Below are 144,179 nucleotides of genomic sequence, written 5' to 3' on the forward strand. Positions count from 1 at the left end.
ACTTGTTGTGTTGAGAGCACCTCCTGAACTGCTTAGGAAGCTCACTGACAGAGCACTGGAATGTACAGTAGGCAGATCAGGATTTAAGTATCCTGGAGGTAATGAACTGATAACCCGGGGGCAGGTGGCAGTGACAGCCACACTGAACAAGTTCTCACGCCACCAGGAGGTGTTTCTCTTTACTGGGGAGACTGAGGACTGCAAGCTCTGACTTGCCAGGGTGTAACAATGATCATTTTCTTTTTTAAATATGTATTGAATTAACTGTATCAACCAGCAGTTGCAACAGTAGCAACAGCTCTTACAATTCATGGTGTATTTCCCTTGTTAAAATACTGGTAGAGCATAGTAATTTAATTACTTTGCTTTGAACAGCACTGCTGCACACAAAACATCAGCACACAAATATGTTTTCAATAACATGATTAAAAATAATGATGCTTTAATCTATAGAACAGAATTTGATTAATGACCTACAACAGGTACTTAACGGAAATCACTTCAAAACTTTCTAAATCAGAAACAGGTTCAAGTCAAAAATATGTTTTCTTTGTTGCCATGAACGTAGACACCTTGAAGAAATCACAATACACAAGCAAGTAAAAATGTAATAAAGATCTGCATTGATCTGTTCTTGATAAAATAACCTCTTGTAACCTCTTATTGCAACCTTAGTGGGCAAGCTCATCTGAGTTCCCAATCTACAGTTCTGTGTTGTCATTTTAGAAACTGTGCTGAACATTAGGACATTTCTTAAATGGCTTTGTAACAACAAAGCTGTAAGCCTGTCCATTCACCTACAAGTTATGTCACGGTCACCCTAGAGGGCGCTCCATTTACTCCTGTCAATAGTTCCCTGTGATCGTTTATATGTTCCAGGTGTGCCTTGTTGTCCCCCCTATTTATTCTTAGTGCCTTCAAGGCTCAGGGCTCAGCATTAGGATGTGGAAGTCTTGAGGCCCGCCTAGCACCAGGTCACCCCACGTTCGTGGCCTGAGGGCATAGGCCTCATCCCCGACATTTCCCTTCTGAACCCGGGGTCTGGAGGACCTCGCCCTGAAATCCCAGGATCTCCATGTTCATGTATTCGTGTTTTCCCCTTTCTGGGGTTTTTAGCCTTGTCACGTCCCAGGATGGATCTTTCGGAAATGGACTCATGGACTATGCCCTGACCCTGTTTTGGACCTGCTCAGATTTGGATGCCGCTGTTTATTTCCCTGTTCACTGTCTCACAAACTCTCACTGTTTACTTTATTGCATCATTAAATCCCTGTGTGTGTTTCCCTGTACTATGCCTCCTGTCTCCTTCAGCCCTCACCGCTTCGCATAGGGTTTAATACAATACCCAACATGGACTGCAGAGCTAGTTCGTGAAAAGTTATGGCTTATTTTACACCTTTCACATTAACATAAAGCTGTATTTATTGATAACAGCACAGAATGACAAGCAAAATGGTTAACAAAATGACCTTGAGGTCACTGCAATGAGCAAACTGCCTAATTATATCAAACAGGTCAAAGGTTAATTGACCATAAAACAGAAATGCTCAGCTATTACAACAAATAACAAACCACTTGTTAAGGGTTGTACATCACATTTTGACATTAATCCTCCTATCTTAGCTGTTCTGTCATGCTATGTGACTGCTTGCTTCCTGCTGACTTTGTTAATAATTCAAGTACTTTCTATAAGTAGTACCACAATTTTCTGTCAAAAATAATTATAATAATCAATACATTTTTATCCTAGAAACATACTTTCCAAATATGTTATCTGTTTCTGCTTTGAATCTTTTCATATAATTGGATTAAGAATTGTACAGCACAGTAATTACTAGTAACATAATATTCCATATTAGCTTTTGTGTGAAATACAGTAACTGTGCCTGAATCTACTGCCTTTGTAATTTTTAGATGATGCCCCTTATTGTACTCATTAGGAACAAATTATTCTGAAGCAGCTCATATCAAAACTGTTTCAATAATACCTCAATAAATGAGGTATTATTCTCTGGGGATTGTACACAATGGAGCAATCTAGAAGAAAGGCACACTCTTCTGCTCTTTGCAGCCTATTCACCAGTATTCATTTGAAATACTACTATATATAAATGAAGTGCAGATCAAAAGATCAGAAAAAGTGCTTTTTTTCAGCATTCACGAGTTTAATTTTATAATCAGGTTGCTGTTCTTTCCTAGAATTCCTCAGATGTTTGAGCACAATTCACAGCAGTGCTTTCAACGGTAGGAAAAACAGCAAGTGACGCTATGCATCCACGTTAGAAAACTAATATGAAATGCATAACTCAACAGATCCGATTATAAGAAAATTTGCTCATCTTTCTGTTCTGGATTGAAATATATAAAATGTGTGCTAACATTTTGCAGTAAGACCAAAAAACAAATGCATATCATGTAAATGTAAGGTAAATATCACCAGTGTCCAGGGCTAACCTACACTGACATTGATGAAGCTACTGTACTCTAAAGAATGGAGAGAGTACAGAATGCTACTTTTTTAGTATGGTCATGGTCATGTGATGCAGTTTAACTACTCACAGCTACCAATTTTCCTGAGGCATGCCAGCACCTCCACTATTGTTTCTTACTGTTTGGTGAATACCTGCTACAGCAGATTTAAAATGGATTGGAGAGTATTGCCTGCCCAAAGGCATCCACTGTACTGTACCTGTTGGAGACCATCAGTAACAGAACCCTTCCCATCTGGCAAAATCTGGACTATGCTCAAATGCTCTCCAAAGAAGCTGATTTACTGGTTAAACCTCCCTGGGGCACCTGATCCACATTTTGACTTAACCCAGACCCATGGGTGTATGGCTCTTTGGCTGAGAAAACACACTGACAAAAATGGCCTTCAAGTGGTCACTACAGTCATTCAGTAACTGATGACAATTAAAGAAGATTCATGTTGCAAAATCTGGATTAATGTTTAAATCTTGTTTGACACTAGTACTTTAAAATTTCAGGTCTGACATGCACATGATCCAATATATATCATTTGGGTCACGATATATACATTTTCTTTTCTGTGCTGAGGTTATACAGGTAGTAGTAATGCAGCTTTTGTCCAATTATCAGTTAGCATATTATAGATAATATCTTTTACATATTTAGCTTTTAAGATATTTAATTTTCTTTTTATTGATTATTGTAATAAACAGTTCAGCATAAAATTCCATAATAACAAATATAATACCAGCTAGCCTTTTGTTAGTGTTAGCAGCATATATTAGTATGAACTGCTAGTGAGGCAATACAGTACATGCCTCTAACAATTATTTGGTCATGCTCCATTTAGTATATGAAGGCATTAAAACAGGATTTTAAGGAAATCTAACCTATTTGACTTTTTTCTGGTATGTGTTTTAATGTGTTGATGCAAAGATCAACATACAAGTTAATATCTTATGTGACTATTTTCTTTGAAAGTATTATTTTCTGTAGCCACCATCAACTAGGGGCAACTGTGGAAGAAAGCTCATGTGATGTCCATGCATTGATTTGAGATGCAAGGCAAAATAGATGAGCAATTCTGAATTAATTGACAGCAAATGTCAATCTAAGGCATGAGCAGGCAGTTTCAACAAGTACAGTCCATCAAGAACTTCACAGGCTATGGTCAGGCTGCAGTGCATAAACCCCTTTTCATACCTTATAATATACTTTTGGAAGTAAAGTGGTAGAAAGAACACAGGCAGTGGCCTACTGAGCAGTGGAAAAATATTTTCAGATGAGTCATCTTTTACTGAGTTCTCAACAAGAGGACAAGTATATGTGTGGCACACTCCAAAAGATGACTACAGGCTTGAATGCTTGTTTCCCACAGTGAAGGGCTCTGGTAGCTCTGTTATAGTGTGGGGTGCATTTTCCTGGTATGGTTTAGGTTCACTCAACCCAGAAGGGCAAAGTAAAGACATTCTGAGTGATCAAGTTCATTCTATGGTGAAGCATTTCTATCCTGATGGGAGTGGAGTCTTCCAGGATGACAATGCTCCCATACACAGCACATTAATGGTCACTGAATGGTTTTGTGAGCATGAAAACAATAGAAAATGATGTAAACCATATGCCATGGCCTCTCAGTCACCAGATCTCAACCCAATCAAATGTTTAAGGGAGATTCTGGAGCGATGCCTGTGACAGTGTTTTCCACTACTATCATAAGACACCAAATGATGGAATTGCTTGTGGAAGAATGGTATTGCATCCCTCCAATTTAGATCCAGACACTTGTAGAGTCTACAGATGGAGGAGTACAAAGATGTTTGATGAAGCTACTGTAGATTGCTTAGAGCCTTGAATGTCAGTAACAAGATGTTATATTAAATATGTGACTTTATGTGATGTACAGTAATACATGACCACATAATATACAGTATAGTGATCAATATGTGACCACATATTTTAGGCAACCAATATAGAGACTTAAGTGTAGGAGTGATATGCTGCCTGGGTCTGGTGTGAGTTAGTAGTCTAGCTGCAGAGAAGCTTGTTGAGAGCTTGTTGCAACTTGTTGAGAAGAGAGTTAGGGAGCCCATAAAGAGTAAAGAGTTGGAGAAGTCAAGCCTTGATGTTATAAATGCATGAATATAGCACTCAGCATTGGGCAGCCTAATGTAACAATTTCACCAAAGCCATGTGTAGCCTTTTTCTACTGTATGTTCTTTACCTTGTTTAACCTCAATGATTGTTTCTCAAATATACCAGTTTTTTGTATATTGTTTCTCAAATATACCAGATATACTGCGTTTGATTCTATGAGAATATGGAACATCATGTTCTGTTCTTAGGTTGAATTATTGCTCAGGAAGAAAAATGTGGCCTTGATATGTAATGGCAATGTTAAAGATGTCTGTGTGCACTACTTGCTGAAAGGAGGAAGTGCTTCCACTCTAGTCTACTAGGAAACAAAGGGCTTTTTGTATGAGTACTCCCTTTGCCATTTTGTCAAATCTCTGCATCAGTGAAATAAATGTCAGTGTGTGCAGAACTAAGAAAGAATTTGTAATGCCAAGTTATAGTGGAAAAATAAAAAAAACCCTTATTGATGCCTTTTTATATTCACACTTACACACAACTATTGCAAAATTCCTATTATGGAATGAGTGTTTTGGTTGTTTATTTTCAAGTAATTTTCTAGTATTTTCCATAAAACAAGAAAACAGACTAAGGGACCTTTTTAAAAAAACGTATTAGCAGTAGAATATATACTATATTTGTGATATACAGTATGTTTGAGGATTAAGTTGTTGAATTTTATTGATTTAAATGTGCAAACCATTCTTTTGGTGTTTGGAAGTGATATTAAACTGACAGTACTGAATAAAATTTATTGTTGGAGCTTAAATTTACATTGTAATCAAGATATCTTGATATTTATGGAACTGGCAAACTTAATCGAGGAAAATAAGTTCTGTCATTTTATTTATAAATACAATTATGTAGTGGTAGGTAAAATTGTAATATTGCCTCATGGATAATGTTTCAACATGAAATCTTAGAGGGAAAATAATTATAAATATTATTTTTCAAATAATTGATAAAACACATTCTCACATTATCTTGAGCTACTGTATGTACACAGTTCTGTTCCTGTAACAAAAAGCAATACATAACTAAAAGTAATAAGTAGATGTATATATAGTTTCAGATACTTTCTGATCATTATTTGTGGTGTCCGATTCTTCTTGTACATAATTGTATAGTATATTTTTTATTTAAAACATTATTTTTTTAGTAGAAATAACTTCTCTTGCCAACGTTAAAATTCCTTTCTAAATATGTTCTTTGATCTCCAATAAAATCATTTGCTGATATGGAAAGGTACAGATGGTGGTTTTCTTTCTTTCCAAGTGAATTTGGAATGGATTTTGAGGTTTTAATAATTGACTGATGTTACTTGGTGTGAATAAACGTGTGTTATCATAAAACAAGGCTTCTTTTATTCTAACTGCACAGAATCAAAATAATTAAAAGAAGCAACAATGATTAGTGTAGCTCATGAGAAGAACTGATGATCCAAGCCACTGCTCAGCCATGTTCCTAGAGGCTTTTAAAAAGGAACATCAAAGGCATCTGCTTTGTAATGCCCATTATACAGACACCCTTTTAGGAATTGAATCTGTTTAAATGTTAAAAGCTGTTCAACAAATGATTAATATATTGTAATGTCAAATGTACAAAGTATGTTTTTTTCTGTTTTTTCTAAGTGGGAAAATAATGAAGGAAATTACTTACTTGCCAAAGCACGAACCCCTGATATGGAAAACTACCGATTTAAACAAATTTAAATTATAGATTCTTTCAAATGTGGCTATTTGAATATTATTAAAAGTTCCTTTCTCACTTGACCATATACAGTAGGTTTCTCCTGGTAATCGTTCACTAAAAATTAGAAATTGCAGTATACATATTATTTATATTAGTTTAGAATGTGCTGTGAAGAACTGAAATAAATTGTGGCACTGAAAAAAATTGCAGCACTCTGTGCTAATGGCTTTTGCTTTTTCATGTGATCTCTGTGACATAAATATTTATGCTGTGCATGGATGAATTACTAGTTTTCACTTTGCATCTTAAATCAAAGGAGTGACAAAATTTGCCTGTTCTTCCAGAAGAAATGTGAAAATATGTGGCTTTAAAACCTTTTGGCAACACAATTTATCATAATATCATGTTGATAGTCACAGCGTTGATTAGTAAACTAGCGCCAAGTTGAAAACAGCCATGAATATTTACTTCCACTTCATTTATTCTCACCACACAGCCTGGAGCATGTCGACAGTACAAGTTCTGCCCTGTGCAAAATATAACCACACAAGAGGATGTCTGACAAGAGGCAGTGAGTTTCCAACATTGCAACTTAAAGTAGCGTTACTTATATTACAAATAAGTTTTGCCAAATAAAGTTACGCTTTATTATAAATAGGTAACTGTAATATATCTCACTTAGTAACTAATGCAGGTGTAAACTGGAATTAAGAATTCCCTACTTGCTATTTTTAATCATCACACTAACTATATAATGCCCAGGAGAAGAAATAATGCAGGGTTAAAATGCATGGAGTTTATAGAATAACTACAATAAATGTATATCTATGTACAGTATGCCACCATGGAAGTCAAAACATTATGACACATGTATCTGCCAAATGCCTAACACTAAACTAAAAAAGATGATTAGTATAGGCATTTAATGCTCACATTTTTGTGATTTATTTTACATAAAAGATGTGACATTTTTGGATTTCTGTCCTTCTTATTAAAAAAATCAATAAATCAAATAATCATTACTAGTCAGCTAGTGGTTGATACAGTCCTTAAGCTGGTTCATGAAAAATTTTGTTATGAGGTAAATAAGCTGAGTCAGCTAGTAGCCACACTGGAAACCTTTTCTTTGTCTAGGATCTTCCATATCACAGCATTTTTGCTGAAACAGCACTGTGTTCACGTTGGAGTAAAATGTCTTGCCTATCGGGAAATTAATTACGACTACTGAAAAATCCTGAAAGAAATTGTTCATGCAGAACACCTGGTACAATGTGAGGCATACTTTAGTGGGTTATGCATGATTAAATACAGTCCAGACACATCTGGAATTTGCAATTAACAGAATGTGAAGTTACAAAAAGGCCAGTAAATTGAAAATCCATTACTTGATGATATATTCTAACTACTATGAAAACAACATCTAAATGAAGGTGTTCATAAGATAAGATCACTTTATTAGCCATATACTGTACAATTTCTTGCATTAGGAATTCATTTTTTCACAAACCCCAGCTTCCTCTCCATGAGACACAGACAGGGAGAGAAGCTTTGGGTCAGATCACAGGGTCAGTCATTGTACAACACCCATGGAGCAGTTGGGGTTAAGGGCCTTACTCAGGGGCCTAACAGAGTGGGATTCCTCTGCCAGCCACAGGATTTGAACCAGCAACCTTCTAGTCACAGGTGCAGATCCTTAGCCACAGTGCCACAGCTTCACCCTACATTTCAATTTCAATATAGTTTATTAGTACATTATAGCACTATACGTTTCAATATAGTTGCAAAAAAGCTTACCTCGAACTTGTTGTTTTAACAAGATACAACTAACAGCTATTAAAACTGTACAGTACATGTACAAAGGTAAACTTGGCATGTTTACAACCTCAGACAATTTGATTACACTAATTGCTTGTAACTGTAAATTAAACTTTCTCACATCTCACCAGTCCAGAGGGGTTAAATGACATTAAAGATGTGGTATAAAAAGTGGGATGATAAACAAAAAAGTAATGACTATACAATATTGAGACATGTGTGATTCTGAGGTAAGATTGATTGTCAGATTGAATGATGCAGTAATGAATGAGTATAACATAAGAAAAAAACTACAGTTCAGGTAAAACTAAATAATAAACTTTGCAGCTCAATTATTATGCTGTATGGTGACTGATGCATACAGGTATTTAAATTTCCATATATAGTAATTGCTTTTTTTTACATTAACCATTTAGTAGTATATTCAAGAAAAATAGAATGTGAGTAATTTAAAACCCACATTGTACACATACCATATGACAGAAACATGACATACAGTATCTAATTAATTCTTTTTAATAATAGAAACTAATAGAATGTTCATTTAGATTGATATGATTGTCAATAATGACAATTTGTAGAATTGTGTTCACTCAATCTTAAATTATGTTAATACTGCCTATAGCTTTATCTGGTATAGAGTGAATGTGCTTTCAATGATTTACTCACATGAATACCACAGTAAAAAAGTAGATAATAACATGTTCAAAAATACAAACTATATTATTATTAAATTAGATTAAAATACAAGAGGTTTAATGATGTGCAGTAAGTAGTTGAAGATTGGATATATTTTCCAAACATAATTGGAATTGAAGATTTGATGGCAATATTTCCAATCTGAATATACAGTATCTATATGTTTTATTAGAGACACAGTAGCACAGATTAAAACTTTAAGTTTTAATTTAGTTTTAAATTTAAGTTTTGTTTAGTGATAGAACAGGTTCGAGTATAATAAGATATATTTTATTACTGAGTTACCAATTACAGAAAGGCACCATAAAAATGAACTTTAATATTGATCTGGAATGATTTCATACAAACCTGACATTCTATTTGAAAAAAACCATAGGTAATTTAGGTTTTCCCATAGCTATATTTGCTAATACAGTTGACACTATATTAAAATCACTGAGCATGAAGGTGATTTTCATCTGAAATCCTTTTAGGAGACAAAGGCATTCTTATTTTAGACTGGGCACATTGCATATAACCTTTAATATCGAATAAACACATGTCAGAAGTCATTCTTCTCTATGAAAGGAGACAAGATTTATAGTTAGATCTTGTTAGTTAAATTCAAGATGCTCAGCTAGCCATAACCACACAGCTTAGAAGACCATGGCTTTGTGTCCAAGACCAGTCTTGCACTTGTGCTGAATAATGAACTGTATCTGACGTAATGGACCATATATGGAAATAGCTGTCGATAATATGATTTCATCATCTGAAATGCAACCAAGAAACATAGGAGAATCCAGAATTACAGAAGTAATTCCGAGAATTGAACACATACTGTGCACAATTTCTCACAACTTACAAAATGAAATGTTACAGCACATTGGTCTTCTAAATGTACAGTAGCTACTGTACACAGCTACAGGAGATGGAACAAGATACATGTATAAAGCAAGGGTTTTTTACCATTTACAGTACAAATACACAAGAATCTTGTGTTTCTTAAAGCAAAGGTAGATATTTCTTTTATTTATATCACTTAAGATTCCATTTTGAAAGAATGTTGACAAAGATGTTTTTTTATATTTATTGCAATGTAATAAAATGTGAACATTTATTACTTTTTCATTCTTTATGATGATTTTGTATTTTTACACTAGGCATTGTGGCTTAATCAATTTTGACATCCGACAATTTGTTATTGCGGAGGTGCACCACTGGGGACTGCCCCTCTAACAAATTCTATGCTTTACAGAGAATGGAAAAAATAATACTTTGTATCTCAGAGTATCGTTACATTGACTTAAGTCAATTCACAGTACAAAGTTATTTTGATACATATTGCTCTGGGGCAGTTAGTTCCATGTTGTTTTCTCATTTTAAACACTATTGACAGTGCATAAAAATTATGATGTTGCTGTCTAAGGTGCTGAAATATTATTCTCAGCTCAGAGAATAGTCCAAATTAGTTAGTCTTCTAGTCTTTATTTATTTTCATAAATTTTCTGGGAAACAAGATTTGCCATTCACACATAGCTGGTGTGTTCACACATAGAAAAGTTCGCAAGTTCTAAAACAGAATGATATACTGTACAGTACAGTATCACCGGTACTGCTTTAATCCCCCAAATATAAGCCACTTTTTTAAATCTCATACTTGATCAGTTCATCTTGTACTTCTTTTTATCCCAGAAATGATTTCTCATTTCTTGAGTGATGCTGATTACCATGACAAAGAAAGAAAAATAAAAATGTTTATACTTGACGAGAATAACAAGGGAAGGCACGCTGCTTTGCAATGTGTACCACACCATAAGAGGCCTCTGTGAACAGGATATGATCGTACTTGTTTTGGAAATATTTCATGATGCGTTTTAAAACATTAGCAAAAACGTGTTTAATCGCGGATAGCCCTTCACCCTGCTAAAACACGCATTGTATTGTTTTTAACAATAAATGTGAGCCTATTTGTTCATGTTTTCAAATCCACAGAACGAAAAAAAAATGCATTGTATTTGGTTTTGCAAAGGGAAATCCTCAACATATGTGTGCTTTACACCAGTTCCTATTCTACCCTCTGAACGAGCTGCTCTCTTATGGGAGTGTTAAATCATTGCTGTTGTGAAGTCTGCTTCTCTAGAGAAATTTTGCAGGGTTTGCTTAGTTGCTATGGATTCCGTAAGGCTCTTGATGCTGGTCACGATTGGTGTCCTTCCTCTTAACGTCTTTGTAGGGGGAAACTGATTAATTTTTAGTGCTAGTGTGATAGCATCTGGGGAGAAGCACATTCATGTGTCATAGCTCCTCCTGCCCAATTGTGTTCATTTTGTAGTTTACTAGTGTTCTGCTACAGGGAGAAAACAGAAGTGATAAGCGTGCTCTCAGTTGCTGCGGTGGAATTAACATTCCCTCAAGGTAAGAAAAGTGTTTTTTTTTACCGTTTTACATGTTGTTTTTGTGCTCATTGATTCAAAACTTTTCCTGTTGATCGATATGTATAATTTCTTTCGGGACTTTGATGAAATCACGTCTTACAGTATATGCATGATTGTGAAAAGTGATTTCTTTTTAAAAGTTGGCAGTGTTTTTCAGCTGACAGGTATTCAAATTACATTTTTCTTCGGTTCCATAAGCTTTTGTTTAGGAAACCTACAGGTAAAAGGTGAAAACAGAATGTATTCCTTGAGAACCGAAGAAAATGTATATCTTAATAGAGAGAGGAAATAATAAATTACGATTTGAATGCAGGTGAAAGCGTTAAGCAGTGTTTGAACGTGTACTTTTGATAACTTGGTGTTTTGTGCTGCATGTGACAGTCGGATTCGGTGATAGATTTTAAAAGTTCATGTTTGCTAAACTCTGTCAGTCACAAGCGCCTCTTCTGTCTAATGTTTTGCCTGATATTTACTTTTTGTGTGTGTACACTGAAATACAATTTTAGAGTAACATCTCAAATGCATTTTCAAAATTAAACTTTATAGTTTAAAAATTGAACTAAAAACATCCTTTTGTTGCTTATTTTAAATAATTATTTCCATTAAGCATTCTATTTTATTAATTTTGAAGTTACCGTATGTATTAAGCATTATAATATTTGGAATACTATATGCGTGCATACCCAGGAACGAACGTGATAAAAGTCAATACCAATATGTTGCATAGCAACACCATCTTTAGCCTTATCGGTTTTTGCTGTACAGTATTTACAAGAGAAGAAACCGAAGTCTCTTTCAAATAAATTTGACATCTCAATATTTGGTGTTTCTTGTAGTCCACCCGTGCACTGGTGTTGTTCTTCACAATTCAAAATCTGTTTTTATCAGACGAGTAATTTCAGAAACCTAATACAGTAGTTAACTGTATAAAAATGTCAAAGCATATTAAGGTAGACTGTAAGGAAAAGCATGTCTGAATAGTAGTGCCAGATCTGTTTTTTTCCCAATGGTGAATGAATCAACGTTTGTGGTGACCATGCCTGTATAGTAGGATTAGGTATTGTATATTAACTGTCTTAATATAATATTAAGCTGTTAGAATAGCTACAATAATGTAATTAAGAACACAGTATAATATTTTCTTTTATTTTCTACACCTTTGTTTTCTAGATTATTTTGGAACTACTTTCTACAATTTAAATTAAATTTTAAAAAAATGCTCTTGGTGTATACCCATAAATTGACTTTGGATTTAATATGTGGGAGGAGTTATATACTTCATATGGATGAGTGCCATCCATTTTTCTGCTACTTGGTAACACATGTACACTTGGTAACACATGTAGAATAATAGAGGCTTCTTATCAACTTTGGGACATTTCAGTGCTAGAAACCATCAAGAAATGAACAGAAAAAGAAAAAAGTAGGTCTGTTGCTTATCTTTTTATGCTGAAATACACTGATTTGGATTTTACTGTATGTACTGTCTCAAAATAAATCAAGATATTTGTGGTATATATTTGCTTATTTTTGAAGATTAAACAACCAGGTGTGTCTGGCATTGTCCATGCTTGCATGTGTACGGTATGTACTGTACATCTGCAAGGTGCACGCAAAAGGCTTATCAACCTTTAAAACACAAATGTTGTATCAGATTCTTTATGGGATAGTAGTATTGTACAGCGATCAGATCTATTATTTATATTATATCTTATTGTGCTAATGAAAGTTCTTGCTACCTAAAGGTAATTGTTAAAATTCTACATAGACTGCTCTGTCATACCAAATGAAATGCACAGACACTATTTGAGACAGTGTAGAAGTGCTTTAGTAAATGCTGAGAAAGGACATTTAACTTACTTCAGATTATTAGAAGTTATTTCATCCTCCCACACCACAAATGGCCAACAACATTTATTAGCAAAAAATGTACCCAGTGTTCTTGTTTGTCAAACACAGTAGCCTTATCATTATAGGCTTAGTGGTACAATATTGTACTTTTGATCTGAAATAGACTGAAGATCCAATGAAAATCAGATGAAAAATGATGATATTGGAATGGACTTGCTTGAACATAGATGTTTACCAACACAGCACATAATGACCCTTTCCTCTCTTCATTACTTATATTAACTACACTGAAGACAAATGAGCTTATAGATGATTTTAAATAACTTTCAATACTTCTGGATCGCAGAACTCTTTGATGATGAGCTCTTTGATCACAGAATTCATGAAGATGAATTTGAATTTGTTTCTGCTGAGAATGTACAGGTGAGCGGATGGCAACATGTAATTAGCATTGACAGTATTAACTTGAGAACACATCAAAGAACGTATGAGAAGAGGAAAACGTGAAACAAACAATTTCTTCTTTAGGTGGAAATTATAGTAATGGCATCTGTGTTCTCTGTGTTTGGTCAATATTGAAACATTTCAGAATGTGACAGTGACCTGGGCTTTCAGCAATTGTGTTTGTGAAATGAATACATTCCTTCAGCTATTTGATCTGCTTATTTTTTAAATGTTTTGGATTTTAGGAGATATACAGTATTTAACTCCTATAATCTTGATTTAGTATGCTTTTCCCAGCATCCATTGCCCTGCATCATAGAGTGGAAGCTGTCAGAATTGTAATCTAGAAAATGTTTTACCTTTGTCCTGTGATCTGTAGCACCTATCTTCCAGCTTTTTCATATCATTGAGAACCAGGATTTTCATAATCTGATAATAACCTGATGATCTGGAGATGTCAAAATGTCACATTTCTAAAAAATGCCATTGAAAGTGTCTTTCAGCTCACATACTGTAGCTGAAAACAGGAATCCAACAGTATGCAGTGACTACCTTAATGTTTGAATAGACTGTCTTGAATCACAGTATCAAGAATTTTTAAAACGTGTGTGAAGTTTCTGACTGTTAAGGAGACATTAAATATATAGTCGTACTACATCCATTCCAGCTCATTTAGATTTTTTTCCTGCATATTGTATAACGTATATTGTATAAAAATGCAGTTCAATATAGTTATTAGATATACAGTAAGCCTACAGTACAGTACATGACTTTCCGTGCTCTGACCTTGCTTGTGAGGTTAAAATGCTGTGTGAGGGTAAACTTGTTTGGCAAGCTGAAAAAGAAATGAAATATTATGCATTTAAATTCAATGTTATCATAGCATAAACGTAACATAGTTAAATTTCATTTTAAAATATGTTTAAATGTAATCATGTCATAGTCCATGGATGTTCAATAAATATATAGGACAAATAATCATGGTCATAAGTCATCCTTGATGGGACATGAATGCCATATCATTTAATCTGTTTAAATTTGCTGGTTTAAATGAGACCTGAGATACAGTATATAAGGACCTCTTCTGTAATGCACAGAATTCTGTCACATTTAAGAAGATGTGATGCTATTAAGTTAGGTATCAAAAAGACTTATGCTGATTTATTACATCATAAATACATTTTAAATTAATGCTTAGTATCTGTTGTTTTTTTACTTGTGTTAAATAGCTTGGAAAAATACATGTGTACTTCTATACTTAAGAGGGGATGCAGTTTGAGTATTTGTGTAACCCCAGAAATGACAGAAAATGAAGGTCGTTATCTTACAAATAATCACATTGTATACCATTTAAGTAACATGCAGTTCAGTCTGATATTTTACTAATTGTGGTGGTCTGAACATGTTAGGAAATAGGGACTCCAGTAGTGCTGAAAAGACTTCTTTGTTTTCAGTGATACAATGGTTCTACGTTAGGAGTTGGAGATATGGCAACGGTCTGCTTCCAGTGATTCTTCTAAACACTAAAATGAAATCACTTGGAGCACTGGACTACATTTAAAAATGTTTTGTAATGTTTTGTAAAGTTTTTTTTAAAAAATTCCACCTGGTTTAACTGCATGCCAGTATGTAAATGCTGTATAGATTATGGACAAATGTACAGTAAATGGCACTCATTCTTATTACATCACATTGGAAAGCAGCTTGTTAAATGCATATCATATAAATATATTACAAATACATTCAACTGTGGCATTTTTCAGGTTTGCTTTAGCTGAAAATAATTTCACATTGGTTAGGTTTTGTTTGATGTTCAGTATGAATGATGGGGAAAAGCTAAAAGGTACACTTGGATCTTGCTAAATTGCATGCACTGTATTTTAGAAATTTATTTTTAAAGAAATACGGGACAGGTGTGAAAGGTACAGTACTGTACATGTAGTAATTATATTTCTGTGTTATAGTAAAGGAATTGAACATTTGTTAAAAGCTTAATTGTATTATTCTCTGATGGCAAGGGTCTTACTATGATCACTGTGCATGAGAAAGAAGATCTGTGTGATGAATCATATATTGCTTGCTTCTGTGCCCATAATGATGTGATGCAGCTCGTTAATCTTGACAGTCCACTGTAAAATGGTAGCTGGAACACTATAATTTTCAGTGTCAGGAAGTTTATTATATTCTGGAACTGTAGTATCCAAGTTTTTGCTTCAGGGGCAAAATATTTTGAAGGCTGTGTTTCATGCCTTTCACTTTAATATTTTCTTGTATGCCTCATTTACTTTATACGTTGCTGTGTTGAGAATCAGTCCCTCAAGGATACTGTAGTATTTAAAAACGATATACAATGAAAATATTGAATCCTGGGATGGATTTTAAGGATTCTGCTGTTCTTTGCAAAGTTCTTTGCTTTTTAACTAGTAGATAATACAGTATGTGTACTCATAAAGATTAGAAATTATTGAGACCCTGCAATATTGTTAAAGTGTTATTTCTTTTTAAAATATAATTTATTTTTAATGTAAAGAATGTATTACCTTGAGAGTTAAATAAACTGCATTACCCAGGTGCATACTACAGTTAATTGGTACTGTAAATGAGAAGGGTTCCCTTCCATATGTAAGACACATTGCAATCTTTTAGGATGGCAACTGCTATAAAAATGTAATGAGTTATTCTAATGTTTATTAAGTATTATTATACTTGCCAAATTAATTTTGGTTTCTCCAGATCTTCATATTAATCTTTCATAATAACCAGTGAGACATTACAATTTCTATTTTCAGCAAGTAATCATTTGAACTGTGAAATCGGAAAAAAAATAAAGTATTTTTTTTTCTCCAGTCAGAGCAACCATAGAGCCCGTATAGGTGGTTATGGTTTTCAGTTCCTCATGTTGTATAGTCATTACTATGTGTAGGCTCAGAAGAAAGGGGGAAAGAATAATTGCTCTTTTCTTTCTATGGCAGAATCTAGATTTTTAGCTCCTCCTAGTAGCAACTTGCAAGGACCAAAATGAATATGCCTGTATTTTGCGACTTGCTCTCTGCTACAGTACCTAGTGACACATGGTGCTGATGCCACTGTCTCTATGGGCAGTCATGACAGGCCTGATGTGGATCGCCTTCCTTGAGAATGAGTGGGAGCCTTGGGCAATCCTGCAGATCCTTGTGCTCTGGTTGCTGGGCTGGGGATCCTCATGATATGATGACTATGGTCATTTGCTGTAGCTTGGGCAAAGTTAAAGCCTCATTCTTCTCTCTTACCAGCTGCAGTCCTTTCAAGCACTCGTGTAGACTCAGAAGAGACAAAGGAACTATTGCTATTATGATTTTATTGAACATTAGTTACAATCTTACACTAGTTCACTTGACCTAGTGGAAAATTGCACCAACAAAAATGAATACTTCAGACAGATTCTCAATGATAGTAACATTGGTTCCCACCAGCTGCTTGGAAGAGTTCCTTGTATTAGCCAGAGTAAGAGGTTGCTTATCAGTTTAGATTGTGAACCTGGGCTTACACCAGTGAGCTGTCCAATTCAGCAATGCCCCAGACTCACAAGTTTCTAGCATTGTACATGTTTGCTGCAGTTGATTCACACCTATTGATTCACATTAATTTAAGTGTTCTAATGTTTCTGTGCAGATGATCACTGATAGTTGATGTTGTACACCATTTTATGAACTACTTAATAGTTTTCCACCATTTTCTATTAGGATATAGGGCTTGGTTTTGTTTGATTAGTTTTAACAATATTAATTATAGGTAAATATTAAAAAAAACTTTGAATCACATGTAACATGGTAAAATGACATGCCCGTTTTGAAAAGCATGTGTGTGGAATGCATGAGCATTTTCTGTGGTTTTCTGTAGCAGTCAGAGATTTCCTGCTTTGCAAAATAATTCTGTCATCTACCCTGAATTCTGTATTACTCTCTGTGCTGAATCATAATGAAGGCCTGGTGTACAGTACATTGTCAAAACAATTTCCAGTTACACCATCTATTTTCTAATTGCTTTATCCATTAGAGAGCCATGGGGGAGCTGGAGCCTATTTCGGCAAGCAATGGGCACAAGGCAGGATACACCCCGAACACAATACCAGTACATCACAGTGCACAAATAGACACAAAGAAGCACCCAATTATACCAGGGCCAGTTTTCCCAGAAGCCAATTATCCCACCAGTATGTCTCTGGACTGTGGAAAGAGTCCAGAGCACCTGGGGGAAACTCTTGTAAACATGAGAAGAACATTCAAAACTCCATGCAGACAGCACCCCAGGAATTGAACCCAGGGGTCAGCACTGTGAGGCAGCAGTGCTTAACCACTACACCATTGTGATGCCCTATCAAACAATTTCCCCGAAGAAAGGGAAAAAAATAGATGAAATTACATTTTTATGATGTTTTTAGTGCTTTTCAGTGAATGACATTTTATAACAGAAGTTTGGGAGGAAGGTTAGATCCTAATCCTTCCTGGTTCTGCTCTCTTACATGTATAAACATCTTGCACCTGGGACTTCCCTTCATGTATCTCTGTCTCACCCCTTCTGGCACCCTGTCTACACCCTGGCAGCAACTCCCTAGCTCACTTCTTGCAGTAGTGAGGGAGGGTTTGGCAGCCTCATGCTCATAGATAAGCTTCCTTTCTCTCAGTTAGGCAAGTTACATCAAATACCCTCCAAACATTTCACCTCTCTATGGCAGTCATTAGGATCTAAATGAATGACTGAAATACAGTAGATGCAGATAATGTGTATCAAACAAAACGGTGCCAACAAAGGTGTTTCAAATATGGAGATATTAATTTGATAATAAAACAAATTGTTATGTTATAATTAGTTTGGTAAGGATCATTATCGTTTTTACTTTTCATAACCAGAGCCAAAAATGTATTACAAGTTGAGCTTGGCAACTGAGCTCACATTCTAAAGTTAAACCAAAGTCAGCTTCATGATATAGGACACATCTCTTTAGGCACACAACATCATTCATCTTCGAAAGCTTCTTTCTAAGGCTGTGGATCCTACTTTGTGATGCAGAAAGTAGTAGGTTGAATTAGTCTTATTTCTACTCAGTTGGATTGAGATCTGATAATTGGTCAAGGCAGGTACTATACAGGTATCTATAAACTCCCTGCTGTAATGTTTTAGACAATATTTAAACACACTGCCAAGTTATATTACTAATTTTCTTCATTGAAGTGCACACATCATGCACGATAGCAGAATTACTTCAGTTTTTCAGAAATCTGTGATTGTGTAGTTCAGATGATAATTTAAAATTATCTGCACATCCCAAAATTTTTTGAAATCACTCTATCTGGATCTGCAAAGCCCTCAAATAAACTTACGTTGTAACAGGACTTTTCAATTAAGAGTCCTGACCAGATAAAAATGCATTCATTGTCATAAAAGTAGGAATTAATTCAAGACTTTGTAACAAATACAGTAGATCTACGGGATGTGTTTTGTTAAAACACATCAGGTTAATGTTGTGAAAATTACACTACACCACATTGTATTTAATATGGCCCTTTTAAAATAGAACCTACAGTATGTAGCCGCCTGGCACAGTGAGGCTAATTGCACTTCTCATAAATCTTCACTGGTGCAAGCAATTATAGTGATGAATCCATATCTGCTCCTCTAGGCACTCATAAAAATGCTGCTAAAGTACCTAAGGTTTTAACATTTTTACATCTACTTATGCTTTATGAAAAATGAAAGATATGCATTCTTGAGCATGCTTGGTTAGTTACTGTACTGTACAGTATGTGCAGTGTTTCTAAAACATTTAAGTATTTTATGCAATTTCCTGTTTTGCTTTTTTCCTAACAAATGAAGATGTTAAGTACTGTAACATTTTTAAACATCTACAAAAAAATTGCATTTCTTTTTTCTTCTGCTCAAAAATTGATTTGCTTTATGTTATATCAGGACAATAATTACTGCAATCATAATGGTTTGGGGTTGAGATTCCCCATTATATAAAATATAACAGAACGGAACATTAGTACAGCCAGTAGTTGAAAATGATCAATTACATTAATGCTGCATGGGCAATTAATTCGCAAAGGTAGGGCTCAAGGACGATCTGGAGGTGAGGTGAATGTTATTCCATGTATTCAAACTAACTGGAAACAAAGGAGGGGACGATCTTGATTATCACGGATTGCTGATAAGGGACATTTGCGTTTTATATCATACAGTAATTTATACTTTACTTTACAAGAACATGCAGACACCTGTAATGGAATGTTTATTGTTTTGTCATTTTCTTAAATATTTTAATAGATACTTTAAACAAACATGGACTCCAGTGTTCAGTTATAAGTGACAATAGTCTTTGTTTGCAAAAGTACAGTATTTCAATGTGTTTCATATTAAATAAAATACTTAATGGTACAGTATGATTGTGTTGAACCCAGCAGTTTATGGGTATGTTTTCAGAAAGTAGTCTTAAATTGTGAAAGAGAAAGGTAATATGATATACTGTAGTTAATATAGATTAACTATACTATACATTATAGTTAATCTATAATGTTAGTATAGATTACTACTAAAATAAAGAAAAAAGAAAAGTAAAATCTGAAGTTCAATATAGTCCAAAGAACAGGAGGTCAGAGTAGGAGGCTCCTGTGGGACTTCATTAAGGTGTTTGTTGTTCCTGTGGGTGTAGTGAACAGGCTGTTTTGAGCCCTGCTGCATGTAACCTGACAAGCTGGCTTATGTTGGATAACTGATGTTCCTTTTTTTGTGTTACAGATTTTGCTTGTGCTTTGCATATGACTATAGATTATAGTGTACTAGCACTTCAGCATCACATCTTTAACACAATTATAATATGATGCTCAGATGGCTATTCAGTACATTGTTTTGTTTAACAAAACTATTTTTATGGCATTCGTAGTTGCATTTATTTTTGAGAATCAGAATCATAAGCTGTTGAATTTCAATAATAAGGCAAACCATATCAAATGAATGATCATTACTTCAACAGCGATTTAACAAGAATCTAGTAAGAATGTTGTTAATGTTACTGTAACTAGACATTTCTGCAATGTACTGTAAGTTAGATGAGCTGATTTTGAGCAGTGTAGCACACAAAACACTTATTATGCCCTTTGTTTAAGACCACAGAAGCATGACCAGTTTACTGTAGTCAAATGTCAATAAAACAGTTTATGGATGTAATAAGAGTAGCAGCATAATATGAAAATCATTTTTGATCATTATATTTTTGTATATTTTCTGCTTTTTTTACCTGAGCATGTGAACAGTGGATTGTTCTGCCCTTTGGAATAAAGATATACAGTATGGTGTATGATTTAGACATAATTTAGTTTTGCTTACATTTTGCTAGGAACAGGCATACAGTATTCCAGGAGAAAGGGTGTAAAGGTTTTCTTTGGAACTCAAGTTATTTTTACTCATTATCTATAGGTAGCACAGTATATGCCAAGGTTATATTTTCAATTTAAAACTATATGTTCTGATACTGATTTATTCTTGCTGGAACAGTGTGACCAGACCATGTTTTAAATGAATTTTTGAGAAAGAAAACACTTTTAAAAATCACACCTGATCTTGGCTGAAACACATCGGTCGTAAAAATTGTCCTTGATATTGTGGAAGTGAAAGCTGTAAGAATTCCACATTTTGTTTTATAAATTACAAGTGCTGTACAAGGGTAATGCCAAACTGTTTGGGGCCCAAACCATCCATCAGTTTTGTGCTAGAAGGCTGTTCTCTTCCCCATCTACTTTAATTTAATTCTAGGAAATGCCCACAGCACTCTGCTCTTGCCCTTCTTCAATTTAAAATGTCTTGTGTCACTCAATAAGTTTTTATATTTAACAGAAATCTTCTGTAATTCCTTTTATATTTAATATTGCGTTCTAGGATATTGAATGTCTTTGCCTTATGGTTTTTAGGACTTTACTTGAAGTATGATATTTATTTTTAAATAACACTTCATTATGGTCAGTGGGACTCTCAGAGTCCCACCTTGGCTGTTAAGATTAATCTCACAAGTCATTTCTTTGCTGGGGTATTGTGTATCCTGTTGAGTTCAAGATCATGTGCAAGGATAAGATCGGTTTCTAAACCAAATGTACCGCAAAATGTTTTCATCAGGAAATTTGATCTAATTTTGTGTACAGTAGCTCACCCTTACTCAGGCTTAGTAATGTAAAATCCAAAAAATCTAAATCTGTTTATTTACTAATAATTTTAAAACTCTGTATTGAATGATCCTTTCCATTTGCTCAAAGACTGAATTTCAGAGAAAACCATATTCCTACCCTAAACATAGCTCTAAACATAATGTCCATTTTTTAAAATGTTATGAACACTTTACACACGATAGTTATAAAGGATCATGAATGTTGTTATACAGTTATATCTTGTGTAACCTCTAAGGAGGGACTTACACAAAGCCTAATTCAAAGGAAGCATAACCTTTATTTTTCTATGGACTGAAAAATGTTTTGACTGTCTTCTTTATCATATTATTGATGATTTAGAAAGTACCAAAGAACATAATATCATATTGTTAGAATATAGAAAAGAGCCTCTGATTAATTAGGTTTTATAGCTAAATGAATGGTCAGTTTTAAGATTCACTTTACAATACAAAATTACCTTATTTTGTTGTTGATGATCCCCTACAAAGGTGAGAACTGTAATGTGCGAAAGTAACTCTTAATCCAATTAGCCCAAAATACATGATCCGAATAATAAATAGGGCAGCTCCTTTTTATCACCTGCAGTTTTTAATATAAGGATTACCAACATTCATTATGTGCAGTGATTTATTTTCTAGTGGGCATGTTCAACACTTACAGTACCTATAAACTGGAATATCTTGTTTAGTAAAAAGGAGAATAGCCAATTTAGGACCTTAATCTGGAAAAATCTTGTTTAACTATGAACATTAACATTTTCACGGCTTTTTCCCATACATTTTCAATCCTCCTTGACAGCAACAGCAATGCAAGCATATGATCACAGTGTCTGGCAGATACTGTACACAATAGCAATTTTTGCTACCCAATAAACAGTTTTAACATCAGGCATTAATGGAATGAAAATGAGCATCTTTCTCTCAAAATGATCCATATTGTTTTATTATCTTTCAATAAAACATATTTTGCTCTGTAAATTACATTATAAAATTATGTTAAAAATAAAGGTGGGTTTGATGCATTTGAAATTTTATAAAAAACGCAGCTGGATACAGTATGTATGGTCTTTCATAAAAAGATAGACCAGAAAAGGGACTCACTGTCCTGTAAGAACAACACAAAGATAATATTTCCCATACATATCTTGTTGGAAACAAAATTGCACAGCGGTAAATCTTCATTGGGTTTTCAGACTAATTCTTCTAATTATAAATCAACAGATAAAGGAACATAATGAAATCTGTCTCCATGATGGGCCAGGCTGCATTAGCTAATCAGTGCGGTGCAGGTTTTAATGTACGCAATAATGCTGAGGTTAAAAGGAAGCCCTAGGGTATCGTTTCTTTTGTATTTTATTCACAAGATGTCTCTTTGACATTTAGAATTGTCTATTTTAAAAATAATACTAGGTTCTAAAGTTAAAGATTTATGTTCTTAAACTGGGTAATCAAGAACAGTTCTCTCATTTTAATACCTAGCATTACTGAAAGTAAACCAAATGAAACAAAAAGCACTGCAGAAAATCAGAAAGTCATCCAAGGACATGGGGCGTGCAGGTTTCATGTTGGCTACATGTTTCAGTCTAGCTAATTGTTGTATACTGTATGTGTGGAGATATATTTTGTTTCTTATTAAATAAAACCTAGAATAGACCTGGTGCCCTGGTGTATTGGGTTTCTGCTAGTTATTTCTCTCACAAAATCATCAAATGCCCTCATCAATCAAAAAATCACATATCTGATGTTATGATGAAAACCCACTGGGTATTTGCTTTACTGTCCGTCTTATTATGAGGTAACCCATGAGTTGGCACATGGGTTCCTGCTGCTACATAAAAATGTGATATCCCTGGGTTTGATTCTATCATTAGATACCTACTGTATCTGGGTGGAGTTTGCATATTCTCCTCATACTCGCTTGTATATTGCCTGAGAATTATGATTTCCTCTCACCTCTCAAGGCCATGCAGGAAAGATTTGATCAATTACTTCAAAGTGTCCTTCTAGGGGTTAAGTCCCTTGTCCCTGTGAGGAAGGGAACTGGTCGCCCTTTCTCATTACTCTGCCCTGTCAAGAGCAGCTTTGCTGCCCCCCTGTTCTGTGCTCAGAATCAAATACAGGTTCCACAGAAAGATAGAAAGATAGCATCGTGTGCTGATTTACAACGAGGATTGGCAGGCAGGTCAAAATCACAGAAAGATAGAAAGCTAGCATCGTGTGCTGAGTTTACAACGACGGTTAGCAGGCAGGTGAAAATCTTTTATTCAGTCTTGGCTGCTGATAACTAGAACATAAAAAAATAAGAAAGGTTGCAAATCAGAGGTCATTTGACCCATCTGTCTTGTTTTGGTTATTTTTCTATTAGAATTACAATGGGATCATGATTAAAGTGGTATTTGAGATGAGCTGTAATAATTAAAAACTATTTACATGGTAGACTCAGAGTAGATTAGTTATACAAAACAAACATTTTTTTCCACAAAGACGTCACAGTGATGGTCTCTTTATGTCTCTGTCAAGTGACAAAATTTAGAAGAATTTTCTATAGACAAATACAAATGTCAGCTATAATTAAGAAGGCAGAGTACAACATAAAGGAAAAGAAAATATGCTCAAAGACATTTCATGCTGACAATACAGTATACTGTATAAAATATAGCAAATCACTGCTTTTTAAAGTATTGTTTCTTTAGTATTGCTTCTTTTCACTGTTTATTCCTATCTTTTATATAGACTTTTTAAGGTAATTAGATAACTTGCCTTGTTAGTCTTTAATAGCATTTTAGTGGCACTGATTTAGCTATTAACTGTTTATCTAGAGAGCGTTGAACTCTAAGCACGAAGAAATAAACTGCCTCATGCATGGAGAATAGCACATGTGGGTATTGTCTTGTCTGCTCACTTAAGACATTGGCTGTCTAGAGCCAGAGACAAAGGAAAAGCAAAAAGCAGACAACCAAACAAGCATATTTTGGATTTAAACATTTAAAAATGTTCCATATGATGTCTTTCAGCTTTTATGAAACATTTTTCCTTCCTACTGTCATTGATACAATCTTTGCTTTTTATCATTCCTTTTGCATTCATGCCTTTGCACTGCAAATTAATATGCAGTCAAACTATATCAGTGCATTTCTGTCCAACTTTAGCTTATTTCTATTATCTCAATTTCCTTTGTAACCTTAGCATTACACCAAATCAAATAAGTTTACCAGGCATTTATCTCAGAATCCCACTTCTTTATCAAACATGTGATTGGTGTATACAGTACTTTAAAAATACATTGCTATAAAAAACCTTAGTTTAAGCTTCCAATATATGCAGTCATACAGTATATTCACATTTTATATACAGTAGAATAGCACATTGTATTTAAGAGACCTTTTTGAGAAAACAAAATAAGATTTTTGTTGTTAGTTTATGCAGAATGAAATCATCCACAAATTTCATTATTTCTGCAAAAGTTCCTTTTCATTTCATTAATGTATCCTGCCCATTTTAACTATATTACTGCATTGTTAATGCCAGATCTCTTAGGCTTCTCAGACACTTTGTAACCACAGTGCTACACTGCACCACACTGAGTTTACTTTGAATTTAATTGAGGAAAAATATGGAAATGTCAATAATATCCACTTCACATTCTTGACAATAATACTGTTTGCACAAAGCAGAACATGCAACCAACAAATAATAAAACATAGACTCTGCAAGACTATTTTTGATTCTGTGCAGTTTCAGTACTTAATACTGTATTTGCTTTTTCTGGAAATTTTTCATTAGCTGAGACTTCTGAAATGATACAGTATAAAGGTTTTAATACTAAACAATGAACTGCTAATGATGCTTTGTTTTCTTTTCATGTCACAACACAGAAATACATTTTGACAAAGACCCCTTTCGGTTTTAACAATCACCTTCAAAGGCAGCTGAAGCAAACAAAAGCTTGTATCTTTTTGATGACGTGGTGAGACATTATATACGGTTTGTTGTTGTAGTGTATAAAATGCAAATGGATCCATAAGTAGAATTGCGCTGATCTTCAAACAAAGATCTAAAAATCTATGGGCTGCTGCACTTCCACTTGAAACAAAGTAAAATAAAAATATAAAAATGGTGTTGTTTTTTTTGCTTTTTTTGTAAATCAGTAAAGAAGTATTTGCTTGCTAAAGGTAAGAAATTCTAAATCACATATGCAAAAGTACACAATCAACAGCATCACACAGTCCTTGCATAGTCCATTTTACTCATATTCCTTTAGACTTCATTGTAACTTCAAGCCTTTAGGCAATTTCTTTCTTAAACGAAGTAAATCAATAAACAATAGAGAAGGTCTTAGAGAAATCTAGCTTTGAAGTCTAAAGCCATGGCAAAGGAAACATTCCCATCAGTGCTTTGCAAGAAGGAATGTTTTTGATAAAGCTGATACTCTTGGTCAGGTCTTTCGACAGCTCTAAAAGTTTCTCATTGTGCTGTTTCTACTGCACTGAACAAAGTAAGTGGCATATTTCATTTTTAATTGGAACAGTTTGGAACTCTTGCAGTGCATGGCTCATTTTATACATGATAATAAAGTTAAAAGTAGTCCAGCACTTGTTGTCAAGGTACTCATTTTACTCGCATTTACAAAAAAACAATTAATACTGTACTTTTCAAGACCAATAATAACATTTTTAGAAAATGTTATCAAATATATGTCTTGCTTAACTGCTTTATTGACACATTGTGTAAATAAATTATTGTTAAATAATTATTAAATTATTGTTAAATAAAGAAGATAAAACAACAAAACAATTATTGTTAAATAAAGAAGATAAAAAAGTAATTGCAAATATTATTAATTGTAATCTGCAAAATGCCATATCTGTTTTTTTTAAATGATCACTTACATTTTTGTGTTTTCAGCTTTTTGCCTGTTTATTAAGAATTCAAATATAATTTAAAAATTGATTATTGTCAAAATAAGATTTACTGTAAAGCAATAATTAGTGTCTATATTTTGATCTGACTTTTGTTGCTGAAAAATGAGTTCGATTTTAGAGAAATCTAGTTTGAAGCAATCCTCCAGCAATTAAATGTACATCAGTCTACAGAGACATTAAAACCTATTGTAGATATTTACAATATAAGCAATAAACCTAGTCTGATTGTAAACTTCAGTTTAGTGTTTAAAACACCTGATATGCTCAGAAGTGTTGTAATTTTATTGACTGTACTTCAGAAATACTCTAGCTCAGGTCACAATTTTTAACTTACAGTACTTGCCACTAAGTACTTGCAAGCAATACAGCTAGTACAGTATGTTATTCTACTATTAATTCTATCCACAGTGCCTATTTCTAATATTCCATCTGGGATTCCGTGATTGAAGCAAATGAAGAGCCCTAGAGTCCACATTCATGAATACCATATGTTTGCTTAGCGTTTATTCCACCCCAAGTCTCTTCAAAATATTCCATTATAATATGCAGGAGTGATATATTATGGTTAAATATTTTTTTATTTATTTCACGTTTTGTGCCTTAGCCCTCTTTAGCTTTAAAATATAGTCCTCTTGGCTTGCATTTCACATGAAGGAATTTCTGCTCCTGTGTAAGCTTGACATCTGAGACTGATTTTCTCAATTTCAAGGACATCTTTTATTCACAGACTGTATCTTCATTTCCTACATATAACATATCTGTAATCATAAACAAAAACTGTGAACCTGTTGTCCATCTATTAATAGAAAGTCATATATTTGTGGCAGTTATCACAGTAAATTGAATCCTGTCTCAGAGGCATAGGGCAGGATGATGCCCTGGATGAGAATGAATGAAGCCAACTAATTTTCTTTGTTTTAAAATAAAATATTTCCATGTAAAAATATTTTAAAATACATGTGAATACTTTCTTCTTTACATTGTTTTGCAGAAATGAAAACACTTAATTATTAAATCCTTAAAAGGAAGAATAACACCTTGTATGTGCTTTTGCAGATTAATGGTAAAAAGTGATAAAACTCTAATTACTGAATATGAAAAAGGGGCAGTCACTATACGTTTACTGGCATGTAATCACAGTGATAGTGTTCAACAAAAGGATTTGTAGTAGATTATGTTTTGATTTCTAAGAAAGTTGTTTAGGAAAGTTAATTTCTATGTGGAAAATTACCCAGGTGTAATTTGCAGTATCTGAAATTATGCCTCAGTCTTTCCTCATCTCCCCAACCCTCCCAGGTTTGCTGTATTTAACACATTTTCTCTTTATGTTTGCTGAAACGTCATTGGTTAAATCTGTACCAGTTTCCATTGGCAACCTGTATCTCAGGGGGCTTGCTTTGATGAAATCATCCCACTGTGTGTTGCCTCTGGCACTGGTATACGTGTTCTTACACAAACCTGTCCATGGGCATTGATGTCTCTGGGGCTTGCTTTGTGCTTTTTAATTGTCTTATGTGTGTAAGACTTCTGGATGTAGTGCATTCTTCTTCTTCTCTTGCCTATTACTTGCAAGATGCGCGCTCAAAATAGCCAATGAGATTTCAAATATTTCAATATTTCAAATTCTGCTTGCCCTTTGTTGCTTGGATCCTAATCTTAGTATGGTGCCCTAATTTCCTGTATGTGTCTTAAAATCTCACTACGTTTCCTTATGCGCACGTGTATAGTCTAGAGACATCCACCTTGCCTGCTGTATCATACAGTATATAATGTCTTTACCTCATAAAACATCTTGAAATAGCTTTAATATTTCTTTTAAATTAATAAATTAGGGCAAACACTACTGCTCTTCCCTGGGACCACATACTGTATGGCTCTTGAGAACATGCCTTTGAGTTGATTGCAACTGAGTATGTATTCATTCACCAAATGCTTCTTCCTCCAATATGAATGACACTCAGATTAGCACTTCTTCATTCATTAGGGAACAGACTCAATTCTTCCAGATGAATATGGACATGCTTTACTACCCCTTGAAGTGTGTTTCACTACTTTCAGCTGGGCCTGCTTTCAGAACAGTGCCCTCAGTGTTTCCCCCAAAAAAACAAGTGAAGAAAGTTTGGCAACAGTACAGCAGCATGGACTAAATATGTTTCCAGTTAACAATGCTCCCCCAAAAACATGGACTTGAAGTAAACAAGTACTTCAGTTCAGTTTTTTTCACATCTGTTCATTTTGTAGCTTGAATGACATATACTGTATTCATGAATGCATCTATTTATAACATTATATAGCAATTACAGGCAATTGAAATTGAAAGTTATGTAAATGTACATAAACATAATTGTTTTAAATGTTTCATGAGTGAAATAGTATGCATGGAATTGTCTACAGATTTTGTGTTGTATTAGTTTGGAGAGTTATATAAAGTAATATCTAGTGTTTACAAATGCTATAATATACAGAATATTGACTATCCGAATGCATACAGATTTGTCAAGAGAGACCACTGTTATAGCTATACACACAAACAATTTTATAAATATGAGATACTGTACATGACAAAGTACTTTGTTTTACAGGGCATTTTTTAACCATAACAAAACCCTGTCTTTGCAGTGTCATTGAGTTAAAACATATGCAAATTTTTCTTGGGTATCTCAGATAATTGCATCTCATAATAAGAAAGAAAGGAGTAATTAAATTAAAGATTAAGTATTTTGTATAATATGTTGGTTTTAAAGGAGTGGTAGAATTTTGCTAGAGAAGGGACACTCTTCTGATGTGTTGAGATCTTTTAGGGAGGAGCGATATTGTATGTATTCTTGTTATTTTCTTAAATTTCATTTTTAATTATTGTGTCAAAAATGGATGCTAGAGAATGCTGACCATTCAGGGCAGAACAGTCCCCAAGGTTGGGGGCTGAGCTTTAGGATATGTGTAAAATATTTTAATGAAATAGAAACTGCTGTCATCTTTCAAAATGATCATTACCAAATACATTAAAGTCACTATAATGTATGACAAACACTAAGATATCCATGTTTTATAATGTTTCCTGTTTTATAAAGTTTAAAAACTAATCATTGTAAAATGTATTATAAGCCATTGCTCTTTTAAGGTATAAGGTGAGGTAAAGTCTGAATGTGTGAGATATTAGATGTCACATACAGTATGTAGACTCAAAACAGGAGTACTGTATAATGAAACTGAGGATTTGTTAAAAAAACAGAAATTTCCTTTGCCGACTCAAGCTCTTGAGCTGACTGGTTACGTATTGACCTTTAGATGTCTCATGAGCGTTCTATAGTGTACAAAGCTTTCAATTCTCTGTATTGTGTCAGATAATACTGTGAGGTTGTTCTTATGCTCTTTCCAAACTGTTGCTAAGCATGAGTGACACATACAGAACATACTCATAGGGTCATACTGTCAATGCACCGCACCAGACAGCCATCACTGCAGAAAGAGAAAGGGATATTATTATAATGCAGACTGAACTTAGGTAGTAGTCCTTGATTAATGGCACCCTCTGTTTTTCTGCTGTGACAGACTCATTTGTAGATGACGTGAAAAGAATAGTGTTTTATTCCTGGGCTAATGACCATGTAAATTATTTTCTTTTAGAATCGATTGAGTGCCGCCGTTTTGATGCACATTCTACAAAACATACAGATGAAAACAGACAATTCCCATAGCATTCATTGAAAAGGTTACAGTTTTCAATGAAAAAGTCATGCCATCTGTTCAGTTAATAAATGTAATTAATATTTTTAATACCTTCTACTTCACATCAGAAGACATTTTAAACAGGGTTTTTAAAGAGTAATATTTTAGTGTAGGGAAATGTGATTTTATTTTTTCTACAGACTCCCAAAGTGATCTTAATTGTTGTCTCCGTCCTCATTTATCTTCATTTAAGGTTGAAATGGGAAATCCATAGCATGGAAATTGTTTTGTTTACTGATACCAAAATTGTGTTGAAATTATGTCAGCAAGCATAATAGGGGTGTGTGGTGGGCAGTTTTGTTATCCCTAGACTCCCAATTAGTCTGAAACAAATCTGGTGTAAAACAGCATTAATGTGTAGCATTTTGGGTAAAATTAAGCAAGACAAGTCATAATCTATCGCTATAAGAAATACTCTTTAATTTACAATATCTGTTATTACAATGTAATAATTCAACGCAAATGTGCTTTTTAGCTCACTGTACATGAATGCCACAGAAAATGGTTAGAACGAAGTGTCATTTATACTGGCTCTTGAATGATATAAAGTTACTTTGCTCTACTAATTTGCTCCAGCTAATGCAAAAAACATTTTCAAATCAATCAGGCTTTTCTAATCTGTTTATTACCAGAATGCAAAGCTAATAACACAGTGATGAAGACTTCTTGGTTTAGTCATGTGGATGTTAAAGCTTTAATGGCATAGTGATTGGCATTGCCATCTCATGACACTGGGGCCCTGTGTAAATTCCTGTGGTGGATTTTTACATTAAGTTTGTATCCTCCCCCTGTGTTTATGTGAGTTTATATCTAGTGTTCCAGTTCCTAGCTTCTTGGTAGACTGTAACGGGAGCCGATTCTGACTCCCGTGTAGTGCGTATTAAGAACCCTATACAGACGGTCAAATCCAAAAGTGACTGGAGAAGGGCTGCAGGGAAAACACGATGAGGAATAGAAGGGATGGTGAACAGGGGGCAGTGCCGACAGTGATCAAGATCAAGTGCAAGGGGGGAGCGCTGGCAAACAAGTCCAGGGGGAGTCCAAAAGGGAAAAACAGGCGCAGTCCAAAATCCAAAACCAGGTAATCCATCCAAGACGGATTAAAATCCGGAATGGGATCCAGAACAGGAACAGGGGGTTAAAAACAGAATGACAAGGCCAGGCGCTCCGAGGCCCGGAAGCCTTAGCCTTCAATCCGCGGACATAGGGCGACCTGATGCTAGGCGGGCCTCCGGGGCATCCGTCTTCAAATGCAGAGCCCCGAGCTTCCAGAGCACTGGGTATAAATAATAGATGGAACAAGGGGCAGGTGAACGTGATAATGAAACTAAAATACAAAAGGGTTGGAGCTCCCTCTAGAGAAGGGATGACCATCGTGACAAGACTGGCCCTGGTGTGTGTATGTGTTTTTATATGTGCCCTGTGATAGACGGGTATCCCTTCCAGGCTGTATCCTGCCTTTTGCCCATCGCTTGCAAACGGATAAAACCGTTGGAAAATGGATGGATGGATGTTTAAGCACATGATCCTCTAGGCATTTTGTTTTCAAATTTTTTTTTGTAGAGACTACAGCAAATTAAACCGGTGCTGTGTACTGGTTGCTGAGAAATGTTAATTTCCAGATTGTCTGAATAATACTTAGCTATAAGGATTTCCTTTGAATAACAAAGCAGTCCGGACTTGCCAATGCCCACAGAAGTTATCATTTCGACATAAAAATGTCCTCTATATCAAATTTTAATCTTCATATTTGCATAAAAGAATGTGGATGTTTGCCTGTTACAAGGAAAACTGCATTAAGCTTAGGTCAGGAGAAATTATGTGTGAAGCTTCCTTTACTGTCATTTTTACGGTGAACCTCTGATCACGAAGCTCATTTTATGTCACACTCTTTTCCATTATCTGTCAGCTTGATAAATTGTGCCTTTTGTTCCATGGAAATTGATCAGAAAAAAGGAAATAAAATGCTTCACAGATTTGAACATAAGAAAACAGTAAGGTGTTAACATTAACATAGTTTAAGATCATATATTTAAAATATATTTAAATAAACTATTTAAAATCTAGTAAAAGGTAGAGATTTGGCTTCTACAATGTACTTTAATTTTGAAGTACAGTTATCTACATGAAAATTGGAGAGTGTGGTATATTAATAGACTACAGTATTTTACATGCGCAGATCTTGAAAGACACCCTCATAGTTTTGCTGTTCTTTTATTATTTTAACGTATTTGCTAGTCATGGTTCAATAGGTTAAGGAGCTTCTTTTGAAAGAGCTGGTTCACAACCAATATTCAATGGCTACTCAAAATACAACATAACAAAGAGGTAGTTCTGAATGCACAAATTCATATAGAAGAATAAGAGCACAAACAAGGCAGAAAACATGTTGTCTAACAGATTTGTATTCCAGTTGATAGTTTCTGCACTGTAACAACACTGGTTTCAATTAGCATTGCTGTCCACAGTGCATGTATACATTTATAAATATTCTATATATTTAAAATCACTAGAAACTGTATAATATATATATACTGTATATACAGTAGTTGTATAATATCCAGCTATACTTTATCCTTTCTATATACAGTACTGTATATATCAGATCACTTGACCTTTAAAAGGTTGTTTTGTTGTTTTTATTCAATTGTATTCAATTATGTTAGCCAGTTAAAGTATTGTAAGTTTTTGTTTTCAGCTAATTATAACACAACACATTGAAAACATAAAATATATTATAAAACTATGTGATAACATAATAATGTTATTGAAAATAATGTGATTACTGTATATGTATTGGAATTTTATTCATCCAATATTGCATTTGTATTCAGTATTAAAGGTTAATAAATCTTATCATAATAATTTACAAGCACTTTCATTCGTCACAGTGATGAAGATTGTAGAATTTCAAATGTATCTAAATGATTATTATTCAGTGCCTATGCTTTGTTTTTTATTCTGTGTACAAATAAAATATTTAAACTGTGCCTTATATTAGAAGTATGTGAGCATGCTTTTATGCTGCTTCAAGTCTGACAGTTTGTCAAAGAATAAAATGGAAGTGCTCCTGTTGGTTAACTTGCTGTCTATGCCTCACCAATTCTGTAGTTCTGCTCTTAAAAATGTAGTAAAGACAAAAGACTACCTATGTGCATAATTTGTCTTTTTGTTTATTTGTGTTATATTTATTATATACTACTGTATAATACAAATATTTTTGTGTTATAACCTTTGAAGAGAAAGGGGCAGAGTAAAAGGTACTGTATGTACTGTATGTACATCGACTTTCAGCTGATATCAGTAATGGACAGCTCAGCGCTTTTTTATTTTCCAAAAGGAAAAATAAAACAGATAAAATAGAGCGGTTCTTGTATGAATCCTCAATAAGCAAATATAAGACAAAACATCCCAAGATTAGCATCCAAACAAAGAGACAAAAGATACTTCAAAAGGCAAATTGCACAATACTGTACATGTGGCTGTAAACATTCCATTTCCTCCCTTTACCTTGTTCGGTTCTGCCATACATCCTCTCTAAAGTCATCAACAACCCAGATGTTTTTACTAATAACTGCTAATAATCTGTCATAAATAATACATCAAAGGCACCCTGTAGCGTTAAGGATGTGCAATTGGTGCAACATAAAATACTGTGTGTCAAACGTGGCTGGCGTGAAAACTATTTGAGAACTGCTGGAAATAGAGAATTTAAAAAATGCTTGTTTTGCTAATAAGGTACCCGACAGAGTTAGCAGATGTCTGTAGTAAAGAGATCTAAGATCACAATGCTGTGGTAGGGTGAGGACTCATTTTCCTCTGTAAGCAAGGCACTTGAAGTGCCTGAAATGTTCACAACACAAATGGAAAGTAGTGTACTGTTAATGTGGAAAAAATCATTATTGTTACAGTCAGGGCTGTCTTTTAAATGTATTGGGTGTCATTCTGAACAGGCATATAAGATTTAAAAGGTCTGAAACAAAAACAAAAAATCCATTATTGTCTACTGTGAAGTAAATAGTTGTGACTCCTGATACTGATGTATCGATAGCTCACACCTCCATTATCTCCTAGGAGTATAATGCCCTTATGTCTCTCAACATTGTTTGAAGAGCTCCTGGATTTGAGTGTAATTTCTGTTTTTTCTTCATGTGGTGCTTGTCTTCATTTTCCGCCTGAAGAAAAGCAAAAATGCACACGTGGAAACCTACCTCCCACGGAAAGCAAAAATGTTGCAAGGGGGAGTCATAGGATATTTCGTTGTTCACAAAATGATTTTTTTTAAATGTGTGCTAAACTGTGGCTTGAAATGATGCCAATCCCTTCCCCCATCCCTGGGTAGAAGGATAATTCAAAGAAAAATGCCCAATTCCCCCACCTACTCTACGTCTGCTGGTGAATGGTTTATGCACAGAAAGGGCCTTCAACTCCCATCCTTGATCAAATAAGAATATAAGAATTTGCTAAATCCAGCTAATTCCAATTTAAGTATCAAATCTATCCAGCTCCTGAAAAGAATTCATAGAATAAAACACAATGTCTGCAAAGGACTAATCCATACAAGGGGATACCCTAACAGACAAGAGTTTTTCATTGCAGTGAGTCTTTGCCGGGAAGCGAGCATGCCATGGCTAACAATACACAGTATAAAATCCATGTTTATAAAGAATGTTATTATTGATCAACTAAACAATTACTTATATTATTCTAATATGGTTTACACCTGGGATTAGTAAAGATCCAGTCTTGATCCAGATCCAGAAAATCTGTTTATGATTTTCATTTAATTGTCAACAGAAGATCTGCAGGCATGACATAGATTGGGGGGAAATGACACCATTCTGCAGTGAAGCTAAAACGTTTGACATGGTGTCAGCAGATATGTCCCACTAATCATGTTGCCATTTAAATGTGAAGTGACAACAAGTGAATTGACTGGGAAAGAAGTTTTTTTTTAATGTAAGTCACTTCCCACCTGACACACCTTCAAGCAATCTGGTAGGCTACTCTGGTAGGCTTCTAAACATCTGTTTTAGAAATCATAAAAAGGTAAAATATGACGTCTAAAGAGATCCAAGAGTAACTCACTCTTTTGCTTAAAATTCCTTTCTATCCAGCAATCTCAATTTTAGAATGACCAAGGGAGAAAGATCTACAAAACTCTCATTAATAGACTCTTTCAGTAGGGCAGGGAGCAGAGAACAAATGGTTTCATTCATCTGTGTCCAAAATGCTAATGCTGCTGGCTCTTAACACTTTTATAGGGGTTCCCATGTCATTCTGCAGCTGATGAAACCACAATGACAGCCATAAGATGGTATACATCTGCATGCCTTAACTTCACATACTACATATTAGCTCTCTGTATTTATGGTTGAATATATCTTAATTTTATGCATAACAAATTAAAATATTTTGAAAAACATGGATTTAATCCATATAGGCATGTTAAAATAATATGTATCATGCAAACCTATAATTTAAACCAACAGATTTTTTGTCATTCTTACCATTGCAGACGGCTTACCTGCTACTGAAAAACAATTGACATATCCACCTATTTTAGTATGTGTTCAATACAAACATCAAAATGACACCAACTAAAAAAAAAAACTGTGGCAAACCTGTAAAGTATTGTCCATGAATGTAATATGTGTTTTAAATGACAATTACTCTGAGGTTTATTTTAAAATGATAGATTTGCCCTATTTGCCCTGTTTTTTTAGTATCTACAGTATGTCTAAGTTCACTATATGAAGATTCTATATTTAGACATTCTGAATGTGACTGACATTGTTACAGTTTATAATTTGGGTTTTTTAGTCTGACTTTCATGGGCATTAAAAAATGTACTGTCGCAGCAAAAAAGGAAGTTAGAGATTTAATTGCTTTCTGTCAACAGGGGTCTAATCACCAGTCATCTTCAAATGTTCAATCTCAGCAGTACAGTATGCTTCATTAGAAGGAGTCTAATTATGTCAGTGAATGAAAGTGATACTGTATTACAAAGCTTTAATTAAAATACAATTTTCTAAATTGATTTAGTTTCCACAATAAAGTATTTTACATTGTATTTCAACAGTATATACTGTATATATTTCCATTCACAATCATAAATCCATTTGTTATTACACAAGAATCTTGGCAATATGCAGTACACTATGTAGATATACAGTACAGTACATATTAACCTAAACAAAATGCACACATTAAATTAAGACTCACTGAAACATGAACTGATTGATTTATGTCACTTTATGGAACTTAAAGCGTTTCATTGTAATGCATATCACTTATCAAGACTATTTTGTTATATCTAATACTGTGTAATGAGCAGGTCTGGTCAAGGACAGGCATCAGACCATCCCAGTGAAATGCTTTTGCAATTATATTAATGATTTCAGTCGGTAAGTATCATTTTGAAGCTTTATGATTTTAACCCAAGAACGTTGATTGCTATCTCACATGTAGAATTACAGCTCTGCTGTGCCCTTGATCCTGTTTATGTGCTCAATAGCTGTGGAATCTAGCATTGTTCTAACACGCTGCTGCTGGCAGATGTCATGATATTTCTGGAATGCCATAAAAGAAAATGGTCAAATGGAAGGTGTCAAAGAGCATTTACTCTTGTGCATGCTGGGGCAAGTCTGTGTGAACAAATTTGATTTGCTTGCTTATAGGTTATACAGTAGATTGCAGTTACGAAACATTATGCAGTTTGACAGTGATTTCATGTTTGTCTTTGCTAGCCATTTTTTTAAAAATCTTTGAGAACTTTATTGTTAATAATGTTTCATTTACAATGCATTTTGGCTTACAGTCTCTTATATTTATATTAATTTCAGAAATATTTGTATTTAATTCTAATACTTTCAGAAGATTCCTTTTATTCTTTTAAAAGAACGTGTATGGTTTAGAAATGAAGAATAAAACACATCCACACTTTAGAGTGAGATAATTGTTGAATGATAAAAGAGTTCCACAGCTTTTCTTGAAAGAATGTATATTCCTGAGAATGCTGTTTTGTATACAGCATGTCTTACTTTCTGGTGAAGTAGTAAAACTGGCAATGTTTATTTTATCACTGACTCTAATAGCTCACATTTCAAATTGAGGGAGAGTAATATACTTTTAATATTGTAATTAATGTATAGACAAAAGACATTTAAAACACTCTATATTCAGATGAAACACCAGATAGTATGTGATACTGTATAAACAGTAGATAGATTGTTGTAACTCTATAACTGCATAATGTTGCTAGCACTTTGGTATGCTTCATGGTGTGGGACTCCTGTGTAAAAGAATGTTAAGAATTGATTTAACTGTAGAAAATACTGAACTGGAAAATCTCAAATAAAAGTTCTCCTTTGTCATTCAGGGGTGAATACATATAAATTAACTATATTAATCCAATAAACTCACCAGTACTTTCAGTGTTTTTGTTTCCTGTTAAACAAAGAGGGGAGAAAAATGAAATCACTATAGTTGTAACATTTGGCCCAATACATCATACTGACAAAGTTTTAGACTGCTCTCATGGAGAGACGTGTCGCTATAACAACGCCCCTGTTTCAAAGGATTTGTGACCATCTGTGTTGTTTAGAGGGGAACAGGGAACTTCTAGCAAAATTGAAACAGGTGCTGCTGTCATGACTTGAGGCAGTTACCAGGGATAAAATTGAATTCTAGGTTTCCCCATTTCAGTGTCTTAATGAGTAAAAAAGAGGATGTCTGGAGGATAGATTTTAAGCAAACTAATGAGTACAAAGGAACTGGGACAGTAGTAGGAGGCATCTGAAAGTAATTATTTCCTTATCTGGGGCTATAGAAATCCATGGATAAGACTGATACTGCAGTAATGCTATCTAGGTCATAAGAAGCCTTCCAAAACTGAAGGAACATTAGCCCATGTTTAGTGGCATCTCAGTATTTGATGGAATTTCAAAATATTTATAGTGATCAGACCGTGTTAACATTAAGGATTTAAGACAGATGTTCTACTAGGCAATAAATGTAATGTATTTTTCAGGTTTATAGTTAAAGAGGGTAAAAATGCTTCCATTTTAAATATTTTTATTTGATAAACTGCTTGCTATCCCTTCAGAAACCATGATATTTCTTGTAGCATCATTATTATAACTCAAGCAAGCAATGCGTGCTCCTGTGTGTGCCTGAGTCTGTTAACATTTTCACTTCTCCTTTTGTGCTGATAAACTAAACACAGATGAATGTGGATTTAAGTCATGTAAAAGAATGCATACTCAGGTACAGCAGATGAAAATAAGCCAAACTGTCTAGATTAAATTAATGGCAGCATTTCAACCATTACTGGTAAAAAAGAAAAGTATTGTCTATTGAGAAATGGATCACACTGACAGATCATTTGAAAATCACACTTGGTGAGATGATCCGTAATTGTATCATGAGGTATATAAATCTGTGCATCTGAATTTTTGTTCTATCAGCACACAAGCTTCAATTGTCAAATATTCCTAAATATAAGAATTTTAGGCTTCTTCAATAAATGGAACACAACATTTTCTTCTAAAATTGTAATTTGAAGTAAGGCTTAATGTTTCATAATTAAAGATTTCAAAGCCTTTCTTATTAGCATGCATACATTTTTATGAATGTTATCTTGGGACATAATCCATTTTCATCACCCATCACAGTTCCATCCTGTCTTTTCATGGTATATTCTAACAGAATATTCAGCTCATCTGATTTTGCATACGATTTATCATTCAACACTGTAATATCTATCCATTCATTTTCTAACTGCTTCGTGCTGGAGATGGGGGTGGTGGTGAGATGGAGCCTTTCCCAGCAAGAAATGGGCGCAAGGCAGGATACACCCTGGATTGAGTGTCAGTCCCTTGCAGGACATGCATAGACATGCACACACTCACAACTAGGGACAATTTTAGGGACAGTTTTCCCAGAGGCCAATTAACCTACCATTGTGTCTTTGGTGATGCTGTGGTTAGCATTGCAGGCTCACAGCGAACTCCAAATATTACCCATTGTGATTAAAATGTTTCAGCTTTGAACACGGTTTCTGGAGAGGTTTCCTAAGCCATTTTATAAGCTTTTGAAACTGATTAACATTTACAACATAGATATTACAGTGATAAATTGTAAATATTAAACACTAAAAGAGATGAACAGCACTACAGTAAATACTCAGTTGGAATATGACATGAAACGACAAGATGAAACTGTTGTGGTTGTTGTAAATTCTTTGAGTCCAAAGATATTCTTGCTTTAGTCTCGTAGATTGTCCAGAGGCACATGGCAAACCTGAGAAGGGCAGTGATGTTCTTTTTAGTGAGCAATCATTTCTTCATGGCCATCCTCCCATTAAAACCATTCACATTCAGTGATTTCTAGATGGATGAGACATGAACACCAACATTAGCTGCAGTGCGAGAGGCTTGCAGATCCTTAGATGTTATTCTTTTGTTCTCCGTGACATCCTACAGTAGATGATTTTCTAGGTTGTTCCTGGGGATATTTTGGCAGGAAATTTGGGCAGAGTTACCTTGGTCTTGAATATTTCCATATACAATATGTAGACTATTGTTGTGAAGTTGATGGAGTCCCAAAAATTTTAAATGGTTTTGTAACTAAAGAAATTTTAGTAGCCGAAACTAGGAAAATACATTAATTAATTAATATTAATTTATGGATCTAAATATAATCTAGTTATATAGCTGGTAGTGGTACCATATTCAACTTTCTTGTTAACATCTGCGTTGATTTCATTAACACATTCACTTACAGTTATTTTGGAAACGAATTGACGTGTTTGTTTGAACTACATTCATAATAAGAAATTCAGTAATAATAAATAATTCCTATAATTATACTGGGAGTACAAAGACCTTTTCTGGGCCCTTTAATTATCTGGTTTACTGCTTCACTTACATACTGTACTGTACCTTTTTCTTGCCTGAGAACTAACGCCCCCACAACAAACAAATAGAGAAGGTATGTTGCGTAATCCCAAACTGACATGAATGTTCATGGCCACACAGTCTTTGAACTGGAGCAGCTCACGAAGCACTTGATGACCTGGTGGGCGAAAAAATGATCTCAGCCACTTGTGAAGTGCAAGTTCGGTGCAGTCTTGTTTGTTGAAGAAATCTGCCAAGTTCAAATTCAATTCAAGTTATAAAGGTAGAGGGAATTTCAGTCATGCAGCAATCTGGGCTGATATGCTGTAGAACTTTTAGAGCATCATCTTGTGATTTAATTATTAATTACATATACTGTATATGCACTTTTTACCACAAAAGATCCCAAAGTACTTAATAAATAAATAGTGGGGGATCACTTCATTTACCACTGAAGTGTGGCACATACCTAGATGATGTGTGGTAACAAGTATGTGGCAGCAGCCCCACTAAACAGCAGATCAGGTAGAAAAGTGAGTCAGTGGAAATAAGAGGGAACTGTAGGGAGGCTTGATGGAGCCATCCCATTGTGGAATTGAACTAGGACACCAGGGTTATTTAACATACCCACTCTTGTGAACTGTACTATATGATTTCTATGTATGAATTTCACAAGGAATAAAATAATCAAATAAAAATATACTGAACATTTATGAATGCTTACTATGGAGGTTGGATATAAGAAGCTTTGATTTAACCCATTGGACAACTGCTGTACATCAATGTAGTTCAAAGATGTGAGGACCCCATACATAAAGAGAGGTTAATGGATAACTGCAAAGGTAGCCATGTGATGGAGGAGGGATAAAGAAAGATGAATGCCAGAAAAAGACAGGGTCTTGCTGTGGTGTTTATAGTTTGTTCAGGACATGTTGTCATGGATAATTAAGAGTTTGAGTAGCAGAGGTGAATGAGACCTCCGTTGTTGTCATCCCTTCCGAACATTCTTTAAAAACTCCATATAGTCTGAATCACTGCTTTGATTGTGTACCAGTTGGGCCCAGATGGGATCCCTTTCCTGCATATTTTAATCCTGTTAGCATTGGAATTATACCTACAGGTATGGTATCTGGTAAACAAAATATGGTGAAAATTTGGAAAGATTTTGGTTATTGTTGACATTTGTCAAGTTTCATTTCAATCAGAACAGCTGCTCACAAGATCATTTTTAAATGATTTAAATGTGGATGCCATCTCCACTGACCCCACATTTTGACCTCAAACTTTTGATGTATTTGTCCTGTTATGCCTTGTTATAGAAAGGTAATCCAGATTTTGGTAATGCAAAATGAAAATTACAACCAAGCCTATAAATAATAAAATACCAAAATTCACTCTCAGTTGCATGTCTGGAGGCTGTTTATCAGATTTTTGTGCAGTGACCTATGCACTGGATAGGTCAAATGTAGTATTTGGAGTTAACCTCATTCAATATTTGTCTATCTTCCTCTTCTGAATGTAAGGCCCCACCTTATTTTGCTCATTTAAAAAAGAAAATCCTTATTTACAATGAGATCTGCATCTGGTTGCACACTTTTCTTATAGCTAGGTCCAATTTACCCAGTGTTATAATTTGGAGTAAAATACTTTGATTGTGATTGTTGTATTTTCATAAATATTCTGAAAGATACAATGACAACATAGAAATTATGGCAGATGAACAAATGTATATAAAATAGTTCAGATGGGTAGCTGTGTCAGCATGCGCAGGATGCAAAGAAACAAGTAATAGGTTTATTCCATGCTGAAAAGAGAAGAAAGAAAACAACGTTTTGGCCGTGGAGACAAAACTTTGGGAAACAAACAAAAGTTTTGTTTTGGGAAACAAAACTAGACTTTCTGTCATAATATTAAGGTATTAAATATAAGATCCTTCCAGGTTAAGGGGGGAAGTAAGAGCAGCTCATAATTCATAATATCAGTGTAAATGTATTTATCAAAGCAAAAATTTTGATTAATAGCAACTAAGAAACTATCAAAGATTGGTGCCTATGTAGCTTTGAAAAGTATAATGAGATTCCCATACTGTATAACATTTTTAACTTTATTATTTGTTCAAAAAATCTGCTGCAAATATGAATGAACGTGTAAACATAAAACTATTAGCCCTCGTTTGGTTGTGATTTTGTTAACAGCACTAGGCACACCTTGTTACTGCAATTTAATAATGAGGTACAAAATTGGTTCCATGACCAAATATGTCACAGCAACAGTCAAACCTCTGCTTCAGGCATTTCAATTACTGCTTCGAGGAAACAAGTCCTAACAGTGTACTTAACCCTGCGAACCTTTCTGTTAGTTCTTGAATTCCCTTGGTATCAGCAATGTATAATACATGTGCTAGACCACTTTGACTCTATTATTAATTAATTTTATGGATGAAACAACAGGTGGGTGAAAAACTGGGCTTAAATATGTAGTACGTATATTTTATTAAGCTTGTCAAAGCATGTCTAATAAGAAATTCATTTTATATTTTTTTTTCCCCAGATTTTAGAATACATGGTCTGAAATTCAGATAATTGTGGAATTAATAATGATACTGATAAGTAATAATTACATACAGAGTTCTATTAATTAACCACTTACTGTAGGTTGGGACTTATTTTCCCAAAGATTGGATAGATGCCTTGCAATGGATGATTGGTGCAAATGAGTGACAAGCAGTTGCTTCAGCACACCAACTATCATAAGACTGTTGCCAATAAGATGAGCCAGATGTGAAATGCTTAAATTATTCTGTACTATGGAGTACTGAACAACCTTTACTGTAAAATCACTCTAGATGTGTTTCCCATAATATTTTGATTCTCACCTGCCTCTTAGATATTTTAACAGACAGTTTTTTAAAATGTCTATTAGCATGCTTCTATAATCTTTCCGGCTGCTTGTTGGAAATCATTTAATGATACTGGAAATACAAGTTTGGGTGGTTGTGTCTCGTGGCTTGTAGTAAATCTTAGTCCCTATAGTTGCAGTTTTTTACTCCTTCAAGTACTTGAGGAAAATTTGGGATGTATACTGCTGCTGCCTTAAGAGGTAAGACTGTATTTCAGAATGTTGTTTTCTTGAGCATTGAATTCTTGAAATGAGAGTAGATTCTGCAGTAGCAGATTAAGTAAAACAAGAGGTATTTTTAAAATAAAACTCCCAAAGACCCTTCTCTTCATACAGTACAAATCGTTCTGAGCTGAATACAAAATGTTTGATGTACAGTATGCTTGACAAAATGATCGCATGAAAAACCCTCTGACTGGGAGTTTAAATGTTGCCTTTTGCTGTCTAGTCATATAAAGCATAATCTTTTTTCTTTGTAAACAAAAAGTAGTAACAATAATTCCTATTCTGACAGCAGGTAGTTTAGATAAGCTTTGAAAACGTTTGGTTTTCTATGCTTAGTAATGCTGCACTGGTTCTGTATTAAAATATCATTAATCATAATGATTTCCTAAAATATCGAAAATACAGCTTAAAATAATAATGTTAAGGGTTATTGTTTTATTTTTTGGTTTTATGGATTTATGGACTTTATTAAAGTCCATAAATCTACTGTTAGATTAAAGTATTTAGTAAAATAATGAATGTAATAGGGCTATTAATGTTAATATTAATTCATGTTATTTAATATTAATTAGCTATTAATGTAATAGGCTATTACATTCGAGGAAAAACATATTGAGAATTATTATTATTATTATTATTATTATAAAGAGCTTGTACTGTAAATTTGAGGTGGCAAAGGTACATAATTTTAAGTTATCCTTTTAAAACAAAATCCCAATATTTTTACAAATGGGCTTTAAGGACTTCTTTGCTTACTCAGAGTTATGGACAGTTTCCAGTATTGGTTTCATTAAAGAACCCAATCAATACAGAAGGAAATCTTTAACAAAAAGTAAATCCTTTACAGTGGAGTACAATAATGTATAAAATATGATGCGCTTTATTTTATTATTCTACACGGTTTATTATTCTACAGGATTTATTAAGAAATTAGACATTATTGTTGCTTGATATATTACAATCAGTCTCTTTGTTGGTCTACATTGCTTTGTACTGTATGCAATTTTCTTCTGAAAACATTTATTTCAATTTCAGTTTTGTCCCTGCTGTACTCATCCCTACCATTCCCTAATGTGTACTGTCTAACACATTTGTCAAAAGGTGCTCCTGTTTCTCTTGGTGCACCAGAATTGAATCAGTGTAGACCAGTTAAACAAATCTTACTGATCATAGTACAATAAATCAAAGTGGTGTATTTTTGAATGAGCCAGGCCTTATGTCTTGAAATGAACTTGGGGGATCAAGGCAATAGAAAACTTCATGTCTGCGTGTGGGTTCTCATACTATCAAAATAGTGATAGAAGCATTCCTCTGTTTCTGCATCATTTCTGTAGGTATTCATGGTATGTAGTTTCAAAAATCAACAGAAGTACAATAAAATTAAATGTATTATTGCCTTTTTAATATCAGTCAATGCCATTGATGGAATGGAAATGCCATTCCAACTGATAGCAATTTCATTGACATTTAATTTATGTTTTCTTGCATACTTACTGTTTATACTTTTTATGTTATTACAATTTTACCTTTAAGGTGATGATGAGGTAAGTTTTTTGTTGCCGATGACAGATCTGCTCATACTTGCACTTTTTGTGTACTGTTCTCCGACAGCAAAAATACACTAATAGATTTTCTTTACAATATATCGCAGACCACTGAAGCAAAACAGTTTCTTTTGTTATACCTGTTTCTTAAATAATTTACATCCTGCAATGCCTTAATACCTATTTTATAATACATTATAAAATATTTCCTTAAACAAAAAAATTAACAGCATGAAATTAATGAATAAAGTAGTAGACAAAGCGTATTGGCGAAAAAGTAGTCTAGCTAAAATAGTTTTACTAACACAGGGTTAAGAAAAAGGATCGTGTTTTCCCTTTAACCATGTTTTGCTTATGCTGCAGGCAATATCTGCACTCTTGGTTCTGTTCCCATTAGCTTTGTACTTAGGAAATACTCATATTAAAAATTTATTTTTTTATCAGGTGCAGCGTCTTTCTCACTGGAAGAATTTGATTTACATAATCAATCACATATACCCAGAACTAGCATTTGCATACTAATGTTATTTTCCAGTAGGCTTACAATTTATAGAATTTTGCCTCTGGGCTTCTGTACCTGGCATTGGCTAATTGGCATATAGGAAGTTAAAGCAGCTGCATAATGAGAGCCCAAAGTAAGCAGTTTGTTTTCTGTAGCAGGTACTCAGTAGTCCATGGTGCCATAGTGTTTTTCAAGGTAAATTGCATAGGTGATAATTATGGAAAGGAACATTAAGAAAAAAAAAAACTGGATATTTATATATAATTAATTGAAGGATTATTTTATTCACTTATGAGAAGTGATAGAAATTATGTGAGGTCTGCCACACCATTGGACCTTTTTAACAGTGTAAAAAAAAATAAAATAAGCTCAAGTTCTTTCAGCATTTAAGCTGAAGAACACTTACATTTTGAATGTGTAACATCCGTCATCAAAATATTCTGGTCAGGAACAACACTGCATTTGCAATTGCTGCAGAAAGGTTTTAATCTCTTGTAACAAAATTTGAATTGTATCTGAATTTATTCAGAATATGACTGACAACTGCAAATTTCCCAAAATTTATTGTATTGATAAAGGCTTCAACTGGACAAAACTCATCTCCATATGTATACAAATGTAAAATGTTTCGTTTTTCTGAAATAGTAAAGAAGAGGAATTTGCCGGCAGTAGTTATTCTCTTACTTTTCAATGCAAAGCATGTGCGCTGAAGTGAGGGCAGAAAGAAAATCAGAACTGAGTTATTCTCTAACCCAGGCTGCCATGCTCCACTAGAATTAATGAAGTCTAATAGTGCAGCTTTGAACCTCTTTGAACATGACAGTACCTCATGCTACGCATCACAATGTATGCACCCATCACACATTCCTGCTTCTGGAAGAATTACAATGCCCTGCTTACATGACCATTTTTAGATATTGCATGGCAGGTGCTTTGATCCCTCATTCCTCGATCCAAAGAGGCTGCCTGACTCTTGTGCCTTCCGAAGTGTATCACTTAGTGACATTTTGTGATTGCCAGATTTACACATACTCTAAATTAAGCTACAAGAGATGAAGCATTAGAGCATGTACAGTACACTGACAGTAGACATGATTTTCCTTAAAAGGATTTGTACGTTAATTGCTAGCCACGGTTTAATGACTGAATGACTTAGAAACACTTAGATTGTCGAAGGAAGTTGGTCTATTTTTTTTCTCAGCTGTGTTCTGTATATTTCATGCAGCAATTCATGGACTTTTTAAACAAAATTATGAGAGGAGGTCAAATTTTAATCTCGCTCACTTCTGCTCTCCTACTTTCACTTTCTAAGCACCCCTTTGAATATCTACAGTATTCTCACACTGCACCCCCCATTTCACCTCCACACTTGCAGCGGCTCCCTGGCTCATTCTTCACGAAGAGAGGGTGGTCCAGTGAGTTTTGTCCTTACAGTCAGGTTGCCATTTCTACAGCTAGGTGAGTATTTAAGTTTAGTGAGATTCGGCTGAGGGTAAGAGAGTACTGTATATGCATCTATCCATCCATCCCTCTATCCATCCATTTTGTCACAGCTAGATTATATCCAATACGGAGTTGCAGGGGAGCCAGAACCTATCCTGGCAACCATCAGTTGCGCACTCACACCATGGCCAGCTTTCCCAGAAACCATTTTATGTACCTAACACAGGGAGAGCAGACACACACACAGATAGCACCCCAGGATTTGAACTCAGGGCCCCACCGCTGTGCGGCCATTTAGTTACAGTAGTAGTGCTAACTACTGTGTCACTGTGCTTCTATAATTAATGAACTATAATTGGAACGATAAGACATTAGTTTCAATACTCTCTTGAATACTTTATTAATTGGAGAGCAAAATAAAGTTCAACAGGAGACTGATTTCAACTGAAGTTTTACTCGACCAATTATGCCTAAAAATGTAAGTGCTTGTTCTGCAGTTTCATTGTGGATTAGATTAAATCTACGCTTTAATTTAGTATGCTGTGTTTAGTATATCATTAGTATATCAGCATTTGTGAACAAGCACTTGGCTGGGAAAATGGTTTTTGCAATTAGATAGGAGCATTATCACATAGACAAATTGGCACGATCATATTATGTGCCATCTGGGAGTCTTTTTGGTAGTATTTGTGAATGATAGCATTGGTCTGGTATGGAAAAGAAAATAACTCATTTCTTATTTAGAGATTTTCTCCTCAATGTAGATTTGAGGCACATTTCAAAATTCAGCGTTTGCAGTGCTCTTTTTCTTACACTTTGTTACACATGTTTGAGATGTCAAAATAGAAATACAATGCTGCTAGAGTAGTGGAAGGAAATAATAATGGGTGGCTCCATTCATAGTTATCTGTTTACAGTACCTTCTTAACTTAAAACAAATGACAAATGTGTACTCAAATCCTTCTTTATGTCTCAAAATTGCAAAGCACTGTGGTTTGCAAAAACTCTTTTACTGAAATGTTGCTTGGAAAAATAATATTATGTACTGGTGTAACAGTCCTTGTGGAGCCTCTTACATAGTGATGCAAACCCCTAGGAAAAGTAGATGGCATTGTATTTTCCCAAAGCATGAAGCCTAGCTGTTTTGGCGTAGAGGAATTCACCACTGTTAAAGGAGGCACTGTGTGTCAGTAGCATTCCTGACAGACCTTGATCAAATCCTGGCAGGAGCTGTGCATGGTACACTGGTTTTGTTTTGAATTCGTCCTGTACTGTATATCTTTCTAAAAGTCCACTATTTCTCAATTTATTTATCAATAAACCTGGTATCAGTATGCTTGGTAAAAAAGCACAAAACAGGAAGTAAACCTAATCCAAATTGAAATAACTATCAAAGTGTCAGAGATAATATAAAATAACACATTTTCTTGGATAATTTGAATAGAGGTATTTCCAAATCGATCTCTTTGTTGTTAGTGGAATACAAAGCATGAAATTGCCCATTACGTAATTAAGTAGTTCACCATAGACTCTGATCTACACAAACAACATCAAAGCTAAAGCAACATCAAAGGCTACAACTTGCTTTTCTTAATCAAAAAGTATTCCGAATTCCATTTCTCTTAGTGCCATCTAATAAATTATATTGACATTACAAACAATTAAAGGAAATATTGGCCAATAATCAATGGCTTCATGGGTACACATTTTGTCTGCTTTACTGAGACTGTTGATTCATAAACCCTTTTTCTCCAAGGCAAAGTTTTCTTCCGCAATATCTTGGCATTTGTTAGAGCCTTTTTCCATTATCTCCGAGACAACTAAGGCAAAAATACCAATCTGTACTTAGGTGAAAAAGCATAAATATTTTTCTGCTCCTCTGAAGTCTGAAAATAGATTTCACCTTTATGGTCTGGTGCAAAATGTAAGATAATTTCATAGTAACTATTGTTGTTTAAATATTGTGAAGAAAGCAAATGTTTATGAAGATTATGATATCATGTATACTTAGGCATAATTCTAAAAGGTGTTTTATTTTGTGATCTTTAAAAGTTATTTTGTGGTTATTTTCTCACAAAAATCACGTTTCATATCTAATACTTTTTGGTATGTTAAATAATTCCTGTACATTTATTGTGTGAAAATCCTATAAGACGTACTGTAGCTACATGCAGTATATAAAATGTTTTACAAACATATCACTTGTTTCTGGTGAAGATTCTGTAAATGTAAATGAGAACATCATGATCTTTATCATGTAAAGCTAACCCAACCCAGATATTTCTGAAAGAGGTTTTCTCTACAGGAACTCTTGAATTCCTGTCAAAACATTTAAACTAGGAGGATTAGGTGTGTCCGATGACAAAATAAAATGTATTTCTTGTCAGGTTTATTGTTCTTACCTAAACAAGATATAGCTTGCTTCTTTGAGTTGCTGGCTCAGATGAAATATGCTGTAACATTTTAGCTTTCTAGGCTGTGGTGATTCTGCATTTTGCAAAATTTTATTTATCCCTCTTTTCAACCCTTCAGTCTTAGCTTCAACGGGATTGCCTTATGAATCTCCTCATCTTTCAGTTTTTAATGTTCACTATTTCTTGTTAGGTTATTGATAAAATCTGTCAACTGAAACACTCAGAGATGTAACCTGCACACTGCTGTTTCAGTCCTGTGTCATTTGCTTGTAGAATTAGATGTAAATATTCACCACATTATTCTTCACTACATTGTATGTGTCACATGGTGCATGTCCCGTGGTGGATGAAAAAAAATCATAATTGTTTCTTCAGTTTCATAGCATCACAGATACATATAATAGAACAATTAATGTATACTGTATTTCAGACCAGTTACAGTAAATGCTCATCACTCTTTCTATGCTATTAGTGCAACTCAGTTACCATACAGTATGTTACAAAGGTATATACTAACTATATTTATTTCTGTATGTTGTGATTATAATGGTGAGAAATAAATGAAATGAAATGAAAAAAAAAATTGGGCTTCCTGCTTGAAGGGAACTGTGTAACACTACCAGACATCTTTGACTAACTGAATAAACTTAAATTGGTGTTAAAATGCTCTGGCAGCATAAGGCTGTTTTTCTTAGTGAAAAGGTGGGATGGCATTACCCTGGTCGTCTGAAGAACAATCTTGGATCCATAGTGTCTTTATTACCGGAGCTTTCTGAGACTAAAATTGGCAGCTCTACACATAGAAAACTTCCCCACAAAACATTCTTATCCCCAACACTAATACTTTGAGCAAAGTTCAAAATGTTTCTGCTTGTTTATACTCCTAATAGGAACCACTTTATCCTCCATCTCCTGAAGAAAAGCTCTGCAGGTCTTTGTGAAATGAGAATAGTAACTGTAGAGCAGTGTACTTGAGAGTGCTCAAAGCTTAAATTCTCCAATTAATACAAAACAAAAGCAATTAATTAGAACTTTTAATTGCTTTTTACACAGCAACGGACCTACGCACAGTACATGGTATTAACATTTTAAAAAAGTTCAATATACATTGCTTACTGGATTTTTTTTTATTTAAATGGGTAGCACAGTCTACTGTAATATTATGTATTTGTTTACAAAAAGTAGATTTCATCTGTACTCAACTCACAATGTGTTTTTAAGTCAGTCATTAGTTAAAAACATGATCAGCCCAATAGTTTTTGATGATTTTCTAACGATAAAATCTGATCATGTGTTACTTATTATTTCTATAGACCATTAGTTAACAAGGACTGGAGAAAATCCTAGAAAAATAAATCCTAAAAAAAATTAATTCACAGAGGATGAAATAAAAAAAAGCTGGAAGTATCTTGGCAAAATAATCCCTGCTAATTTGCTACATTAATTGCTAATTAGAATATATGCTCTAAGATTAAAACCAATATGTGTACTTTGAGTAGTAACACATGTTTTAGTACTGTACATGCTAAATCTAAGAAAGAATGCTTAGATCATGATTTAATAAATAATGTACTTTACTGAATTTAAATACTTGCACTCTATATCTTAGCCTTTTCTTGAAGATGTCAAAATATACTGAAACTATTCCTGTTAAAGTTGCTAATGGTTTTCTTGTAGCAGCTGGTTCAGAACGTGACAGACTGACGTGAAAGCATGATATTCTAATTGCTTGGACGGTGAGTTTGTTTGTCAAGTCTGGTACTGACCTTGAGTGGTTTAAATATTATTTTGTTGAGTGCCAATATTTTATTTATTTTTGTAGTTTTCATTCTAAGGTTGGGATGATTACACCTGGTGTTCCACAAGGCTTAATACTGGTCTTTCAACTATTCTGCACTTTACTGTACATTTCCCTTTTAAACAAATACTCAAATTGTAATTTCTATTAAGATTGTATTCAAATCCATGTCCACATTTAACTTCACACAGAGGTGGCTGTTTTAGTAATTTATGATTTCATTTCTCATATAAACACTTGGGTGACACAACATATTTTGAATCTTGGTTGTGAAAACGCTATGGTCATTTTATTAGGTCCTCACATAAGTTATGATACCACTGTGGTTATCCTTTCAATTGACACATAGTGCTTGCATTTTACTTCAGAAAGTGTTGGGTTGATCTTCGAACCTGGATTGACTTTGAAACCTCATGCGCATGATACTATAAAGTCTTCCATATGAGAAATATTACCAGATTTCTTCCTCTTCTGGTTATGCCTGTAGCTGATAAGGTGATAAATGCATTTGTGTTTTTTTTTTTCCAAAAATCCAATATTGTAATATCTTTCTTGCAGGAATCTCTAAGTGAACCTGCTTTGGATTCCTTGCACTGGTGGTCATTTGTCAGATTTCGAGTTGATTTTAAATTCCTCTTTTTTTCTATGCAGGCACATGGGCCTATGCAGCACAGTTCAGAATAAAAGCAATAGCTATCAAGAGGTAAACAATGTGTACTTAAGGAATCATCAATTATAGTAAAAAAGGAATGCCTTTGAGTCGATTGCAGTATGGCTAAGTGATAAAAATTCATGGTACTGGTAGAGAAGTCATAGGTGCTGTCTAAACACCTAAGTCTTGAGGAGGAATGGCCGAATAGTGGTCAGGGACTGAGCAATTCCCATTTCAAAAGGTAGTTCATTTCACCTCTTAGGAGGGCCAATACAGATATTTCCCAGATAAAAAATGATTAAATCAGCAAAATTACTTAAAAACTAATTAACAAAAAATGCAAAGGAGTATAAACTGTCCTTTTGCATAAATTCCTGAGTTTGTATTTTTGTTGGTATTGCTGACCTATTAACATAATTAGTAATGAGCTGTTGTCTGCTCCACTTCCCCGATCTCATCCCTTTATTCTTCTTTTTGGGGTCCAGAATACTGGACTGTATAATGCATCATATTGAGTTTGAAAACAATATAACTCAGTTTACTGTCTGGGAGCAGGTTCTACACTCTTCTTTGACTGTCAAGGTTTTGAAACCTGTCTCTACACTGGGTGCAGTATGTTTAGACTGCAATGCAAACAGTCTTTTGATTCCTATATATGTGATATTTTTAATGGTAGAACTGCATTGTGTTAAGTGCTTACATCCAGTGCCAGGAAGAATCAGTGAACACACTGTTGCAAAAAATAATAAAGAATAAACTAAAAAATTGCAATGCAAATAAAGTCTCTCCCATTTGTAATTTGGAAGAAGGATTAATCTCATAGTAAATGTTAACTTGTGCAAATACTCCAGTTGAGTGTTTTAACAAATTGTCAGACACATGTACAGTGGCCACTAAAAAAGCCAGTGATTTGTTTTTTAAAGTACAACAATCTGCACATCTGTGAAAAACATGCCAGCATTAGGGATCAAGGAGATTTGTGCTCAGAGAGAGAGGATTTGTTACTGATTTGTTGGTACACTGCAAAAAGGTTGACTGAGTAATAGGAGTAAGTACTGTAAATGAAGACAGTGTAAGCAGAGACAGGATATGTATTTGGTATGAACCTTGAAAAAAGTCTGGAACCCTAGTCACTGCCCACAGACTTTTCATCACTAAATGCACAGAGGTAGACCTTAAACATTCTTCCTTGGCATTTTCTCACATTTGTACACAGACCAGTGAATAGTCTTTCATTCTGGCTTTGTTCAAATGATTGTCAGGAGCTTAATGAGCTTTTTTGCCAAGCCGATGGCTTTGGTAACATATGTCTCTGCACTGAATCTCCTTCCTGCTGACTGGTCATGTGCTGATACTTGCTAGGAGTGTTAGATCTGTCACTGTTCTTGAATAAGCTACTGTATCTCCTCAGCCTATACTGTATGTAATACTAAGCAAAGTACATTTAATGATTTTCCTAAAATTGGGCATGACTGCTTACAAGGCAAGAAGTTGAAAGATTGTATAAACCATGTAGAGGATCTTCTGAAGAGAAGTCAGCTTACTTTCTTGTAAGTAGAAACACTTTATTAATTTAACTCCTTGTATATCTATTGTAATGATACCTTCATCATCAAGGGAAAAGTTTTCTATTAGGCAGTTTCTATTCTTCAGTTTTCAGTGCAGTACATTTTCAAGCTATTCCTCATTGATTTAAAATAATGTTAAAACAAGCACATTCTGAAAAAATCTAGAAGTAAATAAAGTTATAAAAAAGTAGTTTTTAATCCTCCTCAAGGACTTCTTTCGAATTTTTTAGTTTTAGAAAGCCTTTAAAGGTTCTCTTGGTAATACTCCCTTGGTAATACAAGGGAGAATGGGGAACAGGTTTGAATTTTGGAAATGCCAAAGACAAATTATTTTTTTCTGTCTGAGCTGTCTTTTGAGTGACAGCTATACAGCATCCTACATTCTCTATATGCCTTCTCTTTTATCATTTTATTATTGATGATAAGCAATTAAATAGTGAATCAGATGTTTCACTGATCTTAGAAATTGTTTAAAGAAACATTAGCAACAACAGTGATTGTAATATTAGCATGATAAAAAACCTAATATACAGTACAGTGTAGTAGATTTAAGAACACTGAAGATTTTATAAGCAGAAAAAAGCTATGTTTATTTGATACTGCAATAACAGTATATACAGTGTTCTTTGCTTTCATCTGATCTTCAGTATCTTTACTGAATATTGGTTACACATAATTAGAGAATGTGAAAATAAGAATTTGTCATGATATCAGTTTCAAAAAAGGAGCTAGAACATTTCAAAGTATTAACAGTTTCTAAAAAGAAAATACTGTAATATGTAGTGGAGTTACTGTACCACATAAAAATGCACACCTTGGTTGTGAATGCAGCACTGCCCTTAAAATGAAGTATGTGCATTATATTGTACCTTAACAGTGATATGAAATATAACTGCCTTGTATAAAGCTGATTGGTTTGGGTTTTCACCCGACAAAAGCAATGTGTAATCTTAAGTCATATTCATTAAACCTGCTGTAATACATCATCTTAGAAATTGCTAACATCCGTCAGTCCCCTGTGAATGTGGACATGCCGCTTTAGTTTACTCACATAAAAGTCCCTTTCTCTGTAGCCCCTAATCAAATACTTAATACATTGATGTATTAGTTTAAATGCTAGTTTAAGACTTAAGACTTCCTAATGTACTAATATAATATGTTTGTATTCCTTTTAAAGATTTAGGACATGAAAGAAATCTTATCCTATTTACTATTTTCTTTAGAAAACTCATTCAAAATATTGAATTAGGTAGCAAGTAAATATTTTAAGAGGTTTTCACCATCTTACTTGACATTAAATTAAACCTTTTGCATCTTTATTTGAATAACTACTGTAGCTTTGAGTACATTGTCATTACTATATTTTCTGAGTGTCACAGAAACTACTTGTTCACTTTCATAATTATTATGTGCTTAATATTATTATGAACATATTCAGTAATTATGGCATTTTGTAGCAGAACTGATTATGATTTTATACAGATGGAAATCTGCAGACAATATTTAAAACCATTTGTGCCATATAAACTTTAAATAACATGCATAGTGAAAGGGAATTCTCTGCTTTTTAAATTTTGCCTTTGCAGTGAGATGTTGAATTGAGATGACATTTAGTGGTTTTTGAAGATGTTAAACTAAGCCAGTATATTAATATTTGATCTAAATTTCAGTACCTATAACATTCACATTACCTTCATGCTGTGCCATAATGAACAAGCACTGCAGGGTCCTAATTTTTCAGAGACAGGGACAAAATGATTGCTGTCAGCAGGCAGTATATTAGCAGCTGCTAGGGACAGGAAGAAAAGTAAATACATTTTATTGAAAATGAATTAATAGAAGTATGATATCCAGATACAATATATACATAGAGTAGAATCAATGTACAATCGCAACTGCAGAATAATTTTCAGTCTCCAACACTGCTTACATTCTAAACAGCTTGAAAAGAGTGCTGTCACACCCTGGATGAAAGCTACCTCATTTTCAGAGCTGAACATATGGCTTCGTTATGGGTTTCGTACAGCAGAATTATTTTTCATGGCACATAACCGTTTTTCATGACCTGCTGTTGTTTTTTTTAAATCTGTATACTATTAATTTCATTTTTTTGTTTAATTACAAATTGGTTATTGTCAACGTTTTCATGCCAACTGCAGCATTTTGTACACAGCACTTTTTTACTGGAAGCATGCATTGTCCGGCTGAGGTACAGTCGCATATTACGTCTGTTACACTAATAGTAATATTGTTAAATGAAATGGGATGTGTACTGTCTCTGACTGGTATCATTTATGTTTAAGGAAGCAACAACTGTGTGAAATATGTGGATAAATGTGTTACAAGCTCCCAAACTGAAGTAAATCAATCAAAAAGAGATGACATCAAGCTCCCAAACTGAAGTAAATCAATCAAAAAGAGATGACATTTATTATAAAACCAAGCAGATCTGTAGACTAAAGAAATGTGTTTCGTTCCACAGCTTAGTACAGCTGATGTCCTGCAACTAATTGACTCATACTCTAACAAATTAAGAAGGCTTTCACGAGGCCAGTCATTAGTATCAGGTTATTTTTTTAAGAACCTTTGTCTGTGCTTCGGCTCATCTACCACTAAGAGAGGTTTTTGAATGTCTAAAACACAAAAAATAAATTGCAAATAAGCGGATTTCATTCGAACAACCAACCTCAATTATTCTTGAAAATAATTCATAATTCTTGAAAGAAGCCAAGGTAACAGTTTAAAAAATATATTGACACCCAAAGAAGGCTCCACAGCCGAAAAGTTGTGTTTCCTTTCTTCTCTTTTCAGTATGGAATAAACCTATTACGTGTTCCTTTGCAGCCTACGCATGCTGACACAGCTAATCACCTGAACTACTTCAGTTTCAAAAATATGTTTGTGTAGTTTTTTTAAAAACCCTTTATATAAATCCTCTATATTCATCTCTCTGTTCTTCCCTCTTGTGTTCTCTGATTGTTATTTCAGTTTTGATTCTGAATGGGTTGACTTTGTCAGTAACCATGAGGATTTTGATTACCTGAATCAAGTGTGATCCCCTTTTTATTCTCCTCTGTTTACAAAGATTACATTTTCTTAACCTGTCAGAGTAGGGCATTCCTTTAAACCCAGAACTGTGTTCTTTGGACTGAATTGAGAAGGACATTATCTGATTTGTGATATCGTAATCAAAAGTGCACATAGTATTATATTGTGGTCTGACTAGTGCTTTGTACAGGTGCATTGAGGAATTCCCTATGGCAAAGTACAAAACTCTCAATTTGATTCATGTTTGTGAATTTTTGAAAAAAAATGAAACATTGCATGATTAGAAATAATCTTTTTTTAATTAATTAATTTAATTAATTTAAATTGGTGAATAGAATTTCATTTTTTTTTTGCTTCGGTCAACATTGTCTTGTTTCCTAATATCTTTTTTCATTACATTTTGTTTTGGTTGGAACATTTTAATCCTGGTGCTATTTTCACACATTGCATAATGTATGTGATCATCTCACAATATCAAAAATATAATTTTACCAACCACTAATAATTAATATTCTAGCATTTTTCATTGGTTGAATCCATAGAGGAAAATGTAGTATGCAGTCTTCCAGTATAAAGTCTCTGACATATGATGTCATAAAGCTTAATTGATGTTCAAGGGATCTTCTTATTATGTGTCCTTTAGAATATACCAGCACTCATACAAACCCAGGGGTTGTTGCAAGCGTATTTCAGTTCACTGGGGATTCAAGACAATGACACCACAATGGCTTCTGTGATTCTGGATTTCACTTCCACCTACAGTACAGCATGTCCACTTAGCCAATTTAGCTTACTCCAGATATTTCTCACATCTAGCCAATTAACTGTACCCATTACAATATTCCATCACCTCACTAGTGTTCTAATGAAAACTGTTGACGGTCGAACATTTATATCAGACGAACCAGGGATCAAGAAGAAAACAGACACCGTTGTAATAGTCTTCTAAAATGTATAATAGAACAAAGAAAAAGATGACAAGAATGTTTTTCTAAAGTAGCTGAATGTGTAAAAAAGTAGAGAAAATGCAATTTGGGAGATTATAGGGCCATTTTTAATGTAGAAAATGGAGTCTTTCTCTTATGTCAAAGAGTGTACAATACACTGTATGGTGTAAAAAATATATGTGGATTTCTAAAAGAATTATATAAACAAATTCACACATAATGGTTCTTTACAATCCTTACTGTTAATGTAGACTATAATTCATCATGTTATACCAAAACATACATTGAATATAATGACTTAAATTAAATATTTTAAACATATTATAAACAAGGGAATTGATCTGTTCTCTAGCTTTATGTGGTGCTGAGGCACTGAAAAGAAAACTCCACAGCCCTGAGAACCGAGTTGAAAAATGCAGGATGTACTGTATGGTCCTATAACCAAGCTTTTCAGCTGCCTGCATGAAAGAAAAAATCAAATCACCATTAGCAGAGGTAATTATTTAACATTGTTTTGGCATTGTAATCTCATTAAAGTCTATTTCAGTGTGTCGGTTGGTACATTTTAATAATAAACTTTTAAAACAATACCTAGGATAGTTCATTACCAATTTATGGTAATGATACTGTTTTTCATACCTTCCTTTTTATCGAAGAGGGCAGATGTATCCTGGAGGTCACTGGGAAAACACAGATGGAAATTATGTGGTAATACTTTTTATCATGTACAGTTGCTGTATTCAGTTAACTGCACTGTACAGCACATTTAACATATTGACATGTGTTGCTTTCCCTATAGCACAATTTTTATAATGTGCAAACTGGAAATTTTAAATAAAGCCTAATAAACAACCATTTCTACAGATTGAATCTAAATGATACACGATAGACGAAATTCCTGTTCCAGTGACATCTGAAACAGAGTTCATCATTATACTCTATACTGTGTCATTTCAAGCTACATTGTGTTTATTCTCCAATTAATTTTGCTTTGAATTAACAATGTAGATATTTCCTGAAGATGTACATATAGTACATTACAGTATTATTAAAATCTATCATTACTTGTCTTCAGTAAGGTTGGAGACTATTTTTTCTTGGCTTTTAATGCAGAACTTTCATGGTGCACTGTAGGATATTTTAATCCTCCCTAACAAGACAGAGTCGCCTTAATCCTATTACAGGCTTGCTGATAAAACTACTGTGCAACATAAGGCGCATAATACTGTAATGGCTAAGTCGGGAGAGAGCATAATTCTGAAATTACTTTAAATGCAGTTAGACCACCAAAGTTCACGAGACCAAAAAGTAATAATTTTGTCACTTCCTTGGGATGAAGTTACAAAATTATTTTATGAAATACAACTTTTCATGAATTATGCTGCTTTGAAGTATCTCTGAATCTTTTAATTTTAAAAACGTTGATAGTTACATTAAATTCATTTTAAATTGGTCACACACTTACTGTACTCTTAATAATTGAAGGATAAATGAAGGGCTTCAATCAATAATTCTGTGACTGTTTCCTCAGTGCCAAATCTAGTATCATGCATCTGCAGCAGAAAGACAACCAGCAAAGCAAAGGTAACTGTCTTTTACACAAGATTGATAATACCACCATTGTGACAATGACTCATCCTTGCTGAGCGAGTTATTGTTTTCTAGGTTCAATAGGGTGACATTTAGAATTGGGAGGTGTACTTTGACTTTTTTATTTATTTCCATTCATAAGCTACAGTACCATTCTTTGCATCAAAAGTATGGATTCCCTATAGCCTTTTCAAGAGGCAGATAAAGTGAAGGTTGTTTGAATTTGTATGACAAATCACAAGCAGGTGTGTATCTGGTGCTCTTTTTAGCCTTATAGCTTTGCCTTCACTCACAAAGGATGTAATACAATGCAGCTATTGCTAATACAGTATATACAAAAACTGTAGTTTATAATTATATTGATCTTTGAGTTTACAGACATTTTGAAAGGATCCCATTAAAAAAGTGTTTCGGTGCAATAGTCTGGCATATGAAATGCAAGATGGAATTCATTTTAGTGCTTAACTGTGCATTACCCTCTGAACTCACATTTTCTTTTATGAGTACACATGATGATGCAAGTCAGATGTCAGTGAAACCCAGTCTTCAGTATGTTGAAACCTGCAGTAAATCTTACAAGTATAATCTGATATACTTATACTAAGATGGCTTAAAGTTCGGTATGTACATGTATGGATGGAATTTTAATTGTGTTTCAAGTCATACACATTTATGAATGAAGGACTCTATGCTGAGTCCTCTCTTGTAACTCTCTTGATGATAAAATACAAAAAATTGCAATTTACATTGTATCAGTTTCTGCCTTGGTTTACTAGCATATCATTCAGCTGCCAGATACATGAGTTTTCAAAATAAACCTTTTACAGCAAAATAATACGTTACGCTTAAAGATCCCTGTACTGCTGCACTCCAGTGTATATGGAGCTGATAGAAATGGGGAAGCACAACATGCTGAGATTGTTTAAAACCATGCTTTAACTGTCTTAATCCCTTTACAAAGATTAATCAATTTAGTATTGATGTTTGATTTTAGTCTCCAATACAATTATACTTACAATTTTGTAACACGAGTAAATGCAAATCCACCAGTGAAATGAACTCAAATGATAAAAAAAGCTGTAGGAAATTGCATTTTGTGTTTCTTCTGAATTAGTGACACAGAAAATAATAAAGTTTTTGGCAAAGCCATACTGCCCATTGAATTAAATTAAGTCAAATAAAAAAAAGTATTAATGCAACGAATGTTTGATATTTGTTACGTTTTGGAAATCACCTGCAATGTAAGGTAATAGCTAAGCAGGACTGAGACACAAAGCAATGGCAGAGCTACTTCCATTATCAAGATACAAGTCATGCAAAACAGTGTACAAATGTAACAAACACAGAATCCCACTGAGACTGATTCTGACAAAAAAGTGAATTGACTCTTTCCCTGGCTTGTCAATTATTCAATTACTAGTCAAGAACAAGCCCTTTGACCTTTCTGTTTTCTGTTGGATATTTGAGTTACACAAAAGGGGAAAAGGGAACACAGACTGTATTATTACAGAGACAAGTCAAAAACCAAGCTGCTGAAGAAAGGAAAGCTGTTTGAAAGAAAGCTGGGTAATCATCAAATTAGCTATCTCTGCTAGTCTAGCGACTAGTAGCAAATAAAGAGCTTAGCACAGATGTTAAGCATGCAGAGATTTTAACCCATGCACAAAACAAATTCTTTTGAAATGTTAAAGAATTTAGACAAGGTAATCAAAGAAATAATACTTTTTTTTTACTCAAACCAAAATCTCCAGTTGGTTTTGTAAATCTTTTTTTTTGTTTGTTTAGTTCAATGAATAAATGATCAAGACAATATTCTCCTCACTGAGAATGATGGAAATTTATATATATATATATTTTACTTTTTGTTAATAAAAATAGTCTAACCGGTTTACGTCATCTAATTTCTTTTTTGTTTTTCCTAAAAGTCTGTTCTGCTGCCAGATGGCTGACCATATAAAATAAACGTTTTACAAGAAAATAGTACCTTTGCCTCGGTAGTGCAGTGCCTAAATGGTGTCAGAATGAGCTGCAGACCTTCTAATTGGCATTGGGCTGATTAAATATGGGGCTGATAGGCATGGGAAAATACAACATGCTTACTTGCTGGGATTGTTTTCATTCTTAAACTGTCTTAATCGCTTTACAAAGTGTAACCGTATCAGTACAAATGTTTGATTTTATTTTTGGATACTGTCGTACTACCACTTGTGTGAAATGCACAAATGATAATCTACCGACAAAGTGACTTAAAAATGTTATAGAAAAACTTTTAGTTTGGAAGTTTGGAATATCATTTGCAATGTCAGCCAAGAAAAACTAGGCAGTGCTCAGACATGAGGCACTGAGTGACTTAATTCCATTATGAAGATACAAAAGATAGGAAACAGAATACAAATGTTACAAACACAGAACCCCAAGAGACTGAGTCATTCCCTGCCTTTGCAATTATTCAATTACAAGTCATTCAGTGATCCTTTGACCCTTACGGTCAAGATACATTTTTTTGTACTCAAACCAAAACCCCCTGTTGTATTTGTAAAATTTGTTATAGAGTGTAATGCATGGTCTAGAAAGATTTTCCCTACTGAAAATGAGAGATTTCAAAATAGCTAAACGTTTTCAAAGAAAATGCTACTGTATCAGAACATTTGCTCAAAGAGAAAAAAAAAATTAACCTGTGTACTGTAATAGAATAAATGCCATGCAGCCAGACTGCGGAGTTATAGATATAGTCTTTGATGGTAGGGTGAACATGGCATGAAGATTGCGGGTTGTTGGTTACTTGGAGCAGTGTAGCTGATTTCTGACAAGTCCAATATAAAACGGGTTTAAGAGATTACAATGTCAGAGTTAGAAGATGTGTGGGAGATGGAAGTATTTGTCAACAGCACATCAATCACAGGCGCGGATTCTTGCTGAGCTTATCTGAAACCGTGCATTATCGTAGGTCTTATGGTGGCTTACAGACAAGCAGAAGGAACTTGAGAAAAAAAAAATTAAAAATAGTGTAAGATATTTGTTTGCATGACAGCTGGCCAAAGGATACAAGATTGGTCCAGTTAAACATACAGTATTGAAGCAAGCATAGCATGTCTGGTAGTGTTCATTATGGGAGATCACTGTCACTTTTACAATAGGGAAATGGGATTGTCCTTGCTAATTATATAATCAAGTTAAACTAAAAAATCATTTTTACAGATGTTAGTTTTTGTAAAAAAGTATTTGTTAGCAGTGGCAACACAATCTTACTTTGGAAGAAAGGTTTTGTTCCTGTTTTGAACTGTACTTTTCAAAGCCACTTCTTGAATGAATGTATAATCAATGGTTACACTAAATGCACAATGTACAGTACATGTGGCTATTGACCTAACAGTCATAGAAGCTGCTGTTAGAATTCATTTCCCAGGTCAGCTAATATACTGTACAAAGCTGTAGTAGTCTATTGAGCAGTTAAGGCTCTATAATATGATTGGAAATACAGTAATAAAGAACTTCTATCATTTGCACACAGCAGGAATTAATACAATTAATAACATTATTTTTCTATGTAGAAAATTATATTTTTCTTTGTACTGTAGATAACAAGCACAATTTAAAATTAATACAGGTGTACTATAAAGCATGTTTACTCTGTCATAATAATATAATACCTAATATTTTCTTCCATTGTATGGTGGAATGTAAAGGTACAGTATTTAGACATAAATTGACACAAACACTAACGTAAATGTAACATTAAATCACAATGTGCAGCAAAAACACACAGTTCAAGGTAATATGACACCTCACACATTGGTTTTAGAACTCTGCACCCTGCAAATGGAGTGAAAATATATACTTTTAAAATGGCCACAGAAGAAATCAATGTTAGACCTTAAAAAAAGAAACATATTTCTTGTCCGATTGGCACATTTTACAGCCACTGGGGTTTTCCTTAATTTACATTTCTTAATGTGGGAGTTTTAATGGAAATTTCATTTTTACACTTGCAGTGTCTCTTTCTGGACCCTTTACTGAGATGAACTGAAGCTGGAAAACGAATTGGATTGGCATTGCTTTGCAAATATTTGAGAACATCAGCTGTCAAGTGATGAAGGCGGTGTGGAATACAGGTGTTGCACTTTTAATTACTTTGTACACAGTGGTCAGCTTGCATCAGTGGACTACAGCCCTCGACATTCCACTGGAAGGTAAGTTATAACTGCATGTTTTGTTTATATTGCTATTATTGATTGAATTGATGTGTTTAGGTAAAATATTACTTGGTTATTCTATTTAATTATTAATGGTAGTCTTTTACTGATAATGTGCATCATGTGAAAAGCGGAATGGTTTCAATGAAGCTTTCTTTCAAACACTGTTTCATGATGAAGCCTGAACATCATGTTCATGATTGTAGTTCAAGACATGTCCCCACATTTCCAAATTCAGCCGTGTCCACCACATGTACAGTACCATTACCCTTGTTAGGTACCAAATATTTGACCACTTTTTAAAGTAGAGATGATTTACATACCTTAATGTGCAACAAAGAAGCCTTTGTACCAGCAAACTGCATACAATAAAAAAGATGTGTATTTGTTAAATGAAACTAGAAAATGACTAGAAAAACAGTAATGTAAATCCCTGTTGGTACTCAAATATCAAGATATCCTTTGGATCATTATAACAGGAGATAAGGAGCTGATATTTTAGTAATGATTTCTTGTCGTCTCCTTGGAAACAAGAGCATTCTTTTCCAGTTTCAACAGTGAATTCATTTTTTTATCCTACCATATGAAGAATCAGTTTTTAAAATCTCCAAACATAAATGTCAGCTTTTCTTGTGTTTTCATTAAAACAGCTGCATTATTCTTTGTCTTCTTCGTCTTCTAAAAAAAATAATCTAAGGCTGCTACTAAATGTTTCATTACCCGTCATGTGTGTGATTGAATATGACTGCTTAATGTTTTTTATAGAATTCTGGTCATTTTAATGAAGGTGAACCATGAGTATGGAATATGCATAAGTAATATATATACAATTACTATAACATTTTATAGTATGCATGTAAGTAAACAGAAACAACAATTAATGAAATGTAACACTTTTTCATTTTTTAATGCTTCCTTGGATTTTCTAGTTTTAAGTCAAGTGAACAGTAAGTTCTTTCCCATCTCAATATTACTTCACTTTTTTACAATGCAATACTAATTTGACTTCACTAACAAATTAGATTTGGGGCAAATTGATACTTATATCAATAAAAGAATGTTTTACTGTGGTCAGTTCTTCAATTTGTTTAGTCATTGAACGTCTTGTATTTAGTATGTAAATACATAGTTAATACAAAAAAATATTATCCTCCATGAAAAAGATACTCCTTAAGTATACTCTTTAATTACAAAATGTAATCAGTACTGATATGGGACTGTTCAGCAGAAGGCAAAGATGTGTAGAACGTAACCCATTTCAACTACATTTTTACTTGCATAAGCATTTAGAAATACATTTTGTGAATAGATTCAGTCTCACGCCATTGCCTCTTTCAGTCTATGTACTGTACAGTAGGTATATTAATATTTTTGAGAAATATTCAGGTAATTACTATATTATGGACTATAGGCTATTGAAACAAGCATTTTAGAAACGTATTCTAGTTCTGAATTATATACCATATACAGTACAGTATTAATCACTGTCAGGATCCATGGAATTACCTGTGCTGTTTTAAATGATCATACAGTATTTTGCAGGATTAAGAGTCATTATTTCCCTTCAACATAGCAATTTAGCACATCAACACCACAAAGTATCCTAGCCCATTGAATAAAACAAAATTGGGAGTTACAAATATAATAAAGGTAATTGCATACGTAAAAAATGAAAAAGAAAGCCATCACACTTCACTTCCATAGATATAAATCAGAAGGAGAAAATGTATTAAAAATAAATGCACCATAACACAGAAAATCATGTTATAGGCTCTTATTGATGAAATGCACAAATTCAGATGAGTGGCTCTCACATAGTGCTCTTGCACTCTGTGGATATGATTTCAAGCACCCGCTGTGTCTGCTGCTAATGCTACAGTATTGAACTCCTCAAGGAGCTTTCATCAGGAATTGGAAAGTGTTGTCCAATCAGTGCACTGGGACAGCTATTTGAGGTAACCACACACTCTCACCAAGGAATTTTAATACAAAAAATAAACCAGTACTGTACTATATTACAGGAAATGTAGTTTTATCAGGTTGCGTGTAAATTTTTTTAAGTAACTTTCTTTTGCACTCAATTTCTTCTAACAAATTCTGCTATTCTGTAGTCTTCTTGCAGAATGTAGCCTAGTGTACAGTACAGTATGTACTGTAGCTTGTAGGATACCTTTAGCCTAGTGTAGCTTGTAGGCTACCCTTTTAATCCTTTCATTGGAAGTATGTATACAGTATATACAGTACATAACCTTCAATGTGTTTACAGCTGTTTTTCAAGATCTTTATAAGACCAGTGAAAACTGCATGTGTGATGATACCTCTTTTGAAATCCACTGTGCTGGACAATTGGTTAATGTTGTGTGTACAGTATATTATGACACCCACTGATGATGCACTCCTTCCTTTTAAATATATACTTATATGTGCAAATATGTGATTATTGTTCTATTTGTCTTGTCCAGTTGAGCAACTTCCCACCATCACAGAGCAGTCCCCAACTTCCCAAATAGCATTCCCGTTTGATGAGAGCATTTCTATTAAGTGTGAAGCAAAAGGCAATCCAGAACCAGAGTAAGTATTTCAGTTAGTAAAATACTGTAAAAATCACTTTAGATATGCATACTGTATAATACAGAATGGTTCTGTTCAATTTATAGGGAAATAAGAAAAATCTTTTAAATGATAACCTTTTCTTTTTTAATTTGACTTTATCCTGTTCAATATTTCAAGGCACAATTGTTCTCTTTTAGATTTCAATGGACAAAGGATGGACTGGATTTCTTTCCTGATCAAGACAACAGGCTGATAACACAGGAGAATTCAGGAACATTTGTCATTGTCAATAATGGAAACATTACGGAATTCCAGGGCAAATATCGCTGTTATGCATCAAACAAATTGGGAACAGCTGTTTCGGAAGAGATTGAATTCATTGTACCCAGTAAGCATTAACTTGTGATGTCAATATAAGTATTCTAGCTCTAAATGTGTGAACAATGAAATTACGTACAGTAATTACACACATTATGTAAACTGTTGTAACAATGTTCTGTGTGTGATGTTCTGTGATGGTATATGTTTGTCACAACACTACCTACTCTTTAAAGTTTTAAAGAGTTTAAAGTTTTATGGTGTCAAAAATATGCACAATCAGAAATATTCACAGTATACTTATTACTCTGTTTTTCTTTCATAAATTGTCATATCTTATCAACATGTCTATCTTGTAATTCTTTTCACTTATTCCTTTATTCAGAAGTACTATGAATTTAGCATATTGTGTAATCTTGCTCCACAAATCCTGTATATACAGTATGTTCCAAAGAAGTTTGAGATTGTTGTCATTTTATATGATTCAGTACTTAGAGGTAAAGCATTGTGGTAGTATAATTCTATAAGCTAGACTACATGCATACAGTGAGCCCTGTATGCATGTAGTACAGATCAGAGAAGTCAGTTTATTTCTAAATGTAACACGCACTATATATTATATAGAGTATAAAATCTATACCGGGGTCTCCTGAATGGGTCAGCTGTTTAAGGAATTCGCCCAAGCGAAGACTGGGCTCTGTGATTGCGGGTTTGAGCCTGGATCATGTCAGTAGCCAATTGTGACGGGGATTCTCCAAGCTGCTGTGCACAAATGGCTGAGCTCCTCTGATCTTGGTGTGGGTTTAGTCAGTCTGGGCTCGGAGATATCCATCTTCCCCAGTCATTATAAAATGTTGAGTGGTTTGAAGGTGGGTGGGTTGGAGGAGTCTGCCTGCACTTCCTTATTCTGTGGTCTTGGTGTTTATTGCTGTGATCTGAGATATGAAAAACACAATTGGCTAGTCCAAATCAGCTGTACTGTATATTACAAACAAAATGGTCAATCACAAATTCTAAAACTATTACAGATTAAAAAAACTCAATTGCTTTAGCTAAGAAGAGCAGTTGAGAATGTTACATGCACTGTTTAACATGTTGATGTTATACTGTTAATAATACAAGAAGCTAAATTGTCCCTTCACGGCACTCTGTCTGCTTGTGCATTTTTTAGGTATTCCAAAATTTCCTAAAGAAAAGATTGACCCATTTATTGTTGAGGAGGGGCAGTCAGTCATTTTGAAGTGCAATCCACCTAAAGGCATTCCTCCTTTGCAAATATACTGGATGACAATTGGTGAGTATTGTATCAGCACAACTGAATTTCTGAGCATCCTCTGTACTTGTTGTTGTTTAACTCTGGCAATTAGTATATTAACTGTTTTCACCTTTGAATCTCAGAAACTTTTTTGTTGTAATCATAGTGTTGGGAAAGTCCTAGAAGGCTCAATCTGCAGCCATGTGTTTAAGTACATGGCTCACCATCCCATATTGTTTTTTAGTCCTTACCCACACCCTTCCCCACCCTCTTCATTGCCAAGAAGAAGGGGAGGGGCTGCTGCCTCACTGACCTTTTCACTGGTGTCTGAATTACTGGCTCAACAGAGGCTTAACCACAAAAGTTTTCCAGCACAATCATCCTTACAAAATGCTATTGAAGCTGTGGAGTTTATGAACCTATTAAATGTAAAGGCGTTTTACTTAAAAAGCAGTGATACCAGGTAAGAAATTATAACTTGATGCTGAATCATATCAATAAAAAAAAATGTGTTCTTGTAAAGGCTCAGGAATTAAAAAGTGGGAAAAATATGCACAGCCTTAACTTTCAAAAAGCAGACCTCTGTTGAATGTTACAAATGGTCAATGTTTTATTTTGCTAACAGGTTTCAGGACAAAGGCATGTTTTTTTTAAATTAAATGTTATAACCTGCTGAACTTGTTTTGTGAACTTGTTTTTGTAGAACATTCTTTTGTCTCAGTTAGTGAAGGGATAGAAATAGATTGGTGGTTATTCGTACTAATTGTATACATTATTTTGAGGGTGCTTACTTGCCTTGATTGTACAGACAAATTGTACTGGACCTTGCAAACTCTCTCAAATATATCAATAGAACTCCAGTCATTGCCAGAAAATCTAGTCAATGGGAAGTCTTGATCAAGGAACAATAAAAGTAATTATGGCTCTAAACCAGTTATAGTATCAGTAGCTACTGATTATTTTATATGTTATATGGGTTTTTCAACTGGAATGAGCTTTAACCTGAATTCATTCATACAGCATAATATGGCATCAAGTTATAGAGAGCTATGTTTTATTTTGCACTGACTTCTTTTTGCTTTCCACATTCTTTTTTTCTTTCCTTCTTTCTCTTTCAACAGGTTTGCAGCATATCCAGCAGGATGAGAGGGTATCTATGGGCCTAAATGGAGACCTCTTCTTCTCCAATGCGCTGGAGAAGGACAGTAGAAGTGACTACTGTTGTGTTGCTTCTTTTCCAAGAATTCGAACCATTTTACAAAAAACAGCAATGTCTTTAATTGTCAACAGAAGTAAGTTTCATGCTATAAAGATCTAGGCACACAATGTATTGATAATAATTTTGTAAGGACTGTGGGAGGAACCTGGAGCACTTGAAGAAAACCCACATAAACATGGGGAAATTATGCAAACTCAACAGGCCAGAATCAATTCCAAGCCTCTACGGCAGCACTAAATACCAAAGCATAGTGACACCCATTATACCAGCATAATACTGTTATTTTATTTTTTGTTCTGCATTTTCATATTCATTATCATATATTCATTATTATTTTCCGTGTGCTTTTTTTCATGTTTGTCATTTCTTTTCCACATTTGTATTTCAGTTAGATCTGTCAATGGTACAGAGTCACGTGATATCACTGATGCTAGTGGTGAGTTAAGTTATTAACAGCAATCTAATCTTGTTCCAACACATTTATGGAATGGGAATTCTGAACTCCTGTTATATAGTCAGCAGGTGCACAATCAGTAAAAGCAGCATGCTTGACCAACATGAAATTGAATCCACTTAGCTAAAGGTACAGCATAAAACATGTCAAAAACTCAATATGGAAATACTGTCGCAGCTCCTGGTACATAAAGTCACAGATTTCATATTTGGAATTAATATTTACAGTTTGTAACCAGGTTTATCAAAACTACACATTATAAATCCTGTAGAGTATAGATTATTTTTTTTTAATTTACTGTAGAGTGACATGTTTCTGTTAAAAAAAAAAGTTTTAAAAGGCTTTATTAGTTGATTTACTAGTCAGTGTACTTGATACTAAAATATTGTTTGATACTTAAAATAATCAAGATTTTCTTGTATGTTAATTGTAATCACTCCCCTCTATTTAAAGCAAACGCAATCTCAGAAAGAAAGCCAAGGCTTCTATCCCCCTCTGGTGGTCACTCTGAGATCCAGCTTGTGAAAGGAGATTTACTTCAGCTGGAGTGTATCGCAGAAGGACTGTGAGTAACATGTTCTCTAATCTTCCATAATACAGCTTGTTATGTCCAAACAAACTATCTAAAATCCCTCTTCTTAAAGTTGTGCTTTTGACCTATAAAACGACTGTAATGTGCTTCCTCTTCATTTTCTAAACTTGCCGCCCTTATCTGTACTCCAGGTCTAAACAAACACTGTAACCCATTGACAGCTTCTTTGTCAACTTTCTTTCGTTGCCACAAGTGGTATGGGATACAATTTAGTACAGTAATGGTGTAATAATAAAGTATATTATAAATATTATGAAAATTATTTTGGTGAAAAATGATAAAAAGAGGGTTTATACATTTAAACTGTTTCATGTCACTAACAATTGTACAGTAACTGGAAAGAGTTTGTCTTTTTTTTTTTGGTGATGCTGTTAGTCCAACTCCTTCATATGAGTGGGTTCGAGTTGGAGCCGACATGTCTGAGCAAGCAAGAAAGGAAAACCATGGCAAACTTATAAGAATACCTAATGTGCAGGAAGAGGATGATGGTAAATACATGTGCAAAGCTAAGAATTCACTTGGAGAAGTACACCACTACTTCCACGTTACAGTTGAAGGTGAGTGATTCTGCATGTAGGAGTCATGAAATTTAAATATTATTTTGGTTTCCAGCAAATGAAAGCAGTTTAAATTTGTGGTGTATTAAGAAGAAAAGGAATGACTGCTTCATCCAATCCATAGCTATAAGCAAAACAGTTCTACAAAAGAGCTTGTACCCCACAATTATAATTGTGATTTGTTCTAAACTACCTACAGTACAGTATACAGTAGATCACCTGGGATGTATCATTTTGTTTGGAAAAACTCGCCATCTAGTGGTTAGTGGTTGTAATGGTGCGCCACAAACAGTTTTCAGTTAAACACCTTTTCTGCTTCCAACTAAAGATTTGAACTCCACTAAATAACTTAGAAATGATCATTTATGAGAAAAGACTTGCAAACACAAATCATTACAGGGAAACCAGATTACATGTATTTTATCTTCCTTTATTTGTGTTTAATACATTGGTACTAGTATAGTGTTCTGAAATTGTCACCAAAAACACATACAGTATAGTACAAAATAAGTCTTATTAAGCAATATATTTATTACTATGAATTAAATTATTTTCTTCCCAGAACCACCTCAATGGGATTTTAAACCAGAAAGCCAAATAAAAGTCATTGGGTCTGAAGCCCATATAAGATGTTCTGCAACAGGTAAACCACAGCCAAGTATAAAGTGGACAGTAAATGGGTTACCTTTACATGGTAAGTAAAAAAAAAATCTGTAAGACTTGCATTATGAAATATACATGAAAAGTCTACTCTCAGAACTACAGTATTTTGCATTTATCTTGAAACAAAAATACCTTTAACAAAGAATAAAGGATAACTGTATGTTTTAATGCACGGTTACATTCTGACAGAATGTAAGCTGTAAGTGTTTAAAAGTTAATTTTATCAGAATTTAATGCTTCGGCAAAATACCTTAACATTTGGAGTGTAGACCTTTAGAGCAGGTTTCTTGATGTTAAATTAAAAGGAGTTCAAAGCTTAGGTGGAGGAAAAGCCTAAGTTCCTACCAATCACTGGCTATAGAATATAAACACAGGGCTCTAGACCACTGTGTGCCACGTTTAGCACTGTTATCTTCAATCCATCATAACCTACTCTGCTGCCTTTGCAGCAACCTCTTGGTTTACCAGGAGGGGGCTCCATCTTCTTGATAATATGACCATGCAGTGCCTCAAACCAAGACTGTTAAAGCCAAAATATCAGTTAGGATATTTGCAATCATTTTACTGTGGTTTCTCAGTGTATTATTAATTTCCTATTAATTCATTAATGATTATTTCAGATGTACCTGCATCCAACAGAAGAGTTTTAGGTGACACAGTCATACTTCATAATGTAAAGCCAAATGACAGTGCAGTCTATCAATGTCAAGCATCAAACAAACATGGGACCATCCTTGCCAATGCTAATATCATGGTAATGAGTAAGTACGCCACTGTATTAATGTATTTTTGGATGTAAGAGTGAATTACTTTGAAAGCATTTCACTTTCAGGCCTAATTACTTTTCAGATGACTAAATGCAAGTTCAAGTTCTGTACAGTATTGCTATCACTTTTTTAAATGAGTGCCTCTGCTTCTACTGTTTACCATTCTGTCCAACCTTATTGTATTAGCTATGGAGAAAAAAAGGAACACCAATGTGATCATAAAATAGCTAAAGGATAGTAAACATCTGTTTTCTTTGTTAGTTGGAAAAAAAGTATAAATTATTTTAATTCCTTGTAATTCCTTAATTTTAAAGTGTACAGTAGCAAAGGGTGCCCTTAAGTTAATATCACTGCCTGAGGAAAACTGCTGTTTTAGGATACTCTGTTTTAAGCGCCCTTTGTCTCAATGGAACCTGGATGTGATTACTTTTAAATGCAAACGTGTTTCCACCATTAAACTATTATGCTTCAAGGAAGAAACATGACACTTTCATTCTTAATTTGTGGAGTTTTATGTCTTCCAAATACATAGAACATAGAGAAAAACAACATTTTGTTCATCAGACATATGTTTTTCAGTGTTTGCCCACTGTGTGTCATGTACAGATCTTGATTATTCCCTATACAGTAAATAACCTTTGTCCCATTTATTTACAGTATCAGCATTTCATAGGTTTGCTCCTGAATTCCCCAACACCACTAAATACATAACCATAATCAGTCCTAATTCAATGCACTCTAATAGCTGTATAAAATCCAGATGTATTATTGTATTGTGTTAACTTTCCTGTCAGACCTTCCTCCGATGATACTAACTGAGGATTTTCAGGAATATGCGGCTGTGGTAGGGAAGAGTGTCACCATGCACTGCAAAGTGTTCAGCTCCCCCACTTCGGCGATATCTTGGTAAGTGACAGTTAAGGTCCATCTAAATCAGTGGAGATCTTCAATGTACTTTCCTTGCATATAAAACATAAACATCTTTTCATTCCCATTAATCTGAAAATGCAACAAACACATAATTGATTTTTTTACTTCATAAAATCTAAAAAACTCCAGTGTAGTCCAACTTCTTACAATACATAGCAGTATAAAACAAATGCTTGATAATACAAGCCTAGGTTTTCAATAATATTTACTGTACATTTTGCAGGCATTGAACTTGTTGCAAAGCAAATGTATACAGAATGTCAAGCCAATTCACTATGACAAGCAATGTTTTTTTTCAAGATCTGACAAGTTTACAAACAACTGAGTTTTGTACAGGAGATTCTCCAAAAGATTGTAAACTTAACGCAGAACCTGTAATTTTCATTTTCATGAAAGAACCCGAAAATGCTGATGCTCCATTTCTTCAGTGATGGTTCCAGCATGAGCATTGTTTGATCAAGTCCATTTGGATATGCATAATTTTGGAATACCATAGTGTGAAACATGTATGATGCAGGCAATGAACAGGTGGCAGTATTCAGCAGTATTAAGTGAAGCCTGAGGTAAAATGCATTGACACAGAAGTAGAACAAGAACGAGCATTGAGTTACCAGTTGCTTATGTTAAATACTACTGAATGGATGAAGATGGGTACTATACACAACCCCTCAAAAGAAACAAAAAATCAGTTAAAGTGATTTTCTTAAGTGATGATCATGGAACAAAACCCCATCAGTGATAAGATTGAACAGAAGTCCAATGTGTTTGAGAGGCCACAAGCAGGAACTTTTGGGGTAAGGGGGAGAAGAGTCAAGGCCTTACATCGAACCAGTTGGACACCAGAGAAGATGGTTAAAGGGAGAAGTAAGCTGCTCGGGACACGACCTCAGCACTGGTACCAAGAAAGGCAATGGTTGTGAATTAGAAGTCCCGATGCAACACAGACTGCTGCTATGCATTTGGGTCCTCAGAGTTGAGAAACATCAGTAACTGGGTGATGAGGGGTGGGGATTAGGTAGGGAGCTGTGTAACTATGGATTGAGGAAAAAGGAAGTGGAAGGGAGAGAAAAGGGCAATGAGAGAGGAAGCAAATGCAGTTCTGGGGAGAGGTGATGATATCAGGAGAACTGGAGAAAGAGCAAAAATGTTGCCAGGAAAGAGCTACTTGTTTCAAGAAAAGACAAGAAGGAGATTCCCATCCTGGCTTGGATGAGACGTACTGGCTAGGATGAGACGTGGTCAGTTGAAAGAACAGTGAGCAAGAGTAGATAATAAGGTTGGAGAGATGCAGATGGGATAACAGTAAGAATACGAGACACCTTTGACTCGGACTCAGTTTGACAAACGTTTTTTGCATGATCACAGGTAATTTTAAGAATATTGGTGTTATCTTTAATTTCATTCTGGATTAAGTTTATTTTAACACACAATGTCAGATTATTAAGATCTACCCCTTCTTGATTCTTGATTGCTCCAGTAATATGTAGTGGCTTAATGCCTGTTGTTTATCCTAGGATTTCTTTGCTTACAGCTGTCTGTTTAATAATATTACTAATGTACTCTGAATTTGACAGTGATACTAATCACCAGCACTTCTTCAGAGCATATTCTTCTTTCTCCAGCTTCTTTTGTAGTAATTCCCACTGAAATATTGGGCTGCTTAAAATAGCATTAAATTGGTTGATTACATCTTATGGAAATGAGCACCTTTCTGCCTTTATTTCTGATTACATTCTGTAGTCTTCACTGGATGCAACGATGCTGCTAGTCTGAGCACTGTGTGGGGATCTGAACCTAAGTTGTTAGGATTGTAGTACATATGAACTACTGCTGTGTTGAAAGAGCTGACCTGCTAAGCTAGGTTACATGCTTTAGGCCACATCTTTTACTTAGTTCTTGGACCTAAATCAATACCGCCTTTCCACAGTCACAGACAATTCTGTTAGGCTTCCAGGTTTATGCTTCTCTTAAAAAACTACCAGAAATACTGAGCCTATTGCTGCTTTTGAATCTTTCTTTTAAAAAAAATCACTTTGGCTTTTTGTTGTCATTTTTTATCATGCAAACAGTTCTTCTTAGGATTTTTAAAATATTATTCCTGTTATATTTTCTGTCTTTAAAAGCATTCTTTGTAAAGTTATTTCTCCTCCATGTTTTGTAGCATATACCCTTACAGATTATAAAACACACAAATACTTTTAAATACAATAAATACAAATGCTTGACAAGAGTTGTTTAATGTCTTTTTAGGTCAAAGGATGAATCAGTGGATTCTCTTCAAGATGACAAAAGATTTGCTGTTCATAAAAATGGCTCGTTGGAGATTCATAGTGTTGTAAAAAAAGATAGTGGCCAATACATATGCCTTGCTACCAACAACGAGGGAAAATCAGCAATTACTACATTATTAGATGTAAAAGGTATGTTGTAGCATACACTGTCATCCCTAGTAGTCTAGTCATTAGCCAAACAAATTATTATACAATATCAGCTCATTTTATTAAACAAATGTAAAATAATATTACTTTTTCTGTCGAAATGAAGTAGTATCTGTACATACAAAAGTTAAAAAAACTACTAAAACACTTAACACCATCCTTTACAGCTGGGGATTGACAAAATTAAAAATGAAGAAAAAATAATGGAGTAGTTTTATAATTTTACAGATGCAACAAAAATAGTGGATGCTCCACAGCATTTAAAGGTGCTAAGAGGAACCACTGCTCAACTGACTTGCCAGGCAGAATATGACAGCTCTTTCAAAAGTAACTTTCGAACCCTCTGGAAAAAAGATCAAGAGGAAATATCTTTTAACAATACAGAAAGCACTCGGTAAGATACGTGGCTTATAAAAGTTGTTTTGAAAATATTTCTTAAGTATTTGTATTCATTAGCACCAATATACAGTGTTTTTTTATTTACTTTAAACTCTGATATAAAAAAGATAAAAATGTTTAGCAAATTCTAACTTGTTAGTTCAACTGCGAGAGGCATTGTATAATCTTGTCCTCTTAATGTTTAGATATTATGAGGATAGTGGGGTGTTGCAAATAATCAATGTAAACCATGAAGACGAGGCTGTATATACTTGTATAGCAATCACCCCTTTAGACCAAGATGAGGCAACTGCACAACTCATTGTACTTGGTAAGTAAAAAATAAAACTTTTTTATTTGACTTATCCACTATGACTGAAGCTGTGGGGTCCCAACAAAGAAATAACTTCAACATTTTTTTTAGAATGACTTATTATATTTCTATAAAGGAAGAATGCTTGTCAAATTATGAGTGTGTTGTTGTTATTACCACACCAAATCTCTGATCTAAAGATGGAATTATTTGGTATTTGCACAAACTGTAGATGTTCCTGATCCTCCTGTGGAGCTGGCACTTAGTGATCACAAAAACAGAAGTGTAAAACTAAAGTGGGATCCTGGGGATAGCCATAACAGTCCAATAACAGGTACAGTACTTCTACATCCAGGCAATCACACAAAACTATTAATACTCATTTTAATTCTTTGAACTTATACTGTATAAGCATGCTGTATTTTTTATTGGATCCAAGAACCTTTTGAAATAACATGCTCTTTAGGAAGGGTCAAATTTCATTCTGTGTCACAGCTAGAAAGAATTAGAAGGCCTAAAGGGAAGTTGTGTTGTGCAGGACTTAATCTTAATATGTAATTCTTTAAATAGAGTTTATTGTTGAATATGAAGAAACCCGATGGGAGCCTGGGAAGTGGAAGGAATTGGTAAGAGTTCCTGGGAATCATGCTTCAGCGCTTTTAAAACTGCATGGCCATCTAGACTACCAGTTCCGTGTGTTAGCGGTTAATGAAGTTGGAAGAGGCCAACCAAGTGAACCAACAGAGAGATACAAAACTCCTCCAGCAGGTTTGTGTTCCTCAGCATCATTAGCATGCTTTTGAATCAACATTTAATTTCCAAATGATTAAATATTTATATATGTTTTCCTTTTGTACCTTTTTCTACTGCAATTCAATTTGTATACCCTCTTGATAATTGCTTAGAGGAAATACAGTACATACAGTATACTGCAGTAGTTTGTAGTTCAGGGTCTGCGGGCTACTGCAGCTTTTTAGAAATACTCAGTTGTGGGGCTGCACTACTGTGTAAAACCGCCAGGAGGAGCAGTGAAAGCTTAATGTGGTATGTGGAGCATTTGGGCTATCGCCAGAAAATGCCTGGTTTCAAATCCCGGCCAATGCTGAGGGACAATGCTGTTCTATAATTTTTCCAATTATAGAACTTAAGTTGTATACTGTGTAGAAATCACTGAATGACCAGGTTTTGAAGTGAGCAGGAAAACAGACCTTTATGTATGCATACAGGAGCACAGTGCAAAATACAGTTCTGAATGGAGCTCAAATTGAATACAGCATTGTTTCCCTTTTTATACAATGAGAATCACACCAATTTAGTCATACTGTATAAGAGGAAACCAAAACAATAGCAGATATTCCAGCAGAAAAACATAAGATATTTTCTTAGGTAGTTTCAATTGCTTGCATACCAAGAGAACATTTAGTTTCAAAATGGAATGTCTATTACCTGATAAAAGAGAGTCATGTGCAATTGCAGCCAGCTACTCACCAAGGATAAGGATAATTATGAGAACAGGGCCTGTTGTACAAAAATTATTAACCCTTTGGATCTCTTCAACTGTTTAGACTTTTATTCATTTTAAACTGACTGAATGTTAAACATTAAACTAATTAAAAAGTTGGTATATTTTATGAAACCAAGATTACTCAGTTGGATATATAAAAATAGTTCATTATTAAACTATAGCTTGTGAACATGATGTGCTTCTTTTAGGTTTACATCCACATACAGAAAATCTAAAGGTAAATTTTGGAAGCTGAAAATAAAAACAGTAGAATAACATAATACATACCTAATGTACACACAGTAGATGGTAGGTGGCAGCTCAATATAAAAAGTACACAACAGTAATCCACCTTCTTCATAAATATTTTATGCATCAAAGTCTTTAACTTGGTGACTTACAGTGGGTTATGGTTTTAACGTGCTTGTTCTAACATTATAACGTTTAAATACCGTAATTAAAAGTTATAAAGTTTTATACTTTTCTAAGAATGTGTACAGTATATCACTACCTACACTGTATGTGTTCACAACATGCAACTTTTTGTGTATAGTATCTGGCCTTTTACTAGCTTTGTCATCTTATTGTGTGGTTCAGTGTGGCAGATAGTGTTTGAGATAACAATAAACAGGAATAACAAGAGTTTATTTCCTAGGGGCTTTGAAAAAAAATTGAATGGCATACTCTACTTGCATTATATGGGCAATGCAATTTTCTAGTCATGCATTTGCTGCTATGGTGAAACACAAATTTCATATTTTGTTTCCTTTTTAGCTCCTGATAAGAACCCAGAAAATATCAAAATTGAAGGCCATTTGCCTAATGAATTAGATATTAATTGGGAGGTAAGAAAACACAATTGGGTCATTTTTTACTAAATACATTTTCTTCCTATTACAAAAAGTATGTCTTATCACAATACATCTATTAACAACTATAGTGGTAAGTGATATTTCTATAGTGAATATGGAAATGTTTCTTTTTAATAATCTAGAAATAATCTTCCTGTAATTGTGTTATATTTTATAATGTTAGGTGCTTCAACAGAAGATGGGAGCTTTATTTTGAAATTTGTACTCTGCAGAAGTTTCTTACTCCTTTGTGTCAGGTTTGAATACAGAGTGTTTAAAAATTGATGTAAAGTAACTGAATTCTACTTAACACTTCATTGTAGTGCTTTAAAAAGATAAATGGAAAGTGATATGAAGGTGATTTATTCATGTATTCAGTCTGGTCTTACTTCAAAGAGAACCCTTTTTTCTTTATTTCTCAACCCAGAGTGATATTAAAGAACCTACTGGATTTGTCCAGTCTGTCATTGTTAATGGCCAATTTTTGTGGACCATAATTGTATTTTATTATGTTTTCCACTGATATCCCAGTGTGAAGCATGCCAAATGATCTTTTGCTGTGCCTTTCTTCTTTTGATTCATAGAATGCTTTCAATGCTGTAGTAGAATATCACTTTGCTGCAGTTCATTCTAATATCTTCAAGCCAGGCTGTACTAGCACAGCTTTCAGCTCACATCCCTGGAGAGTTATAGCTTGTTAGTGTCACTAATAAAAAATAAATAAATAAGAAAGATCCTGAGCTTGAAATAATTGCTTGTTTTAAAATACAGCTCGCTTCTCTTACAGTAAATAAAATCTTATCCTATCTCTCTTTGGTAAAGAGGCATGTAGTATTTTTCTATTGAATGTTACATGCACTCTATATAAAATTGTGGTGTGTCATTAGAAGAAAGTAGAAATCCTTATTGTCTTAGTTTTTTTTTCTACGAAAATGCAATATACTGGGTTGTGTCTACTTATTTTGCAATTATCAGTGGCTTGTCCACATGGCTTCACAGTACCTTTAATCCCTGTATTGCACTGGGAGAATGAGGATGTGTGGACATAATTAAAGGGGAACTGCAGTCCCAGTTTCTCAGACCGGTTATTAGATCTCGGTAACAAAAATTGGCGTTACAGAAAAAATGTACAGAGTTCGAACTAAGTGCAAAAACGTGAACTTTGTGAAAGTACTATGAGTTGCCATGTTATTGCAAACTCACATTCAAGTTCTCATGAACTGCAACATCATTCGGCCCTACCTCCTCACTAGTCTCCGTAATGACTAATGTACTGTGATGTACAAGTGAATAATAACATGTGGTGCAGCAGCCATTTCACTTCAGAAATATTCCAATATGATCTGCACGCACAGTTAACAAGTAAGTAGTATTTGTCGGCAAAACCGTATTAAAATCGAAAGCAATATTTCTGTTGGATTTAAAGAGATGTACTGTATTCAAAAGCCTGCTTGTTTCCAATGTCATAGAGCTGCACACATCACCAGATGTTTTGTTGACCCGTTCTGGGATGAGTTTCCCGAAAATGATTTATCTTAGAGACTAACGAGCAACTTTACGATGTACGTATTTAACGTACATGCTACTTTTTCATGCGTTTCCCCAAACCACTCTTAATCAGTTGTTACGACCCAGTGTGTGTTCTGTGTGTGTTTTTTCTGTTATGTCCACACTGCTGACCCTTGATTGTTCTCCCTTCCCCATTGGCCCACCATTATACCAAACTTTCAGTATGACGTCATCATCAATTAGCTGTCAGCCAATCAAAACACATCTTATTCAGCATATAACATGGAGGTTTTCAGCAAGGAGAGGCCTTTCTTTTGACTTCGGTCCCATTTGGTTTTCGCTTCGCTTTGCTTCGCTTCTGGTTATTGCTTCTCCTTCGTTTGTTGGTTTGTTTTGCTTTGTGTGTGTGTGTATTTTCGTATAGCTTCGGCTTTGTTGTTTTGTTGGTTTTCTGTTAGTTTCTTTGTACTTTTGTTTGTTTGTGTGTTCATCCTTGTTTTGGCATTACCTTGCCCCAGTGTTACATGTTCAACTTTACTCTTGTTTTCCCTTATTTGTATTCCTGGTTCACTTGTGTTTTTGTGTGAACTTTTGTATATAAGGTTAGTTTAGGTTGTTGGGTACACTTACTCACTTAGTTGATTTTGTTTTAGTACACTAGTTTAGAATGGGTGAGTGCCATTTGTCTTGTATGGTTTTGGGTAGTCAGTGCAGGTTAGGTAGGGTGTTGAAGACGCTGAAGACCGTGTGTTTTGGGTTTTCTTTTGTAGTCAGATTAGCTTTCCCTCACTGTCCTAGCCAGCTCCATTTTGTTTGTTATTTTCTTTTCTTTTGGCACCACTCTAGTTCCTTACCCTTGTTATCACGCTTCCTAGTCCCTCACCAAAACCCACCTGCTTGCAAAAGAATTATCCTAAATGTTACACCCCTTTACCCCTAGACACTTGGGGTTGTAACATCGGTCATTTTACAAGCAAGTATAAAGTACTTCTTTGTTAACCCTGCCCCTTAAGTCGCTTAGCAAAAAGCATCACAAGTTGATTGAAAAACAATCGATTGACAATACTTTAATTATATGGTGTCGGTTTTGGTCCTTCAGTGGGAAGTCAACATGACATCATAATTTAACAACCATTTATTGTAAGCGAAAGTATATAGACAGGCACAAAATGGGACACATTGTTTCTAAGAGAAAATTAAAAAATTACTGACATGCCGTAAAAGAAAACCAAGATTGACTGTGTGGACAGTGTATGCGTCCTACACGTCTTTGATTTAAAGCAATATTTTTGGGCACGCTGCCATTGTTAAGAATCACAGTGTTTCATGAGAAAATACTGTTGTTATTGGATGTATTGGAACTCCATTTTAACTGGTCTTATTAACATGACATCTGGAAAAATTAACTACTAAGCTTGGCATGTGTCACTCAACAAATACAGGACCTTTAATCACATTTAAAAACAAGTAAGTCTAAGCTTTACCGTCAACAATCATGACAGAACATAAAACGGTATTCGAACTTTAAATATTGTATTGACCGTGGGTTTCAGTACGGAATGGAGCAGGTGTGGGACTCAGGGAATGGGGTTGAACAACACATTTATTAACCAGGAACTAGGAAAGGTACACACACAGGGACAGGGGTTACAGCTCTGCACCTACACTAACACGAAGGGAAGAGACTGTCTCCCAGCCTCTGTCCCACTCTATACAGTCCCGTAGTCCCACCCCCGGACGCTGTTCTCAGCCCACCTTGCATGCACATGGCTAAAGCGCCCAGTGTGGCATTACTTTATAAATATATATTAGGACCAATGATTTAACTTAAATAGTGCATTACTGCATTTCATCATGAAAATCATATAATCTAGTCAAGTATAAAACTTAATTTCTTTTTTTTAATTGAATGTATTGTAACGGATTGGGTTCTCTGGGCATGTGCCCTTGCCTCTCCTATACAAATACAAGTAGAGGAGAAAATACAGATAAAAGAAAGAAAACATAAACAGAACAAAAAAAAACAATTAACTGCCAGCGGTAATGAGGTAAATATTTATGTAACTAAGTTATGTGTTTACATATATCAAATGTTTTCCTTGCTTTAGCATTTTTTATGTTCTTTATGGAATGTAAATAAAATTTAAACTCCACCTCAAAAGTACTAAAGGAGGGAGTATTATTGGACCATTTGACTTATGAATATGAAATTTACCCAGGGTGACTAATAAATTCATTACTGTATAAATAAATGCTGTTTTTCCAAATTTCTTCTTACATGGCACAACATAATATCAAAATCCTTAATATGAAATCTTAGTATTCTAAATTTCCAGAGAATTGTCATGATGTGAATTTAATGTGCTCTGTCTGGCGACCTCTGTCGCTAAAGTTGGCGCAAGAGGTAGCCAGTTTAAGAAGCACTTACTGATTAACGAGTGGGTCGGGGAGCACGTAGATTACGAAGGATTTAACATGCTACTTTAGTTATGATGGATTTTGGGAAACGCTTGTAAATTTACGATAGATCTTAAGATTGAGTTTACGATGTTCTTAGTGCTACGATGCTTTCAGGAAACTCACCCCTGAATCCAAAATCATATGGCACTGCACATACCTTGAAATTTCATTTATTTTGTGGTGTAAATTGGAAATTTTACAACTTACTGTATACATTTAACTTTTATTGCGGTTTGAAATGCTATCATCAATGCTGATTCTTTCTAACCCTGAAATCTGAAAATAGCATTGCAGTTCCCCTGTAAGTGGTATTTAAAGCTCTTGCTATATGTTTTTTTCAGTATACAGTTCATAAAACCTGATCTGCATATCGTTAGACAACTTATTTGAGGCTCTATGCATAGCGCCTTATTGCATTGAGAGCAACAGTCGGATGAGCAGCACATCTTTCATTATATCACTGCAAGCTTGCAAGTGCCCAGCAGGTCCTAGGCATTGCTACTGCACCAAAAACTGAATACTCTCAGGCCAAATAAATTGCACTCAGCCTCAGATATGCTTAGCCAATTGTGCATTACTGCTTGAAAAATCTTGGAAATAATTGGCACTGCACATACTGTACCTCACGTACATCACATCCAAAATGTAGAGCAAAATCTGCACCCTGGTTTGTATCAGAACAAAAATACATTTGTTTATATGCTTATTGTTCACAACCAGTCATTTTTTTTTCTGGAAGAAATACATGTTTTATGTTTTAAATGTTTTAAAAATAAACCAAAGCATTTCCAAGAGAGTTTTATGCCTGTGAAAAACTGTCAGTATTTTATCAGATTTTATGTATGAGCTAAAAAAAACATTTTTCAGCACATTTTAGAGGGAGGCAGGAGAGAATGGATTGCTGTAACAAATTAATCTTGGAATAAGGTATTGGTGGACCAGAAGGTAGCACTCCTCCCTCTAGCAGTTCTCAACTCTTGAGTTCTCAAGGCAGTCCCCCAAAGTGCTCACCAGTGACATTGTGTTCTAGGAGGTGCTGTCTTTCAGATGGGATATTAGACCAAGATCCTGTGGCACTGTTTGGGAAAGTAGGGGTGTCAACCCCAGTCTCCTGTATAAATTCCAGTAAGCCTGAACAATGTAGTCTACCTTAAAGTTCTCCACTTGTGCTATTACTGTAGGTAGTGGGGATGGATGCTGAAAATTTCATTGGAAAAAGCAATAATCCTTTTGTTGTTTTATGTTTTGCTCCTAGCCTCTGAAACCCATTGAACAAAATGGCCCTGGGCTTGAGTATAAAGTGAGCTACAGGCAACAGGGGAGTGAGGAAGACTGGACAGATCGCTTCATTAAAAGGCATTCCTTTGTTGTCAAAAACACCCCAACATTTGTAGCATATGAAATAAAAATTCAAGCAAAGAATCATTACGGCTGGGGTCCAGCACCCCAAGTGGTAACTGGCTATTCTGGAGAAGACTGTAAGTGCTCTCAGCTTTTTTGTAAAACGATAGAAAGCAACTTCGGCCCCTAGAGGGCAGGCTTTAACGTGTCAATAGCTCACAGTGAGGGACTGAAAAAAAACAAACATTTTGACCAAAATATCATATTGTGCAATTTCTTGGTGCTATAATAAGTACTGAACTACAGCTATTACATGTAGTTTTCCTGAGAGTTAAAAAAGTGAATTGGGAGTTGTTGTTTTTTACAGAAAAGAATAAAAAACAAAAATATCAAACACTATTGATCAACCCATGTTCCTTAAATTTAATCTCCCTTTCACATTCACCTGCTTAAATGATAACATCCTATACAAAAAGTGTGAGTTGCATTTAAACTACCTGTGAAGGAAGGTCAGCAATTTGATCTACAGTACTCTGCTTGTGTAGATTATTCTGCTTTATTTGGTACCAGACAATGTTGTCTCAAAATGCAATGTGTGACATAGATGAGCTACTTGAACAAGTCTGTCCATAATTTCAGACAGAACAAACACACTGCATTAGGTAACTACTTTAAAGTTATACTGTATATCCTTTTCTTCAGTTTTATTTTGGAGTTGCCTTCAGGATATTCCCAAGAAGTGTATTTGTGAGATGTAGTCAGCTCAGCTTTGTCCTCAACCTTGTGCTAGGCTGTCCTATGTTAGGATATTTTAATTTGTCTGGCAGTTTATAGACATCATTAGCATCCACAGTGTAGAAAATACTGTAACATAGTATTGAGGGTAATGAAAGCTTTTAGTTTTGTGTCAGCTGATGACAGAGATGATTTTTAACTTGTTTCAAGTTATATTTATGCAAGACATCTATGAAGAAAATATTAGAAGACTGTTCTGTTCTTTCAGAAATTCGAAGACAATATAGAAGGAGCTAAATTCTTCAATAATATGTAATATTACACAGTCTCAGATTGTTTAGCTGTCTTCATGCATGCACAGTTAAGTGAGCTTATTATTAAAATACTGTACAAAACATTTTGTATTAAGCAGAATATGAAAAAATGGCATGCAAACCCAGTTGCTCTATGAAGGTATCAGTAATATTAATCTACAGTATAATAACTTTTGATTATGATTGTTTTCAGTTCCGTCAGCTGCCCCTGACAATGTGGAAGTAAAAGTTCTTAACAGTACTTTAGCCAAAGTCAGCTGGTCAAAAGTTCCAAAGGACAAGATTAATGGACACCTTGGAGGGTATAAGGTAAAGAATGCTGTCCAGCAACTTTTTGGGGCTATGATTATATATATATATTTAAGAATTGTAGAGTGTCTGCCATTATAAAAACATTTAGGTCACAAAATAATTAAGCTTTTTTTGCTTTTCCTGTTTTCCTTTAATTGAAAAAGAAAAGAAGATGATTAGCCATTTGAAATTCTATTTTAAAAACAATTATAACAATTATTAAAACTATAGTACAAACATTAATAACAAAATCATTTAAAGAAATTACTTCCTTGTGTGTGTGCCCACTATAAACCTTTTATACAAGATTAATACAAATGATACAGACACAGTACAGTAAAAGTAACAATCCTATTTTTTCTATCATGGTTTCAAGATGCAATGTATTGTAAGTTCGATATATTATTACAAGAACCCACATATCGCTAGTAAAAGAAAAGTGTTTTAGAATATGTACTGTATATATGCTCTAGTTTGTTTTTTGCAAATGTGATAAGCATTTAAATATACCATGCTGCTTTAAAGATAATTAATTTAAAGAACACAATAATGTGTTACAGAAATAAGGGCAAAATAATGGTGTATTGCATCAGTAGTAAGAAAACTACCTACCACACTATATTACAAAAAGTACAGTCTGCTGTAACAACAATACTATATATAACAAAAATACAGCAAAAATCTGTAAAAGCAGCACCTATTATATGAGGAAAATTACAATCTGTAACAGCAGTACATACTATGTTATCATAACAATGAGTGTTGACATAGTGTTTTAGTAGGTCAGTGTTGTTAATGTAATAACGGTGTAATAGAGATGCTTGTTTTGGTCTTCTTTGCTGTCCTCTTTATGAAGCTATTCTTTTCATCTTTTATCCATCCCCCCATGATCTGCCAAATTTTAAACTGCAAGCAACATCAACTTGTTCAGCATCATTTTTTGCTTGATCAATAGCTGCAAGGTTCTCTTCTTTAGGCACAACTTTGTTGATATTTTGTACACATACAGTCATCAATCAGCCTCTTGTCTTTACTTTGAGCTCCAACAAATGAATCTGGCAATTGTTCAATTTCTATCACAGAGAACAATATTCAGTGGTGTGATTCAATGTACTATAAAAAAATAAATGGGGTGATGGCGGGCCACTCCTGAGCTGCAATATAATGTATCTGTAGCTAGGGGCAATATAATGATGGGTACTGCAGGTATATCAAAAAAATTCTTATTTTTGGTTCTTGGAATCCTGTTAGGTTAGATAAGAAAATTTGAAGGCATGGGAGAGCCCTTAACAATCACCAGTAATAACAATAATAGTAATAATCATATAAGACATATCTGTATTGTCTAGCAGGGTAGTGCACTTACATATTTATTGGATTTAAATTTTAGAGTGTAAGGGAAGGTAACAGACTGTAAAGTTACAAATGTATTTTACATGAGCTCTGCATACTTAATACAATACCATGACTGCTTAATCAAACGCCTTTGATTAGAATAGTAACATTCCCAAGTCTGGGTTCTTAAGTCTTCCAAGAAGGGTAGAATAGGCTGAGTTCAGGTGCAGATCATGTACATTAACCTTGAATGTTTCCACATGATCTTTATTCTGAATGTTTTGATTTAAATGTTCTTTTTATTCTAATTGTCTGTATATTTTTTGCTTTCTTCGTTTCAGGTTAGCTGGTGGAGGATGAGGGGCTTGTTAGAATCTAAGAAAAGCCACGGGGAGAAACACATGTTAACATTTCCTGGGGAGAGACACCATGGAATGGTCCCAGGCCTGAAGCCTTTCTCTGAGTACACTCTAATTGTCACGGCCTTCAATGGACGGGGCAGTGGTCCAGGCAGCCTCCCTGCCACATTCACAACTCCAGAGGGAGGTAAGAATGATGGTGCTACAGGATTGGCAATGGGTATAATAGCAGGAATAAGCCAGTCCTACTGTACGTTTTAAGAATACATAAATTGACTGCTCTCTCTAAACAGTTCAAAAAAAGGATAGAACACTTCACAATCTGTGTTCTTGTGGCAGTCATAAAAGAAAACAAAAAATAAGTTTTGAAACATCATTAAATGAATGAGGCTTGATGTATATCTTGTTACTTCAGCAGCCCCGGTGTCTATGTTATATATTTTCCTTTCCGGGGACTTTATAAGTCCCAAACCTCTTTACTCATAGGTTTTTTCTTTTTAAAAATAGAATCAGCATTGTTTTCTGTTTTATACCTACTGTGTTTGGAAACACACATTGGTAATGGTTTAACCTGCTATGCTATACAAAGGAAAAATGATGGTGAAACTCCAACTTTCCAAGTCATTCATAATTCCATACTCTGTGTGGTCCACAGTATCTTTAGATTAAAAACCAACACTACAAGCCTGCAGAATTTGGGAGAACAATGAAACACCAACTTGTTTTTCACTGCTTTGCGAATCCCAGTCACAATCATCTAATGGTATGTTCCAATCTGAACCCAGAAGTGTCTCCTCCATGGAGCTCAAGCCACACAAGCCTTTACTGCTTGATTCTCTAGGGATTCTTTCTGTGTTCTTCTTTAAAGGACTTTTACATTTCCCTTTCTCACCTTGACCTCCCTTCACTCTAAATGCATTCCCACTTTTTTTATTTATGTACACATTGGCCTGAAATCCAGTCAATTACCCAGATATGTCATCTGTTGACCTCACTATTCGGGTCTCCCCTGTGGCCAGCCACATAAGGAAACTCATTGATTACCATGAGAAACTTGTAGAATTTCTCAGTACCTCAATCTCTCTATTGCTTCACATCAAGAGAGTGGCAGTGTGATGGAAAAATAGTTCTCTTATTAAGGTTTTACAGGAAATATTTGTGGAAACTTTATGGAAATATTTGTTCCTAACTCATTAGAAAATTTTTGTTTTATTTATTTTCCAGTTCCTGAAAAAATCCAAATATTTCGTGGAAGCCCTCAGACGAATTCAATAACTCTTGTATGGGCCCCACCACTGGAACCAAATGGAATCCTCACAGGATATCTTTTGCAGTATCAGATAAGTATGTAAAAATTAAACAAATCTAATCTCAGTCATTCAGAGCTCAGTCTCTATCTTTTTTCCTGACTATTACTAGCAAGGAGCACAATCCTTATAACAGATATGTTTTCAATATTTAAAACTGTCGTTGTTATTTCATATGCAAGCGCATTGTTGTCATCAAGAAAAAAAAATAATGAGTTAGATAGTCATTATGAGAAAATGATCTTGTATTTCAAGATAGCAGATTGTCTCGTAATTATGAGATACCTGTTGCAGATTATCTCGTTATTCTGGGACAGCAGATTATGTTGTAATTTGGAGATTCTTGCGTACTTTACGTGATCATCATGTGATAGCACAATTGTCATAAATACCCACATTATCAATAGATGACTTTCAGTTTTAAGCAGTGGAATCGATTACATGGGACACTCATTCTTGTTTAAAGATATATGTGAGTGTCTTCATTGTTAAAATGATGTTCACATTAGGTAGAAATTGTAACATTTCACTTTGAATAAACCCCAGTGGAAAGTAAGTCTGTGCACATTCTGCAGCGTCGAAATGTTTCAGAATGCTAAACCCACATTTCTAACTGAGTTATCGGTAGCTTCTAGGTGCTGTCATTGCACAATATAACAGGTTGTTCATACACTCAAATGGTTGTTGTTATCTCGTAACTGCAAGATTTTCTTACTTGATAACTCGTGATTTTTTTTCTTTGATGGCAGCAATGCACTTCTGTAATCTCAAACCTCAGCACTGATTCATGAAAAATGATTCAGAACTACGTATTTTTACCAGATACTTGTGGTTTTGTAACTTAATGAAAACAAAACCGGTTTCTGCATACAATATCTATTTGCATTAATTACAAGTGACAAGTAAATGCTGGCTGTTATTCTTAAGAATGATACTACTGGATGCTAGTAATAATTGTTTTTATATAATTTTAACTAAAACTTAATTTGATTGATGCATTATGCTAGTATTGATTTACACTTTCGCAATTAAGAATTCCAACCATTGCTTAGACTTTACCACTACATGATATTGCTATTTTGTTCTATTTTCTTTCATGTTTCAAGTAATGATAAAAATCATTCTATGAAGTGCACCACCAAACTGGGTGATGTGTGGCACCTTTTATGCACCACCACTTACTTCTTTATCATTTTTATTATAATATAATTATAATAAACAGATATCTTGTTCATCTCTTTAATTTAAATAATTCATTTTCAGAGACAATGAACATCTGTAGGGAAAGAACATTTTGTTTAAGCATGCCATGAAAATTTTTTGTTTTAGTACAGGAGGCTTACGGGGTGCATAAATAAGCAATATACTTTTTATCATCAATTAAAAATGGATGTACACAGAGTCATAACTTCTTAAACATAATACTGAAACCATTCATACTATGATGACTAAGACTATGATGAATGGAATCAGTTTTGTTCTGTTATTTCCTTTTAAGCTTCCAAGCCTGTTTTATATTGGCTTGAAACATATTGATTTCCTCTGAAAACTTTTCAAGGAAGAAGCTACCAGGGAGGAAGTGACATCTTGAGCTGAAAGAGTTGGAGGTTTGCCTTCTGGCCTCTGCTTGTCAATTTTTTATTCTGATCAAAATAAGAGCTACATAAGCAGGGAGCTGCGGAGGGCTGTGCCTGGTTTTCCCAGTGCGGAAATCTCTGCCTCTAGGACAGACTTTCAATGAGAGAGTGAGACAGTGAGTGGAGCCTTCTGCCTCCTGAGACAGTATCAGTCACATCAAACAAGATGTAGGGCTTGTTTCTATAGCACTTCACTAATGATGGCAGGTCAAAACATGCAGCTCCACTGATTTCCCTTTTTGCTGACCACTGACAGGACACCAACATTTCTGAAGGAGAGGCATATGTTTCAAATTCATAGACAGTTACATTGGGAATTACAACTTATTTTGCTTTACACCAGTAACAAATAATATGGGACCCATTTGTATATAATCAGCACTCTTGTTGGTGATAATGTAAAGTGAGCTCTTCAGCATTTACATTCAAACTACTTGCAACTGTTTCTTTTCTATCTCACAATACAGTAAAGTACCACTAGACAAGAGCTGCAGTTGGAAATAAGGCAAATTAGTGTTTTAGGAACTGCTTGTAAATTCTCTTAATCATAGAGTTTGCTTTTTATGTTTTGGTTTCATACAAAAAGAACAACAGTATACAGTATGTTATAAAACATACAATATGATAGACAATTCCCAAAACATAAAAAAGAACTCCTTAAATGTATTTAATTAAATAAGATATTGTGCATCACAGCACCATGTGCTTTCTAAAGACATATTTGAACTAGTGGCAGCATGATAGCACAGTATCATTGCTGCCTCACAGCTCTGGGACCCTGCTTGGAGGTTGTATGTTCTCCCTGTGTTTGCATGGGTTTCCTCCAGGTCCTCTGATTTCTTCTCACTGTCTTAAAACATTGTACTATATTGATGGGTTAATTGGCTTCCAAAAAATTGGCCTTGGTGTGATTTTGTGCATGTCTGTGTCTATGTGTACCTTCCAATGGACTTCCTGGGAGAATCCTGCTTTGTGCTCGCCCACTGCTTGCCAGGATGGGCTTTGGCTCCCCTGTGACCTTGTATTGGATAAAGTGGTTAGAAAATGGATGGATGGATGCTTGAACTAATGAAAAGGAGTCCTTTGTAAAATGTGTACACCTGTCTGTATTGTAATCTAAGTGCCAACAGAATTTAATGCAGACACACAGGTGGTAAAAGACTAAATTGAACAGCTGAAAATATCATTAGATGAACATGGAAGGTGAAATCTCATATCACTGCACGATAATGTATACTGTGAGCTTCATCTCTTTAGACTGATTGAGTTAGTGTCACGACACTGTAAGGAGGTGTAAAATGAAGCTTACTTTTAAGTTAAGGTGAATTTAATTTTAATATTTTAATTGGTTTTAGTTCTGAGTTTTAACATTGCATAATAGATATACTGAGAGACTTCAAAAATAATATATATATATTTAGAATCAATTGCATTTGTTGCATTTTAAAGCTTTTTAGTGCATTTGTATCTTTGCAACAAAAATGGTATGCATTTAACTACAACACCATTTTAGAAATTTGTTTAGTTTGATTATAATTTCTGTAAAAATACTATTCACTGAAAGAAAGTAATTATTTTCTAATTACTTTATGTACATACTGTACACTGTAATTCAAACCAGAAACCCTGAAAAATGGAGCTACTGTAGCTTAAATACAAACAATATCAGCCTTCAAGCAAACCAATTGTTCCCTTTAAACCTCATAATTGTTTGATCCTCAGGCATAAAGGAGCACTTTGGTTTTACCATCTCATGTTACTATTGGTTTTTTAATATATTAATGCAATATGAATTTAGAAATTAAGGAAAGAAAGCCTAACCAGATCAAACTTTTTTATTCTTCTTTTGGGCTTCAGTCAATGACACAGATGATCTTGGCAACCTGTACATAGTCAACATCACCAGTCCGACCACATCAAAGTGGGTGGTCCAGGACCTGCAGACCCACAGCAAGTACAAGTTCTACCTGAGTGCCTGTACCAGAGCAGGGTGTGGCAAAGCAGTCACTGAGGAAACAGTAACCTTCATGGAAACACGTAAGTGATGAGTGAATATGAAAGAGAGGGGAGAGAGTAGGGTCAGTGGTGTGTGCATGTGTACAGGGTCAGGGATTTAAACTCTGCCAAGCTGTTCAGATTATCATCACTGTACCTCTTTATTCATAGACATCTCATAAAGGGAGTGTGTTTGTGGTTCCTTTATCTTTTAATGAAAGTACACATTCATGGATTTGAAAGCAAAAACAAAATTCCAAAGTACTTGGAATCTAGAACACAATACAGTGTTATTTTAAAATACTTATAATTCTGTGCCATAACGTATATAGGCTCTCTCCCTCTACAACACCCTGTTATTTTTCTTTTGTTCATCCTTCTTTTGGTCTTTTTTTTTCAAATAGGAGATGTCATTTTTTGTTATAGATGACACAACTTTAAATATGGTTTCTCTTGTTTATTATTTTTTACATATTTATTTTTTACTTAAGTAACTCTTCCTTAAAATACAATAATGGCAATATATTAGCATCTTGACTGAATGCAGTCTTTTCTTTAAAGGCAGATAAAAATGAATACAACTTGTATTCATTTTTTAATAAAAAAATCATATTTGTAAAAGATCTCAAGGGATGTTGCGTAGTGTTGTGCAGTACTGTAATATTATTGATCTGCCAGCAAGCATGTTGTGAAAGAAGTGAAAACCTGCCCAGTAATACAATCCTTTGCACAAGGAAAAATAAATAAAATATGGCATTTATAAGGAATTCTGTTTAGGTTTTTACATCCTCCATGTATTCAAACATACTGTTCTAGTATTTCTTTAGTTTAATTCAGAAATCAGTGCATGACATAAAAATGACTGTTATTCTTTCTTGTGAAAATCATCGCAGTGCTATTAGCCTACAGTATATGCTTGAGAATACAGTATATCATTCTTCACTCTTTTCTTTCAAAAGATGTTACTTCACCTACGGAAGTGGCAGCTGATGTGATCTTCAGTATGTAGTTTTCAGATTATTTACGATTAAAGTATAAAACAGCTACAACCTTTTAAACCTTTTTTTTAATTTCTGTTTTAATTATATCCACAGACATTATCCAGGGTTAGATATACTGTGTACATAAGCATCAGACAAATCTAAAATCTAAGCCCCAAAGGTAATGAGAATGAATCTGATGTGGTTGTACAATTATATTTTTATATGCATATATTTCAAAGTCCTACTACTGGCACCATATAGTCCATTAAAAATACTGTATTCATTCAAATTTAGGATGTCCTCCAATTTAAGATGCACCTTTAATTTATGATGAAAAAGTGTGTCCTAAATTTGAATGATTCATTCAGAAACAGAAATGGGACTATTAAATTGGATCTCTAAATTATTAATGTTTGAGTTATGAAATATGCCTGGTGGTATAATTAAAATAGAATATATCCATTAAATGTAGTCTAGGAATAACATAACAGTAGATAACATCCCAGATTTCTAGGCAACTTTTGTGTTTTTCTGGAATACAGGCCCCTGGTACAGTTCTGCTTTCGTCAGAGATGTCTTATCAAATAAAAAAAGGATACTGGCTTTACAGATCGTAATTAACACTAATCCAGGTCTACTTATTACTAATATCAGTAAAACAGTAATAACTGCTTTCTTACACGTTAAGACAATCAATTATTAAGAATCTTCATTGTGAATTAATTTTACAAATGATAGGTAGTGCAGTACAGTATATACAGTAAGCAGTAGTTTCTGATCATGTATTCACAAGTGTGTTCAACTTGGTATGTCGCTGTTAATAGTTGTTCCAGGTTGACCATGCTTTCATTGGATTTAATTATAATGTCAAAGGTTTCTTTGACTTTATAATATGATTTAAAGGGATTTCAAGTAATCCTTATTCAAGTGGTTGCCCCAAATAAAAATAAAAAAACTGCTGACTTTAAGTGCATCTCTGATGAGTGGACTGTCATATTCCACTGGGATGATTAGCAAATGCTCTGATGTGTTCTGCTTTGACAGCAGGAATCACATAATCACTAGAAAACTGGACGGAACTGCAGGGAAAAATGCATGTACATTTTCTTCAAAAGAAAGCATACTGTATCTTACTTATGGTATCTTACCATTTTAATTTTTGAGATCCAACCCATATTTAATTTAATCTTTAACATTTAACATTTAATCTTAAATGTTTTGAGAATTTTGCATTTTCATTTATTTACATTGTTGTTTTTTTGCTTCTTACATTATAAAGCTATTTTATGTATTCTGCAAGAGAATATATTTTAATACAAACATACAGTCTATTTCAGAACTGTGCAGCAAATCCCAATAGCATTTGATAAATGCCCTTGAATTATATAGTGACAGTGTCTGTTGTTTCTCTTAAACATGTTTGATAATAAATATTAATAGTCAGTATTTTTGCCTTAAACATTTGTGGTTATACTGTATATTTTTGTTTTCTTAAACATAGTACAACACAAAATAACACATGAAGTATGGGAGCTTGCTGGCAAAAAGATGTTTTCTATGTGGGAAAATTAAAATAGCAGCTACACAGTTTCACCTTTTAACACATATTTATGTGTTTTTATTTTAAATCGGGAATACAATTATGAGCTTTCTTCCAGAACACAGCAATCTAGACCTCCTGTACTGCCTGTATGCAGGTAACAGGTACTCTTATTTAATCTCCACTTAAACCATGGTGATTTTAAAAGGTCTGAGACACTATTTAAATTATGCTTTGTCATTGGAAGTTGTGTTGCTGAGTTAGGTTACATCTAGGAAAAGTGAGGTTACATCTCATAAAAGTAAAATGTGTCCTATGTGACTAAGCTACTATAAGGTTTCACATATTAGAGACATTAATTGTAATAATAATATGTCATTTGCTACATGTCACAAACAGTAAGAGCTCAAGAAATTTTATTAAGTATATTGAAATGCATGGTCATACATCTAATTTAATTTTAATCTCACAACAAATCTCGATGTTCACCCTGTAAATTCATTTTCAGCTAGGACAGCCTTTGAACATACTGTGCATTTGAAAAAGTTAAAATATTCAAAAATACTTACTGACTTTGCTTTAGTCTCATAATTGCTCAAATGTAATTGTGCCAAATGCCCATACAGGAAATTAAGTTATTTGACATTGTGTATGCTTGGCTAGAACACATTTCCTCTTTTTCAAATCCAGTATTAATTTTATTGTAATAACACAAAGCTAAATAATAGAATATAAGCCATCAGTGATAAGATTCTAACTCTTGTAGGGAAAAGAAAAAAACTGAAACAACTATAAAAAATTGTATAATGTACCTGTATTTTTCCCCTGTGCTGTACTGGGAATGTATTGTAACTTTTCTTGAAATACATACAGTATTATGTATAAGTCTTCTGTGCAAATAAGAAACTTTCTAAAACTTGTATTTATGTACCTAACCTTAAATATTTTGTATTCAAATTGAACGTACCTTGCTGATTTTTTTTCTCCAGAATACACTAAGTTGTGTGTTTATCCATGCTTATTAGATACTTATTAGATACTGTAGATACATTGTGTGGTTGTTAATGATGCTGGTAACACTAACCAATTGGATTAGGAATGGATTTCCATTGGTTCTGACTTTTTGCCATTTCTGTTGTCAAGTCATTCATCTGTGTATGATGCTCAACATATATCTTTCTTTTTTTCAGGGCAGCCCACCACTCTTTCTAGTCCAAGCACTGCTCTTTCCCCTGTTGCCAATGTCACCCTTTCTTCCATAGGTATAAAATACATTCCAAAATTCTACTTACCTATTACAGTTATGCAGCACTTCCACCAGTTTCTCTGTCAAATTGCTCAATCATTTTTGACAAATGATCCCAGATTTTTAGCTTATGTAATAAACATAATAATTATCATGATTCTATGCATAGTAAATAGTACATTCCAGTGTCAATGCATGTAAAAGAACATTTATTAAGTAATTATAAACTGTATTGTTTTATCAATAATGGATCACGTGGATCTGAAATGTCTGAAATGAACTGAGCAAATATACAGTACATTTAATATCTTTATGATGGGTTGAATCTCTTTACCACATACTATAAATGTGGTTTGTGTTAAGAACTGCACTGTTGTTAGATTTTACTTATCCAAACTAACAAGGTTGTGTCAAAAAAGTAAATACCAGTGAAGAAATAATCCAAGACTCCATTTGCCATTTAGATAAAAGGCCAATTTTTAATCTGTACATTATATTTTCAAGTGGTATAAAGTGACATTGAAGAACGTGCTCTGTGGAAATCCCATCCTGTTCAGACTACACCACATTTAAATGTGGGCTGCTGAAAGCTGTACATTGGAATATTTTAGTAGTTTCAATTCTCCTATTAGTCAGATTTCTCACACTAGACACTAACATCTTTCATGATGTCACTTCTTGATAGTGCAACCTGCTGTGCCAGCAGCTGCTTTCAGCAGGATTTAATATCAGTGAGTGCTGGAAGATGATAAACACTTGCTGTGATGGATATTTTTAGTTTTGGTCCTGTATCATAGTTTTGTGTACTTTCTAACTCCCATATGAAACCTGTGATGAGTTTAATTACGAATGTTACAGCACCACAAGCTTGTCATTTGTAAATACAGTACATGCATTAACTGATTCTGATTCTGATGTATTTCCTTTTGTCTTTCTGCAGTAGTTGTAGTATTGACAGAGGGGTGTTTGTGTCAGTTACACAGAAATGCTTTTATATGTTTTATACTGCATTGGTCATTAGATGTATAGATTTATATTGCTAATGTTCAAATGCTTTATATCCATAAATGTTAGACATCTATGGATGCTGATGCTTTGAGGCACCCACATTAAAGTTATAAACATTTATATTTGGCTAAATAAGAAGTTCAATATGTCTTGCAGCTCACCATCATTTGATACACAATTTTAACAATTATGGTTTGGCATTTTAAAAATCCTTTGAACACTGTTTCAAGCATTATATTTGCATTCTTTTTGGCTTGGCAGACTTTTTCATATAGTTGTTCTGAATGAATACTTATGTTTATAAATTAACTTTAAGGGTATTCTTGAAAATGTTAAAGTTCTTTGTCTTATTGTACAAGAACTATAAGAAATACAGTCATTATGTTTATACTATATGTTTATACAGTATACTTGGCAGTGGTGAAATAAACTAAACTAAGAAAGCAGTAGAAATCAGCTGCGTTGAACTATTAAAGTTTTTTAATGGTTAATTAGACTGCATGCCAGTGTTTGGGAAGGAATTCTGAAACAACTGTTTAAGCCTGCGCTCAATATGGGAGCAAAGTTTAAGAAAATATAATAAGGTACAGTGCTGCTTTCTGACTCATCCAGTCAAGTCCTTCACTCCAAGTGCCGGCTGTGCCAAGAGGGTCAGGCTGCATTTCACTGCTTGTACCTCACTCAGGGCACGGGCTGTGACTGTGAGACTTCACTCACTGTACCACATGTGACATTGTTACCTCAGGGAGCCAGACAACTAAGAAAAGCACAAAAGGATAGTAATGCTGTTTTTAACTGACACAGGAAACTAGTTTCTGTAATAAGGCAATCTGTACAAATACATTCCTCGTGATGCTAATTTGAAATGTTTGCATTCTGCAATTTCTTATACACGTTTAGTTAATTAAATGTACTTAATGTAATAACTTGTGTACTTGCGAGAGCTGTCAGTTGCATGGTATTCCCAAGAGATATGATGAATGAGCTGTAATGTAGTGCATTCATCACCGAATTTCTTTATTAGTCACAAGATAGTATCATACAGCATGTATGAGAGATCTGTAGGCTACACCTACAGTATAAACTTTTCATTTGTAACCTACAGTCTGGAGACCTCTGTTTTGAATTTGTGCTTTGTCAATAGCTGAATATGACCAGGACGTCCCAAGGGTGGTATACAATTGAATGAACCAGAGGATACACATACTGTATAAACTAGAGGGACATTAATTTATAACTGAGGATAGAAGTCACCTTTTTGTAAAAGGGTTGTGGGAATCTGGAACAAACTACCTAGTCATGTTGCTGAAGCTGACAATCTAGCCTTTTTCAATAAGGCTGGGTGAGATCCTTGCATCGCTTAGAAAACAGCAACCATACAATCTAAATGGGCCAAATGCCTTCATCATCTTTGTAACATTCCGTTTGTTCTAAAAACTACAGTAAGTGTCAGGACCATACTGATTTAAGTCAGCAAGGTTATTGTCACCTTGACACTCAACAGTGGCTCCATTGACATGCCAGTTGCCTGTGACTTCAAAGTGTTTTCAGTTCTCTATCCATTGTTTAATTCTATTGTTTGTAAAATGCAACCCAAGAACATTAGACACCTTTAAGACCGGGGATAATAAAGACTAAACATTTTTAGGGATAGATATTGCACTGTTTATTTCATGATTTATCATTATTAAAGTGAAGATAGTGTCACCTACAGTGAATGCAATTGCACACAAATGAAAGGTTGGCACACTATTGATTTTTGTTCTCCCATTGAGCGTAAACTAAAGCGATTGTTTCAGAAAATTTTGAAATCTGGAGCTAATTCACATGTATATTAGCCAGAGCAAAACTATCAAATCACTGTAATGGAATTCTTAGTCACTGTGGTTCCTGCTGTGCATTTCTTCTTATTTTAATATTTTAGGATTTAACAGTGTTTATTTACTGTTAACAATGCTGCACTAACACTCTCTGCTTCTTCTTTCTTTGCCTCTTCATTAGTTCCTGCCGTATTCAATATTAGCTCTTCCGTTAATGATACCTATGCCAAAATCAGCTGGATTTCTGGAAACGAACAGAAGGACTCAGAGTTTTATGTTGCATATATTAATAATCGTAAGCTATTCTTCTTGGTAATAATGAAAAGTATTGGATTTTATGTTTCTTTGTAAAGCAGCAACACTCCCATGTTTTGTAGTTTTTATATAAATTTTTAATACCTGTTAAAAAGAAAACTTTACATTTTATAAGCAAAAGGTCAAATATATGAAAAATAACGCAAATCTGTTGCTGTAAATCCAGATGCAGAGATATCAAATTGTACTAACCTGAGAAAACAATATATGCAAACTGACAACATGGCATGTCCCCAATACTGTAGGAGTAAATATATAAAATATATACAGTATTTAGTGACTTCTATTTAATATTCTAATATTTATTTCACTTTAAATATTTAATTTGTATTTATGAATTAAAAAACGTACCGTATTTTGTTTAGGTTTTTAAAATGCACTTTGCTGATTTGAGACTATAGCCATAAAAATGTTACCCAGTGTGTTATTTTTAACATACTGGTGCTTGTTTTTTACTTTATCAGTCATTTTGAAGAAGCATATTTATGCAGCTACAGTAGATTAATTGTACAACCTGAAACAACAGTAACATGATTGCTAATAGCTGTTTTACACTGAAAAATGACTGTGCATACCTGGAAAGTATTTTAGAATGTTAGGTACAGAGACAGTTTCAGTTTTAAAGGTTTGCCTTTTATGGTAGCCAAAGAATGGCATCACCTCTCAGGCACTAACAATCATGTACTGTAGTACAGTATGTACTGTAGCACATTGAAAACAGTACTACAGTACAGTATGTAGCTTAAAATCAGGCATTATTAATATTTTCAATAAACATTTTACATGACACTGTTCGTGTAATAAAAGGTCGGTAATAAAATTGTTTAGGTAATAAGAGGAAAATTCTTAACATGTATAAAACATGAAAAAAAGCATTTGAGTTTAATATGCCCAAATTTCAATCTTGAGATCTTCAGCAGGTGATGTTTTAATAAACACATTTAAGAAACAACTTCACCTAAAAGACCAGGTTATTGGCACTTCTGTTTTAAAATAGATTGATTGATACTTCAAGGATGTTGTTTCAAAGAGCAAAGTGTCATTTGTCCATTTTGTTCTTTAGTGGGGGACCCAGAAATGTGATCTATGCATAATGACTGAATGAATTATGCACCTTTCATAGGTAAAGGTAACTGGAAGATTTCAGAAGCAGTTAATGCTTCAAAAAATTTCCACATCATTGAGGGGCTTGAGCCTGGATCTGAATACACAGTCCGCCTTTTGACTAAGAACTGGGTTGATAATGCTAGTATTTTTGAAGATGTTATCGAGACCAGAGGGAAAGGTGAGAAGTAAAGCTGCTGAAAAGTTTCAACTGGATTTCATGAATATTTAGACAGTGTACATATATACTGTATGTGATTCATAAAAAAACAGTTACTAATTATATCATTATGAAAATGAATGAACTATCATTGCTTGTTTTTTATTATCACTGGGTTCCTAATGAATACAAACTAAAGAAAATATATTTATTTTAAATCTCATGCTTAAGTGCAAAGCAATACATACTTTTATGGCTCATTCAATGTATGTTAATATGTGTGTAGAAATAAATACAATCAATATAACATTAAGATAATGCTTGTGCTAAAATCATGTTGTAAAATGTAAAATATAATGTAAAATGCTGTTACACTGTTTATAAAGTGACTTTTTATATATCTTTTTTATATATCTTTTACTTGTCTTACAGTAGTTCCCTTTTCTTTTTCCATGGCATTCCTATTGTGTTAATTATGATATTATATCTTTGTATCACAAATGTTGGCATATTTGAATTTTGACTATATTTGAATATTAGAAAATAGGCAGTTTTTTTGCAATGCTAGTTAATTCAAAGGCAACATGAAATATTTACGTTAAAACCAACAATGTCATCAAAAAACATTTTTTATGTAACCTTTGAAAAATTCTTGATTTACTTAACTCAATAACAATATGGTCAGCTATAAATTTTTACAGGCGAAAGGAGCTCCATTTTAATTTATCCACTTGCTATTAAATGCTGGTTTAATGCTCTGTAGGTTTAAAAGCTTTGCCTCATGTTATGGAGGCATTTTAATGAGTTTACATCAGTTCTTAAATGTCACAACGAAAGTTATGGTTACCAGAATCTGATCATTTTGCATATTTGATCACACTTTAATAAGTGTCTTAAAAATAATGCTGGAGGAATAATTGTAGAATTTTATATTCTACAGGTTTTGCAGGCATTTATGAAGGGATTTCTACACAAGGATGGTTCATTGGGCTGATGTGCGCGGTAGCCCTTCTAACTCTAATAATGTTAATCGCATGTTTTGTGAAAAGAAATAAAGGAGGAAAATATTCAGGTAAGTTTGAAGGGTTTTTTTTACAAAAAGAAGAATACCATTATTAACATTTTTGAGCTTATGTCATTGTAGCACATCTGAAATAGTGGCCAACGACTTTGAAATGAGCAGAAGAGTAGAACTAGTGTTCATTTCACATTAATTATTTTGGGAGAAATGGTTTCAACACTATCTTTTGGCTGATAATTACTTAACACGAAAATTAAATTGAGTTATTTTCTACATTCTCTGCCTTTGTTGTTATATCTGCCATATTCTTCACAAGGTATTAAAATGTAAGGTGAAAACAAGATATTTGTGTTTAATATGCAGCTGGATCTTTCATTATTTTTGCATGACCTTGAAGTAATCTTAAAACATTATCAACACTTATTTTAACTCTTTTGTATTGTTGACACTGGTATTATGTCATTCAAGTCTTTAATATAATCATGTAATAAAATAAGACAGAACTGATAAAAAGAGATTTAAATAATGGATGATTCTGGTGAGCATTCTAGTGGCTATATTGTTAATTTTGAAAAACAAAATTGCATCTCAGTGTGATTAGGTTTCTTGTGAAAATGTTCTTCAAAGGTGGATAATTCACCAAATAATAAAAAGTAGTTATTTTAATTATTCCTGTTTTTGAGCAAAATGTATAAAAAACAGGTTTGCTTTATTGTGCAGTTTGTGAAGTACATTGCATTTCTGTTTCATGTTCGTGCACTTGATTTTGTCATCGTTTTTCTCTAGTAATACATTTTTTTGGAAAATAAGCTATATACATTTATCTATCATAACTCTATGTATGGATTATGCATGCATGTGTGTTTAATTTACAGTCAAAGAAAAAGAAGACTTACATCCAGACATTGAATCCCAGGTTATGAATGATGATACTTTCTGTGAATACAGGTAAGAATTACATACATTTTACCCTTTTATGTGCCATTTTCCTAGACTTTGACAAGTGTTTCATTTTCTTTGCATAATACTGTTTTATTATTTCTTTTATTTTGAAAGCAAACCTTATATGCATGAATTTTATAAGGAACCTCACAGGCATCATTGATCAAGACACATTTTCAGCTGAGGCGCTGCTGAATGTAGGTGGTAAACAACAACTGATACCCAGGTATAGAAAGTTGTTGTTTAAATATCAGTTTTTAGAATGTGTCTGTTTTGTGCTGTGCAATCGGTAGATAGTGGTAGTTAAAGTCATTGGGGGAAAAAACATGCAAGTTAAAAAAAGCATTTTTAAAATTATTTCCAAAATTGTGGCTGCCTAAAACACACCAGATATGGCATCTGTACGATTGTAAACAATGAACCTCTGGGGCAGTAATATCTGTTTTTATCTAACTCTTTGAGCTATTTACACAGCAACATGGAACAAAGAGCACAGCTGTGAATGCAAAGCACAGCATTACTGTTTTATCACAGCTGGTAAACCACATTTTCTCAGCTCTCTTCCAAATATTTCAATACATTCTTACATGACTCAAAAGGTGTTACTCGTTTGCTGGAAAGTGTTTTGGTAACAAATAGAATTGACAACCAAGTTTGGTATATGGATACCAGATAGCTTCTGAAAGGTTCTCCTGAATAATTTTCTCATATGGATTTTTAGGAATGTGAGCAGGCTTTCTGTTTGTCTTAACTAAGCTACAAAATACAACTAAACTCAACAAGTTTTTCTTTAGAAGGCAAAATAGTAACAACATTTCAGTTATTATCCTTTGTTTTTCCCCAGCTTTGTAACTATGCAAAATAAAAGGCAAACAAGTAACTACAGGACAGAAGACTTGCAGCTAATGGTGTTATTTAGCAGAGGTTAAGGAGGAGGTTTTCTAATTTCACACCACTGCTCTCCACCATACCACCACTGCCCTACATACAGCTCTGCACTGATCTTTTGTAGCACTGGACATTTTAGTCTTATAGTGACATCTCTCACACTCTGCATTACTAAGAATTTAACATTATTGTGATCTCCTCTTCCAACCCAAGACTAGAGTCACTTTCTTGAATAAACAGCTGTTTAGTCTCAAATTCTCCATGTACAACAACCGGCTGTGCTCCTGCCATGCTATCTGCTATTTTCTTTTCTTTCAGTTCCATTAATATCATCAGCCCTCCCTGGAACTCTAAACATCCATTGCAGCTTTGTCACACTTTACCCTTCTCTCTTTTTTCTGCTCGTTCGGCTGGCCCTCTCCCCCCGTTTATGGTCTCGGCTTGTATTAATCGTTTAACCTTTTCCCTTTCTCCAATCCTTCTTTTTGCTGTCCCTGTAGGACCCTCCCCAGTCTTTAACTCTTACTTTACCCTATGGGTGTCAGTTTGCACAGGGTTTGGGTCTCCTTGTTCATAGCCTTCACTGTCCTTGGCTGCTACAGGAATTGGTCCTCCCCTCCCTTGGTTCCCAACTGTTGTAGTGTCATCCCTCAACTTTTTCCCTTCCCAAAGCTTCCATCGACAAATATAGCTGATATCTGTTCTTCTTTTGGATGTTTAACTTCGAACACATCCTCATACAGTACATTCAGTCCTAGCAAACTTCAGCAAGCAGTAACAGTGTACCCACCGTGCTTTATTCCATGCTACGTGTGTGTTTTCCTTGGTTCCTGAGAAACTTTGCAGCTGAACCAGCTCATCCGTAGCTCTGTTAGAAGAAATATGCATTGGTGTTCTTTGGGGTTTCAACATTTATAAAATAAGTATACGTTTTGAGGCATCCCAAACAATCTATGTCTACACTTTTAAAAGTGAAAAAATGAATCTGGCAACATTAGTATGTATGTGGACCTCAATAGGTACAAAGGAAGTAAAGGTTTATTCCATGCTGAACAGAAAGAAAGGAAACACAACGTTTAGACACCAAACAAGGCTCCACAGCCGAAACATCGTGTTTCCTTTCTTCTCTTTTCAGCTTGGAATAAACCTTTACTTGTTCCTTTGTACCTATTGAGGTCTACCACTTTTACATTTCCTTCTCCTAGCCAGAAACTTGGTTCATTAGTGGGTATGGCCAATATATCATTTAGATTTTGGTCTTCAGTGGGAGGTCTACCTTGAAGCTTGTCTGATCTCTAGGGTCTGAATTTTTTACAATCAATGGGAGCAAAACATTTGCTGTTAAAGCACTTATTTACTGCCTCAGCTATTAAAGAGACAAATAGAGTTAGCCCCAGAATCCCAAATCAGTTGTTGGGTCAAATCCTAATAATCAAATTCTAATAATGATTAAACAAACGTGCTTAATACTATAAATTTACATATGTCAGTGCTGGGCAAACATCAGACACTCCCCCAAGTTAGAAGGTATGAAACTAGTAGAAATGGATTGGAGCATTGAAGATTCTGATCAACTGGAAGACTATAGTAGTTTAATGTGGAAACAGGAAGAGAGCTACCAGTTAGCAGGTACTATAGATGCAGCCATTCAAAACATGCGGGGTATTCTGCAGTATAACACGGTGGGCGTGTTGCAGTATACCGCATCATACCGTATGAAAATTAAATTATGTTAATAGTATCCGGAATCACCTTGTAAAACAGCCAGGTGGAGCTAATAAAGGTTAACCTCTCCTGTACAGCATTTGAGCTGTCACCAGAAAACGTCGGTTTCGAATCCCGATCACTGCTGAGGGACAATCTTTATTCAATTAAGAATTTAAGTTGTATACTCTTTAGACTTTTAAATTTAAACAGTGTATTACAGCATGTTAATCATTAAACATTAAAAAGGCGGTATATTTTATAAAAGCAAGATTGTTCTGTTGGACAAAAGTACACAACCTACCACCTTTATCATAAATATTTTAATTATGCAGGAATATTTTATGCATCAAAGTCTTTACCGAAGATATTACTAATAGTTTTAATAATGAATGACCTTGGACAAGCTGTAAGCTCAAAGTATTACCCTGGTCCACATTCTTTGTAACCGTCTTTGTAAACGAAAAGAGTTTATTTTTTCATTGACAAAAAGTAACACCACAGCATTTAGTTGAGCCGATCACGCATTCGTTTCCAATCATACAAAGTAATTCTTGAGACTCTCCGATTCACCATGCCTTTCACATGCTCATATACGATATTAATTTAGGAACATAAACATATTACTGTATGTAAACTGTACTGTATATTGCTGGTCTTGGTAGTTTAAAGAAAAAATACACACCAGTATTCCATTTCTCCCTAAATATTTTAAGCATCAAAGTCTTACATGTTGTTATTTGGGAAACGTTTTTACGTGCTCCTTCTGACCATATTAGGATTATATACTTTGTGAAAAGTGATAATCTTTTAACCTTTTCTGTGAATTTGCTTGTTATCTAACAAACACATACTTTTAGAATTTGATTAACAGGGAATATAATATGGAATTGCGTATCTAAACAAATTAATAACAATATAATTATATTCATGTACTGTCTGGCGGAATAAACTGAAGAGGTTAGTTAATGCGACACGAAATTATTAAGAATTATCACCTCTTTTTACACTTGAGATCAAATGAGAACATTCCACTCAGTGGGCGGTGCATTGTTATCTCAATCACCTGCTAATTCGTTTTACACCACTGGACGATAGGAGAATGTGACTGTACTGTATCTGTACAGAATGTGTGTTTCAATCAATACAGTAATTGATTAAAATCGCAATCGCGTGTTTAATTAAATGCCTTTTTTGATTCACAATCTGAAAATGAAAACCGTGGTAAAGTCACCTTGAATTTAAAAAAACGATTTTGGCACGCCTGTAGCATTTTCACGAAACCTCCTAGAGTTGTGAGAACACTTGCTTTGTGTATAAAGTACATTGAGAATGTTTTCACAGCCTTCACTTTGTCGTTTTTATGCCATTTTTTTGACCACGCACGAATATTCCTATGTCCGTATCTTCGCAAGGGAATCAGTGCGAATTTTAATACTAATTAAATGACCGCGGGCACTTTCCACCCCCTCTTCATTCTCAGAGTAGAACAGACTAACCTTCTAATGAAAGATGGTCCACCCCCCCACGGACAGGAAAAGTGCCCACAGACACTTAAACTTAATATGGTCAGTAACAGTAAACAGTAACATGGTCAGAGGGAGCACGTACAAACGTTTCCGAAATAACCACATGTAAGACTCTGATGCTTAAAATGTTTAGGGAGAAAGTGGAATACTGGTGTGTATTTTTTCTTTAAACTACCAATACCAGCCATATACAGTCTGTAACGTAGGGATTTCTATATGTCTTTATTTAGTGGTTACATTAGTGACAAAGGCTAAACTTTTAGCTTCAGTAATGCGTACACTGTATGGCATACATGTTTGTTTTGGGTTTTGCTTGTTCACATATCTCCCCTTTTTATAAAACGACATGGTTGAAAACTGTTCCAGAGCCACTGTTGTTTCATCAGTGAAAAGTACATCATGAAATGCCTCTCCCTGTTCAATCCACTGGAAAAAAGAAAAGGAGCATAAAGCGTCTGATGGTCATAAACGATATTCATTTAGGAACAGCATCAGAGATATGTTTTTAACTGCACTGCATGGGAGAGAATACCATAGTGTGGTTTGTTTTTACTCCCTGGCGGAAACTGGCTTCCATAAGAATCAGTATGGCTCAGAGATTAAATAAAATTTTACTCGCACCAAACAAATGTATATTTCTAAATATCACAACATGATCGAATTTAAGTCATTTTAATAACAATGAATAGTCACCTATGCGTTACAATATAAACATTTATATTGATTTAAATCGCGTTTAAATTGCCTTTATTTAAAACCCATAAATAAAGCTGATACTGTTTAGACTTTTAATTATTTAAAACTGTATTACAGCAGCACAATGCACAATGCAACATAAATCGCTATCTTTGTCTTCTGTGTAATAATGTTCACCTCTCTGTCCAGCAAATTAACAATAGTAATAATAATTAACTTTATTGTATATGCCGCCTTTAAAGGTGGCTCCTCAAAGCGCTTTACAGGTTAAAAACAATAACAACAATACTGTTAGGCTGGGCAAACAATTTTTTTTTAAGAAATACAAAATGAGATATAATGATGTATTCCGGCTTAGACATTAACGAAGAGCATAACACATGGGCGTCGTAGCGGTCGGCTCTGGCTTTCCCATCTACTGTATACCGATGCACTGCAAATACAACCCCCCTCTCTGCGGGAGTGCTGGCTGTGATGAATTAAACCGGTTTCACAGGTATTAGAAGGGGGCGAGATTTCCAGCGAAAGACACCTCCCCACATCAAAAACCCAGTAAGTACAGTACTTACTAGTTAAGAAAGCTAGGCTCCTCAATGAAATTGCTTTAACATGCTAATGCGTTGGTGTAACAGTCCGGGCGTGGCAAGCTTCTAATGTCAACTCGACTACGGCGAAAGGAACCCTTCTTTCATTGGACGACAATGAACATATTCTAGCCCTAAATTAATTAATAGCAAACATGGTTTACATAGAAGACATTTTTCCAAGAAAGTTTAGCCTTTGTCACTAATGAAACCACTAAATAAAGACATAAATATAGAAATCTTAAGATTTTTAAAATACATGACTTTGCTAAAATTTATTTAAAAATAAAAAAGATTACAAACACCAGCGGAGAGAGAGAATGTTGGTTTTGCATAAGGGGCGGGGTTATGGAAATAAGGTCTATTTGGAAATGTGGAGTTACATGTTCTGGCTGTTTGTGAATTATCGTTGTTGAGTATGGAGTGTTGAGGTATTGATTTTGTGTAATGCTTTATGTTGAAAATTGAGGTGGATTTTGTTTATAATAAAGAGGATAAAATGGGATGGGAGGAGGGTTTGGTTTTGCATAAGGGGCGGGATTATGATAATTGGAGGAATTTGAGAGAGTTTAATGGTTTGATATATTTGATTTTGTATTGTGGTTGTTATCTATATTTTTGGTTGGTATTATGTTTATATGGTTGTTTTTGTTGGTTGGTCGTTATTATGGTTATTAATAATACGATCTATAGTTGAAATCTGAGCCTAAATAAAAAGAAAAAGCATTTTCAGAGAGCAATTATGCTGTGTTTATGTAGAATAAGTGATTAGGTTTATGAGCAATCTAATTACTTATTGATTTTAAATGCTATATAATATAAAGTTTATTATTAATTTGCTGGACAGAGTGGTGAACATTATTATGCATAAGACAAAGATAACGATCCTGATCAGTTTAGAAATCTGTGTACGCTGCAAGGTTTTTACTTCTTAATTAAACTTTTAAAATACACGTTTTGAATAGAAAGAAATCTTCTTCCTGGCACAGTATGTATAGCAAACCAGCACGTCTTTTTTCTCCAATCAGAGGGGTGTCAGATGGTGTCAGCCAATCACCATTCTGAAGCCCTACCATAATCTCTGGTATAGGGAGACCCCAGAATTCTGATCGATAGTTTATGTAGATACAGATGCAGCCATTCAAAATGGGTGAGGTATTTCGCGGCATACCGCGACACGCCCACCGGGGTATCACGCGGTTCATGTGTGTCACGTGACTAACTATCCGGCGTCGCCTTGTAAAACCGCCAGGGGGAGCTTAACCTCTCACGTACAGCATTTGAGCCTTTAATTTTGAACTGTGTATTACAGCATGTTAATCATCAGTCATTAAAATGTTGGTATATTTTATGAAAGCAAGATTGCTCAGTTGGACAAAAGTACACAACCTACCTTTATCAGAAATATTTATGCATCAAAGCCTTTACTGAAGATATTACTAATAGTATTAATAATGTATGACTTTGGACAAGCTGTATACTCAAAGTATAATTTCTTTAGCACATTTGTACAAGCACTTGGAATCTGTCCAAGCCATACTTTGTCAGGCATTTTGTTTTACTTCAACGGGCATAAAAACTTCCTTGCTTTTAACAGGGCGTTTCATAATTTCTAACTACGAAAATGATTTAAAATGCGACACCTATCATTCAACTAGAGCTTAAAATATCACAAGGAAAAATACACACCGGTATTCCATTTCTCCCTAAACATTGTAAGCTTCGAAGTCTTTAACTAACGTGATACCGGAGTCAACAAGCATACTTTTAGAATTTGATTAAAAGGGAATATAATATGGAATCGCGTATCTCAAGAATTTAATAACGGTATGATTATATCCGTGTACTGCGGCAGGGCTATGTAGGGCTGTTTCGCCTACCTGCTCATGCGAGCTGTCTTGTAGCCTACTGGTCTAGGTGCGTGACTATCAACTGGCAGGTTGTGTGTTCGAATCCAGCTGGTACTGGACCTTCCAGTTTTATTTATTTATTTTTTAATCGCGTAACATAAACATATTACCGTATGCAAACTGTACTGTATACAATATGTATATGTATATTTAATGTCTTAACTGTGCCCGTTTAAGTATTGAATATTCATATCTAATTTTACCACTGAAGGGAAATCTTAACATAAACATACAGTATATGGCTGGTCTCGGTACTTTAAAGAAAAAAATACACACCAGTATTCCATTTCTCCCTAAACATTGTAAGCTTCGAAGTCTTTAACTAACGTGATACCGGAGTCAACAAGCATACTTTTAGAATTTGATTAAAAGGGAATATAATATGGAATCGCGTATCTCAAGAAATTAATAACGATATAATTATATTCATGTTGCAAAAGAACTGCAACGGACATAAAAACTCCCTTGCTTTTAACAGAGCGTTCCATAATTTCTAACTACGAAAATGCCAGGTGAAAGGATTTGTGAACATATTTTGTTAAAGCAAGTCAGTTTTTTCTGCAACACATAAAATACATTTTTCCAAGAAAGTTTAGGCTTTGTCACTAATGAAACCACTAAATAAAGACATAAATATAGAAATCTTAAGATTTGTTTTATTTAATGTTGGTAGCAGGATGAACTGTCAGAGTGTATATTTTGTCGCAAAGTTGCTGCAAGATGTTAACAGTGAAAAAGGTATTTAGAAATGAGTTATGAGTTATAAAGAAAACATACACGAAACATGGTTTCATTACGACCAGAATCGGTCTTGAGATATTTTTAACTTGATTTACAGTATTTGAGAGGTATGTCTTAACACCGATACTACAGTGCTTAAGTACTGCTCACGTATATGTTTCTAGGTTTATATTATGCATTTCATACGGTCAAATTACTTTTGAGCAACTAATAAGAAGCGCGAAACGGTATGCGTTTTACTTTCGTTTTGTGCTGGGACCCGTGGATTGATTAGAGATATCAAGTACATACAAGTCATTTTTTAAATGTTGTAGTTCGTCTTGAAAAAATGTTACGAATACATCATCTATCAACAATCACACAGGTTCTGTTTCCATATTGCGGATTTTGGTTAGGTATTATCAAATCCAGTGGCGCTGTTAGTTTACTGAGTCCCATGTCACATGGTCTGTGATTGAAACCTGTAAAACCGGTTTAATTCGTCACAGCCAGCACTCTTCAGGTGTGAGGGTCTTCTGCTCAGAATGAAACGCTAAAATGTTTGTGTATATTCTAATGGTAGTGGGGGCAGGGTGTGTGGGAACAGGTTTGGTTGAAATTGCATTGGAGATCTATGTTCTTCACACCTGAAACATTTTCTCTGAAAGCATTTTCTTCGCAGTTTAACCAATCTTGTTACAGCATGTTACAGTTTACTATTATTAACCATATTAATTTTAAGTGCTTAATGTAAAATCTTGTAAACATATATTTTCATTGTTCAAATATACATTAAGTCTGACTATCATATAATAAGTTAAATACAAAACTAAAGAAAAAATAGGGTTAAATATAATTCCTAACAATGTTAACTGTTTATGAATAATAAAATGTATTAACTAAGGAGTAGGATGGCACAGTTGTTAGTATGTTTTTTGTTTTGTTTCTTTTTCATAAATACAACAGTAGTACCTGATGTCTCAGTGGCTTTCAAAATTAAATTATGCAATAAATAACCACATGTAAGACTCTGATGCTTAAAATGTTTAGGGAGAAAGTGGAATACTGGTGTGTATTTTTTCTTTAAACTACCAATACCAGCCATATACAGTCTGTAACATAGGGATTTCTATATGTCTTTATTTAGTGGTTACATTAGTGACAAAGGCTAAACTTTTAGCTTCAGTAACGTGTACATATCTCCCCTTTTTATAAAACGACATGGTTGAAAACTGTTCCAGAGCCACTGTTGTTTCATCAGTGAAAAGTACATCATGAAATGCCTCTCTAAATGAGATATAATGATATGTTCCGGCTTAGACATTAACAAAGAGCATAACGCGTGTACTGTATACACTGCAAGTACAACCCCCCTCTCTGCAGGAGTGCTGGCTGTGACGAATTGAACCGGTTTCACGGGTATTTTCAAAGTAGGAGGCGAGATTTCCAGCGAAAGACACCTCCCCCCCCTCAAAAACCCAGTAAGTACAGTACTTACTAGTTAAAGGCTAGGCTCCCGACTACGGCGAAAGGAACCCTTCTTTCATTAGAAGACAATGAACATATTTTAGCCCTGAATGAATTAATAGCAAACATGGTTTACATAAAAGACATTTTTCCAAGAAAGTTTAGCCTTTGACACTAATGAAACCACTAAATAAAGACATAAATATAAAAATCATAAGATTTTTAAAATACATGACTTTGCTAAAATTTATTTGACAATAAAAACAATTACAACCGCCAGGGGAGAGAGAGAACAGGGGAGGGATGTTGGTTTTGCATAAGGGGCGGGGCTATGGAAATTAGGTCTGTTTGGGAATGTGTAGTTACATGTTCTGGCTGTTTGTGAATTATCGTTGTTGAGTATGGAGTGTTGAGGTATTGATTTTGTGTAATGCTTTATGTTGAAAATTGAGGTGGATTTTGTTTATGATAAACAGGATAAACTGGGATGGGAGGAAGGTTTGGTTCTGCATAAGGGGCGGGATTATGATAATTGGAGGACTTTGCGAGAGTAAAATGGTTTGATATATTTGATTTTGTATTGTGGTTGTTATCTATGTTTTTGGTTGGTATTATGTTTATATGGTTGTTTTTGTTGGTTGGTTGTTATTATGGTTATTAATAATACGATCTATAGTTGAAATCTGAGCCTAAATAAAAAGAAAAAGCAAGTGATTAGGTTTATGAGCAATCTAATTACTTATTCGTTTAAAACGCTATATAAAATAAAGTTTATTATTAATTTGCTGGACAGAGCTGTGAACATTATTATGCATAAGACAAAGATAACGATCCTGATCAGTTTAGAAATCTGTGTACGCTGTAAGGTTTTTACTTCTTAAACTTTTAAAATACACGTTTTGAATAGAAAAAAATCCTCTTCCTGGTACAGTATGTATAGCAAACCAGCACGTCTTTTTTCTCCAATCAGAGGGGTGTCAGATGGTGTCAGCCAATCACCATTCTGCGTTGGGTAGCAATGGGTGACTGTTCTCAGGCGGAAGATGTAAACAGCTTAATGTTCGTGTTAAATAATTTTTTTTAATTCAATTAAACGGGCACAGTTAAGACATTAAATATACATATATATACTGTATACAGTACAGTTTGCATACGGTAATATGTTAATGTTACGCGATTAAAAAATAAATAAATAAAAATGAAAAGTCCAGCACCAGCTGGATTTGAACACACAACCTGCCAGTTGGTAGTCATGCACCTAGACCAGTAGGCTACAAGACAGCTCGCATGAACAGGCAGCCGAAACAGCCCTACACAGCCCTGCCGCAGCACACGGATGTAATCATACCGTTATTAAATTCTTGAGATACGCGATTCCATATTATATTCCCTTTTAATCAAATTCTAAAAGTATGCTTGTTGACTCCGGTATCACGTTAAAGACTTCGAAGCTTACAATGTTTAGGGAGAAATGGAATACTGGTGTGTATTTTTTTCTTTAAAGTACCAAGACCAGCTATATACTGTATGTTTATGTTCCAAAATTAATATCGTTTATGGCTTTCACACGCGTTACAGTATGCTCCTATTCTTTTTATGCTCAGCTACTAAGATTTCCCTTCAGTGGTAAAATTCAATATCTACAACGGGCACAGTAAAGACGTTTACAGTAAGTCTTTCTACGACAGACCAACGGACCACGAGTGCCCCTGTCGGTCAACCAATCATGTACCGCGTCATCGCGTATTTTGCGTCATCGCGCGTCACGATGCACGACGCCGTAGCCAATTACCTCCGGTACATGTCTGTACCGTGCACTTTGAATGGCTGCATCTGTAGATGATAGATACTTTTATTGATCCCGTGAGGGAAATGAAGTAAATCATTTTCATTTTAGGAAATTATTAAACGCTCGGTTAAAAGCAAAGGAGATTGTCTGTTATAGTGGACATAAAAACAAGAGTTCGCTGGCATTATATCCTAGAAGACACAGACCGGCGCCAGACCGGGAGAATGCCCGCAGCGTAAAAGAAAATGCCTGATGAACTAGGGTTTGGACAGTTTCCAAGTGCTTGTACAATCGATGGAAATGTTCAAATAAATGTGCAAAAGAAATAAACAAAATAATCATTTATTTCTTTATCATATTGGCTAGCTAATGTCCTCTCTTTGCTAGTTAGTGGCTGTGTTTCTGGGTTGGGTAGCAACGGGTGACTGTTCTCAGGCGGAAGATTAAGCTTAATTTTCGTGTTAAATAATTTTTTTAAATTAAACTTCATTCTATGCAGCAATCGCATATTTGGGTACCGTTTCATAAAACTTTCATGCTTAAAATGTTTAGGGAGAAATGGAAGACTGGTGTGTATTTTTTCTTTAAACTACCAAGACCAGCCATACACAGTACAGTTTCCGTACATACAGTAATGTTTATGTTCCTAAATTTATATTGTTTATGACCTTCAGATGCGTTATGCTCCTCTTCTTTTTATGCTCAGCTCCCCTTCCCTTTAGTGGTAAAATTCCATATAAATATTCAAAACTAAGCGGATTAAAATGTGCACAGTAAAGAGATTAAATGATTAAATCTTTTCACTACCAACCAATCCACCACGAGTACCCCTGTCGGTCATTTTGGCCAGCCAATCACTTACCACGGTGCCCTGCGGTGGCTTGTGGGTAGTTTACCGTACCGCGGGTTTGTACCGTGCATTTTGAATGGCTGCATCTGTAGCAAGTTTGAGATTGGAACACATTGGTGGGCAAGAGAAGACGCAGGGTGACTTGAAGAGTGGACATGTAAAGTGGATGAGAGTAGATGATAAGAACATATTTTGAGCATATTTTGGACCCCAGCTGAAAGAAAGGACAAATGGAGACAGGAACCTATAACGGTAGCTTCCTAGGCCTGACTAGAGACATTCTGGGGGTGAATGAGGAAGCCTGGTGGTGGGTTAAATGCAGTGTGCCTCCAGTTCAGCATGAATGAGATGAAGTTAAGTGTTCCAGCAATGCCAAATGTGAGATGCGTCCATCTGCTGCAAAGCGGTATGCAGAGCTCTGGAGAGGGCATGTGGTGTTCAGCCAGTGAGCTTTTGACGTTTTGAAGTGGAAGTGCAACTTTGAATTTGACCTCCACCCAAATGTCTCCACCCAAATCATTATTATGCATAAAACCTAGTTCCCCCAAATAATTCCTATACAGTAAATGCTGGGCCCCTATCCAGGACCCAATCCCAACAAGATATTGAACTCCCATATGAAAATAATTACATTTATTAATGTAAGATTTGTATAGTTATATAAAATTCATTTTAAACTAAATGTTAATGTTTAGGAAGTTGAAATAATAAAGTTAAATTAAAGGTGGATGGTGTGGAAAATCCATGCGTCACATGTCTTAAGAGGTATCTTGACTGAACTTATTCCCTTTTAAATGACATTTTGCATTACAGATGTATTTTTTCTTTATTTAGTGTTTTAGCTGTTTAGTAACATGATTATTTTTTAATTGTTTTGTTTACTGAATGTTAAGCACAGGCTCCAACTTTTGAAAATTATGTTTGTGTTGTTTTTTCTCTGCCTCCTTTGCACCTTAACATAAAAATAAAGCATTACTTATTATTAAAGAAGGATTAATTAGCAGTAATGTGTTGAGGAAAATGTGTTCCTTCATGTTTTGCTCCTGCTAAATAACTGTGCAGTGTTCAGTGAAACAGAATCTCTGTGAAACAGGGTTATGAATTTAGTTTTTCTTAGCAAAATTTAGCATTACACACAAATGAAACACTTGTCCGTAAACACATTTTACTAGATACTTGATGATGACAAATTGTGCATGTTTTAAAACCTTTCTGCTACATGAGAAATCTGTCAAATTGTTGTTTTTTTCATTATTTTTGTTTAACAGATACTGTATTTAGGGGGATGACAGTTTCTAACATCACACTTTCACTCGCCTATACATAAATACTCCACAACTCTGCATGCATGTTTTCTAGCACTCATCAGTACAGTCTCATCAGATACATACTGTATATGTTTCAAACTCAACATTGCTAAGGCCTTACCTTTATCTTATTTACTTCCTAAAAGCAGAACCATTGTAGCTTCATCCCACATTTCCTTCCTTCTCTCTTCTCCTAATCCTGATCACTCTGCTTTTTCCTTCCGATTTTTTGCTCCCTTTCTGGTCAGTCATACAGCCCAATGTGCCTTTGGCTTCAGCCTACATTTGTTGTTTTGTCTTTCCCCTTTTCCCCAGTCCTTCTTTCCGTTGACGTTCCAGGGGTACCTCCAGTAGCTGACACTGTTATGCCACGACCCCAGAGGAATCGGCATTCCACCTCACATTCCAGCACAGTTCCCAATTAGCCCTTTTCCCCAGCCTATTTAATGCTGCCTCACATTCTTCCTGGTGCTCAGTATTAGGGTTTTCCCCGCTAGAGCTACTCCCAGTCTTAGTGTTATTCATTACTTGGTTTTTGGCTTCCTGACCCTGGTTTGTTCTCCTTCTACGTCTCCTTGTTTCGGTTTTGGTCTTTTGCTCTCATTCTGGTTTTGACTCTCGGCTCCCTTATGGAATACGGATCCGCCTGTGGTTATTTGTACTTTAGCAGCAGCTAGTTTACCTATGGCTTTCTGACCTCGGATTGTTCTTTCGACTACGCGTTTTGGAGGTTGTCCTGGTTTTCTGCATAGGGTCCTCACTACTAATTCCTAACAGAAACCCCTTCCACCTTTGTGGAGTGCCTCATCCATTCCATTCTAGTTGCAGTCAGCAAGCAGTAGCTCTCTATATTTCCTCTTCAGGCTCCTCTTCCAGATCACCACAATGTCTTCCACTGCCCACCACAGAGCTCCAGTCTCAAAGTAGTCACTGCTGAGGCTGGTGCTGCCACCTTTCACTGACTTGTGTTCCATCTCCTGCCTCATACACTCTCCAAAACACTGCATATCCAAATCTACTGAATCAAACAAGTTCAAGTCTACATCATATGAGCTTTTCATTCATTCCATGCTGCACTCGTGTTCTGCTTAGTTCCTATGAAGCTTAGAGGCTGAACCGACTTGGTTAATGTTCAAAATCTTCATCGTGTTTTGGGGATCCTTTTTGAAAAGCTGTCATTTCCTTAGCCAGGCAAGTTAACACCAAAGTTTGAAGTGTATTTGTTGTCTCATTTATTTGTTATTAGAATATAACAAATCTTCTGCAATGGTGTTTAAGTTTAGTAGTAGGTCAATTTCTAATTTTGCACTCCACTTGCTAAGTATAAATACTCCCATAGTTTGTTTTAGGGTTATTGATTTTACTTTTGTTTTATACAATATAAACAGAACATACAGACTAAGACAATAAAAGCTTTTTATAGATAAGCTTTAAATACATAATATAATGTACAATGTGAGACAATAGGTGATGAACTGCTGCTGGAAGAACACTGAGACAAACTGAGCAGCTGTCTGTGTGTCAACCAAGTAACTCTATTCATCCTGGCAATCAACTGGGTACACATAATGTGTAACATCTGTGCTAAGAGAAGTGCTGCAAAGAAAAATCAAGAACTACCTTTATTCTGTTAAATTTTTATACTCTTATAGCTTTCCCTCTCAGTTTGTTGGGACCTAGCCACTCCATTATTATTGACTCCTGGCTCATTTTGAGGAGCAGTGTGACAGAAATATTCAAAATCATATTGTAGCATTTTCAGGTTCCCTCAGGACAAAGGACAAGTGGAGACGTAATAGTAAACCAAGCGACTGCTTTATTCTCCTATTGAAACCACACAAAAACCAAACACAGGATATACACACACATGAGGAGACCGACAGAACACGTACACATGGATAGGGTGGTAACTCGTTAAGTACAGGCTATACACTTATAAAGCTATACAGGACACTAAAACTACTATAACACTATTTACATAAGCAGGGTCAGGTGCTGGTCATCGTTCTGACCCTCAGACTCCCCCCAGCTACAACTCCCAGCCTGCTTCGCGGTACCTTGAGTGCCTAGGTGCGCTTCCTCCTTACCACCAGGCAACGGCGTTACAATATACTTAACCTATATATATATAGTATTATATAGACAATAAATCACGGTGTATGATATGCTTACTAATTAAATATAATAATCCAGTAAAGTAGTTTAACTATTTTCTCTTTTTTCATTTGAAGTGACAATGATGAAAAACCACTGAAGGGAAGCCTTCAGTCACTCAATGGGAACATTAAAGCTGCTGACAGTGGAGACAGCCTGGTCGACTATGGAGAAGATGAGCCTGGCCAGTTCAATGAAGATGGGTCTTTTATTGGTGAATATGCTGGGCGCAAAGACAGGGGATCAATGGAAGTAAAAGGAACTAATCAAATTCAAGCATAAGCGAAAGGGACAAATTTACAATTAAGTGTATAGAAAAAGGACAGCACTGTAACGCAATGTACTGAAGGGAAAAATGGCTTACCTGTATGTAAAGCACAACTTTATTTGAATGAAAAGTGGCGTATAGTTATCAGTTACACTGCCACCTTAACATTGCTGTATGGCAAAGTGCCTGCATACTGTAATGGGATAGTGATTGTTTTCCAATTTTTACATTTGTGGTTGGTTTTCTATATTTTTGGTAAATTTAAGGTACTTGGTAGTGGCTTCTGCCATTTCTGAATATGCAGCACCTGTTTCTATTCTATTCCATTTTACAAAAAAAGATCATTAGCTCCCATTGATATACCTGTATGTACAAAAAAAAAAGTGTAATCTTATGTCAAGAAATTGTATCTCAAAAACAGGCATTATTTCAGCTTCAGATATCTCATTTCCAACTCATGGCATGTTTGTGTGTGTACAGATATGATGACAGTATTGATCTCTCACAGTATAGTACAACATGGAATGAGACACTGTTAGAACGAAGGGTAATAAAGACAGTATAATAAATACACAGATAAAAAAATACTCTTGAAAGATTTTCCTTTTACGTTTGAATATTGCATTAGCCCGAAGTGAATTGTACCTTAAAATTGCTTGAAAATCTTGCCTCAGATTTGATTTTGTTTTAGCCAATTTGAGATAAAAATAAACTACTTTAGAGAAAGCAATGCATGCCTAGTGTAAAAGACCAGATAATATTTATCTGAACCACTGTTAATTTTTCTTTTAATTTGTGTCTCTTGTTCTTTTTTAATAGCAGTTTTACAAAAAAATATCATAATTAGCTATAGTACATAATTAGAAAATTAGAAAACAAATACTGTACAAATCACAGGAAAGCTCTCTTTCTTCAGTGGCTTTCCATAGAAAATATTGTATTCCTAAATTGAGACCTCAGGTAATGTAAAAAGTTGTGTTCATCAAGAACAGAAGAATTCCACAACGATTTGACATTTCCATTTGTTTCCTGTGTGTTTAAGAAAAGTTTATGTACAGTATATACCCTTTCTTCTAGACGCATGACAAAGTGTTGGTCAGGTGTGTTTTGCTTTAAAATACAAACCTTAATTTTTATCATTTACAACTTTTACTAAATCAATTTATTCAGGCAAACAGACATGGTATTTCCAAATGTCACTAACAAACTACAGCTGGCATAAATATTAAGAATTTATGTTGGGGAATGACACTTGCACTTCATAAATAAGAAAATCTGAAGTATGCTAATAGTATGCAGTGGTCTTTCTGTTGGTTTTGGTATGTTTTTTATGTTAATCCTCTGTAGTACTGGTGTGCAGAAATATTGGATCCAATACAGAGAAAGCTTGTTTTCATAAGGGTTGACAAAGGTTGCACTAAATAAAATAATTTTGAATAAAAAATGGAAACTGTATCAAGGAAGCTCTTTAGATTTCTGTCATGCATATGAATTCAGCATACTTTTTTAAGCCCATACTAGCATCAACAGAATAGCAGATAACAGCATTGTAAAATTTCAGGTCTGTGCATCCACTTGAAGACATTGTGATCTTTCATGTGTTTTTTCATAGAGTTGAATAACATCCTGATGCTGAATTCAATAATACAATAATATTTGTTTATATTGTCTGTATTATTTATTTTCAGCTTTGTTTTAAGGCTTTCATTGAAGTTAGTAAACATTGTAAGAACTGACAATGACTAACTTGGAAACAACACTACTGAGTTAGAAAAAAAAAGCTTAGGGATTTTTAATACATGGGTAAATTTTACATTTTTGGAACAGTATTTACACAGAAGGAAAAAAATTTAGCACTTTTTTCTATATTTGCTTGTTACTTTGTATTAGTGTAATTTACTGGGACAAATACAATATACTGTATGTCTTCATGAATTAGATCTAGCCTGTGTATCATAGCTCATTTTGGAGAGCAAAAAAGAGCTGAGAGAAAAAGGTCACAGCAGCTGAAACTCAAGGTGAAATTCACTCAGAACCGTCTACTTTGAGATGTGCAGGAACATTTGGAGACAAAGCACTTCTACACTATTTCATCTAAATCTCATAAACTGTTATAAATAATGTAAAACTCAGGTCAAAGTAGGCATTTGACTAAAAGGCCTGATGAAGCCTTGCATAGTATAGGATTGAAATGAATAGCTGCTTTAACCTTAGAAGAAAAATGAGTTACCCCAAGGCATAAATCACAAGATGTCTCCAGTTAGAGGTTGTTTCACGCATTAAAGTTTGAGAGTTAAATGCACACTTCTTTTCTAGGGGATGACCCTGAATGGGTATCCTCTTTTCAAACATTTGTAGGACTCCACACTGAAGTATGTTGCTCTTGTTCAAGCAATGATGTTAAACCCTGAGTATGCACACAAAATTCTAAATGTTGTGTGCATACTCAGATTTTCAATTTGGGACATCCCAAAGGCAAATATTACTAGGACCTCTTCAGTATACAGGGACTGGAAGTCAATAATCTGTTTGGTTTACATTTCTCAAGTTCCATCCATGCCTTATTTATTTAAAAATAAATTCATCTATGATCATTTGTTGGTTTTAATTTAAAGAAACGTTTTCCTAATAGACTTACGTAGAACAAGATGCTAATTTTAAGTGGGAGTTTTTCAAATTATATTTGCTACAGCAGAAATGTACTGTAAATGTATTGAACTTTAAGAATTCAAAAAAAAGTCTCATAATGCTCATAATTGAGACTGAACATTAATGTATTCCCTTTGTGACATTCTGTGCATGATGTGGCTTGAAAATGATAATGTCTTTTTAATTCAGTGTGTAATCTGAACAATAAAATTGTCTTGAACATATTATCACTGCTGAATACTTAACATACTGATTACGTTTTTGAGCAAGTTATGTTCAATGTTGCACACAAAATACTAATTTCATATTATTTTTTAGGGCTTTGGTATGATAGAACAAATTTATTTTGAGAAACTTCCTGTATAAACTTTATTTAAAAAGTGATGCAGTTCCTTTTCTTTTATGAAGTATTTCACTGGCTTATTATATGTGAAGCTGCCATTTGGTAATGTAATTATTTTGTGGATGTATTTTGCACACCATTACTACACTGGAAAAAAGACATATTTCTGTTTTTGAACCAAAGTATGATTTGTGTTATAAATTGTACTATATACATTTTTTCATTACCTTGAGCTTGCATCAAGTTTACTTTTGACCCATCTTTTTAGAGTATGTACACTGACATTTGTAAAGTTACATTGCTGACCATGTCTTAAAACACCCTAAATGTTATTAAATAAACATGGATGTTACACATTTTCAAATGGTGTCTTTTACCATGAAATGTACTGTGCTGTTATTTACAAAGAAATTAAACTATGTATTTCATTGATAAGCTTTGCCTGTGTTTTCTATGTGAAAGTGTTCAGTGGTTGAAAAAAATGTAAAGAAAAGGTTACAAAATCTGATGATGAAACTGGTGGGGAATCATTCAAGTTGTAGAATGAGGAAACAAATAATTAAACAGAGATTCCAGAACGGGTAGAAAGTGGGGCTATAGAGACACTATCCTGATTTTGTACTTAACCATGGTTTCGCATTAACAAGTTGTTTAACAAGTTAGTAACCTTGTAATGAAAACTCAGTGAGATATGATACTGTAGCTACAGCTTAACTGTATTTAACTTTCACCAGTACGTGTACTGTACAATTAGGGCTTCCATTATTTTTCATCTAGGCATTCAAGGTGAGGAATAATGCTTCACAGAGCTTGTCAAAGCATGCCTGGTGCAATAGCAATTTCTTTACTATTAGAATACTTTATAACTCTATCAAGGTGAAGTATCTTTCCGTGATGCAGCTTTCAGATATGGAAGTAAAGAAAATGTTATTATTTCCAGGCATACAGTATAACTGAAGAGTGAAAAGAGTTGGCAAATCAAAAGAAATTATCTTACCATATACTGTAGTACTTCCTCTGAAAATTAATAAGTGGACTGGTCTCTCATGCTGACAGCAACTCAATTTATATAGGAGGTTAATTCATCAATCTTTCTCCCCCTGTCAACAACTTAAAATGGCTACAACTTGTATTTAACGTAAAGCCAAAACATACAATTGCCATTGTACAGTATAATTCAGTTGTTTGGTCAAACTCTAATTAAGATGGGGAAGGTGTGAATCGAGAGAGCTTTAACGTTCTTGACTGAGGAGAACAACATCCCATCAATAAAGATGGGGCTATTGGAATCCTCTCACATAAGGGATTAGCCGAGTAATAGTTGCAAGGGCGAAGATGGGGCAGAGGCACGGATGCAAAAAGAAAATGAGCAAGCGAGTGAGTATTAAGTGTGATAGGGGTAGGATTAGGTTTTGACCTCCTCCCAAATAGAGTTTTATTTAAATTGGGGTAACTCATAACAATCTGTAAGGACAGAGCTGTGGCAACCACCAAAATAAATAAGAGAGACTCCATAATTCTGTTTCAGAATTCTAATGTTATCTATGGATGCCTAAGGATTCAATGGGATGTGTTTGTCATGATATATCAGTGTAAATATTTGTTGTATGCATCTGGAACAAAAGCAGATATCAACATTATAGATTGATTCTTGAGCATCTTAAAATTAAACATTTATCCATTTAACAGTGACAGTGAACTACCTGCACTTCTCACACAACAAGATCTTAAAGGTGCAGTGCAATCAATGAATAAGGGCCAAGCTCCAGCTTTGGGTGGCTTGCATCCATATCTTTTGATTGTGATTTCGCAACAAATTGGCCCAATTCTATTTTGATACGATACAATAATATTGTCTGATTTCTCAGAAATTTGTTTTGCATCCAAGCAGCTATGTTTTATACTCACAGAGACTTATAAAAACATACAGACAATACATATTAACCTTAGATTAAATATAAATATGACACTATAAACAGATGTCAACCATACATAGATATTATGCACCACTTCTATAAAAATCCTCACAGCGTATCGAAACCTGTAAGTTTACTCTCCCACAATCACCTTAAGCCCCTATAATTACACAATACACTTTAACTTTTGCACAAGGCAACTAATAACATTTACTCATTAACTAATGCTAATACTCCTTTATTGTGAATTCATGTATTGAGTAGTTTAATTGAATGTGGGATAAAGGAATTGATCATTTTGTATTGAGGCATTATAAAATCTGTTCGAAGGTATCAGTGGGTATTCTTCATGCATAATTTGTGAGGGATCATAGGAGACACTAACAGATAGTTTCAACATATTCTTAATGTAAGCAGTTTAAAAGCTCTATTCAAGTGGCCGTCCCACTATCTTAGAACACATCCTTAAGATCCTCCATATCTTGACTTATTTTTGCACAGAAAGATCATTGTACCAGATAGTTATTTAATACTGCATAAAACTTTGTACCACAGAAATTAAACCAAAGGCAAAATCTGACTACAACAAAAAACAGTAACCTGTGAAGAATGTAAATTTGCTGTGTACCTTAGTACAAATAAAGTCAATACGTTCTTTCCAAGAGTTTAACATTGATTCATATTACCAGATTTTATACTGTAGGCTGTAACTTCCTTAATGGACTCATTATGAATTATTACTGGGGAAGGATATTCATCCTGTTCAAAACCAAAAACAATTACTTCCATTTTTCGAAATATTTAATCAAGACATTGCTTATAATATAGTAGGTTATAATATAGTACAATACTGAATAATAGAATATATTATTATCTAGATATTATATATACATATTGACATTACAATCGATCAATCATTAACTGTACATTGGATCATTTCATAGATACCAGAGAATGGCATTGATATCTTGTTTTCTGAGTGAAGGTAAGCCATCTAGATTCTAGAATTATGCAATGTTTTTGACTCAGCATCTGGATTCCTGTTCCTCCCCAGTTTCGCAGTTCATTAAGTCTCAAAATCCTCTCATGGGTCCCACAGTAAAATTATTGTGTAATGGAAATTTTATATTAAATACAGTACGTGAAAAGTGAGTTAAGCTCTAATTTCCTTTGGTGGATGAATCTAGTGGAGTAAGCTTGTGTCTTACTAGACATGATGATTTCTTCAACATTTCCTTTGACAGGGGGCACAGGAAAAGATTTTCCTCTCAGCTCCTTACTTTTTGCACAAGCATACAGTATAAGCATTTCACTGCATTCGTTAGAGCACAAGCTATTTGGCAAAGCACTAAGTTACTGTACAGTATATACCTACTGAGACTCAGGAATCTAAATTCTGTGTATTGTCAAAATATTGCTGTTTTCCAAAGTTTATACTTTAGCTCTCTTTCTGGCATATTACACATCTTTTAAATTATAGGTTCTTTTTCCTGTTACATGGCTAACTGGGCTAAGTCAATCTACATGTCTTTGAAGTAACCTTATATGGTAGGAGCCTTTGCTTCAGTGTATTCTGTTTTTACCTCTGCTGACACCTTCACATTCTCAGATATGAAAATCTATAACCCAGTTGCTAAGATTAAAAAAGGGAAACTTCCAAAGCTGACCAAGATGCAGCTACAGTAGCTTTGATTATCAACTTGCACAGTAGGACAATAGTGGTTAAAAATGAATGCTTTGCTGTGGGTTGACTTCCTGTTTGCTAAGCTACTGCCATTACTTTGTCCCAAATTCATCTTAAATATTAACTCACAATGTTCTTAATTTGCTTGTGGGGGTAAGTACTCCAGAATTTGATTTACTCTTCAGTGACCCACAAAAACAGAGAGTTGATTTTTCAAACTTCAAACATTAATATTGGGACTTTCAACTTAAGACTGTTAGTGTAACGGGAGACGGTTCAGACTCCCGTGTAGTGCGTATTTAGGACCTTATGCAAACGGTAAAATCCAGAAGAGACTGCAGAAGGACAACAGGAAAAACACGGCAGGATCAGGATGGGATAACAGACAAGTGGGCGTGTTCCTGTGCTCCGGGGGCATGGCGCAGGCAAACATCTCCAAAACAATCTTGAAGGGGAAACCAGAAAGCAATCCAAAGTCCATTGCCGGAAGATCCATCCAAACAGACAGGAATGGGGGCGAGGAATCAGGAACAAGGAAGTTAAAATCATAACAGAGCCGTGTACTCCAAGCCCCGGACCCAGATGATCAGGGCGCTGGGGAATAAGACCTGCCCTTGGGCTACCCTCAAGCCCAGGGGATAGGCAGGCCTTGTGGCTTCCATCTTCCAAAACTGAGCCCTGAAGCCCAGAGATGCCAAACTTAAGTAGTGACAGGAAAATAGGAGACAGGTGCACGTAATAATGAAACTGAAATACAAAAAGTTCGGACCGCCCTCTAGAGGAGGGATGAAGACCATGACAGGCTGTGTTTTTGTCCAGGTACACACCTCCACTGGAAACCCATAGAGGATGATATAGTGCGTTCTAATCAATTACAAGATCTTTCCTTCTTCTATCTAAGCATAAAATTTGTCATTGAGGATGGTCCAGGTGATTGCCAACACCTTGTTGATAACATAATAGTTCATATACTCTGTCACCAATACGGGTGTGCCTTGAGGTTCACCTCTGCTCATTTACCCACTGATGGATCAATTTAAATATACCTCCAATAAAAAATACATTGTATGTTTGCTTTAGCAATATGCAGTATATATTTCTCCCCATATTATACCCCTCCCTTTTTAAACTGTTATTAATTTACAATGAAGAGCTGATTGTTTAAGCGGAATAATTAAGCGGGTGATCAGAAGTAATATGTTAGCATCATCCAAAAACTTGCCATTTTCAACTTTATTAAGGTTCTATAATACTCCAGTTAGGAGAGTTAAGTTAAGGTTCTTTTCGACTATGGTAATGGACATTTATTTACCCGTGTTTCATAAGTGCTCCAAAATTAATGCATTCTGGAAATATGTAAGGTCTGTTTTGGGCTACAGTATATATAGATAAGGTATTATTCTCCCACACTTACCAGGAATTATGTTACTCTCTGATATATCTCAGCTAACACTATAAGTTAGTGTTAGACAAGCAAATTTTCTTAGTGATGATTGCAGTGACTGCTCAAAGAGTTGGATAAAACCTGCTATTTTTTTTCTTGGGTTTGTTTATGATTTTCATGATATTTTGCTTCTAGAAAGGTTCACCGCTTGGCTGCATTCAACCTCTAACGCTAGATGGGCAGCTTGGGAAATTGCTATTGATAAAGTACAGATGCAGCCATTCAAAACTCCTCTTTTTCTTTCTCTTCTGTTTTTGACTAACACACTTTAATGTACAGTACATTGCATATTACAATAAAACCTGATTTACATTATTTATTTTAAAATACAGAGGTGGGTGTCAACATACAGATTATGAAAAGCTGGCCACCTGAAGGGACTGTAAGTGAAAAATTAGAGAAACTTATGTAGACCTTCTGTCAAGCTCTTCCTGCTGGCATCTCTAAACATCAGTTGAATGGCTTCAGCTTGCACAAGAATAGTTCTGCTCAAGGTATTAATGGGATCTTTCTGTTTTAATCTGATATTTTGACGTGAAATTGAGTGATTTTTAGATTTTACTGTTAACTTAGAAAATCATTTTATTTATTATTTGTTTATCTGTAATGTGTATGATTTACTGAGTGAATGATGACAGGTTTGGCTCCAAGTGAAACCCCAAGAAAGAGTAGTGATGACAGGGGTCAGTTCACAAAATGCTACAGAGGAAACAGGGAAGTTTAATGTGTCAAGGGGGACACAAGCTACTTTCATCTTTAAGACAAAAAGTCTATGGATAGTGTGGTGCTGGTAAAAAGTTTGAGATCTTCAGGATACAGAAGTAGTCATTATAGAAAAATTATGCTTTTTCTTTGTCTGAAAGGCAGGAGCCATAACCTAAAATCCACCAGGCAGTTGGTGTAAGGGATGATATTAAGAGTACTTGGTTTGACCCTATGTGGTGCTGAGTCTGTAGGCAGCTAGTGTTTGGTGTCCAACTCCCAAGGGCAAAAGGCAAAAGTCGTAGTCGAGGTAGAATAGCTACAGTAGGTCAGGTATCACAAGAGTCAGGTCGAGAGTATCCAAATCCAAAATGAGAAACAAGACAAAGTTGAAGCTGGAGGAAAAACAAGGTTGGCTAGCCAGAAATCAGGTCGAGAGTAGTAAACATGCACAAGAGAAAGCCAAAGGTTATTCTCAATAGTGAGCGTGGACTGAGTGGAGTGAGAGGGTATAAATAGGGAAGAGCATGAGGAATGACAATCGATTAATTAGTGCACGGGTGTTGGTGGCGAGAGGTGTTCGTAGGAATGCGGTTCGTGACAGTTGGAGTCTGGGTTAACGGGTTGATTTCAAGGTTTTGCAGGAGAACCTTAGCAACATTCACTTGGAAAAAACTGAAGACAGATTTGGCTGCTGGAAAAACTGAAAGTAGACTGCTGTGGCTGGATAGGAATAGCCAGAGGTTGGAGTTGTGACACAAAGACCTTTTGTTTCACTTTTGCTTTCAAATCAGCTTGAGGTCCATGGCTTACTGAGTAAGTTGAAATGCTGTTGAAATGTTGAAATGAAAGCAAAAAAGGAGCTATGGAGAGTAGCATGGTAAGGGTTGTCTCTGGTGAGAGCACATGGCAAATGTGAAAATGAAACATGCAGGCAAGATACGTGATATTTATATGTAGTGTAATGCCGCCTGAGGCATGGGATGCCAAGTGGTGGAGCCGGACTGCCCATGAATGAATGCAGCTGTAGGAAGTACAGTATGTGATCTGATCAGCTACAGCTGTGGGTGGCCTTACAAGTACAGACTGTGTATTTCCTTGAGAGTTGAGCAAGCCTCAGCATCAGGCTGAGCTAGCCTCAGGACTGAGAGGGAAAAAAAGCATGTCTTCTGTTTGTTTCCCTAGTGAAATGAAGTGCAATGAGTAGTTCACCCAGCAAATGCCGGACAAGGTAAAAGTTATAGTAAAGGCAGAGCAAATGTAGTGCCAGTATGCGTATAGTTTTAGTATCCTCTCACGAGGCACCAGTAAATGTAGGGGTTTGTGCTTAACTGGGACAATTATTAATTGTGGCAGTAAGTCACAAAATGATTCTTTTGATGGTATTAGAATCCAACCTTGCTGGATATCTCAAACAACGCACACACACAGGTACTTATACACGAGAATACATTTATTAATACATAAATGCGCATATAAACATAACAGATCTTATCGTGAGGGTTAGCAGAATACCAAAGACATATTTTCAATCACAAAGAGTTACAAATACCAAGAGGGACATACATTCAGTATATCATTCATTTAGACCATTTCGTAAATGAACTTGGTTACAACTTCTACACTAGATACTCAAAACAAGTACATAACTCTTAGGAATTAAATTGATATCAACTGGTTGAGATATCAATTGAATTCTTGAGCAGTAATGCAGAATGTTGAATACTCATCCAATTTGTGGGGATTCAGATCTCCTGCAAAAGCAAAGGCAGGCTTGTTGCTGTCCAATCGGCGCTCTCTGGCTCGGAGCCAAGCAGTGCTCGGTGTGGCTTGCGGCGACGTGCTGCTGATGCTCTCTGCAGACTGGCTAGTTAGTGTTGGCTGAAACTAGCAGAGTTTGTGCACAGGAGAAAAGTGAGAAAAGTGACTGTGGGTCCCAGCAGGTCAGGAAGAAGACCGGTTCATTCCTGATGAAGCGGAAGTTCTGAATACTGATTCAGCTGTCCACAGTTCCGACCTGTCCACGAGGCTTGCTGCTGGTGCTAACCTCGGGTGGATTCTTTGGTTACGCGCTGGCAACCTCCACTCTCGACTCTTAGAACAAAGGAAAGTTCTTGCACTCGGACACACTGGCCGTTACGTGGTGTTCCGGGCTGAATTTGAGGATGTTCAAGAGGAGCCCTGAGGCTGAATGTCCAGCAGGCACGCTAAGAGAATGTCCTGTGCTTGGGAACTGTGTTCCCTTGGGAACTGTTCTGCGCTTCCCAACTGTTCTGCCCTGCGAACCGTTCCACAGGCGCTCTGTTTTGTCTGTATTTACCTAGAGGAACTGCAGGTTGTTTATTGGTTGAAAGTTTCATGGGCATCAGAGACCCACATGGGGTTAACCTGCCCTACCAGTTCCTGATTGGCTGATGATGAGTAACCATGCCCTCTGACCTTAGGGTCATAAGCCAACTTTGAATAACACTTTCCCTTGGAATCTCAGACTTTTAGCCGCCAGATGACCATTTATTAAGGTTGGTTGATGTGCCTCAGCTTTTGGGAGTTGCTCCTTATCAGGACACTCTATCAGCTAGAAAAACATCTCAATGTGAACCAAATGGAATGGCCTCTCTGACAAGCACCACTGAGATGAAGGAGAGAGGAACTGGCAAGGGAGCAGAAAACTTAATTCCTGTACTTTAATAAGCCTCGCCGCTACATAGTTATGTGTCAGCCTGACTCATGCAAAGGCACAGCAGTGAGACTGAATGGGTCGAAGATGAGAGAGAGCAGGACTATTTTAGTTTTTGTACAGCATCAGCTCCTGAGATGCTACCAGTCTGATGTACAGTAAGTGAACAGGTCTCACTACGGAGTATGTATAGCAGTGTCTTGCTCAGCAGGAGGCTAGTGACTGCTGTAGTTGTCTGTGTTGTATTGTGAGAGAGGCAGTCTTCCATGTATGAGTGTAGACTGCTATGTACTGTACTGTACAGTATGTAGTGAGCCAGTTTGTAGTTTAGGATCCACTTCAGCATAAGGCTGGCAGCTGCACATTGTGTGGGAAGCCAGCAAGCAGAGCAGATTGCTGCCTCCTTTGAAAGGGGAATGAATTAAGATCTAGGGGATCTGTCTGTGAGAATTTTATAACAGCCAGGTCTGTAGGTGCGCCAAAGGAGCAGGGTATTGGAGCTGCAAGGTTGCTTATTCTGTTTGTCATGCCTGAGTGTGCTTGACCGAAAAAACCAAAGGCAAGGCCCAAGGGTCATAATGATATGTATTGCTGTTGCTGATTTTGTGAAAGTTTGCAATAGTTTGCCAGCTAAACTAAAGGAAGTAGCTTTTCCCTCACGTTCCTACCAGCTCCATTTTGTTTGTTGTTTTCTTTTCTTTGGCACCACTCTAGTTCCTTACCCCGTGTGTTATCGTGTTTTACCGGTCACTTATTCAATTTAAAATAATCACTTTTGCACCCACTTTTGTTATCACGCTTCCTAGTCCCTCACCAGAAACCACCTGCTTTATCCTAAATGTTACACCCCTTTACCCCTAGACACTTGGGGTCGTAACACCACATTATCAAACACAAGAAAAGCTGTTTGAAACTGCAGATTCATTAGTTTCTTAAAGCAGTATTTATTGACTGGATCATTATGCAGATGTACCTTCTCCTTGCAGTACTCAACTAAAATTTGGATGTTACTCATCAACGATCATAAAGCAAAGTGGCTTGAGAGCCTTCTTACTTCGTTTAAAGGTCTAAAAGCAATGGACTTACATTCTAACACTTTTGCTTATTCACTGAACTCCGCTTTCCTTACAGACGATCTGCTGAACAACGTATAAACTGTTCTAAGAAACATTTCAATGTCTGCCATTAAAGATACGTATTTCCAAGGGTTTTCTATACTTAAATCTTCGCAATGAGCTACAGTACACAGTGCTGCTCTAGCAGATGTGGAATGCTACGACGAAGCACTGCAGCAATGCCATTGTTCTTCCCTAGAATAACTGATCCACCATCCGAAGTAAACATAACCATTTTCTGCATTCTTAACAAGTTGTCCTTGTAAAACTTCTCTATTGCTGATGCTACTGAACTACTGTCACACATAGTTAAACTTACAATCCCAGCAAACACTTTCACATAAAAAAGTCATGAGGCCAAAACTTTGCATATAAGATAAGCATTTTTGTTACTGATATGTTGGTGCTCCCGTCTACCACAAGCGTATGGAAATTGGTGCTGCACAGTTCACTCATGATATTATTGTTAACTACATCTTTAATGCACTCTACAATCTCAAATGCATACTGTAGTTCTTGCTCCGCCAACTTTCAGGGATTGGTGTATATTTCGCCATGTGGTTGTGTACATCTTGCACTGCAACCATAGCTTTCAGACAGATTTCCCAAACAACACCATCATGACTGTCCTGATATTGAAAAATGTCACTCAGCTTCACCATCTGCTCTGACACAGAATTTGGTAATTCCGTGTTTACGAGTTCTTTCAACCATTGGATTTTAAATCGTGTGCTATACTTTTTCTTTGCAGGCGCTGTTGTAGACTGTTCGCTTAACTGACATTTAGACATAATGGTGATTAACAAAAGTAATACATTGAAATAACATTAATGTAATATGGTTCAAATATTATACAGTTGTCTCTCTACGCAACGCCTCACAATGACTCTACACATTATAAACAGGAAAGGACGAAAGCATAATATTGTGTGCTAACTTATGTACGTCAAAGAAAGTAAATAAGTAAGATTAGAGCCTCAACCATAGATACATGTGAAGGTCACCATTAACAGGAAAATACCAACAGTCACAGTCAAAAATTTTTGTGTGCACATTTTTGTTACTTCCCTCTGAGTTTGCGGCAGTTTAAAAAGAGGTGCGCAGCCACGCTGCTGCGCAGCTTAGAGGGAACAGTGTTCACTTCTGATGCAAGTGTGTGAAGACAGCAGGGTCCAGACATGAGAGAGAGGTGAGCTGGCAGCTACAAGTAAACAGCCTGAAGTGCAAGGATGAGGCGCCAGTGGCTGTGAGTTATGTAAGCCTGTGAGACTGAGGTGCTGAGGTGGCTGTGAGTAGCTGCGTGTTATGTGTTAATGTCGTGTCATATGCATGTGAAACGCAACCTGGTGGCACAAGGTGGAGGCGCTGATTGGAGTAGGGAGGTTCCCGACAGGGGGACAAGAAAGTCATCGAGGAGGATGGCAAGGCTCCGATTAGTGCTACTGTATGCCAGGCTGCCAATAAGATAAAGGCAGTTCCAGCCAAATGGTTCCAGCTTCCTCTGCTATTTCCCAGAAGAGACTTGTGAATGAAGATCAAGATGGATATAGTTCACTTAGCCAGGATACTGTGAGCAAAGGACTCAGCAATGTTTAGTAGATCCTTGAGCTGACCTCTGGGAGGTCATGGAATGGAGACATACTGTACAGTATGTGTAAAAGGATGTATGGAATGCTGTGGCAGATGGAATATTTGAAGTACAGGTCTCTGACTTTGGGAATGCATGAGAGAAGTGCTCAGAGTACAGATGCAGCCATTCAAAGTGCGCGGTACAGACACATACCGGAGGTAATTGGCTACGGCGTTATGCATTGTGACGCATGATGACGCGCAGTACCACAGTACATGATTGGTTGACCGACAGGGGCACTCGTGGTCCGTTGGTCTGTCGTAGAAAGATTTACAGTAAATGTCTTTACTGTGCCCGTTTTAGTATTGAATATTTATATGGAATTTTACCACTGAAGGGAAATCTTAGTAGCTGAGCATAAAAAGAATAGGAGCATACTGTAACGCGTGTGAAGGCTATAAACGATATTAATTTTGGAACATAAACATACAGTATATGGCTGGTCTTGGTACTTTAAAGAAAAAATACACACCAGTATTCCATTTCTCCCTAAACATTTTAAGCATCGAAGTCTTTAACTAATGAGATACCGGAGTCAACAAGCATACTTTTAGAATTTGATTAAAAGGGAATATAATATGGAATCGCGTATCTAAAGAAATTAATAACGATATAATTATATTCATGTACCGCAACACAAGAATAGTACACGCTGTACATTGTCTGTTGATAATGTTTCTGTAGTGCTTTTTCAGCACTCTGCATGTGACCTTGCTGGTGGAGCTGTGGGTTAGGTTCCTGACTCCCATGTCACATGGTCTGTGATCAAATCCCACTAGAACTATGATTTTCTTTTTTAACAAACATTTCTTTGAAAAAATGAAATGTTTCCCTTGGTCAGAGATTAAATACAACCTCACTCGTACCAAACAAATTTATATTTCTAAATATGATCGAATTTAAGTCATTTTAATAACAATGAATAGACACCTATGCGTTACAAAATAAACATTTATATTGATTTGAATCACGTTTTTATTTAAATCGTAAATGCGTGTTTAAATATATGTTTTTTTGATTCACAATCAGACAAATGCAACATAAATTGATATCTTTGTCTTCTAAGTATCTTAAACTTTCAGCATAGCTTTTTCCCCGTTAAGATGTATTTTTCTTGGGATCTTGGGATCAAACGTGGAAAGATTAGATTGTAGTCGTTTTTATTTTTTAAATACATTTTATAAAAGTGTAATCTATGCTAAAAAGTTGTACACCACCTGCTATAAAGATACATATTGTAATACTTTCGGGTTCGGATAGGACAGACACGAGAACTCAGACTTGCGGAGTTAAAGCAAGTTAAAGCCTTGATTTTATATATCACCTTTAAAAGTGGAATCTCAAAGCAAAGTAAATACCCAACACTGATTGTACCCATCTGTCATGCTAATAAGGCACATTGAATTGAATTGAATTGAGGGAGAGGGGGGGGAGGGCGAGCGAGAGAGCCAGGACAGACAGGCAAATAAGATACACTCCACAGACATTCACAACAGCGACATATCATAAAACGTTTGCACATATAGTTAAGTTATTACTTGGTTTTCAAAGTGCAATGAAATACAATATTGTTGTTGTTGCTGTTATTGTTGTTTTTATCCTGTAAAGCGTTTTGAGAAGACACCTTTAAAGGCGATATATAAAAGCGCTGTTTCTTATGGAATGTGTTCCGCCGGGGATTCAAAAAAAATTTTTTTTTTATCGCGTAACTAAGGAAATAGCAGTATAACTTTGTTCATGCACAAACAGTGGCATGTTACATTATTAATTTGGGTGTCTCCTCTTGCCAGAAAGCTCTAAATTGCATTTTGAGTGCGGTTTTTGACTTTTTCTAAATTGCAACCCATAAATAAAGCTGATACAGTTTAGACTTTGAATTATTTTAAACTGTATTACAGCAGCACAATGGACAATGCAACGTAAATTGCAAAAATGCACTTGGAATCTGTCCAAGCCCTACTTTGTCAGGCATTTTCTTTTACTGCATGGACATAAAAACTCCCTTGCTTTTAACAGAGCGTTTCATAATTTCTAACTACGAAAATTATTTAAACTGCGACACTTATCATTCATTCCATTCCATTCCATTATCAGTCTTCCATTTCTCCCTAAACATTTTAAGCATGAAAGTTTTATGAAACGGTACCCAAATATGCGATTGCTGTATAGAATGAATTTTAATTTTAAAAAATTATTTAACACGAAAATTAAGCTGTTTACATCTTCCGCCTGAGAACAGTCACCCGTTGCTACCCAAGGACATTAGCTAGCCAATATGATAAAGAAATAAATGATTATTTTGTTTATTTCTTTTGCACATTTATTTGAACATTTCCATCGATTGTACAAGCACTTGGAAACTTTCCAATCCCTAGTTCATCAGGCATTTTCTTTTACGCTGCGGGCATTCTCCCAGTCTGGCGCCGGTCTGTGTCTTCTAGGATATAATGCCAGCGAACTCTTGTTTTTATGTCCACTATAACAGACAATCTCCTTTGCTTTTAACCGAGCGTCTAACCCCTCTGATTGGAGATAAAAGAGGTTTGCTATACATACTGTACCAGGAAGATGATTTATTTCTATTCGAAACGTGTATTTTAAAAGTTTAAGAAGTAAAAACCGTACAGCGTACACAGATTTCTAAACTGATCAGGATCGTTATCTTTGTCTTATCCATAATAATGTTCACCGCTCTGTTCAGCAAATTAATAATAAACTTTATTTTATATAGCGTTTTTATACGAATAAGTAATTAGATTGTTCATAAACTTAATCACTTTTTCTACATAAACACAGCATGATTGCTCTCTGAAAATGCTTTTTCTTTTTATTTAGGTTCAGATTTCAACTATAGATCGTATTATTATAAACTTTCTTGGAAAAATGTCTTTTATGTAAAAGTACTGTACTTCCTCGGCTTTGGAGGGGGGAGGTGTCTTTCGCTGGAAATCTCACCCCCTTCTACTTTGAAAATACCTGTGAAACCGGTTTAATTCGTCACAGCCAGCACTCCCGCAGAGAGGGGGGTTGTACTCGTTAATGTCTTAGCCGGAACACATCATTATATCTCATTTTGTATTTCTATAAAAAAATCGTTTGCCCAGCTTAACACTATTGTTGTTATTGTTTTTATCCTGTAAAGCGCTTTGAGGAGCACAGCTTTCTCACCACTTAGATTACTTTTTGATACCATCCTTACACAAAGCAGAAACTTCTTGTATTTTCCGATGACATACAAGTGGAAAGATTACAGATTTTAATCGTCTTTTTTCTGAACCAGGGAAAATCTGATCATGTTTCTCTATAACAATAATAAAAAACTTTATTTTACATATCACCTTTAAAAGTGGCATCACAAAGCAATACAGTAGATGTAAACCACAGACAACATATTAATGATTAAAGTAAATACCCAGACAAACGCAAACGCGTTTTTAATAAAATGCTTTTATTCATTCAGCAGAGAGAGAGCGTAAGACCTGTTCCTTTTTCTGATCACTCGCTCTCTGGATAAACGTCTCACCTGTCCTGTTCTTTGTTTTCATAATTTGCTGATTATGCCCTCTGCGATCCACTCCTGCCCTCACACCTAAAGACACTATTTTAAATTTCTTTGCGCGGTCCATTGTGCAATTAACCCTTGTATGTGCTGTCCTTAAGGTGATATCTCATAAAGGTGATATGTAAAATAATGTTTTTATTATTTTTATAGAGAAACATGATCAGATTTTCCCTGGTTCATAAAAAAAGATCTAAAGCATACTAGTTTGTTACTAGTATACTTTTAATACAGTCTTTGCTGTGCTCTAGAGGATCCTTGTGATATTTCGAGCTCTGGTTGAATGATAAGTGTCGCAGTTTAAATACATTTCGTAGTTGGAAATTATGAAACACTGTTAAAAACAAGCGAGTTTTTATGTCCGTTGCAGTTTTTTTGCAACATGAATATAATTATATCGTTATTAATTTCTTTAGATACGCGATTCCATATTATATTCCCTTTTAATCAAATTGTAAAAGTATGCTTGTTGACTCCGGTATCACGTTAGTTAAAGACTTCGATGCTTAAAATGTTTAGGGAGAAATGGAATACTGGTGTGTATGTTTTCTTTAAAGTACCGAGACCAGCCATTTACTGTATGTTTAAGTTCCAAAATTAATATCGTTTATGGCCTTCACACACGTTACAGTATGCTCCTATTCTTTTTATGCTCAGGTACTAAGATTTCCCTTCAGTGGTAAAATTCCATATAAATATTCAATACTTAAATGGGCACAGTTAAGACATTAAATATACATATACATGCGGTATACAGTACAGTTTGCATACAGTAATATGTTTATGTTCCTAAATCAATCTCTTTAAGAGCATGTGAAAGGCATGGTGAATCGATTCTCAAAAATTACTGTACTTTGCATGATTGGAAACAAATGCGTGATTGCAAAATGCTGTGGTGTTACTTTTACAAAGACGGTCAATGAAAAAAATAATGTGGACCAGGGCAATACTTTGAGTTTACAGCTTGTCCAAGGTCATTCATTATTAATACTATTAGTAATATCTTCGTTAAAGACTTTGATGGCGACAGCTCAAACATGAGAGGTTGAGCTTTATTAGCTCCACCTTGCGGAAATTCCGGATACTATTATTTTGCTTGCGGTATTATAGGAGAATTTACGGGAACTAGCGGTATTTACCGGTAACTCGCGGTAGACTGCGTAAAGCGCACCACAAAATAATGCGGTATCGCCCGCACATTTTGAATGGCTGCATCTGTACCTTAGTGAAGTTATAGCTTAGGGAACGAGAGGAAGAAAATGTTTCATAGGTTATCTGACCCAAGCGTTGTACTCCTTGAGTACAAGATGTTCCCCAACGAAGGGGAAAGAGACAACACTACTCTTGGAGGAGAGTATGTGAAAAAAGGAAAATATATTGTAAAAACGCTTCCCCAATGGACTGTGACATGTCAATTGCCATGGGCCTGCCTGGAACATGCCTTTTAGTGGTTGTCAGTGTACAGTAGATAGGTAGAAGTGAAACTGCTCTTTAACTTTTGAAATTTGGATGAGCAGCTGCCATTGAGAATCGACTTTGTTTCTAGTCCATTGTGTGCTTGATACTTGAGGCTATATCTCTGCTAAGAGAAAGCAGATTGTACACATAAAGCAAAGATGTTGCTTTATTTATAAACAACTATGCGATTACCATACAGCATCTTCATTATTTTTGATGTTTTTGATTTAGCTTGGTTATTTCCCTTATGTACTGTATAATGCACAAACACATTCATAGGTTAAGGGGTATTATATTAGTGAATAACAGAGAATTAAACTGCAGAATACTTAATTTAATGAATATTTTTCCTTGCTCCAGTAATCAATAGAAATGCTAGACATTTCCTACTTTTTAATAATGAAAATGTCATGCATTTCTGTTTGGGGGATTAGATAATCCTAATATTATAATGAAGTAGAAGGGCAAGTGTCTGCGATGACTGATGTTGTGTAGAATGATTGATAACACCACCCAGCTCCAGAACTTTTTTTGCTTTCCATGTTTCTCTTCAGACCTGGCAGCCCTGTCTTGGCTTCATTTGTAGCAGCAACGGTACAACCACTTCAGTACTGAAAATTTAGGCCACAGAGGATACATATTGCTAGCCAAAGATGGGACAACTCCCTTAGGGCAGAGACAGATGGAGTAGTGACTCTGTATGTGTGATCATTCCAAATGACTTCAAAAGCAGGTCGAGATGCATTAATAAGAGGTCATCCTGGTATAGAATTTTCACAAGTCATACACAAAATAACCAGTGTACCACTAACCAGCAAAAGTGGATGGTCTCAAATGCAGGTCTTTACAGGTCTTTCTTAAACTGAAATCAAGTACATCAGTTTTCTATCTTTATGTTACAGTCCATATTTTAGCAAAATGTCACAGGCTGCCAGGTTTTCAAGTATGATCAATTAATGCATAATATAACAAATTTGAGAACAATAAATCCTTATTTACTTGGGGGTTAATGACAAACAGGTGGTTTGTTAACTATAGAGAAACGTGAACATCTCTGCCATAACAATGAATGGTTATGCCCCAATCCATCCTAGTAAAAACATAATATCTAAGTAAAAAAACTGTAATACCCTAAAATAATTCTATTGTTAATGATTTCAGAAACTATCTGGGAAAAAAAACAGCTGATTCTGAATTCAGTTTACAAAATTCTAAATCAAAGTTTAATTTCTTTCATAAAGGATTAAAAAATAGACTGATTTGAATGTCTCATTAAAATATACATTTCATCTTATGTTTATCTAGAAAAAGAATGTTCTGAATGGAATAAACAATATAATTAAATAAATACAGCAACATTTTTTATTAAGTCCACAGGCCAGAGCATTGCTTAAAAGGAAGCAACTTCCATTGTTATTTGTTAATATTTAAATCTATAAAAAACTCACAGAGAAAATACATTTTCTTCAAATGTGCTTGAAGAGGTATTTAATTGTTTAATCACAAAAATCAAAATGCAATTTGCTACACACTGCTATGTAACAGAACCACATTTGGACCACTCCTGGTTCAAGGAAAGGAACCTGACATCGTGCTTAGTACCCCTTTTTTAAAACAGTAAAATATACATACAGGCAGTAATTCTTAGAGAAACAATTTATGATTTAAATTTTATGACCTAATCCAACAATCCTGCAGGGAATTTGAAAGTATCATTTGATCATGTGGGTAGCATTCCACACTGCTGAATAAATTGCAGCACTGCCTAGAGCTATGAATGTAATGAAGTAAAGGCAATTTTAAGAACTGGTGAATTATTTAAGAGTTATCCTCTTTAAACATCCTTGTAGCATTACTTCGGTTGAATGTTCCCATGACACTTTTAGAAAGAATAAGTTCTGAAAGAGTTAACTCCAGATTTCTGGCATTATTACACACTGGGATTACACAAGCTATCCTTTCCAAAGTTACCCCTTAGTTTCTCAGTTCTTCTCCTGATCTACTGTGTAGTTGGGCTGATAGCACATAAAAGTTGCTGCAAATCTCTGGCATGGGTGCTACACAGAAGTGGTAGATGAAATGGATTCCCTTCTATGTGTAAAGTGCTTTGGGATCCTTTGGAATGAAAAGTGCTATAAACATATAAGGATTATTACTAAATCAATAACATCACCTACAGTAACTATCTTGTCAATGGTCAAAAATTTTCCTTATCATTTAACAAAATAAATGGTGTATAGGCAGACAAAAACCGTTATCACTGAAAATAATCAGTACTGGCTTTTTCATGATGACAATGACCAATTCAAAATACTACACCATATTTTACCCCCTGAATATATGTGTGAATACTCTATATACATTTAATAATTTACCACCAACAAATGAAGATGTTATTACTTTTTTTTGCTGCATATTGACCGTGAATTTTAAAGAAGTTCATTACACTGCCATAGATGCTAATGGGCATAATATATAATCTTTGAGTACTCCAGCATTTTTTCTCATGTTGATTTACTGCAGAAGTGGAAAAAAATGAGATGTCACATATCAATAAAACATGTATGCTGCATTAATTTAAAGTGTAGGATAGGCAGTATGGTGGAAAACACTATTATGTAGATAAATAGAGTTAATTGAGCAAAACAGTGCCAGGATTTATTGAACGATTTGTATTTCAGCATTTCAAAAGTGCACATCCAATGCAAAGAGTTGCATAGCTAAGCGTATAAGGGAATTAAGTCTTTTTGAATCTCTGAGTCTTGGTGACATTAAGGTTTTCTTATTTATGACTTGTTTCCATCATGATGTAATGTAAATCATTGACCTTCATGTGTGTTAAAGAACACTGTGTAGTACAACTCACAGTATCACAGAGTGCGCAGATGTTCATGAATTCCATTGGTCCTTTCAACCAGCTCAAACTCTATTTACCAATGCCTGCAGGATGAATACAAGACTTGAAGATTTATGGTAGATGCTATTTCAGTATAAGGAGATAAGTAGCGACTGTTGATCATGAAGAATTCTACACCTGGCATCCTGGAATGCAGTCTGCTCTAACCAAATGCATTGTGAGTCTCAGATCTTTGGTATATCTCAATACTGTGAACACTTTTTAGATCTGTATGGTATACAGTGCATTTATACATACTGTACAGGAGGATTTGTGAAGAAAAAATGAATAGCATTCAGAGCTAAAACTGCAATTCATTTGTTAGCGCCTTAAGTCAATTAAAAAGTATGAAGTCCATTTTTCAGGCTGAGTCAATAAACTGTTTTAATCTATTTAAATAAAAACATATTTGATTTGCTTCAAAGCTTAATTGCCACATCTAAATTAATCTTGTACTGTTACAGCTAAGGGCGTTACCACAGGAAACAACTATTTCCTAAGAAAACAAAATAATATAGACTTCTCATGCTTCTGACTTAGATGAGGAACACTGATAATGATGAAGATGATAATGATGATGATAATGATATCATTGGTCATAATATCAGAGGTAGTAGTAACAGTAGCAGTGTTAGTATAGTGCCATTTCCACTAGAGGTCACTGCAACCAATACAATTTAAATTAAATAATTATTTTTCAAAGTTAAAAAGTATCCAAACCTCAATTTAACTTAATTATCAGCTCGAGTTGAGGGAAAAGGTAAGAGGCAATCAGGTTAATTGCTCATGAAACTGATATCATCGTGTGACACATATCAGGTGGTAGTTCAAGGCATCTGTCAGCCTGTTCAAGAGAAACAAATGCCTCCACATTCCAGCATGAGTCTTTTGCTACAAAAGCATCTGAATTAGAAAAGGTACTAATACATACAGGCATGTATGCATATGCACACTTCATAGCTATGCATGAAAATGTTCAAGAAAAGGATACAATTGATGGGGATAAAATGTAATAGACTATTCTTTCCTCATACAGTATGTACAGTACCTAGATTTGTGCTATTGCACCACTTATTTCCTGCTCTTTTGAAAATCTTGTTTTTTCTTTTCTGGAACACAGCTGCAGAGAGTTCATTAGTCTGAGCAGAGCAAGACAGGTGTCACCAATCAGTGTTATGAGAAGACAGTATGACCCCACTCGACAAGTCACAGTAGATATGTATGGCAAGGAAAGGTGCACATTATTATCCTTGGTTTAGAAAAAAATTGTCACCTAAGATTATTAATAAACCTCATGGTGTTTCCTCTCCAGTAAGGTATTGGGTGTTGCAAGTTTTCTAGATATATTGCATAAATCTGACAACATTTCACAATGGCTGTTTTAATCATAGATGTTAAAGGCAAAATTATGATTAAATGGAACGCAAACACATGTTAGGTATCTGTATCTGTATTTTTCTTTCTGCAGATGTTTTTGTAGAAAACCCATTTTTAAGAATCATTTTTTAAATTCTTTTTTTGGATAATGCCAATTATTTTTCTGAGGATGAAAATGATAGCTTATATCTTGTACGCGTACAGATGCAGCCATCTAGAATGTATGTCACAATTCATATTAGCATAAAGCAATCTGCAGTAATCTTCAGTTTTGTTCACCATGCTGAATTCTGCCCTTCTCTGCTCAACGAAGATCAATAGATGGTACAGTATGTGATGTGTTAGAGTTGTGTTACTGAAACAGTAGCTTAATTTCATTTGTTTTTTCTTAATCTAATAATCATATTTCTTGACAATATAACATAAAAATATATAGGAAAAAGTAATAGGTTTATTCCATACTGAAAAAAAGAAGAAAGGAAACACAACGTTTCAGCCGTGGAGCCTTCTTCAGGTGTGAGAAAGACAAGGCAGTAAGCAAAGGTAATGTAGCGGTAGAACAAAGGCTGGGAGATAGGAGGAGCGAGTGGTGGGAGCAGGGGACAGAAAGAGAGGCCAATCAAGAGGTGTGAAGTCAGAATAGGTGTGGAGAGGTGTGAAATGAAACCTCCAATGGATGGAGAAAATTTAGAAAAAAAGTAGTCTGTCATTAAGAGAAGGGGGAAGGTGTGAGATCCTAGCTGCAGGATAATTTTGGTTCCTGTAGTCTTTCTGATGTATGAGTTTGGAAAACCGTCTTTGAGAACACAGACGGAGAGATTATAGTGGTCATGGCCATCAGAGGTGAAATGGGAAACAATGGGCTTAGAGAGATCTTTAATCTTCACAGCTCTATCATGTTCTCTGAAATGGTCTCCGAATCTCCTTCCTGTTTCCCCAGTGTAGATGGCTGGGCATTTACTGCAAGAGATACAGTAAATAAGGTTTCTGGAGGTACACGATGTCATCTGAGTGATCTGGAATTTTCCTGAGGGGCCTTGAATGAGTGTGGTGTTAGATATGTACTTGCAGATGTTACAGCAAGATCTGTTGCAAGGGAAAGTGCCTGGTGTGGATGGTTCCTGAGGGTGGTCAAGGGAGTTGTGAACAAGAAGATTATGCAGATTAGGTGCTCGGCGGTATGAGATGATGGGGTGGTCAGAAAAGAGGGCCCCAATGGAGGGATCATCCTGTAGGATGGAAAAGTTGTCATTAATAGTTCTAGGGATAGGAAGTGTGTTGGGGTGGTAGGGAAGCACCAAAGGAATGGAGTTGTTACGGCGGGAGTTGCTCGAGTTGATGGTCCGAGGGGTGTTTTTGGCTCGGGCAAGGGCCCTGTCAATAATACTGTTAGGGTATCCTCTGTTGATGAAAAAAGAGTACATTTTGAGGGCTTGGTTCTGGAAATCTCACTGCAGAGTCATCATAGCCAAAGGAACTGTGAAAAAGGTAGAGAGTTTTTAGTGTGTTTGGGGTGAAATGAGCTATACAGGATATACTGTAGTTGTATGGATCAGTGGGTTTGTAATAGACTGAAGTAAAGAGTTGGGGGTATTTAATGGAGAAGTTGATGTCTATAAATGGAAGAGTAGTGGAAGATATGTTAACTTTATGTTTGAGGGACAGGTGGAAGTGGGTAAAATGATGCAGAAAGTGCTCAAGCTGGTCGTTAGAGCATGTGGCAGCACTAACGCAGTCATCAATGTATCACTTGTAGAGGTCAGGGACAAAACCAATGTAGGAAGTGAAGAAGCGTTCTTCTACCCAGCCGACAAAAATATTGTTATAGCTGGGTCCCATTCTGGTGCCAATGGTGACTCCACTAACATGTTGGTGACTCCACTAACCTGTTGATAAAAAAAGGCATTCAGCATGAGAACCAATTCTGCAAGGCATACCAGGGTGTGGGTGGGTGGATCAAGTACTGTGTGTTTGTCCAGCGTGTAGTTGAGGGCTGTAAGACTGTCATAATGAGGAATGATGGTGTAAAGAGATGTGATGTCCATGGTAAAACTGAAGCATTTGGGGCCCTGAAATTGTAAATCATTAAAAAGTTGGAGAGTGTGGTTGGTGTCCTTGATGTAAGAAGGAAGACCTTCAACCAGCGGTCTCATAAGGTTGTCAAGAAAGGCCGAGGTGTAAGTAGTCAGTGTCACGCCCTCTGCAGCCAGAGGGCGCTCCTTCTCTGTCCTGTCCCTAGTTTCCGGTCTGCTGTCCTTCCTGTCCCTCTCTTTCCCTTGGGCTATATATTTCCGGGTCTTGCACTCTGTCCTCGCTCAGCATTGAAGTTCGGATGTCCTGAGACCCGCCTAGCACCAGGGCGCCCCACGTCCGCTCCCTGAGGGCATAGGTTTCTATACGGCATTCCTGAACTCTTTGCACTAATGAGCCCGGGCCTTTTTCCCGTCTCGCCGCTACGCATATGGGTCTTTTTCTGCTCTCCTGCTCCCCACGGTTAGTCCCTTTGGACGACCGTGACAGTCAGACAGTTGCATGCTCATGCAAAGGGGTGTCCAGGGGTGTCCGGTTTGTGAATTTTGGGAAGGAGGTAAAATTGAGATACCTGGGGATGTTCAATCCTTATTGCTGATAAGAAGGGAGAAACTGAACTATAAATACAAATTTGGAAAAGCAGAGGATACTTATAAAAAAGATTACGTTTACTAAGTTTTGGGGCACTTGTTTTAAATAGTCGTGTTTATGAGTTATAATATGCTGTTTTGGTGTTTTCTGAGTAATTTCACTATACATTTTGATTCTTTTCATTTTAATTTTAAAATCTGATTCATTTGGTTTGGTGAAACCAATTAGAGTATAACATCAGTAATCTTAATTATTTGTTGTGCATATATACTATTTATATATAGTATATATAATGTTTCTTTGCAGTGGAAAAAAAAAACTGCATTATAAATAAACCCAGCACTAAGAAAGGCTTGTAGTTTTTAATATATATTTAATATAGCTCATGGCACAGAGTATATACAGATGCAGCCATTCAAAGTAAGCGGTACAGACACGTACCCCAGGTAAGATGACACGCGATACCGCGGTGCGTGATTGGTTGACCGACAGGGGCACTCGTGGTCCGTTGGTCTGTCGTAGAAAGACTTACTGTAAACGTCTTTACTGTGCCCGTTGTAGATATTGAATTTTACCACTGAAGGGAAATCTTAGTAGCTGAGCATAAAAAGAATAGGAGCATACTGTAACGCGTGTGAAGGCCATAAACGATATTAATTTTGGAACGTAAACATACAGTATAAAGCTGGTCTTGGTACTTTAAAGAAAAAAATACACACCAGTATTCCATTTCTCCCTAAACATTGTAAGCTTCGAAGTCTTTAACTAACGTGATACCGGATACGTCAACAAGCATACTTTTAGAATTTGATTAAAAGGGAATATAATATGGAATCGCGTATCTAAAGAATTTAATAACGGTATGATTATATCCGTGTACTGCGGCAGAACTGTGTAGGGCTGTTTCGCCTGCCTGATCATGCGAGCTGTCTTGTAGCCTACTG

General features: G+C 35.1%; 1 protein-coding gene and 1 pseudogene across 17 annotated transcripts; one reads left to right on the forward strand and one right to left on the reverse strand.

Moving 5' to 3' along the window:
• The first annotated feature begins 10,801 nt into the window (after positions 1-10,801).
• On the forward strand, positions 10,802-120,590 carry chl1b (cell adhesion molecule L1-like b). 17 transcript variants are annotated; one of them, XM_088636350.1, is made up of 32 exons: positions 43,302-43,360; positions 46,806-46,888; positions 62,883-63,080; positions 64,013-64,030; positions 65,546-65,654; positions 65,834-66,024; positions 67,126-67,248; positions 68,331-68,501; positions 68,817-68,864; positions 69,336-69,447; positions 69,850-70,031; positions 70,594-70,725; positions 71,315-71,455; positions 72,256-72,367; positions 74,642-74,811; positions 75,058-75,223; positions 75,414-75,538; positions 75,753-75,854; positions 76,091-76,288; positions 77,799-77,869; positions 83,100-83,322; positions 84,428-84,543; positions 86,202-86,406; positions 87,444-87,563; positions 91,021-91,200; positions 92,118-92,159; positions 94,872-94,943; positions 97,937-98,050; positions 99,194-99,355; positions 100,275-100,406; positions 101,231-101,303; positions 116,973-120,590. In XM_088636350.1, exons 3-32 carry the CDS (start codon positions 62,981-62,983, stop codon positions 117,175-117,177), a joined length of 3,915 nt encoding a protein of 1,304 aa, XP_088492476.1. In that variant the 5' UTR covers positions 43,302-43,360; positions 46,806-46,888; positions 62,883-62,980; the 3' UTR covers positions 117,178-120,590. The 17 variants fall into 17 exon arrangements, with proteins under 17 accessions (XP_088492480.1, XP_088492473.1, XP_088492479.1 ...); XM_088636347.1 differs by lacking the exons at positions 43,302-43,360; positions 46,806-46,888 and adding an exon at positions 10,803-11,202; XM_088636349.1 differs by lacking the exon at positions 46,806-46,888 and having other exon boundaries at positions 43,206-43,360.
• Positions 120,591-141,300: 20,710 nt separating this feature from the next.
• Positions 141,301-142,658, reverse strand: LOC148661894 (uncharacterized; annotated as a pseudogene).
• Between the last annotated feature and the right edge of the window lie 1,521 nt (positions 142,659-144,179).

The sequence above is a fragment of the Lepisosteus platostomus genome, chromosome 6 (assembly GCF_059453375.1).
Source record: "Lepisosteus platostomus isolate fLepPlt1 chromosome 6, fLepPlt1.hap1, whole genome shotgun sequence".
Taxonomy (NCBI): Eukaryota; Metazoa; Chordata; class Actinopteri; order Semionotiformes; family Lepisosteidae; genus Lepisosteus; species Lepisosteus platostomus.

Bases quoted from the DNA above. Each gene is read 5' to 3' on its own strand.
- chl1b (XM_088636347.1), top strand. From the start codon at position 62,981: ATGAAGGCGGTGTGGAATACAGGTGTTGCACTTTTAATTACTTTGTAC. The intron at 65,655-65,833 runs GTAAGTATTTCA...GTTCTCTTTTAG, and splicing joins AAAGGCAATCCAGAACCAGA to ATTTCAATGGACAAAGGATG. The intron at 75,539-75,752 runs GTAAGTAAAAAA...CACAAACTGTAG, and splicing joins TGCACAACTCATTGTACTTG to ATGTTCCTGATCCTCCTGTG.